The sequence below is a fragment of the Phaethon aethereus genome (assembly GCF_964289735.1).
Source record: "Phaethon aethereus genome assembly, chromosome: 4".
NCBI lineage: Eukaryota > Metazoa > Chordata > Aves > Phaethontiformes > Phaethontidae > Phaethon > Phaethon aethereus.
Window position 1 is genome coordinate 5,959,954 of NC_138578.1, and position 144,179 is coordinate 6,104,132.

Genomic DNA, 144,179 nt, shown 5'->3' on the forward strand with positions numbered 1-144,179 from the left:
TTTCTGTCAAGTAGTTGTGAACTGATTTGGCAGTGTTTATGCATCTTTTCTACTGCGTGATTCTTCTATGTATCTTGGGATGGATTGCAAAGACGATTGGACACTTACATCATTTCAGAGTCCCTGGATCCCTTATTGTGAATTTTACTAAGCATTTAAACCACAATACTCAAATTTGTTTTGATGTGGTAAATAGGTAATTCTATGCCAGTAAAGCCAACTTTAGCGTAACTATGGGTGGCCTAGTAACAAGGAGCTCGACGGAGCCTAACTAATGCCATCTCTTGGATAAATAATTTCAAAGTACATATTGCAATTGGATGTTGTATTGTAGCAGGATTAGATCATACCCGAGCTAGATTTTGTCCTACTCCAGCTGCCTGTTTGCTAAGTTTTTGGTTTTATTTTGGTTCTAGGAGAATCTCCTGGGTGCTGCTAATATACAATCTGTCCAATATGAAGATTCAAAATTTGAAATTTCCAGTGAGTATAGATCCAGTTGTCTCATTAGTTAGTAGTGGGTTGTGGATCTTAAAACTTACTCTTAAGTGTCTGTATACACTTTTTAAAATTTCTTTGTAATGGCTCTAATCCATAAAGTGCTGCATGTTTTTGAGACTTAATTATGGGAGAGAACTGAAGTGCATGAGGTAATAAGCTCCAGGTTAAAAAAATCTAGAAGCAAAATGCAGGTTTTTCTTAAAGCAACAACAACTCTAGTATTTACTTCATCTGTTGCTGTATGCTAAAATGAATCCCAGGATTACCTAGAATGGTAGAATCTAGCCTAGTTTCAATGAAAAGAGGGTGACAGTGAAAAATTGCCAATAAAACTAAGTGTGCTTTTTCGGTAAAGGTTATATGAATCTCTGAGTATTAGTGCCATTTGTCACTTGTCACATAGAGACTCATGTGTCAGTTGACCCACAGGGTTTTGTGTCAGGCTCATCTAAGGTGTTTAAATGTATATCTTAATACTCTTTTCCTGTATTTTCCAGGCAAATACTTAGTAGCAGGCAAATTTAGGGAAGTAGTTTCTTTTTGTTTAGGATATGAAATGTCATCAAAGGGTGGGGTTGAGTTATAGTCCAATGAGCTAACCGTGTACAGTATTGAAAGTCTGCATCAGTCTTTTCAGTTTCTCGAAAATTTGAACTGGACTTTTAGTTCATTTCAAGATAGCTATTTGCTGACCATACAGTTTTGCTCTTTGTTATGATATAGCTCCAAACTCCAACAAAGATTATTGTGATTATCTGGATTAGTGACTTGAATCTAATCTCATCTGTAAAACAGTGAGCTTCAGAGTTCTTCTGAGCTCAGCATAATAGCAAGAGAGCACACTATATGGCCCAGATATTTAAATATTTGTATATCGAAAAGGAAAAGATGGCTTCAAGATGAAACATTCTTTTCTTCAGGTCCCACATAAAAGACAGAACCTAGATCTTGGTTCTATTTCCAGCTCAGAAATGGACATTCTATGTGACCTTGATCAAATTAACCCCACTACTTATCTGTAAAATGAACTTCCCTTCCATTAAGAAGCCATCTATATCATAATGTGCCAGTGACTTGTTTTAACTACCTCCAAAAAGGATTCTGAAGAAATGCCTGTATGTGAATGTATTGTGTGTAAACTAGTGGTGTGCTTTAACCATGGATTTTACTCCCTAGTTTTTGTTCTGAACGATCAAAGATCTTTGATGTTGTTAAACAAAAGAAACCTGCGTAAAGTATAGATCTATTTAACAGCCATTATGAACCACGGGGTGGGTAGTAGCAGGCTATGTCTGAATTGATTATCCTCGTATTTCAGCAGGAATAGGGATTTTATCTTTACTTGATAGTACAGATTCAGAACAAAGATAATGCAGCTGTTTGGAGAACAGTTCAATCTCTCAGGAAGTGTAAAAATAAATTGCCATGTTAAATAAAATAAGAGCTTTGGAATAATGGAGGGAAAACATGCAGCCAGGTATTTCAAGAAATTCTAAACTGTAAATACTGAAGTGAAAACTTACGGTGTTTATAACTTGTGATATTTTTCAACTGAAATTGAAGTTGTAAAGTTCTGTACATGCTAAGAAATGCCACTGTCCTTTGAAGGGCTGAAAAACTCAATGGCTGTCAGATACCATAAATTTAGATCCTAAAGCTTACTTCTGTAACAAACTCACACATTTAAATTACTTCCGAAATATCTTAAAGGGTGAGATTTCACAGGAATGTGAAATGCATGTCAGCAATAGGTGTCACCACTGTTACTAGAAGTATGGCTGGAGGAAGGAGCTATTGTCTTTCCCATTTGTTAAAAAGGCATCGTAGTTGTGCAAGATGTGAAAGACCAAGTGTAATATTCTTTTTCACATCTTCAGTAAAAATGCCCTTGTTCAAGGTTATATTATTTTCTGGGCTGGATAAGATACGTATTCCAGTACTCTGGTGAAAACTGTGCCACTTCTCAGAAATGAATTGAAACATTCAGTAGGGCAGCAAAGACTTAAGCAGAAGCATGACTAGGTTGGTGAGTGGTCTGAAAAGGTTGTAGTCCCAACCAAATGGTTACCTGATGTATGTAGATATACATAGACAGTTGTTCAGTTGCACTCATAAATTGCAGTTGGTTCAAGCAAACAGTGCTTGTGTTTTGTGCTGAACTAAATCTGGCCCTTCATAACTTTTTGAATGAGACTGTTGTTTGTCAGGGATGTACATACCTTCTGGTTTTGCCTAGAGCTAAAAAAAGTCAAGACAGAAGTGTTGCTGTGGAGAACCTAATAGGGACAGAACAGAAATTGCCAAGAAGCCCACTCGTCTAGAATTACTTCTAGAATCAGCATTTCACACATGATGAGGCTTTTGTTGTCAAAAATATTTTTTTCAGAGTTTTGTTTGAAGTCACTGAGTTGACTATTTCCATCTCTCTTACATGCTACTCCAGGAATTGATATTTGGGGGCCCAGGGTGACGATGGATCTGTGTAACAGTTGTATTTGCCAGTTCTGCTTATCCAATAAACAAACTGGTTTCTGACAGCTTCTAGTAAGTTTAGCTGCAGTGCTCTCTAGTGGTTAGTAGCAGTGAATTATTTGTTGCTATTTTTAATCGAGAAGTACTTTACCACTGGCTCACCTCAGTAGTTCTTGTAAGTATCTTGATATTAATAGTAAAGTTTTTCTCTTCAGGATTTCTAGGACCTAGAGAAGTTATTATTAAATAAAGATTTACAGAAGCAATTATTTGAATCAGGGAACAATGAGGTGTTGAAAATTCAACCTCGATAACATTAATTAACAAACAGTAAAACTTGACATCATCCTTTTTATTTTAAAAAGCGTGAAAACAGTACAAAGAGAAGAATGAGGAAGTAAGTAATAAGCAACAGTTTGACCATAGAAAATAACCTGACTCTATATTCTCTATCAGCTGTACAGTAAGTAGGACTAAGGATACTTCTAAGTAATGTAACTAGTTTTACTATGTAGTCATAGGACAGAAGCAAGTGAGAACACACGATATTCAGAAGACTTTAATACTGCTTAAAGGCAAACATAATATACAGAGTAACCCCCTTAACCTAGTACAAAAATACCGTGCCCAGAAACTATATATTTGTTCAAATACTTTTAAAAGATAAAAGAATACAAATGGACAAACTCAGTGGATAGTGACTATGATTAAGTTTTTTATTAAACTATAATAGAAATGTATATTAGAACTATTTACAGTGCATTTCACACTACATTCTTTTAAGAGACACATGCAGGTGTCTGCCATGTGAATACACAGAGGGCTCAAATTCTAACTTTAGTTACATCTGTAAGGTACCTTGGGCATCAGCAGGAGTAGCTGAATACAGCAAAGAGCAGGTGAGGCAGGTGTTACCAAGGGTAAGAGTTTGGTCCCTCTTTGTAGGTAAAAAAGGCGGATTTGACCCATTCTTTCACCTTCTATACAGCTCAATCTAACTCCCACTGAGGTTAATGGGAATCCTATAATTGACTTCAAATGGGCATTTGAGCATGCCTTAGGCCCTGGGCATGACAAGCTCGTGCTGTGAAAGTTAGTGGAAACTAGCTATTATATAGCATTGTCATATAAATATACATTTACAAACAGTGGTACTTAGATATGAGTTTCTCTATGGAAACAAACTTCTTTATGTGGAAAATAAACTTTCCCATGCAATTTCCATTCATCTAGCAATGACAAAGAATAAAATCTTGCTGTCACAATTTGCTGTATTTAGCAAGGGTAGCTAATTACCAGGCCAGATTCTGTGATGTTTCTTGTTCCTGTGACAGTCCAAACAAAAAAAGTCCAGCCCTTAGTATTTATCATACTCTGGCCAAACTCATTTTTTTATTCAAGCTCCTCTGTTCAAGCTTATCTTTCAAATTAGTGCAAGTCCCTGAAGAAGTACAGCAGGGAGCTGTGAAATAAAGCTGAAACCTTGTGGAATGTAAACTGCATGTGATTTGACATGAAGAAGAAACTACAGCATCACAGAGACAAGACTCTTAACTAATGCTAATGTATAAATGTGCCTGAAATACTCGGTCTCTATCAAACCTTTAAAAATCTATGAATTTATTATGAGTGAGGCATTTTTTCCATCCAAACTCTCTGCTATCTTCTCATGCATAACTGCAAGGGGCACCAACCAGATCACTCGGGCAACATCCCCCAGTTTTAAGGGGCTAGATCTGACTCTTCATAATCCTTCTGTATAATGGCTTGGAAAATCAGTTACCTAGTAATTTTGAAAAATCTTATATATGAATTAGCGGTGTTCTGATTTTGTCAGTTTATGCCGCTGCCAGATAAAATGCATTGGATTGGAGTTCAAAAGTTTATCTTTAAATGCATGCAGTTGTCAGAGGGTGATGTATAAAATCAGGCTTCATCCTTTCTTCTAAAGAAGAAAGCTGGTCATCAGTAGAATAGATTATTCACTTTTATCACTAGCCCACTTGGTATCTGTGAAGATATGAGACTAATCTGCTTTTAACTTTAAACTGCTACTAATTAAAAATCAATACTGTCTCCAAAATCAACACTACATTATTTTCCCTAGACATTCCACAGCTAATATTGGATGTGTGACTAACTTGTTGGAAAAGAAGTAACAGCTTAAGAGTCTCACTGTTATTTTTAATTCGAAGAGGTAGGGTTAATCAGGAATTTTGTGTATGTTAATACATATGACAAGTAATTTTTTCAGAAGGGGAACAAAAACAGAAAGAAAAGTGTACTTTAAGCATTAAACTGTGCTGTCGAGTGACTTTAAAAGAAAATGCGTCCATGTCTGAGAAGAAGTAGGATACTAACTTAGATGTCTTCATTGAGACAAGTACTAAAAATTAGTGGGACAAATTTTGTACCTGAAGGCTTAAATATCAAATTTTGCAATGGGTTTAATGGACTTAAGACTGAACTGACAGGCTGATAAACTCCATTTCAGCTTGTTTCTTGTATAATCCACACTGATTGCTTTAGCTAGACAATATAAGTTGGGGAGAACGTATTTGAGACCCAACTAAAATAATTATGCACAGAACTCACAATGAAATTAATGGCAGCTGCATGGCTGTAATCCACTAGCTGCATTTGAAAATGTTGAATTCTAAAAGCAATGAATTTCAGGCAGAGAACAGCCTGGCTTTTTTTCATATTGTCACCTATCTACCTTATGAAAGGAATGAGCAACTTCTGCAAACAGTTCACACAAAGCTATGGCACAAAACCAGCACACTCTGACTTTGTTTTCAGGCAGAGTAAAACACTATATAAACAATTTGATCACTCTCTGAAATTTCATAAAGTACAGCAATCTATGCTTTTAAGGTTCCTAAACCAGTAGTTTAAAGGGTTTGGTTTTGTAGAAATATATACAGATACAGCTGTATTATGACATTTAAATGGTTTATTTACTAGGAACTGTATTTCTATGTAAGTTCCAATCTTTGTGGTGGAAGAGATTCTGTGGGATAGATGTGTACAGATGCGTAATTAAATATATGCACATACTGTATAACTGTGTTCATTTTAAGTGAACCTTTGAAAAAATGCAACATCATGTCCATTTTTTTCAAGGCAAAGGTATGAATCCAGCACTCCTTTGTAGTAGTTATAAATTTATGTCATAATAAAGCTTTGCTGAACACACAATGTAGCAAAGAAATACTGGGATCTTAATGTAAATGGTAAGTCACTCCACTGTAACATCATCAGAGTTGATTTGCTGTGTTGTCACCATGACTTACTAGTCTCAACCATATTAGCAAGAATACACCTTTATATACATTATTCATATTTATATTCAATATGTATCTCATCAGTTAGCGTAATAATTATATTTCAGTATCTCAAGCATTCAAGGAAAAGAATATACAAGGACTATGCAAATCCTGAAGCAAAGTTTCATATTTATCAAAAAGTACCTAAAAACTTTATTTTGGGGGTGTGTGTTGGGGGGGGCAAGGCTGCTGTCATTTTTCTGCATAGCTATGACATACTACATACATATATTGTACTGTGTATGCATAAAAATACACATGGAGCACTGCATAACAGTAGCCCTGGAATTCTTAATTATTGTTGAATTCCATACTTTTTTTGAAAATCTGGAAAAAAATCAGGAAAAATACTTTCATAGAAAAATGCTTTCAAATTCAGCTGCAACAATATATTTTTGGTAGTCATTAGAGAAGTTTGAGATAGGATTTATCAGTGACAAATAATTTAGGTTGGCAGACTATCAGAATATCTTATTCTACAGTAATAAAAAAAATTGACTATGAAACTCAGTATTGTCAAACATTTTGAAACAATTGCTTCATCTTTTGTTAGATTCTGGTATAGTTTATCTAAATGCAGAGACTGATAAAAAGAGGTTGTTTTCACTTGTCTTTCAGATCTGACAAGGGGGGATTGATAATCTCCTGGGAAGAAAAATTTATTGCAGTTTCCAACTAGAATATTCTGGATTACTGTGATAAAAATAAACCCCCACACTTCAAAGTACAATCCCAAATGTATTACTTTTGCCTAATACTATTGCTGATTTTAACTGAAAAATCATAACTACATATTAAAGAAACCAAACATTTTCTGTGTCTCTGTGCAGCTGAAGTTACACCTACTGCTAACCAGTCTTAGACTGCTGACATTAATCTCCTAATCCTGTCTACCCAAAGAATAGTATTCTCTTTGTATTACTCTTCTGGGGTTTGTCTAATGTGAATTGGTTCCCAATTCAAAACAATTTTTATTAGTCATCTTAATTTAAACAAAATATCAATGTTGTTTTTTTTTTACTAGTGTAAGTTAATTGATTTCTTACTTTTCTGAACATTAATGCCTCGTATACAAATGGCAAATCGCTGTAGCATTCTCAGCTATTTTTGCTTTTTTTTCTATTTTTGCTTTCTGTATTCTTTGTTCCTATTCCTTTAAGACATTGTGATTAATCATTGTTAACATTAACTAATGCTAAAAATTATTTTAAAAAGATGTTAACATAAAACTCTCTTGAAAGTGGTCATAGCCATTTCATAATAGAACTGGTCTAAAGAATCAGTCATTGGTAGTCACCAGAAGCATGCCATTCCTGCATCATTCTGACTCAAATTTTCATCTCCTGCTGTTGCAGTCACATTCTCTTCTACTCTTCCTGCCCATGATTCATTCAGTCTGTCGGTTATGATGATGTTAAATTCAACTTGCAAATGAAGTTAAAACCAGCATATAAAAATGATCCTGTTCAGCTTCCATTTCTCTGTGTGCTTCTTGCAGCTTTCTATGGGAGCCATTCTTCCATGGCAGCCTGTCAGTTATGTTTTGACATTTCATCAATCTTCAAGCAGTCTCAATTATTCATGGATAATTATGACACCTCTACCACAAAACTCCTAAGACCCCCATTGCCTAATTCACTGAGGTTTTAAAAATTTGTCCAAATGTAAGACATTTGCTAAGACATTCCTCTAATATGAAAAAAAAATACTGTGTGCACAGATTCTGGTGTTTTTTCACTTCAAAGCCCAGTTCTGTCTCCTGAAAGAGGTTAGCATAGTATATGCTGGATTAGGCTCCCCAGAGTTAGCCCCAATCTTTCCTCTGAACCTATGGGAAGAGAACTATGGAGGCAAGACTGTTCGTTACTTTTATAACATAACACAGCAAGATTGGAAGAGGAAAAAAGGTGCGAAATGCAGTAGTCTTTAAGATACTGGCCACAACATGATCACTAAACAACTATATACATCTATAAAGTAATAGGCTCTCGGAGACAGTCGAGTAACTGCACTTGTACCTTCTTGTGGAACAGAGTAGCAAAAACTACCCTTGCAGATCTTTTTCTGTCTCAATCAGATGTAATAAAAGAAACATCCTATCTTTATATAACCTTGGCAGAGACACGGTCATGCTATATCTTGAAATGTGGAAAAATAATACAGCAGTGGCAAAACATAAGCCAAATTCATACAGTGTTTAGGAAAATGCGGTACTCCCCTATTACTATGTCTTCTATGTGAACTTAAGCATGTGGTTGTTAAATCAGCATCTCAGTTCCGTTTGGCTTGATTGCTTTCTCCATTAATCAGATTCTTCTCTTGTTGTTCAGCTAAGGATTGCCATTTCTGCCTATTTTTTCTACAGCCATCCAGTAAAGGGTAGCAGGCCTCTGACACATGCGTTAGGGCCTGAAATAAATTAAGCACATGTAAAACAGATTATATTTAACAACAAAATAAGTGTTCTTAAAGATGATCATGAGAGAGACCAGAATGACTGAAATACGAGGTCTATCTATAATTGAAATTGAACTTGTATTTTGAACTTCAAGGAAGGCTTCCTGCTGCACATCAAACATGAACACATGTACCTGGCACTAGTGCAGATTAGATTGAGTGGCAGTGTCCATACAGCACTTGATACATAAATGCAGCAGGAACCATGATTAAGTTTGTTGTATTATGCACAAGTGACCTGTCCAGTATTCCTAGTGAAGAATTCCTAATCAGACACAGAGCAGGTATAGTCAATGGGACCATATTCACTGATGGTGTATCAACTGATTCAGCGGAGTTCTCCCAGAAATATTTGAATTCAAGACAGTTTAGCACACAATAGATAAATTACATTTGACACTTAGTGCCTTTAAGGAATAACTGTGACTGAAGTCAATTAAGTATTTTTCATGATGTGGCAGTGTTACTCCATCAGAGTGAAGGAAAACTGGATTCTGATATTTAAATAGAGAATTGAAAAAATAAATCAAAAAACAATTCATAAGCATTTTTATGCACTTTTCTTTCCCGATGGAAGTGATGAAAATGTATCGTCACACTATGACAGTCAGTCCTTAGTTGCATAAAGGGTTCTGTTGGCTTTTGGAATGCACTCACACTATTCAGAAGTGTAAAGTGGGAGTTTAATAGTTCAGACAGTGTGGGACAACAAGGTATGTTAAAGAGTGTTTGAGCCCACTGAGTTTATAACTATTACGATCGACTGCCAAGTACACACAGAAGAATAGTGGCCTCTCTGCTGGTCACTATAAAAAAACATAAAATCAGTCAGAATTCCACATGGAATTCAGGTCTCATTCAAATAATGTGAGATAGCAATGTCTAATTCTCCTGTAACCTCTACATAGGGACCCTACTGAATTATCAGCTTGTATAAATCTTCATAGTTCCTTTTGGCTTTATGGGCTGCTTCATTAGTTCCAGTAGACTTAATTGAATTATTCTTGATTTACACCACTGTAAGAAGAATGGGGATGTCAAATATCTCTGGAGTTTTCCTCTTTTGTTTATCTGAATATATCTAAACAGCATTTAAAACTGCTAAATGGTACTTTTTTCCAATTAAAAAAATGAAGAAAATGAAAACACATTTCTCTTACTTTTTCAGATTTCTGAACTTAAAGGGAAGACATGTAGATCATTCAGTGTAACTGCACTGGTTACCTAGCTAACACAAGCCACAAAACTTCAGTTCACTGGGATCTGACCTACTCTGAATAACACAGTAAGTCACATACTTGCAGTACGGTATTGGGAACTCATCTCTTTTTGCATTGTGTGTCAAAATCCTACTGACTGGATGAAAGCTAAGAAAACAGTAAAATGACTGACATTACAACCCTGTTTTTTGTTTGCTTTTATAGCATTAGAAGTTTGGAGAGTGAACTGTGTGCTTGTTCATTTTCAAAGTAACACTGAAGTTGTTTATACGTTTTACCATTTATTACTCATTGAAGAAAACAAAAATCTGTGTAAGCAGGTAATATCCTCTACCTGTACTCCAGTCAAAATAAACAAACACCGGATCAGCTCAAACCATAGCCCCTTCCTTGGATTTACCAGTGCTGTTATGGGGTTTATAACTTCCCCCTTTGTAATGCTCCCCATCCTCTTCAGCACTCTCTGCCCCTGCAGGTAAGTCACCCTTGCTTATCTGTCAGGTTAGGCCACATGCTGACGTACTCTGAGGCTATATAAAGTCTCAAACACTGTCAGCCTGCTATGTACTGTTCCAGTTCAGGTCAGACTTTGAGACAAGATGACAAGTTAGAGTGATACACTGAAAGTTACAAGAGGCAACATGTCCTGAACAAAAAGATGCTGCTTAAACCCTCTCCTGTGGACGTAGCATCTCCTTCTTTCCTCCCCAATTAAAGAGAAGGGAGAAGACTCGAAACATTCGTAGGTGCTTTTGTCTGCTAACCAGGAATGGCTTTGTATTCACTGTGGCATAACAAAGCTGCAGTTACAAAGCAGGGGCACAGTAGCTAGAAATTACTCGTGCACCTCATTTCCTTGCAGGAAATGGGTACAGTTTGGACTAGTATGACTTGGTAACTGTTCATGTAAGCTGCAGTGCATATTTCAGAGTAAATAATTGAAGATTTTCTGATCTTTTCATAAATGGAAAGGTAAAGCTCTCCCCTAACAAGAAAAAGTATAGAAGTTCAGACTCTGGAGCCATTCAAACCTGCTCAGGTGTTCTGTTCAGAGAGTTTTCTGTTTGTGTGTGCTGTACCTTTCCACTGATACTCAGTCTTCTTTCAGTGGCCCACCTCCTACTGGAGACAGTTTTCTGAGGCTTCCCAGCAAAGGATGCCTTATTTTACTGACAAACAATTTCTACAGCACAGAAACATATGAGTTTCAGGGGCAGCAGCAAGAGCTACTAGCTCTCCTTCCTCTATCCTTGTTTCCTTCCAACTGGTGGATCTGGATTCTTTTTAGAAAAGTTTACTGTGTAAGAGGTAAAAATTTGAGTAATCACCTTGTTCCTCCCACTGGAAGATTTTTAAGAGTTAGGCTATCTGTTCCTCACCTTTTTCTTATCTCAGTTCCTGTAAAATACTTGCTACAGTCCTGATGAACAGGCTCTAGTGCTTTACTGGTTTAAAAAAAAATCAGAAATCATTGTGTTTTGTTTCACACTATATCTGAGCAAGTATCTGCTTATACAGTTTGTGACCAGGATGAAAAACTTTTCAATTAATTCTCTCATGCACTGCTTTTGTGTGTGATGAAAGAGAAAGAAAAAAATGGAATGGGCAATGTCAAACTTGGGTAAATTTCCTATACATAGCACATCACCTTTTGCATGAAAAATTTGGAATTTCTAAAAACTCTTAAACAACAGTTTTTATCCATGTGCTACATGGATACCATTTTTTTCCTAGATAGCAAAGCATTAGTTTTGTGACTTTCCCTGATAGTCATAGCAGCTCACTAGAGCTGCTGGAATCCAGAATATAACCCAGGGATCTAACACCAAGTGCACAGAGCACAGCAATTACCACTAGGTTTTAAAAAATTATACAAAATACATTGATCAGACAAACATACCATTAATGATAAATGCAAAAGTAATAATTGCTTCAACTGAATAATAAACCATATGTCATATATAACAAAAAAAAATTAACTAGGGGACTAGTTTTTTTATTTTATTTCTATTCTAATTTTAAATCTGCATCTCTTAGAGGCTACAGTGAGCAGTTCTGGTTTTACATATTTGCAATTCTTTCGTAGGCACCATACCTCATACAGCTGCAAACAAACAGCATCTATGAATCCAACCTGCATGCTAGGAATTTTATTTTTCTTCTCTCTGTTCATTAGATCCTGCAGATAAGAAGTAAATAATGTTTATGTTTATTTAATGTTTAAATGCATTAAATAAAAAACTCAATCAAAACCAAAGAGGCCGGCTGGAATTAAAAAGCAGCACCTTAAAAAGCACAGCAAGCTCAGCACAGCAGGGTATCAGGACATGTGTTACAAGGCAGGTAATCTGACTGCATCACTTGCTTTAGGAGATTGTCTTTGGACTGAGAGAGCACAAACAGCTAGATGAATAGACTAGCTTACTGGTTTTGGATAGATTGCAAATAAGTATCAATTTAGGAATGTATTTCCCAGACAATTTAGTAATACTGATTTAGAAGAAATAATGCTGTCTGTTCTTCTGTCTCAGAGATAATGACACGCTGTTGGTGTTTGGCAACCGCAGGAAAAAAAATGACTCTAGGAATACAGGGAAGGACTTGTTCCTGTATTCTGGTCCATGGGAGAAATTGTGGCTTTTGAAAGGAATGCCCTTTGTAGAAGCCGTTTTGAAAGAGGTGATTCTGCAGGATTCTGCCACTTACTGTTGGTTCTATGTTGAGTTCCTTCCGCTCTTTATCTCCTTGATCAAAGAACTCAGTAGCTACAAGCTCAGCAATCTGTAAGAGATTTCACACATTGAGAGCTCTAAAAGTTTGCTTGCTACCTACAATCAAAACTGTTTCCTGTGTTTCCTCTCTCTCTATAGGATATATCAAATTGGGACCCCCCATAATGAGACTCTCCAGCTTAACAGCCAGCTTTTAGAATTCCTCATGCGCACATCTGTGCATGAACAAAACACCTGCGTGTGCTGATATTTACTCTGACACAGCAAAGTGAATAAAATGGCACATAGGCATCTTACCACCGACAACAGTTGGAATAATCAATACACAGAAAAAGGTCAGCTGATACTAGTGTGTTGTGTCAACTGACTGCCTTGTAGTAACACAGAAATGTTGGAAGGAACAATTCCCGATTTACCTTCAGATTACTGCTAACATGGTGACATAGCTAAATGCACAGATCTTGCTACAAAGACCTGAGAAAGTCTTCAATCCACATACAGCACTTTGAAGGACTGTTTCCTAAGGCTCTGCATTCCACCACAGCCTTTGCAGTAAGGACTGTATGGAGGAAGCAGAAGCTTTTACGTGGAGTTTCTATTTAGCAAATCATAAAATTAAGCATATACCCGTTGCTGAACGGGCCATGGTTTGGTTATGGCAGATAAATCACAAGCAGTCATCAGCATTGCTCTGTAGGAAAAACAGAAAGAAATCTATGAATTACTGTATTGTGAAATGTGTGTAGCCACCAAGTCAAACGATTAGTAAAATAAAATCTAAAACTTCAAGGAACGTCAAAGTCAGAAAAACAAGTGAAATTAAAGCAAACTTATAAAGGTATTCAAGGCTCGATGATGTGGTAGACTTTCACCTGTGTGACATAAGCACACAGAAGTGAGCAAATCTGGACTGGCTCATTTGGTGGATTCATGTCAAATGAACTGTTTCATTCCATTTGCTACTGGACAGACAGCACATTTATTTATTTCTGACATTAGCAGTGACTGCCATCTTTATTGACAGTATGAGGGTCAAGGACTGAAATAGGAATAGACATAGACCATGACTTAATTAGACTGGGTTTTAAAGGCACTGAATTTGAAATAACAGCATCCTTCCTTTCTGAGACAGCCTATGTAAGACTGCTTTTCCGTACTGTGTCTCTATTCTTAATCTTTCTCTTTCTTCACTTCATCGGCTTCAAAACAAACTGCCTGTCCTGAATCTTTAGTTATTGGTTTCAGCAATTCAATATTTAAGTATGAAGTATCAACAGCAAAAGAACATGGTACCTAGACAGGAACCCTACACTCTTTAGGAAGAACAGAAATGCTCATGTAACTCCAGGTGCTACTTAAGGAAGTTTATTATACAGGTTGCAGACTTAGTAATTCAGACCCAGGGAGTCATTCGGTGACCTATGTGCCAGTGCCAATTTGTACAGGCCCAGAGCACACAGATCTGCTGGTTTTAATGAAATTTCACAGCAACATGGCATGGAAAAATTGGTACCTAATCATACTAATTGCTGCCTTAATCATTCTGCTTTTACTTACAAAAATAGCTCCTTCTGTGTAGGATCTTCCCAATTAAATTGCTTCTTCCTTAGAAGTTCAAAAAATTCTCCTCTCCTCCTTTAAAAGAAGTTAAAACAAAAGATTTTTGCAGCATGCTGACATGCAGCAATGACTATCCAGCTAAACTTGCCTCTGACTTACTTTATGTATAGTGCTAGGTCTGTGGCAAGAATGGCTTGTTTTATCATTTTCAGTGTGGCCTTGTATTCTTCAATGGAAAGGCTGCTGAGAATCTGATTTCCCTTTAGAAAAAAACAAAACCAGTGTTATCAGTAAAATGGGCAACAGCACGCCAGTTTGCTAAAACATCTCTTCGATACTAAATCATTCAAGTTGCTTGTGGATATCTGATGTCATTCTTCTACCCTGCTTCCTTTTGCAGATTCCCCAATTTAAAAATAAAAATTCCAGTCGTCTTGAGTAATGGCAGAAAGCCACACAGCAACAGCATCATAATCAACCATTAGAAAATGAAACCGCAAGCAGAGCAACATCAAAGCCTTTAAGTCCACTTCATTCATCAAAATTAAATTTGCCACTAGCTGTATCATAGCATTTCTTTTTCTTCTTCTCCCCACTCCCCAAAGCACAGGAACTGTAACAGATTCCAGTACCTGTCTATACACCTCACGTAAATGAAAATATTTTCCTTTTATGAAGTGACATAAATTATAAGCTATTACATAGAAATATAAGCTCAGTAGCCCATTATTAAACCAAAGCACTATGGAGCTGGTGAAATGGCAACTTGCCTCTACTTTTTTTCTGTATTTTCCTGTCTGAATAGGAAAGAATCATTACAATACAAAGGATGCCAGAAGTACCATACCTGTGATATGAAATGAGCAGTGAAAATATACTGCTTTGAAGTGATTATGCATGCTGTATAACTGGTCTTAGAATTAGTTAATAATACAAAACAAGAAGAATGTAGTTTTATTTGCATATTTACTTAACTTAGGTTTGGCTTCACTTTGGAATGTCAACATTAGCAGTGTTTGGTTTGGTCTCATCAGGACTGCTTTGTGTATGTGTAGGCTAGAATGTTTTTTGAAATGAGAGCAAGGACTTGGGTTTGTTTGGTGGTTCAGAAGAGGTCATGAACATGCCAACAAAGCCTTTGTTTCCTTTGGTCCAAGGAAGCAGGTACTCAAAAGGATATTAGCAAGGCTTCCCTTATCAGGTAACACTCAGAAAGGTTTGGTGGCACTCAGCAATGGAACTGTGATTTCCAAACTACTGCATTCGCTTTCTTTACCCATAAAAGGAAGAAAGATCACTTAGGAATGTATAAGGGTGGGAATCCATCCAAGAGCTGAAAATAAAAAGTAAAACAGGGAATAGTTTCCTTCAGCATACATGAAAATGGGGTACTCACTGGACTATTCAGGATCATAAGACATTGATCAAAATGATGATGTTCCATGATGGAGTGGCAATACAGTTGAGCCAGTGGATGTTCGCTTCTGAGGAATAAAAAGACCCATCAGACGGAGAAACCAAATTAAACATACTACTAATCCAGAAATAACTTCCCTTTTAATGTCCTCTTCTCATTATCAGTTTACCCCCACCCATCCATGCTGGTTCTTAACCAGTTCCTTTCCCGCTTCTGTGCAACTGTCCAGACAAAATGAATGCATTTGGAAGGATGCAGGGGAAGTACAGATTAAAAAGACAATGCTGTTACTTTGTCAGTGCACAGACAACTCTAGTTTTCTGCCTTCTGTTACCTGTAGAGACCAGCTGCACACAAGGAGTGAGTATGTAATACAAGGTTTTATAAAGAGTGATAGTTCTTGTATGAAAAGGAAAGGCAACAAGAAGGGTTCATTCACAAGCAGAATTTAAGTGACCGTTTGGGTTTTCGTAATATTTTAAACACCTGCCTGGCATATTTAGTCAGCTCAACTACTGAGCTGGTAAGTAATAATGTAGACCTAAGCGGAAACCCACTGATACCAATGCAAAAATTCCTGCTGACTTCAATGGACTCTAGTGCAGGCCCCAAAATGTTGATCAAGTAATTTTTCAGTGTTAGTAACGTATTGGTACTTCATTTATCATCACTCTCTTTGTGACCAAACTACTGCAATATTGTTACCTACCCTTTGCTTGGGGTAAAATCCAAAAGCGGAACAAGATGTTGGTTGTACTACAGGCAGCGAAAAACTGAATGATGAAATGAAACCAACTGTGCGGATGCAGAATTTAAAGCTATCTTAGTCTAGAAAATAGAATTTACAGTTTGAGTAGCTTTAGACAAAAGAGAGAAAACTTCTCCTCTCTGAGGATTTCTAATTTCCCCCTGTTCCTCGTTGCATAATACGGTTCTTAGCTTTTGCTACTGTATCTTCATTTTCAGCCCCTGGTCCCACGTTGCTTATGTCATCTCTTCAACTAAATGGGGATTCTTTTGGAAGTCTGTTTTGCTGCTGATCCTGAATTTATTACTCTATAATCTGACCTACACATGTTTAATCATGTGAGAATATCTTTTTAGCATAAAGTTCTATGGGACTTTTTGTGTGGTTAAGGATCATTCACATGAATTAGTGGTTGCAGGATTGGGTCCCTATGTCAGTGAGTGCAGAGACTCAAATAAAAGTCGTAAGAGGAGACTCTGGGGATTTAAGAAGCACAAAAATGTGGAGAGAAAGATGGAAAGACAAACAGAAACGCGGAAAGGGAGATTAAAGGATGCAAGCCCCTGAGGGTTATGGGCTGGCTGCCCAGCACCTCCTCTGAGACCACGGCAACAGGAGTATAGAGCAAACATGCTTGCATGTTTCTGGAAAGAAACAAATTGTAAGATTGGTGCCAACACATGCTGGGTGAAATTCCCACTGAGTTAAGTGGGATGTATACTGTGTCTCCTAAAGTTCATCCTGACTGAAGAGAGAAATATGTGAGAAATATTTTGGGTTATCTTCCCAAGTACTGCACCAAACGAGAGCTTGCTCAGTACTTACAGACCCTGGCTGTCTGGGAAGACACAAGTGCTGGAAATAAACTCGGGTCCTACTTCTGTAGTACATAGCATTTCTGTTAAACCACCACACCAGGCCAGAGGACACCATTGCTTTCTGAACACAGTGGTTTGGTTATGCCGTTTTCATACCCTATGCTTGCCTACTTTATGTATGGTTTTGGAAGAAAAATAAAACCCCTGCAGATCTACAAAAAGACCTCTAAGCAGTTCATTTCTGTAATTTCTACTACCAAGACCATTTTAATTTTTGAAACCCTGTTGCTTAAGAAAAGAATCATAAGCTAAGTATCCACTCTCCCTGCTTCTAAAGAAGAAACAAAAGGGATCCATTCCTGGAAAAAATAACTTTTCATTTAGATTTAAATGAGGGATTTAAAAACAAAGTTCATGGAACTTTCTATTGAAAAAGAATTATTAAGCTGTAATCATCTCTGCTATACAGCATGTGTGAATGTTAGATTTTGCTGTCTATGACACTTTCCCAGGACATTTCTGAGAGGAGATGACGCATCTCCAGATGTCTTCCAGGAAATTTATTTTTAAACAAATACAGCAAAAAATAGCTAACCAGTTCCAATGATTGCAAGGCTATAGTTACTGCTGGAATCCCCTATTAGGGAATGAGAAAAAGGTCACTGTTTAAATTTTGTGGGGTTTGGGGTTTTTTTTGCGTTATATATGAGTCTTAGTGTTATTTTGAACATATATCTGAAAGTCAGGAATTCTGCTTCAGCTTACTTATTTTCTGCCTTTCAGTATTCTCTGCCTTAAACAAACTTTTCCTCCCCTAGTATCTTACTTTACACACAGCGAGAACAGCAGACCACTTCTTCCAAAGGTAGCTTCAAAACCATTCTCCAACTCTGCCAGAAAAAGATACAGGTATACGTTTCCGGGTGTCTTTTCCCCATCTCTGGTCAGATCAGGACACATTGCCATATCACAGTCATCACATTATACCATGTTTTAAGTCAAGCTACTTATTTAATCGAAGAATCATATACGGTTATTTGAAGTGAATAATAAATTCACTGAAAAACACATTTTGGGCAGATCTGAAACTATTAATAAATTCTAAAGATGCAAGTATTTTTCGTTAAAAATTAAAATACGGAGAAAATTTTAGAAGAGTTCAGATGCTTCATTTTGATAACTTCACAGTGAAATATTTTGTTTAGTAAAAATACTTTATTTCAAGGTTTTAAGACATCTTTTGACTTTTTGCATTGCAAAGGTTTTTCTGTAATTCCAGAATTGATCACAGTTAAAGAGTACAGATAACTCAAAATCAATGCAAAACTGCCGTACATTTTTAATGTGATTTTAAATATGTATCTTATCCAAATCCACTTAGAATCCTGGAAAAACATGGCTAAATGATGAGTAAAACAATCAGAGTTCAAAATGGTAGGGAGACACCTTTGTATCAGATGGGTGCAGATCTCGGCTCTGTGCTGGCCCAGACTAGATGGGGAGCAGCTGGTTGGGCAGGGACCAATCTGAAAAGTTGCATGTTTCCTACATGCTGGAAGCTGGGAGCTTTTGCTGTCGCTGTATGGAAAACAGGGGAGGAGACATCTGGAACAGGAGAACTAAGACGCCACCCCTGTACAGTCTACGAAGAGTTCACTTCATCCGCCATTGCAGTTAGTTCTAACAACTAAGGTTGTGCATCTTTGCTTTGGATGTTTCTGGCTGTTCTTGCACTTACTGCTTTGTAAAAACCTGCTGCTTTGCACAGCCTCACATCATCAAATCAATTAGGTTGTACTTAATTTAGCTCTGTGACTTTGCTATTCATTTGTTTTTATTTAACTTCTCTCAGGCTTACTTACCTTTGTATGTAAGAGTTGTTCACTCCCCTATGATCCAAATCATGGCTTAGAGTTGCTATCAGCAAAGCCAGTGTTTCTAAGTCAGTCAATTTGCTCTATATGTAAAGAGTAATACAAGAAGAGAGTTAGCATTGCAATGGGCATTTATTTTGCACAATGTGTTTTATATCTGCTGTCTTGTCTTTACCCACATAGCAGATACAGTTCTGGCCCAAGGAGGACAAGGACATTAAATGGTATGCTGAGAATAGGTGTTATCTCTGAAGTTGTGGTCTGCAGTAACAATCATTCTCCATAGGCCTCAATGCAGTTTTCAGAGGGGACATCATCTAGTGCTATATATACTGATGAGAAAACTGATACAGAAGAAGAGGAAGTGACTTGCATCATGTCATCTCGCAGTGAAGAGACAGCATGAGGAATTCTTTTAAATTCTGGCCCCATGACTTTTAGCTCAGCTCCTCGATTACCTCAAGGGAGTTGGGCTGCCTTCCCTAAGTAGGTATAAAAATTCATTCTACAAATGTCCTTGGAATAATCAGAAGGGAAAAATGTCATTCTTTTCATTGATAATAATTAACAGAAGTTTAAAACTCATGGAAAACAAAATTAACAAATATCTGATTCATTATTAAAAACTTTATTCTGCGGCTCCAACAAGGATTAGTGGAGAGGTTACAGTTTCTCTTTTGTGACTGTTTTGTATCTTTAATATTGTTCAATACAATTGGATAGAAAATTTATTCAAATCTGTCTGGTGAGAAACAGAGGCTGGACAAAGCTACAGTATCCATGCAGCATTTTGTAATGGGACAAGAATAGCAGGCACAACAGTCAGGACAGGAACTCAAACAGCTAGTGACAGCACTGCCACTGCGGGGTTGTACCCTCTGTACAACCAAATCCAAATTTTCTTTAAGCAGTTACAGCTTCTGTAGATTTGCATCTGCTTTCTAGATAAAGAAGTCTTCAGCAGAAATATTTTGATTTCACTAGCAGTACCACGGAATGATGAACATCTTACTGACATGACAATCAGAACTATGCATCATTATAGAATTTGTTTAGCCAGAAGATTCTTAATGTAGAATCAGAAAAACGTACCTGAATTTTACCAGATTTTAAAGCAGCAAACATGCACTGCGCTGTATTAAAGGCATGTCTCCAATTGTGATAAGCAACGTTTTTCCGGTAATTTTTCTTTACACTTAAAATCCATCTGCAGAGAACCTTTAAGAAACAGCATCACATAGTTAACTGTGAATGTATTAGAAAGCTATTCTTTTTATGAAAACAAATCTTTCTCTAATCCTGCTTGAAAGCTGTCTCAGAAAAAAATTTTCCTTTTAACTCAATTAAGTTCAAATATAACATACTGGTAACTGTGAACATAGGTAAGAATATGCTTACAGCCACTGGTTCAGCCTCTCATTGAGTATGTAATACTTGTGGGTTTGAGGTTTTTTTACTAATGGCTAAATGTTAGTGTCAGATGTACTGCTGTTAATTCAGAAACTGAGTTACGTTGAGCTAACTGGGAGAAAAAAATCCTTGTTTGTAGTGACATATTGGATAGAGAAAAAGTATTTTTTTAATTACAGAGTTCTCTTAAGAGCTGTTTTGATAATGAACATGTGGCTTTTCCGTCATAGCAGCTTGTCAAAAGACAAGGAGAACTGCACTTTGGAAAGCCAGTAAGTGACAGAAAGACAGCGATTACTATATTGCTGGGTGGTATTTTTTTATGCAGGAAGAAAGTATGTCCTGGATGTTTTACACAGCACTATTAGAAGTTCTGAGTTATACTTTACTTCTAAGAAAGTGAAAGGCATGAAGGTCAGATAGTAATTTGATATGTGTTAGAACAGGTCTCTTGATTTAAATGGACACAGCATACTGCTCAATGTTAAATGCTGGCTAAGAATCTAGGCCTTGGTTTGTTCAAGAAAAGTTTTAGTGTTCCTAGTGAAAGATATTGTACTGACAGAAATGAAAATACAGTATCATTCACCCACGTAAATGACTCCATGCAGATAAAAGCAGCAGTATTCTCTGTCTTTCCACTGTTAAAAAAGGAGTGCTAGGCTACTGCCAGTTTTCTTTAGCTCTAGTATGAAAAGCTGAAAGTGTAGCTTCAAAGTTGTCAATGTTCTCTTGCTTCTACTGAAATGTGTAATTATGTGTCTGCTGTCATGGTGTTGTTTTGGTTTTGCAAATCCATTACAATTGCTCCGCTAGGGACTAGAAGCCCACCCATTACTGGGCTATCTGACTCCCTCTCTTCTGTTGAGACACATCCCTTAAGGAGGTAAAAGTTCTTGGCCTTCCTACAAAGGTGCAACTAAGTGCTGGGTTATTCAAGAGATCAGACCAGGGAATACAGTACTCCTTTCAGCCCTTAAAAACTACCAATCTAAACTGGTCTGCAAACTGGTGATCTAGGAAATAAATACCCATTTTCTTTTACTAATTTGATTTCCTATTAAGTCGGCTGAATTAATCTTGCTTTTTGGTACTGAACTTTGGAAGTTTTGTTGAAAAATATATAAAGCAAAAACAAAGTGTTTAAAAATGAATGTTTTTGCAAATAGAAATTGTGCGTATTGTGTGGAAGAGGCCTAAGAGATTATCTAGTCTCCAGGGCCAGGAGCGAAATAAGGATACCCGTCTAGATCACCTCTGACAAGAGGCACTTCTACAACTAGATCTGTTGGTAAAAACCTTCAAGGAAATTTCCACAGCCCACATAAGTAACTGTAAAGACTGTTTCAGTCTTTACTATTTCCATCATTATAAAGCTCCCCCTAATCTCTGATCTAATCTTTTGTTGGGGAAAGACTAAGCTAATTACTTTTACTACCTTATATGGACATGGAGAACAATACTACTGTCCTCTTGTAACAGTCTTTCACTTACTGAAAAGTTGCTCTCGTCTCCCCCGTCAATATTCTGTTTTCTGGAGAAAACCAGCTTAATTCATTCAAGCTTTGCTCGATCTCCTAAATGGTTGTTTTTTAAAATTAATTTGTATTTCTGTGTGTCTCTTCAGATATAGGCTACAATATAATTACTTCATGGGCCTTAAATACCACTCTTTTGGTAAAGAATTAAATTTTCCCCTTTTTTGCTACTATGGCACATTATTGACTTTTACACTATTTCTGATACTAATAGCTGTGAAATGTTTTTCTCTGTTACCACTAGCTGTTCTTTTGTTCAACATTTTTAATTTATGCATTTGACTGTTTTCGTTAGTCTTTATATATTTATTCTTGCTGGTTTTGAAATATTGCTATACATTTTCAAACTCATTTGAATTTTAACCAAGTCCTCTACCTCCACTTCGCAAGTTTTCTAAAAGCATTTTACAGTCTGTTAAGCAAATTACTAATCATTCAGTAGAACCAAACTGAGGACAAACCCCAGTACTGCCCCTTTGTATAACTTCCTAGTTCACTAACTACTCTTTAATAAAGTTTTTCAATTATATTATTGTAGGCTCATTTAACTATTCTCCTGATTTTCTAATAATTAAATTGTCTCTCTATGTGAAGCAGCATTTGACAGCATTCATACCTCATGTTTCATTTGGAAATTTTGCACCAGGTTGAGGTCTGTGAACATTCGAATTGTACACAGCGTTGTTTCAAAATCTGATAGCTCAAAATCACTGAAGTTGAAGTCAGTTAGGTTGAGAGATTGTGCAGATGGTACTACAGCAGCCTAGAGAAGAATAAGAGAACACAACTTAGCGCTAGGAAAGAGAAAGTGTAACATAAATATCTGCTTTTCTCAACAGAGAAATAGCGAGATACTAAATTTTACCTTCACATTATACTGAAACCTGATGATTACTTCTAATTTACCTTTCCTTAGCCTTTCTTGTTCAACATTACCTTATTTGCTTAGATTTAACACACATGTTTCCATAGGTCAAGAGAATAAGGAAAGGACTAACTGGTCAGTCTGTTATCTAAATTGCCTAAGGCAAATTGTAACCAGGAGGATATATGAAATTGGGAGATTGAGAAAATAACGCAGTGGAGTTACATGTTTGCTTTTATGGACGTGCAGGCATCAAAATCTGTAACTGTTGACATTTTTCTAAAAATGGTGAGGAACGAGATGTCAGTAGAACAAAATTCCTAACAGAACAACATTCAGTGCTATAGTAGTCAGAACACGTCCACAGGCAGAGCTTTCTTAGGGCTAGAAACCTGAAAAATTAGGGCTCACCTGTGATCAGTAATCTTTAAAACCTTTGGACAATGCTTTTGATGTAATCTGAATATAATAATAAACCTTCAATTTGAAATTATAAAGTAGAAAAATAAACCCAACTCTATACTATATAAAATCTGTAACTTTTATTATCAGTAATATCTCCATGTATTACAGTGCTATGTATTACAACTCTACTTTTTCTAGTTAAAAAATTCAGAGTATAGGTATTGGTTGCCCTTCAAAATACAGATGTTAAGGTTGCTAATAAAATAAATGCATGTCTTTCTTACACTATAAAACAAAAATTAGTATCAGTTTTTTCAGTAAAATGTGTTCTCAGTGCTACTTCTTTACAGTTTTTTCACCTCAATATGAGTGTGGTTTAAAAGAAAATCAGGTAAAACTGGAATGGTGAAAGAAACAAACCTCTGTGTTTATCATCTTTGTAATTCTAGGGGAAAACATTTCTCCAGCATGGGGAGCTGTGTCCTAGAAGGCTAAGACACTGAAAAGGAAGCATGTGTCGTGTCATAATCTACAGTATTACTACATGTAGCATGCAAATCAGCTCTCCCCACAACTACGTCTACCAATATCTGTTCCATATAAGTTTGCTGTTATCTTTCTTGTGTCAGAATCAAAAAGTCATGAAAGATTATGAAAAATAGTATTTACATAGGAAAAAAATTCCAACATTCTTACACGTTTCTTGTATCAGTAATTTTGTGTCCCTCAGTTTGGTTTCACATGGTATTTCACCTACGAGCATGTGAAAGAACCACCAGGCTTCTATGTTCAGTGGAAAATAATGCAACCATTCAGGGACTCTAATGATATAATTTTGAAAAACTGCAAGTGCAGTTTGGTATTTCATGAGGAAAAGGCCTGGAAGGACACGGTAGTTGCTCAACAGAACACCTCACGCCTGTGTTCTGAGTTCATTCATAATTTCTCTTTCCCTTCCTTGATCTTCTGCCTTTGACTGCCACAACAGTAGGTTTAATTTCAGCTGAAACATAAAAAGCTGCACTCTATAGCTATTCAAGTGTTATTTAACTGGATTAGATGCTTCCTCTTTCACTTACTGAAGCCAGTAGAGCTATCTGCCCCCCGTTTTACAGCATGAAATTTCATCAGCTATTTTAATTTCAAGTTATTGAGCTATGGTCAGCTTCTGTAAGCACTGATCAAACCTCTTGCTCAATTTCTCCACCTCAGGAATATTATAAAGAGCATGAAGCAGTCAGGAAAAGAAGACTATGTGCCAATTAATTCCCCTCTTTGCATAAATGTGACTTTTTAATTACTATTGCTTATTATAGGCATTGTATTAATAGTAATTAGTAGTGAATAATTAATTAGTGACTCCATTTCGTTACCTGGTGAAGTATAGAAAATAATTTTAAAAACTTGTCTTCTATTACGATTGAAAAACCTACAGGTAAAGCTTATAACTTCATTTCATACACCAAGGTGTTACCTTCAAGGAAAGCCTCAAGCACATAGTCCATTCTGGCATGTGGGAATTTAAGTGAGCATGGTAAAAGGCCAGCATGGATGAACAGCGAATTCCTGAGTGAGCTCAGGTGAAAAAATGAAGTACACAGAAGGAGGACGTGGGGATGGGCTACCTGGGAAAAATATAGAGACATGACCAAAGTGTGCAGGGATGAAGATGGGAAAAACAAAGCTTGGCTTGAGTTGGAACTAGTAAGGGACAGGAAGGGCAACAAAAATGGTTTCTATAAATACATTGGCAGCAAAAGGAAGGATAAGGAAAATGTGGGACCACTATGGTAACTGAGTGGCAACTATAAACAGTTTTGCTTTGTTTCACTTGCTTTGTATGATAAAACGCAGGCTACAGACAGTATCCAGGCTCAAAGGAGGTGACTGAGGCAATATGACATTCTGTGGTATGTGGAAATGATGAAAGTGAAAAATTTGACTGCAGGCTATTACACAAGGCAGATAATGGAGAGGAGAGGAGAGGAGAGAATAGTTCCAGTTGGAAGGGACCTACAACAATTGTCTAGTCCAACTGCCTGATGAAGCATCTATTTTCTGTGCTATCAGATTATTTAGAAGCAAAACAAAGCAAATTGCAAAAAGTTATATCCAGAAACATCATTTTAATCTATTTTTGCTGTCTTGATACAATGATTTGAGTGCAAACTAAAAACAAAATTCTGAAGCCAAGTAAATTGCTATTCATCAGCTGATCCTCAGTAGTGGAACAAAAGTTGCAATATGCAATGTGTTAGCTTTACCCACCAAGGAGGGTCCAGTTTATAGACAGTGACTTGCTACATCACTGTAATTTAGGCACCTGGATCGCATCTCCACACATTACATGATGCCCTGAAGTTCTAAGATACCCTTATTTTCAGTGCCTGTTTTCTTTTTTCAGCTCAAATTACCTGAACTAATCTGATTGTTCTGTTAAAATTGAGAGTGACAGCTTCATAGCATGAAAATAAGGGTATTTGTTTCATGCCCTGGGATGTGACGTGAGGCTATGCGGTATATCCGAGGTGCAAAAGCTGCTCGAGCAGCACTGCAAGACTGTAAGCTAGAGGAAGCCAAATCTGATGCACTCATCCACACTGCCTATTGGAGATGGCCTGTGCTATGCGCTCTGGTATTGCCTTAGAAAGTGCACCTTAGAAAGCTGACATGGGCCAAGATTGTGCTAGGAAGCACGTGGATGGTTAAGCAGTAGAGGTGGACACTGGTTCAGTGCTAGGTTTACTGTGGTTGTGTTTTATTTAGCAGTAAAGATGCAATCACAGAGATTACAACACAAGCCCTGAAAAGAAACCACAGGAGATGCGTTGCATGCTGGTCTTGTTAGTGCCTCTTCATCGGTGAGCAACAGCATGGCAGGACTGCAGTTCAAAGGTTCAATGCAGTTCAATGCCTAACCATTCTAGAACTATCCTTAGTCTTGTGCCTTGTTCCATGGCAACTTGTTTGTCCAGTCCAGTCCCATACTACCCAGCTTGTGGTCCCCTGTGTTTACCACCTTCTCCATCCCTCCCTTTTTTTTTGGACAGCAGGGGTGATGCTATTTCCCCTCCACCAGAGAGAACTGGAGAAACTAAGCACAGGCTGTGCTTTGAACTACACTTGAAATCATAGCTCTAGTTATTCCTGAGGAAGAGGTTTCTAAACACAGAACTAAACATGAGCAAAACAGGACACTGCATGGAAAAGTGACCATAAAAATAAAAAAAATTGTTGCATTAACAATTAAATACAGAATTTCTCTGTAAGGCCATAAAGTTGCACCCATACTTGGGATGCTTGAAAGGTACCAAAGATATAAAATATACAACATTCAGACTTAGCTGCTGAAAGAAGAGTTCTCAACATTTTACTTCTGAAATACTTAATTATTGTGAGTTGATACTAACATTGCATCAGCTGTTACTGTCACTTAAACTCGTGAGAAAGGCAGTCCGTATCCTTCTGGTTCTCCTGTAATTGCAGCGCTCTGGCCAACCTGTATCTCCCATTGTAGGCACTGTAACATTTCCCTTTTATGTGATGTATTGATTCAGCTCAGGAACCGATCAGTTTAAGCTTCACTATAATTTTTGTTTCTGGAAAATGTGCTTCTGCATGTTTAGGGATGACGTGTGTAAAGGACTGCCCTTCGTTGTTCTATTAATGGAACATTTCTAAAGTAATAGTAAAAAAATCAATTACCGCTGTTACCTGCAGCTCCCTCGTTTCCTCCTCAGCAGCAGAAGCATGGTATGAGAGAACCTACAGAAAGAGAAAAGCAGCCCTTATAGTACAAACAAAAGAGCAATGTGATAAAAAGGTATTTTTCCTAAAGCAGAATTTTCAGCTTGCAGCTGCACTGCATTGCAAGTGCAATGAAATCTAGCATCCATGCAGGGCCCGCACTGGTTTTAAGGAAGCTCTCTGAAAGCATATGGGGACATACCTGCAGCTTTCACAAATCTCCCACAGCACAGAATCTTCTCGAAATAATTAGGCCAAGAAAAAGTAAATAGTTTCTATAAAAGAGCAACGAACTCTGATTTTCTCTTTGGAAAGTTTTTATGCCCCACTTTCAAAGACATGAATCAGCTATAATTATGAGGCTGACATTGTTGCCATAATAATCCTTTCAGGAGTTCATTCAGGCATAAAAGAAAGTTTTGCCCTGACTGAAACTTGACAAAAAAAGTCTGAAAGACAGTACGTTTGTTTTAAATTAACAAAATAAGCTTGTATTTTTTAGCTGTTGAGAACACAGGACATGAAAATGTTATGGAGGTTTTTAGCAACTAGAGATAGACTTTTTTTGTAAAGAAGCTGTCAAATACTAACCTATATTCTGTCTGGACTTCCTGGATTATCTATGAAGTGTTATGGTAGGAGAGAGAATTGCTCATTTGCCATATAAACAAACAGGCGTTGTTTTTTTTTTTCAAAGCACTGAAATTATTTTGACAATAACTTTACCACCTTTTTATTTAAGATGACTTAATACAGGTTTACTTGAGAGTTGTAACATTTCTTTTAGAGGCTACAGGGTACATAATCCCCATTTCAGGAATTCTGCAAACACTCTGTTTACATAATGGCTGTTAGGAGATCCAAAGTCTACAGATTTTTCACTTTCAGCTTCAAGTTATCACCTCTGAGTAATTCAGCTTCTCAGACTAAAGCCCTCCTTAGCTATTAAACTTAACAGTAACCAATTCAAAGGCCGAGACCAGATGACGTTCATCTTGATATGGTTTGATGGAATCTGAGGAAATTGCTGAAAACCTACAATAATGCTGCTGTTCCTCCACAAACCGGTTTGTCTAAAGTACTGAGCCAAAATCATCACAGAAAACCTCAGACAAGAAAAGGAAGCCCCTAATCCCCCAAACCATTTCCTCTTCCTACGCAACAGAACAAACCCACTGTGTTGCCAGTGTGTAGCCTCATGTAGAGGAAAAGATGCATTCAGCTCACCACTAAATCTCCTGAGTAAAGTTAAAGTACAATACCAAATAAAATAGTCCTCTGCCACATATGGAAACAAGCAGAAAAATTCCTGTGCAACTCAACAGGCCAAATGCTGTTCTCCTGGGGAGAACAATTTCTGTTCAGTGTCCATGTGAGTAGCTGCACTTATGTGTAGAACAGACAGGATCTGGAGAAAATCTGGATCTGTTTTGGGCTAATTACGGACCACCTAGATTTTGAGCTCACCTCTAATGTCACCATCTGTTTGGCCATGGCTCTTTCTACAGCTTCGTACATCTGTGTATTCTGGATACCCAAGCCACAAAAGATGACAAATGCTTCCAGGAACTGTTCATCATTTCTGTTGAAAGCCTTGATTTTGCCTGAGTTTTCTTCCATCTTATTCACAAGTTGGCAAACCCCTATGCCAGGATATAGAAATTAAAAGGAAGTAATACAGAGAACTGCCAACACATCACCTATTATATGGAACATCAAAGAAAAATTGTCTAGGACAGTTTAGCCTACAGTATAAACCACCAATATACATAAAAGTGTCACACAGGAGTGCTGTAGGATTTTCCCCAAAGTTTTTCAGAGTAATTCCACTATATTATAGACTAAATGCTAAAACGTTATATATTACTTAGTAGGCTCAGAAGCATTTATTAGAATTTGTGAAACAAAAATGTAGGGCTTTACAGACTTGATTATCTTGTGAAATTCCAGGGTCATTTTCATCCTAACTTTTATTATTAATAGTATTCTAGATTGATTGAGTCCCTAAAGACAATTTGTCCTTTGGAGGCTAATTAAATTTTTGTAACAATGCCAAAAGAACATTTATGAAAGTCAGAACAGTGGTACACAGAGATTTCACTTCCTTATTTGAGTCAGTACAGGAAATTTTTTAAAATAAATGAACTAAATGGAGAATACCCAAGTTGAGGCTCAAAGCCTAAGTATACTCACTGATTCTACGAGGATGAGATTGAATTACAGCCTGCTCCAAAGACCACCGATCTCATTGAAAAGCATCTTACTGAAATCAGCTTGTTAGGTTCAAACATGTTGATCAGTTGCATCTGTTTATTTTCTGATAAGAATTTCTGGACTTTTCTGTGCAAATGCCATTGAAAGGTCTGACAGGTAACTTCTACCAAACCTTGTTGCAGCTTAAATCCCTGACACCATTTTAAGCAGAGGGAAATTCACACATATACCTCACTTTAGTTTTACCTAGCGGATGGCAGTTTCTGCTAAGAAATCAGAATATTAATTAAAGCAGCTGCACTATACGTATATGGTGTCTTTGGCCAAAACTGCTTTGGGGGTGATTATTGTCTTAAGTCAGTCCAAATGTTTTCTCACTCTCGTAAGTGTGAGTACTAAGAGTTTCGAGCATAAAAGCTAGCGTTTTCCAGGCCAACTGAAAATATCCCAGAGAGAATAATAGCTGCAAATTAGAAATGCTGAAAAAAATTACTAAATGAAAAAGTCTTCATTTTCTATAAATTGCTATTGCATATCAGTTTGTATACTTTATGTATTTTATAACATTTTGCATCAGAAAGAGTAAAATATTAAAAATATATTTAACCAGGAAAAGAGAAGATAACTATTTAGCATGGTGTTGCCAGAACACTTTAAAAAATGTACAGGTTTTCTTGCATCAGTAGAGCTACTCCTAATTTACAGAGGATATATGAACAGAATCTGAATGACTTGCAGTTCGCCACTGTAAGGTCAGGGAGGCTGGATTTGCCCTCTGGTTATGGGTAGGGAAGAAATTATAATGAATACTATTTTACAGCAGTACCAACAGTGAACATAGTCAACAGCTACTGTAAGGTCTTGTCACTGCTAATAATTTTTTATATGAAAGTATTTCCAGCATTTTAGTACTCTATGTTTACAGACTAAAAAAGCTCATTGAGATTTTTAATTAAAGGAAAAAAAGTCTTTGAGGGAGCAAGTGTGCATCTGCCCTGTTACAGTAAGTAGAAAAACCAAGGAAAAGAACGTAGCACACACATGCAAACTGCGTTTTTAGAAGAACACTGTCCTTGCATGTATGAGTTTTAATGTCTGGTGACAGTGTAACATTGTCCTGTTTCCAAATTACATTCTGTTTTGGGAACTTATTTTAGTATCTGTCTCCTCGAAAGAGATCAGTAAGAATATTATAAACTGTTGTGGCAGGGGTTGTGGTATCTGAATATTGCAAACAGGATTCTGAACCTTAATGGAATGAGATGACCAGATACTTGAATGATAGTAAAAATACATAATCCCACCAAATAAGGATTCACTAAGAACAAGATTAACTTTCCCTGGGGAAAAAGAAGCTGCCTTATAAAATGCTATAGGAAAATCTCATGAAACTCACTTTCAGATCTCTGTTTGGTACTGATTATGACATTATAATTACTTCCATAGCAACTGTGATGTCATGAACACAAGATTAAGACTCAACAGTGAATAAGCCAAAAAAGCAAATGAATTCTTAAAAAACACAGCATTTGGATGCACGTAAATGTCTCTTAAAAAGTGAGAGAACTGCAGGAATATACTATGCAGTACTTAAGACTCTGGAACTGTAACCTTTTTCAAAAGCTTCCCCAAAGCATTGAGGGGGTCCATACATTACAATGAAAGGAACTCAACAGTCTTTATTGGGACATAGTTATAAAATCACAGAAAGCTTCCGGAAAGCTTTCACCACATACCTGAAAAATGCACAAGTCAGGAGAATAAAAAAGTTCTTTTCATCTTTCTTACCAGTAAGACTTGCTTGGTTTTGCTGTGGACAGTTTTTCCCACACCAAGCCCATCTGCATACCCCACTTCCCAAATTCCGGTTTTGAGTATACTAATACTAAAAATAAAAAAGTAGACTTATAATAATAGTCTTATATAGTTTATAGTATGCTAAAGGAACTTCTGTGTATTGTCCCAAAGACAATTTCTTGACCTTGCCCTATTAAAGATCTGAACATTAGGTAGGCTGTGAAACCTTAAAAGACTTCAAAGAGCATTTCCCAATGAGAATTACTCAGATTTGAAAAAACCGCCTAAATGGGTGGCCTGACTGAAACTTTCAGTTTGAACTTCCACAGAAAATAACAATAGAAAAAAACTACATGAGATCAGGTGCACTGTTTTATCAGTAGCTAACAGCATAGTGAAATATCTCTAATTAAAGCTCAACAGTTCAATCTTCATCCTAAGTCTTCCAGGGTCTGGTAGAATATTTAAAACAAAGTAATAAAAGAATTCATTAAAGAAGCTGATATCAAAAGAAATTTCAGAGAACTCCATTAGGTAAAGGTGATCCTTCTCTTTCTGCTTCAGGAGTTAAAAAGATTTGTCTTCATGGAAAAGGGAACTCGTATTTCCTATATACATTGGGTTATGCAGTTTTGCCTTAATTCTCAAGGAAAATTATTTGAAGACCATTAAAAAATGCATTCTTGGAACTCTTAACATTTACTTGCCAAATTTTGTAAAGCTGAGGAAGATAGATTCATGCTGCTATCTAGGAATCAGTATAGTTTATGTTCTGTTTGCTTGTGGAACTTACTGATGCCAAGAAAGCAGGCTGACACTTATTCTACTCTTTATGGAACAGGGAAGTCCTGGTAATTTCCAAAAGCATCATCATCCCTTTGTTTAAGGTGAATCTGAAACTCACTGAAAGACTTAAAGCTCATTAAGCTTATTACCTGACCAGATCCTCAAAACTATTTAGGTGTACACTCATCTTTGAGGACCCAGACCACAGCTACCTAAACATTTTTAGGGAGCTAGAGATAACTAGGCTTCTAAGTTTCCATAAGCATCTACGCCTATGTGGACCTAAGTGATGTCAAATTACTTCTGAAAATGTTACCCCAGGAAACCAGTGGTATTATGGCCATTCTTAAAAATAGAAGAAAAGTTGTTATAGAAAAAGCAAAGGAGATGCTGCAGAGATATTTACACTGGATAGCTTTAGACACTTAAACTAGTGTCTTACAGTAGGACTATAGGCTCCCTGTGTAATCCACAGAGAGAAGCAGGCACCTCCAAAGGGCAATTTGAAGCACCAAAATTGTACCATAGCTAGCCTTCTAATGTATGCACCTTTCCGTAGCCGAGTCTCATTTGAAGAAACTGTCCATGTCTGTGCAGTTCAGCTTGCCGTTCAACATGCCACCACTGTTCCCTAAAAGCCCAGCACTACAGACAGCTCAGGCCTGAAGAGCTTAGTTACTGATTTACATCTTCTCTTCCTTTCACAGTCTTGTAAAATATCTACACAGGCAAGAGTGGTAACTGACTCTGAACAGGAAGCAATGAAAATAATTTTACTTACAGAAAATTTTCAAATGCAGAGAAGCTATAAAAATGGCAAAGTATCACAAGAGTGTTGTAGATACTTGGTAACTTACTAGGTAAGCAATTTACACTCAGGGTTGCAGTGGACTTTTTAGTTGAAAACATGATAATTAAGGATCTTTTCTCCTGGGTTGAGATTCCATGTTGCTGAGATTATACTGTGGAACACAGAAATACTTCTATGAAATGTATGAAAAATTTTTTTGTAAAGATACCTACCTATCACTTTATTCTTTTTCCCATTTTTTATTGGTGTACACAGCAAACTCTTTATGTGTTGACTTACATTTTCTGCATTGTCATTCTGTTAAACAAACAAAAAAATACAGTTACAAATTTAAAGACTAATGTTAAAGTGGCTGAAGTGAAAAAGCTGTAAAGCTGGGGTCTACAGCTATTCTTGGCTTACATACTCCTTCAGAAAGCAACCATGTCTTCAAAGAGTTTGCACACCTTTGGCTGGACAGTATAATAATCTGATACAAGCGTTGGTGAATAATAATACAGGTAATGATGATCATCTTCATTCAGTGGGAGTTTACAGTGACTTGTGTAGTTGTGCTAAAAATGTGCTAATTTTATAATAGGTCCTTTTGATTAGAAGGTACCACTTCCATGAAAAGGACAACTTTGCGTCAAGTCAAAGTGTTCCACTCAGTGCAGCTGAAAAGAGATCAGATGGGCTTTAGGACACCTTTTTACTCTCATCAGGTGATGAGCTGTAAAAGGAACTGACCTTTCCCCTTTCCAGCGTATCCCCTCACTTGCAACACGGCAACGTAAGGAACAGATGTCATAAAACAAGAGTAACTAGCTGACATTCAGCTAACTATGCACTTTGTGGCACTAAAATTTTCGTAAACTCTTTTGGTTTCTTTAAGACGCCTTGATTAATCCACCAATGCAATGAAAAAGAGCTTAGTGGAGACCAAATTATGATCCAGAGAACAACAGGTAGGAAAACTACCACCAACTAGGTCAACATTCTGTAGCCTTCCAAAGACCTTTTATCATGTTTCGTGCTCCAAGAGAAGGAAACTGAATTTATTTGGAGGGTGGAAGGGTGGAACAAAAGGACAATGCATCTTTTTCAAATACCTGCTGAGAAAAGGATGTAGTTCTGCTCTGACTGCTCCTGGAATAACGTGGCAGTTGCTGAGAAGTACGTTTGGTCCAATCTCTAATTGTATGTGACACAAAAAAATGGGTACACACTAATATTTCAGATCAAAAGGTTATTTTTGTGGTTTTTTTACTATTGTTGCTCTGCTCTCTGATGCTGTGCAAGGATTGTAGACAGTTTCTTTGCAGGCAAATGCACAAACAATATAACGCTTACAAGTGACAATAGGAAATGTGATTCTTTAAAGAAAACATTAAAGGATTACATCATGCCAGATACTTTACATGACTCCAGGAACTTAAGTACTACTACCTAATAGTAGCCCATTATCCAGAGAGTATATGGAATAACTCAAGAGTAGGATTTGCTGTTTTCTGAACTGTGACATACCTGTAAAATCAGCTGTAAAAAAGGACATAAGAATAAGCATCTCTTCCTAGACCTCTCCAGCAAGGACAGCTGAGAAACACAAAGTCAAGCTTGCAGGAAAATTGGTTTATGGCTACCCTGAGAAGAACCTGCTGTTCAGGTGCATTGAAAGTCAAACTGGACTGAATTGGAGATAAGACAACAGTGCATAGTGCTTAATAAAAATGCCTGAACCAGTATTAATGAATAGGAAGGAGATTAAGCAAAAATGGACTTCAATGCCCTTAAGGAGAACTTTGTCTCCACTGCACTAACTTTGTTGGTTCAGGGAAGAACGCGTACACATGACTGCTGAGGCTTAGCATTTGGCTTCCATACTGTCCTTGTAAGTGGCTGGAACGTGAGCCAGGCAACATCACAGCTCTTCCACAGATAAACCCAAGCTGTTGTTCTGCCTCATGTCACTACCTAGGTAGTTGAGGCCACCAAAGCATTTAGAAAGCACAAAGTTAGTTTCATAAGGTGAGGAAGCATGCTGTTGTATGTCCACCAAAGAAAGCAGCAAGCCAAGGTTTCTAGGGCACTAGGTACACCTGAGATTTCCCACAGATGCCAGGGTTCATCAGATTTCAAAACATTTAGCCTACAGCCCTGCCTTGAGACTGCTCCTACACAGTGGTGGAGATGCAGCAGTGTTGAAAAATATTATCCAAAATTCCATCTAGCAGTACTACTGTTTTGTTTTTATGAGTTTCTTTTACATGCATAAGGTGCAAGTCATCTAGATTCCAGGAAAAAATGCAAAAGAAATCTAACGCTACTGACAAAGTGAAAGGCCTGATTCAGACAAACAGTTGTTTGCATGACTCTCAAGGTATTAATTTGATTTTAAAATGTCTTCAAAACAATCATCTCTTTCTTTATTGATCTAATACAATATATCCATCCGATTCTGTTTTTACTTCCATTCCTGCAGTTAAAATAGCTCTGGGCTCTGTAGTGCAAAGTGGTGAGCACTCAATTCCTGTGTTCCTCAATCCTTCATAGAAACCTACTCCGGAACATCCATGAAGCCTTGCACAGAGAAAAAGGGAAGCAACACAGCTCCACACCATGAGCCTGACCCTTCTTTCCACTTAGTGGAACAATCACATTGAACACTGTATTTTCTGACCTTTTCATTGTGCGTCTCAGAACAAAGAGTTTGGTAAAAAGCTATCTGCAGATCATAATAACTCCTCTCCCTCTTACCACCCTCTCCCTGAGCCCCTCTAGCCAACAGGCTTAAATATAAGAAGAAGAGCAAACACCTTTCTAATTTCTGCATTGACAGGAAAATACAGAATTACAAGTTTGCTTTTTGTTAACGATGACTTTGAAGGCAACGTGACTGTAACCTGGGTCTTGCCAAATGACCTTCTCTCCTAACTCTCCAGTATCTGTGTGTTCAGTAGTATACCATACCACAAGCTCACACTTGAAGTGTGAAGCAAAAGCTCCTGAAGAAAAGTGAAGTTGTTCCTTCTCCAAAACAGCAAAGAACTTGCATCTATAACATTAATCTTTGCCAGAACAAGAAAGGAAAGGAGACGATAAAAGGGAAGGAACTTCTGAGAGCCTCCCAACACTCACAGTAAACCACCAAGGATTACTGGGAAAACCTCCAGCTGTTCTTCACTTAAATGTTTTCCATGGAACATACTGCAAGCTCTCAATATCACACTGTCTATTTATTGACAACTTTAGTGTTAGGCTTTTCTAATAATGGCTGTAGGGATAAATCCCTCCCCTGGCCACCGACTCATTTGTGTGAGGATTGTACCATTTCTTCACTGATAATGAATTTTATCAAGCAAATGTACCTTCCTTTGTGGTTGTGTAATTCTGACTGTGGCCATTAAATTAATAGAAATAATAAGAGGAAAACAAAAAAGGTTTGAAAGGTAAACAGAAAAACATTTTCCATTTCTGAATGTCAAATCTAAGCTTATTTTACTTACTGTCCAGGGAAATCTTCTGTCTTTGCAGACATCTGGGATGTTGAGAGGCGCCATCGTATTCTTGACATACTGAGCATACATATAATTGATTTTGTTTGTATCATAGTCCCTGAAGGATACAATATTATTATTATTATTCTGTGCTAAGTATGAAAATGGGTCATTTCATTATGCAAGGCACGTAATTGTAGTATCTTTCCTGTATGAGGAAAGGATGTAACCAATAGATATATAATGGAGTTGAGTTCAAATCCTTTATCCTACTCCAGCTGTCATCACAAAACCACAGAGTGGATTGAGTTATACATGCCACAATTTCTTTGGTATTCAACAACATTAACACTGAACACCAAACTTAAGAAATAAACAAATCAGTACAGTTTATGCAGATGAAGAATAAAGAATGAACAACTGGGTTTATACTGAAATAAACAGGACTTTTTTAAAACAAACTCCATTCACAAATCTGACACTTGAAAAATCAATACTGGATGAAATTCACATATTCTTTAAACTGAGTATAGCAGATAAGTAATATTTGTGAATTTTCTGCTTCTAAGTTCATTTTAAATTTGTTCTAAAAGTAAAGGCACAATCAGTTGCATGGAGATTCTGTTACTGAAATAGAACTGTTTATTCCAAATCAGGACATAAAATATCTTTACAGAATCAATCGTCTCCTACTTTTTTAGCCATGATGTATTTAATTAAGGCATTTCAACTCTCTTGGACCGTTTGCCTGCTTTGGAGGAGGACGTATGTCCTTAATAATAAAACTATTGCCATCAAGCTCCTGTAGTTTCCCTCTGACAGTTGACTTGACTTTAGTTATCCCTCTGGTGTAAGGATGTTCACAGTGCTGGAGGAAGGGAATTACTCTTTCGTTATTTCACAAACTTGATTATACAAGGAAATGCCCCACAATTCTGAGAACCAGTCTGATTTGGGGTTTGATTCAGGTCCTTGATTACATAAGAAGCCTGAAATATTACTATGTAAGGTAATACTTCCTATCTAATCCATGTCATTATATTTTTGCTATTGCCCAAAATTGTGCCCTTCAAGCATAGCAGTTCTAACTCCAGTGGTTGACTCATAGTACAGTCCTTGGCATATAATTGTGCTGTTTCATGAACAAGATACAGATAAGCAATTAAGCCTCCAAGATTCCTTCCCTATCAGTTATGAGAAATAATTTACTGATGGCCCATACAAGCAGTAAATTACATTTTGAGTCCATTAACTAGTAACCATGAAAGGGACAATGATTAGGAAGGGTAAATGCTCTTTACCATTCCCATAATGTAGAACAGGAAGTAAACAGGAACTTTCTCTTTCACCCTGTAATCTTACTAGCCTGTTGTACCTCTGTACTTTCTGGTTGTACATTGTCTAAAATCATAATACAGCTCACCAGTTTTTAGTTGCTCAAGCCACACACTTTGGACAGAATTTTCTTACATATGGAATTGAATTTAATATAATAAATATTCACCGCATAAAGATCAAAGGGGTACAGAAATCTCTGTTTTCTCTCTGCACACTATATCTGTACTAGTGCAATTTATATATAACTGTGTCTCATTCTTTCGACATTATTTGAAACAACTGTTTTTGATGACAGAGAAAGGTAATGGAGACAGTAATGTTCAAACTTCAATACAGAGGTTCAGACTAAATTTGGAAACTATTTAATCTGGGTATTTTAATTCAACTATTTCTACATCTTTCCCGTCCTCCCAGGTGAACTTCTTAATGGTTTCTCAAAGATGACTGAAAGTTAGAACTTATAGGACTTTATTCTTGCTTTAGTCAGTCATGTTCTTTGAGTCTATGAAATAAGAATAACGATTAAAACAATTTATTAAAATAATAAATAGGACTAGTATCTACTAATGTGGATATGTCTACTCTACAAGTCATCTATGCAAATTTCTTACAGATCAGTTTTAGAGCAGCCCACCAACTTAGAATTTTTACTTCTCACATTTTGTACATTTCCATAGCTTAGCCTTGTGATACAACTATGTGCTTAAACCTGACAAAGTGAAGAGATCAGCCCTACTCTCCTGTTCTGCTCAGTGTGACCTTTTTAAGGCAGTAGAGTTTGTCTATGTACATTTCAGGGAAAAGCCTGCTCTGTAAAAATAGCAGTAATACATAGTACCCAGTGGAAATAAGGTCTGTTATGAAAAAAAAAAAAGTTAAAAGCATAGTTTCTTCAACATTCTCTTGGAATGAACAAAAGTTTGAATTAATTGTTTTACCTCTTCAGATTTTCAGCTGAATCTTCTAATTCCTCAGATTCCATGTGAAACACACTAGAAAACGAATCCTGGAATACCGAGAGGATATTTTAATATATAGGTGTATAAGGTTGTCGTAAGTTAGAATAGTAATATTCATGAAAAGCTTGTTGCAGTTATCAAAACCTATTCTGTAATAAAGACAAGTGTAAAATTATTAAACTTCATTTCACATCTACCAGCAAGTGTACAGGATTCTACCACAAAAATATCTTTTGATACAACTTTAAGTATCATTGAAGCGTCTTGAATGTCTACTGATCACTCTGAGAAGAAATACCAGTATTTACAAGCTGTGCCAAATTTATCTGTCAGCACAGAACTGCTTTATTTTAACATTCATTCAATTCTAGACCTGCTTTGCTTGGACAGGTGAGGACATCAAAACCTTTTAAACGTATTGACTGATCTCTATGTTGCTTTTCACGCAGCTTTTTTTAACAGTTGAGAAGCCTAAATGTAGAGAGAAATTAGATTCTCTTTGTACTAAAGATTCAAACTACAAACTGCAAACTAGGTGCTGGAGTTTGTCTAACTTGCAAGGACAGTGTGAATACGTGAATATAAAAATCATGTACATTCCTATTCTGTATTCTTGTGTGCAGAAGTGACTCTTCTGAATACAGTGAGAAATGGGATTGTGGCAGGTGATCACAAATGCTGTGTGTTATTTCTGTGATACAGAACCTGTAAACGCTCCCCCACTTCCAGATCTTAGTACACCCATATCTATAACAAACAGTAGAGATAAAACTAGCAATGCCAGTACAAGACTGAGTCATGCAACATAATATCCTGCTCCTTGTTCTGCAGCCTGTTTTCAACAGGAAGGAAATACAGGTGGGCAGATTGGAAAGGAGTTGTGCTTTGCTTCAGTGAGCCGGGATCTTGGGACAGGCCGTGATTCTGTTTAGATATCTTGTTTAGGTATATTCAAGAAATAAAAAGTGCCATCAAAACTGATTCTGCACAGGAAGCAAAGGCTACATTGTTTTTCTCCCAGCCTTCTCCTTTTTTCCATCCTACATCAGTAGCCAAGAAAAGGAGTTAGGAAGGAGTTCAACATTCAAGATCTATGCCATAGAAAAGAGCTTAGAGCCATAGTTTCCCAACAGGTGATGCAAAATGACTGCATAAAATGGAGGTCTGGTGTACACAAAGACCAAAGCCTCTCAAGTCAACACCTAACCTGAGTAGATGCCGTAAAAGAAAAGGCAGAGGATGAAAAGGCGACAGAACATACTACGGGTTTGAAATACTATTTCAGAGTCAGAATGGAGGCCCACGCTGGTGCCAGGGAATAAGCACTTCTGCCTTTAGGCAAAAAACATACTCACAGTACAATCTTCATCCACTATGAAGATGGTACACCTCTGCACTTGCATGAAGGATATTATAGTGGCAGCTATCTTCTTCAGAATTACTTCCAAAGACTGCTGCTCTTCAAAAATCAGGCTGGCAAGATCAAGAAGCACCTGGGGAAAAGGTCTTTTGTGAAATTTTGACTAATTATTTAAGCAGTAATTATCATTACTACTGTCTTTGATTCTTCTCCTCATCCTTGAATCAAGGAAGTCAACGTGTATGTCTGTGACCAAAATTTAGTTTTGTCTCTCACACAGACTGCAAGGTAACAGTATATAATAACTAGTTTGACACTTTTGATGAAAGAAATAAATACCATAGTTAGCTGTCTGATGTTTTCGGTCAGAGAGACAGAACAGATCTAGGCATTAACAGTTCATCAAATTAAACCTGAGAAAATCCAGATAACACACAGTTATTTGTCCTTAGGAAACCTAGTTTCCTATGGCTCATGTGTGCATTCTAAAAACAGTGATATTTACATTTCTTAAGAATTTTGAACACAATTATTTTCTGTTGTAATTCTAACAGATCCTAATGAACTCTATTGTGAAAACATAATTTAGATACGGTCTGCTGTATTTCAAAGCTGCTGCTGAAGGACTTAGCTGCTGAGATATGCTCATATTATATTCCTTTTTTCCTCACAAGGAGCATGGAGCCAATGTGAAAAGATTATCCAAATTTGTACCAATTTACAAACACTGATCATCAATTGGAAACTCAGACCTACCAGAAAAATTTTAAAACAACAGCTGCCTAGTTGTTTCTCCAAAACCTTTTCATATCATATATGGCAGACATATTCACCCATAGAGGCCATGGCATTAATAACCCATCAGTTATAAAGATGGCTGCAAAATACAGTTACATTAGTCAGAATCAAATTCAGCTCTCCATCTGATCATTACTGAAAATATGGTTAGTGACTATATATAGTGGTAGCAGACTAAAAGGGTAATCTGCATAACCTCAACCATTCTCTAGGGATAATTCTATCCAAAATTTCTGGAGTATGTACTCCTCTGGTTGTATAATATGTACAGTGAGCCACAGGATAACTTCAGGCAATATCGCATACATTGACATGGGATGAATTTTCTGACATGTAGCTTTACCTTCTTTTCCCCGACAGTCCACTTCTTGTAGCCCAAGCTGGAATGTGCACAGCTACTTCTGAGTGCAGTTAAGTTAGAGCTTTGTCAGAGATACACCACATTCAATTAGATTAATTAAAAATAGCCAAGGAATAACTACCATATGAGAAATATCAGGAGCACTGATAACTAGCTAACCGTCGTAATTTCTGTACTCTTGGGACAAACCTGTTGACCATACCTGATTACGTCTGTTCTCAAGCAAAGATGTCTCATACAACTGAGCGTTGTGAAGAACAATTCCACAAAATGCCAAATAGGCGGCAAAATCCTGAAGACAAATGAACATCAACACCTCATGAAGATAATGTCTCACAGCATCTTAACTCTATTCATAACTCTATTCAAAGATAAGCTACTGCAACTGTTGTTTTCACTTTGAAGTATTAATTGATATTTTACAGTTATTTTTGCAACCACACATTCAGGGTTGGTTTTTTTTTCAGTTACTCATAATTGGTTGTTTGCTCAAGCATCTCTTCTCCCTTTTTTAAACTAATGATCTTCACAGTTTATCCTGGTAAAAGTAGGACTGATATAAGAAGGAGCTGAGAGGAATCAACTCATTTTGCAGCAATGCATATGCTATCTAGAAAAACTGAGTGCAGACAATCAGCTTCTGTGATTTTTGGGGATTTCAATCTCTTCAAAAGCAGAAATAAAATTCCGCTAACATAGCTAACCCCCCTTTCAGAATGGGATTAATTCCGATATCCTGCAGCTACTCAGTATGCATTTTGTTTTAAACAGGAAGTTTTCAAAGGGAAAGGGTGAATTACAATTTTTTTATTGCTGAGGGTTAAGTCAACTTCTTCAGCCTGAGCACAGCCTGTTTTTTGCTGTACCAATATGAACGTGAAGTTTGGAAATGTTTGGAAAGCAACTGCAGTGTGTGAATTAGGAATCACGGTGTTGTCTGCTCTCCTGACTCTCTCATATATTGTTCGGAATTAATCCAAAGCTTTTTCTCATCCTGCAATTGCTATATTGAGAAGTGGTACAGTATTTAAAAAATAATCACTACACAAATTTGAATATTCAAAATATGTTTGTTGGGGATGCCAGGAAAGTTAGAACCAATTAACAAAAAATTATGTCTCTGAAAACTTATGAAACTGTTTTACAGTGCATTTGTAAAGCCTGTGTTTCAGAGGTATAAGAGATACCATGCTGATCCAGAAGTTAAACTATTTCACATACACATTTCTCATGGCCTCATGAAGTCAGAAATTTGCAGTATTACCAGGAATTTTTACTTTTTCAAAGGTGCTTAATTTTTAATAACTTTAAAATTTCTGATCAGCATGAAAAGTAGTAACATATTTCTTCCCCCATTCCCTCATGAAAATAGAAGAGACATAAATGTCCAGCTTTATACCTTTTCATCTTGTTCAGTGAAAGTGCCACCAATTCCAGATTTCTTATTGATTGCTTGAGCCACACCAACAACCTAGTGTATTCAAAATGGAGTAATTAGATAATTTTTAGAGTCTGTCATTGGATTCTATTTCTAGACATATTTATAGACGATATTAAATGATCATTACAGGTATTCATTTGGTTGACCTTCAGATAACAGAAGATATTTAAGCCTGTTTTTTCCTAATTTATTCATATTACAAATGACTGAGCATGAACCTGGAATATCCAAAAAAACAAGTGGCACGAGTCCTGGATGCTCTTATGAAGAGGGGTTGATTTGATCCAAAATCGATTCTATAAATTGGAACAATCATTTCCCAGAAAGACAACAACAGTTTACACTTCTGCAGTCATAAGTCAGACCACACAACAGCTCGCTCTCTCTAAAGTTCATCTTCTTGTGTGTGTAGAAAATAACCTTCCTGCTAGCTCTGACAAAATTTCCAGAACATAGCCTCCTTACCAAATCTAGAGTTTGGCTACAGTGACCTTTTTGTATTTTGTATCTCTCTGAATCTGACCGGATTAATTTTCATCTGCTGAAACATAGTATACAAAGGTTGTGTGCCTGCCAGACTCAAGTTTGTTACTCAAACTTAGTATGTTTTCAAAGGTAGGCTTTTACTAAGACCACATTAAACCAACACTAAGAATACATATTTTATTATGCTTCAGTTGATAGTTAGACTGTCCTGCTTGCCAAGATGTGCTGATATCTCGCTGTTTTAATTTTTTTTTTTTTTTCCCTATGGAGCAACTCGGAAGGTAGGGAAGAATCCTGGTTTACAGGTGAAGAAACTAAGCAAAGGGTAAAAAGTCATTCACAGGTCCTGCAGGACATCCGCAATGGACCCACAAAGCAAACCTGTACGCCCTGATCCACATTAAAGGCTTTCCATTAAATAGTTCTTTCTGCTCTTGGCACATGGCTTAAGTCCTAGCTTTCAGATGGACTATGTATTAAGATCACCAGCCAAGAGGCTTCATAAAGTAAGACTGCCCACATAAGTAAATCAGTGCACAGGTAGTAACAAGGAGGGTTTACCTGAACTAGGAAAAAACTGCTATGATTTATGAAATAAAAGACATCTACAGAGCAGCTCCATTTACTTCCTTTGTTGGCTTGTCTCCTTTTGGATTTAAGAAAACTGAATTCGTGTAACAATAAACCAAAACAGATTGAACACCTAGTTTTATTCATATAAAGTTCTGTCTAAATTATGTTAAATTTCAGATGATGCTTTTTTAGTATAGAAATAATCTGTGGTAAAATTTTATTTCAAATTTCTGGACATAATTCCATGAATTGGGAGATTAAAACATTATTTCTTATGAAACAGAAAACAGTCCCTTTAAGGACAGTCAGTGAAAGTCCAAGCTACTGATGCTTTTGTAACTTTCTACGTAGAGGATAGTTAGCCAGTAAACATGATCTCTCGGTACAGGATGTTGGTTTAGATTTAAAGAAAATGTAAAATGAACATGAGAGAACAACACAGCTGTTCAAGCATGGTGCTTTTGTTACTGCCAGCCTTTGTGGAATTCAGTTCTGCATGCTGGTGACAGCCTCCCAGGAAACCAGTCTGCCCCTGCAAACAGCAGAACTGATAAAAATGAAAGTGGAATTCAGATCTTTGCTTACTACTGATTCCAGTTTCTAATGCAGGCTCTAACTCCGACATTTGAGGAGAAATGAAATTGGACTTACTCTTACATACTCAACATAGATGTCTTCTCTGGTAACTTGGATCTGTTTTTCAGAGCCCAAGGTAAACAAGAGAATTTAAAGAGACCTTCATACAAGTTAGTATGAAGAGAAAGTGAGTGTTTCTTTAAAAAATTAATTCACTGGGACAGTGTTTCTGTAGATTTCCCACTGCAGTTATTCAGGCTGTGTACTGGCAGTGACCATTCTGTCCTGTAGACTAGTTTAAACTTCTTCTGGATTCTATGCTTATCCTTGTACTTCTGTGCTTCTACTCTTCTGAGTCATAAATTAACCACGTAATTTCACAGGACACTAAATTTGGAAGGCTTTCAGAAGGAGACACAGGTTAATTTCAGTTGAGATACTTCTGACTTTCACTGTCAATATGGTGAAAATGAGACGTTTTCTAACTCAAATATTTTGTCATTCCATTAAAAAAGGTTATTTATTTTTATTATTATACTATACATTACTAAAGCACACTCTTGTTTTCTATTAAATTGTTATTACAATAAATATTTCTCTTTGATGCATAAACACTTCCTAGATTATAGGACTTAAAGGCCTTAGCCTTTCCCTAATATAATTCAGTATGTTTCCACTCCTTTTGAGACTTTGCAAATTAGTAACTAATCTGACTTTAGGCTTAAAAGAATTGGAGAAAGTATAATAGTTTCTTCGATTTGTGAAGTAAAAAACCAAAAGAGTTCTGGCTGTTAATGAGTAATGACAGGTTTCTATAATTGATATCAAGAGTAGGACCTATAAGGTGGTGAACCCAATGCCATTTATCAGGATGGATGAGAAAGGTAGATGACCTGAGGAAGGTGCCAAGTAGAGGGTGGGGACAATTATGTCTGAGCCATTACTTATATTGGTACCCAGAAATGAAGCCCATAGTTTATGGTATCAAGCTGAATAACCACTAGCAACACCTGGAATGGATTTAGATTAAGGAAGAGCTGAAAGAGGAGTAGCACCAGAGCAAGAGGTAGGAAAGGGAGGCTGAAAACTGGGAAGAGCTGGCAGTTACTCACTAAAACCCTGCACTTCCTTACAGTTAGACTGCTGATCTATACAAATGGCTGGGTCTCATCTTCCACTAAACTCAATAAATCTGCTGTGCAGTAAACTCGGAGGCTAGAATATGCTAGCTCAGGTGAAGCCTGCCTAGCTAAGTACAGTAACATGAAAGGGTATGTGGTAAAAAGCCATAAAGTATATGCAAAGCTTTTGAGTCTTTTCAGATTTTTTGGCACACTTACAACAAATGATTGACAAAGCTGCGAAGAACTTCCTTTGTTTGAGATTCAAGTAGTGTTAAGACTAGTGCAAGGTGTTAATGACAGTACTTTTTTCATCTTGCTTTTTTGGGCTAAATAATATCAGAAGAAAACTTGTAGTGTGCATGTTTAAAAAGTTGTACTTAACTACTAATCATTAAATTTATAATTGCTAAACTGATGGAAGGCATACGGTTTTATTTTTGTAATGGAAAATGAGGCAATTTACTATCTCTTGGCCCTGCCTTCCCAAAATACTGTTACAAATAAGGTCATTGTTCTGCAGCATGAATCACTGCCAACTGTGGGCTCAGAAAAGTCTGTCTGAAATGAAGCTTAACTGTCAGCTCCATTCCTTACAACCCAGTTTTTCACATAGTCAACCTCTCATTTACTTCAGTGAGGAATATTTCTTCTCCAGTGAACTTTCTTACTGTAATAACAATGTATAACTAGCCTTATGTACTTCTATAGCAGATTCTGAATAGTAAGCAAATCCTTTAACCAGTCAACATGCTTTTATGTTAACCTACATGTGCAGAGATTAATGGTTAGGCTTTTCTCATACCAGTCTCTTCTGTGGGTATTCATTTAATTTATTTAATTTTTTTCAGTTTTGATCCAGCATGAGCTAAGACAACTTTAATGAGGTCAGAGGCTTTTTAAGGCATCAAAAAGGTGAGTACTTTCATCTTGTGTAAAAACATCCCCTCCATGAAAGGACAGTCTGTGGTGCTTAAAAAAGCTGCAACAAAACAGTAAAAGGACCATATTAATATAGCAAAAAGACTATTTAGGCTCCCTTTATTAGCACTGTAGGTTTTGCATACATTAAAAAAGGCATGTGTTCTAAGAGAAATGGTCATTTTCAGATCTTTGTTAAGGTCTTTCAATAAAAGGTTTTAACTGAAGAGGGAGGAAATAATTGGGAGAATAAACCTGTTAAAAATTTATGGTTGTTTTGATGATGATAAAAGATGCAGATGTAAAACCTTTTGTTGTTTCAGTGCCATTCTAAGCTTTTACAGACAACTTTGTTGTATGTGCCATTTTTTGTCAAAAAAAAAGTTTTAGATATTAAACTGGTCCAAATTCTGGCCTCACTGATATCGCTACACATTCCAGTGAACTTTGCTAAATTCTGTAGAATGTGGTGTAGAGACAATAATGAGAGAAACCTCAGTTGGATATTATTTAACCATTGTAGTCTTCCTGCAACCAGGTAATTAGGAGAAGATGTAGGAAACTCAAGAGGATCTGTTCCTGTTACTAATGTAACTATGTAAGTAGGACAAAAGTAAATCATGTGGTAGCGTTTTAGGCCATGGAGAACATATGCCTGTATTTTTGAGAATACTAAACACAGTATGAAACCCAATTCCTCATTTTTAAAACTTACGACAAACAAACCTGAAATAACAGTAGGCCTGATCTGTGATCTCCAGCTGGGAGTTATGTTTGCACCAGCAGAAAAATTGAATCAAAGGTGACTTACCTGCTCTGAGCTCAGTTATACAGAAAACTTAATTCAGATAACAGGTACATTAAAAGTGTGAAATTTTTGTGGCAATAAACAAGACATACCTGAGATAAAGCTAGTTCTCTGTAAAGCCTGAAGTATATACATATCCTAAAAAAATGACAGTCCACTCAAACACTTGCTCATGAAAGCACTGTTCCAGTCTAACAAAAAGGTGTTTTTTAAGTTACTTAGGCACAATATTTTATGTGTCTTTAATTCTCTGGCAGGCAGGCACCAAGTGAACTTTTTTGAAAGTTGAGTCCTGTAGCAATAAAGCAAAAATATGTATGTTTGATTTCTTGTCATTCTCCTACTATGCCTACAGAATTATCCTTTATATTTCTTGGTCACCCAAGACAAAACTAGCAGGAAAGAAAGGGGTTAAAAACAGCTACGAAAGGGGATGACCACTAGAAAAACTTAAGGTAGTACTCTGGACTGAAGAAAGCCAAGACTAAGGGAAAGACTGAATTAACTAGTATCTGCTTATACTTTGATACCTGTGAGCTTACTGGCCTAATCCCTAAAGTAACCAGTGAGCTGCTGAGTGCTACACATTCTTTTTCATAAACTTTACCCCTAGTCTGACCAGGTAGGTGGGATTGTAGAACAAGGTATATCTATAGTAGTCATGCAGTTCCTAACAAGAGCCTTCATCTAGGTTTGCTGTATTGAAAGCACATAAGGGGTGGGCAGAAAGGAACAAGCTGTATGTAAAAGACCTTAGTGGTCCACCTTTCTTTAAAGTCAGTTGGAAAAATTGCCCTTGGATCAGAAACCAAGTACTTTGTTATTTTCCATTCAGATCACATAAGATAGAAATACACCATGAAGACGAAAAGCAATTCTGATGATGGAATTCTTCTCTTCCTTTCAGTCCCAAAAAGGGGGGGGAAAAACCTCCAACCATTACTGAGTCAATATCCACACCTGTTCTACCACATCTGAACAGCTTTCCTAATTGTATTCTTGCTGGCAACACAGGTAATCTTCCAGTGCTGCTATTTGTTCTGTAATCTTTCTTCTTGATCTGTACCTGTTATCCCATTTAATAAAGCCTGATCCACATTACAAGCAGAGTTTTCTTCCAATTATCAGAGCGCTTTACTTTTACTATTTTTTTTCCAGTAGCTGATTCTTGCCTCTAAAAGCAGCAGGCTACCTAGTGTATTTCCCAGTAGATGACAACTGATGACTTCAGTGATGATTACTGTGCTCTGAATTTTATCTGGATTGTTTCATGCTGCAATTTTTTGAGCACTAAGATTACATGCATAACTCTGTGAAAGCTGTTCCAGCTCTACAGGAAGCTAGCGCCCTTTTTAGTTGGTTCTTACTTCAGATGACTTAAAAATACAATTAGTATAATTTTCCTTCCTAAGAAGATGTATTTTTTTATTTACTTTGCTGGCACCTGAATAAAAATGACATTAAGCCAAAGAAGGCCAAGGAAGAGGGAAACTCAACTTTTACCTCATTTTAAAGATGGGAACATATCCACTTGAGAAAACAGACTAAGTGGTTTTAACCTTACTTTGCTCTCCTGGTCTTGTAGAGGTTTGATTCAGGCTTATAAAATCATCCTGCAGGGACAGAACTGTATTTACAGACTTTCATTTTTAATCAACAAAACTTTCACATCCTCTTCTATCATTCATGCCAACAGTAGCCTGCGTGATTTCCAGCAGCCTAGGTACTATAACACATGTCAGCATAAACTGAAAATCCACCCAAGAAACAAATTACTGATCTCCATAATCCTGCAGCAAGACTGCTACTGGACCTTGAGTGAGTTTGTTTAAAGTTAGCTTGGCTAGACCTACACTATACTGCCGTGACTGTGATGTATTATACGTGAAGTGTTCACTGTGTGAGAAAATAACTTAGCTGGCTAACAGTAACATGCCTGGTCACATTTTACACAAGAAAATTCAACAGGATATTTTCAAAGGCTGTTGTAAATAGAGTAGCATCCCTGACTTGCTGGGAAGAGCTTCCCAGTGATAGAAGACAGGGCAAAGTAAACAACAAACTGAACAATTGGAGTGAGCATTGCCAGAATAAAACATTTCCCTAGCCAATTAGTAGGAAGTTCAATTTTACATACTTAGAGCCTGGGGTAGGTCTCAGTTAATGGAGCTAAAAGTTCCCATATGAGAAAATCATACAGATTTTTAGTAGAAATTAAACTGAAATAGAATTTTATGGAAATTATTTTGCACAGCTGAAAGAAAAAAAAATGCAGAAATAACAGAAAATTATGTAATTCCTATAGATGTCCTACAGCAGCTGTAATGACTCTGTGCATCAGAGACTATCCATTTTACAGATATTCCCAACCAGTTGGAGAGCTGTACTGAGTATTGTATCAGTTCTGGATAACTCCACAAGTTGGTTTAAGTGAAGGACTTCCATTCCCTATTCAGTTCTGTCAAATTTTGTCAAAATGACTGTTTACAAATGTCTACAAAACCAGATGGAGAAATTCGAGGTGGTAATTATTTGCAACAACTTCTGTAGCCCTTTGTTTGGATCTCTGAATCCAAGACCAAACAAAATCAGAAGAAAGTGTCACTACCTTTACTGACTTTATTATGGGAGCTCTAGAAGGCAAATCAGTACCATTTGAAGCTTCTGAAAAATTAAAGATTTAAGGACACACCAGGCATGAAAAGCTGCTTTTTGAGATACACAATGCTGAACTGCCACAACCTTATGTCTTCTGCCAGTAGTGGTATAAGCACTGTAGCATTGAAATGGTTAGCATTAATAGCTACAGCTAAAGCCTGTGGCCAGCAATACGAGTTTCCTCTTGCAAAAGAAATAACCATGGTAACCCTGTGGTACAAGCTGGCTAATACTAACTTTTCATTGGTGGCTTTTGTATTGCTGAGAATAAAAATTCAGTCTGTTTTGAAGGTTTTGATGTGTTCTCTGATACACATCGAATATCCAAGTAGCAACTTTTGCATGCTGATGTCTAGATAACTATACAGTTATCTGCTCTTACAGAAGAATGACCAGAAAAGAAAATCTTTCAGGATCAAAATGGAATCTTTGCTATGGCTTACGACAAATTTAAATACACAAATAGATGATTAAATGATTTCACTTAGAACCATTTTGTTACTCTTTTTAAGTAGAACACAATTCGGGTTACCCAAGGCCTTTCTTCCTCACGTTTTCTTCAATGGTAGTAACCAGCAAATGATACAGCCTTGCATGCCAGAAAGCATCATGTGGCAATAGTTTTGTCATATGATGGGATGGAAAGAATTTCTGTTTAGTTATTAGAGAGTGTGCAGTGGGGGTTTACAGATATCAGATCTTTGTTCAAAGCCCCTGAAGTCAGATGCAAAGCTTGGTCAGTTTGCATTTGTAATTTTTCATGGGAAAATGAGAACTCTTCATAAAGCTAGCACTATACAAGCCTCTATGACGTGACCTTAAAGGACATAATCAGCAGAATGTTTCTGTGGCATTTCTGTTTGCAAGAATAGGTTGAATAGGGGATTGAGAAAATTTCTTTTAAGTGAATATAATTCCATTCTTCATGCACATCTCTGCAGAGGTAAAGTCCTCTTATTGCAGTGCTTTTTTCTCATTGTTACTAGTTCCTGGGTCTTTTTTATGAGCTCTTCAGTGAATCAGACTGTTTTCTTCTTTTCATCTATGTAATTTCTTACTCACTGTTATTTTTAGGTGAAACTTTGGTTTCTCACATGCCTCATGGAAATATAGGCAAATGTGAAAAACATCTACTGGAAAAATCTCCATACTTCAGGAGGCCCAAAGGATTTAATAATCAGCATGAGATTTTCTTCCTCTCAATTACTGACTCTTTTGTTTTAAAAATATAGTACTAATACTAAACAAACAAGCAGAAAACCCCAGTTGCTTCTCTTTCTCAGTGTTTATTTTTGGATGTCTTCCAGAATCGTCTTTTGACTGTGGTTGCTGACATCCTGGGCTAAGGCAGCATTCACTAGCCTTAGTATTACTAGAAGGGCTTTGGGGATTTAAAAATTTTATTTATGTTTTTTAACAGGGAGGAGCCAGTATTCTGGGTTTGTTGTTTTGTGTTTTTTTTTAAAAATAAAAAGCAGCAGAATGCAAATGGCAAATTAAAGACTGATTCACTGGTTCCAACATTCGACCAAAAATATGTTAGCCATGTGTTATGGTGAGAGGGGGATAAACCTTCTGGTAGAGACTTTAAAATCAGAAAAAAAGTAAAAAGTGCCATTCTTTCCTGTAAGGAATTTTGTAGTTTAGCCCCTTGAAATTATTGCATATGAGTAGAGTGTAACACTCTCCTCAAACTTCAGGTTGGCTGAACTTTTCAAAATAAACAAATTTCTGCTTCACTTCCACTTGCTGATGCACTTAGGAGTAGAAAGCTAGCTGAAGACACGGCCAATTGCAGGTTTATTCAGCCTGTAAGTCATGGTGTATTGGACCAACAGACTACAGTTCTTATTCCTTCCCCACCTACTTCTCACCCTACCCGGTGAGAAGTAAGCATTTTCACACTCCCTGGCCAGCAAGGCTTCGTAATTAATTTCTCATCCCAGTTACACAGAGCATAGAATGTTTTCCATTCAACAAAAAGAAAATGGGATGGCTTGCGTGAAATTTAAAGCCTTGTATCAGCCTGACATGGACCACTGGTCCCTGACAGCTCTTCACACAACATCTGCTTTGCTCATCAGCTGGCCCAAGGCCAGCAGTGGCCTTAGAAAGGGGAAGACTTTTAAGTGGGACTGGGAGTAGGAGAGGATCAAGTGCTGTCCTTGGAAGAAAAAATATTTAAACCAAACTTAGCAGTAGGTGAAGAAAGGAAATCCTGGCTGATCATCTGGGTCCACTACAGTGAGATTCAACAAACAAGTTAAATCAAGAGTTTAATCAATTCATTTAATGAGAAAAAGGTTCAGTGCAGTAAGCGTCAAGGTAACATATTCTGTAAGAGCAGTAAAAGATGGAAGAGCAAGAAAAAGAAGGTATTATGTCTTCAAACCAATCTTGGCAGCACTTCTTTTTGGAACTTGAGCTTTCTGGAAGCAAACTATAAATACTCTGAAAAAGAAAGGAATTACAGGAGAGAAAATCTCCATCTTAGGAGAGGAGGTCTGACACATATAGAGTGCCTTACACTTTGTGAGCATTCTAAGAGTTGGCGATGTGGCTGAAGGCTACAACATGCAGGATCAAAAATTCCCAAACTTGCTTCACTTACTCCCTAAGCAAAGCAGTGGACCACACTTTTTTTTCCATTCCTTGGCTTTCATTGACTTTATTGAATTCACTCTTCAACTTCTCAGCGCAAGAAGACATCATTAGTCCATAATAAGAATTATCCCTACTGAAGTAGCATCAGACAGGAAGAGGGAACTTCTGTGAGAAGACGCATGGATGGGAAATATGTACAAGAGTTCAATAAGCAGATTCACTTTGTTTAAAATTAGGAATGACTTAAGCTATGTGACTTGTGGATGACTTTTCTGAACCACATCGACACCATGTGTTTTTCAATGCCTGATGTTAAGCACTTAACATGTTTCTTATTTTATTACTTATGAGCTGAGTTAATAGAATGTAAAAAATCAGCCTTTTAGACAATGATAATACCCAGTTTGTGTCCTCTGGAGAAAATAATGTAGATACAAGCTAAGCTGAAGTACAGTAACTCTTAATTGCAATCTGAGCAGGCACTGACATAGACCAGTAAGTGTGCAAAGAACTTTAATGTTGACAGATACTTAGTGCAGGACCTGGGAACAGCACTTCTAGAGTTAAATATATATAGTTCTGCTTCTGCATCTGGGATTAAACTCTTCTTGACAATTCCCTTTGGCTTACATTACTGAACTAGATAAGATAAAATTAAAGTCCAAGCAAACATAAGCAGTCTTTAAAAAAAAGATATGGTTTTATACTGTAAGATAATGACTGTCAGCTAATAAAAGTTTGAAGCGTTAGCATAGCTGGAAACAGTATTACATGAAGTGATCCCAATACTGCAACTTACCTCTTCCCTATGATTCTTTATTGGCATACAGAGAATACTCTGAGTCTTATACCCTGTGATCTGGTCAACTTCTGCATTGAATCTTGGATCCTGATACAAGAAAAAAAAACCACAATTATTTGACTACTTGCCGACCGGTTCTTTTTCTTCCCTGTTTTAAAGGTTAAGCAAAGTACACTATTTGACTTAACCGTTACCTGGGATAACAAAGGTTCCATTACTAGCTATGTAATTATATAAAGTTGTTACTATCAATGTGTTAAAACAACAACAAAAAAGCATTTATGCGGAATATGAGTGCCTGTGGATAAATACAACTGCCAGAAAGAACAAAAAACCACCAAATCCTAAAAGGAGCCTTTCTTGAGCCTAGACATCATTATAATAAATGTATACCATCCCTAGTATCGCTTTTATCATCAAGAAGAAATTACAGAAATATACTGGAAGACATATAGCCACAGAAGAACATAATTTCATGAATGTGATTAGTGGTTTTGCTTTTACCAGAGGTTGCTTGTTTCATTTTTTTCAGCTGACTATTATTATAAAACTCTGATTTTTAAAAAATCTTACTGAAATAAATCAGACTATTTTTAAAAGGCTGCTGTTCTTTCTCTAATACTTGGTTTCAAATTGAGCATGATGGACTCAATTCAAGAATGAACTTCTAAACTATAAGAACAGCTGATGTCCTCCTGGAAATCAGGAAATACTTAGCAAATGTTTAGACATTTTCTGAGGCAGCAAACAAGTGTTTGTTGAAAATGAAACCATATGAAATCAAACTGCTCTTTTTTGCTTCTGAAAAAAATCTACTGTAATGTTTAATTAAGTAATGTTACTTAATTCTGTAAACATGTTCAGATTAACTGAAAGATGATCAATCAGAAGCAGTAATTTTCAGCTCTGCATGCCTTTAGTAATTAGTTAATCAGTTAAGTAATTCAATAAAATTTACATCATCCCTAAATTCAAAGCACAAAATCAGCATATCCAAAGAGCCTGGAAGGAAGAGATGTCCTCTCCCAGTGCTGGATTCTCTGCCTTTTTTCATCCGGCCTTGTATTAAATAACTCAAATGGCAGGGTATCATTTCATTTGGGAGACCTCTATACAGTTCAAACCCTCATCCCATTCTTGTTCATTCAGCTCCCACTCTTTGTGCCTTAGGTATGATAAAATCCTCCGAAGTATTTTTAGTCACAGAACTCCAGTTTTGCAATGGCATTCACAGTTTCACTCATTTTGGTGCAGAAGTATCTTACACCTTTATACAAGTAGAAATTTAAACATTTAAGTGTCCAAAGCTAGAAATGCAAATACTGGTGTGCACATAGCTGGTTAAGATGGGTCTGATATCTGACTGCTTAATGTCAAGCTTACATAATTTATTTTCATGTCAGTATTCCTCTAACATTAGTCGTAGCTCCATGTTTCTGGATACACAGGTATCTATAATACATGTATTATAACCAAAACCATGGTGTCAGGTTTACATCTTGACTGGCTTAAGTCAATATATCTACAAGTACATATACTAAAATGGCAATATTACAACAGCTGATAATATGGCTTTTTCTTTTTTCAAGAATCATTCAAGATAAATTTTTTTGGTTTACCTCATACGCATTCTTGATGTTCAGAGGCTGGCCTATGGCTGCTACATGACCCACAATGCCCTTGTTCCATTCCAGGCGAATGCAGTTGTTGGAAGCTTCTTCCAGGGTAGAGCCTTCTGCCACATCAAAAAGCCTGCTTACAAGAAACTTCTCATTAGAGCTATCCTCACAGACCAAGAACAGGGAATAGCGATCAGCTGCTATAAGCTCATGGATATGTAGGAAAATTTTATGGCAAAGTGCTGTGACATCTAAGTGACTAGAAATATCTTTCACAAGTTCTAATAGTCTTGAGCATTGATCCCCTGCACTGGTCTCAATCCTTGGAGATTGCAGAGGCATCTGTTCCTTCTTTTCAGAGCCGGAGAGGAAGCTCACTGCTCCCACTGAGTCCTTGACAAAAATAGGCCTTAAGGGTCTGTCAAATTCAGAAGCAGAGATTTTCCTCGCTGGTGTCCCAGAGTTGGTGGTCTCAGCACAGGCAGGCTGGTGACAAGCGCAGGATTCACTCTGGGACTTGCTTCCCTCCTTGCAGACTGGGATGGTATGAACTCTCTCAGCAAACCATGCATTAACCATTTCTCTGTAAAACAAAAATAAAAATAAAACCACAATGAATAAGTTGAAAATCCTCAGGAACTAATACATATTTGAAGAGGACACTGCAAAGAGGATAACTTTAAACCTTTTCATACAGTGGACATGAGTGCACCTTCAGTGCTCCTCCTCTGTATCAACATTCTTCAGTTTCACACAGCACTTAGCCTAGATTAAGCAGTAATGTTTTATGCCCCTGGAAGGGGGGCATAAAGCTATTTCTGCCTGAAGGAAATACCTGAACAGAGCAGAGGAAGACTGCTTATGCTGTATCTTTCAGAATATAAAAGATCATAAGTTTACACCATAATTTTGTGCTTGAAAAGTTCTGGTCCTTCCCATTCCTAAGATTTTAATTTCTTTATAAGATGTATATATATTCATATGAAGACAAAACTTTCTGTTTTATTTCTGTTTTTCTAGACCATTTCTAAGTTTTAAAAAGACAATTCTGAACTTTCATTCTCGTTGTCAAATCACCTGCAGCCCCTCCTATTTTTGTCACCTATACACTATTTTTAAGTTAACTTCCCCTGCTCTGTGAGAGTTAATGAAAAAATGCTGTTTTGACTCAAAGCACAAAAGTTTTCCTTAAAAACTGTCAGAAAGAAACATGAATATTTCTAATTCAATCCTCTTCAAAATAATGAAAAGAGAGACTGTTTTCAGGCATCTCTCCTATTTCCTTTCCTTGGAGATGAAACCCATTGCCTAACTCAACCCAAAATACTGAATACCCCCAAAATTATATTTTTGAAGTTTACCATTAATTAAAAAATGTCATGCATCTCTAGTATTTAACTGTGTTTCTCAAATTAACTTAGCACTAGAATGTTAACCCTAATAATGTCCTCTCTAAATACAGCATATCTTGAATTATCCGTAAGCACATGTATCACCGAGTATACTTTTTCTGATCACTATAATATTTTCTTGTCCAAAATCTGTTGGTTTTGTTGTTGTTTTTTAAATATAGGGCTTTTTATTTCATTTACTCAGTGCTGAGAATTCCTCACACCACATGATCTACTCTCAGAAGAAATGGTTTTTTCTGAATTACATAACGTATGGGCCTATGAACAGCAAAAATCCTATTAAAAAGTATGATCTTTTGGAAACCTTTCATGGTGGTCATGTTTTAAATTTGGGATATTTTTTATTTGCTCAGCAGACCACAGGAATTTCAAGAGTGAAGCTGAATGAAACCATGGAAATTAGTCAGGTTAGTCAGCCGCTGATCGGTTACGTGCATCAGTATACGTTAAATATGAAAAGTACTGTACAAAAGTACATGGCCTTTTCTTCCTTACAGAACAGCTTCATCTATGTTGTAGAATGCAATACTGCAAGTGTAATTAACCATTAATTCAAAGTAAAGTAAACAATTAAAGTCCGTTAGTATTATTTTTATTAGCAAGCAATCCACAACAGAAAACTTATTTGTCTTCTGTTAGAAAGGTTTGAAAGAGTTTTTCAGATTTTGCAATCACGTATCTTTTGGAGACCTCAACTGTAGGCAAACATGCTATGAAAAATTGAATTTACTTAGGAAATCGTGTGAGTGTGAAGGGAGCACCTGGGCAAAAGAAAGTCATTATGTCACGGTACCCGTTCCACTTCAGTGAGAGCTACATGGTAATTTTTTTCCCTTCAAAAAAACTATGTCTGACTGAGTTAAATACCACTCAGTGTAGCACTGTAAAACCAAATTCTTCTCTTATTCACACCAGTGCAATACCAAATAAATGGATGATAGACTATTCTTAATTTTGGCTTCTGTCTGTGTACTGTGGTCCTGCTCATGCAAAACCTTATATACATGTTTAATATCATTTATAGCCCCGGTGATCTTCAGGGCTGAATGGTCAGTGTTGGTCACACAGGACGTCTGTGTCTCTTCTGACGATGATAGTCCAAAACCACTGAATGAAAGTCGTACACAATTAAGGCAGTGGGAGTTTTGCCTCTGAGTTCCACAGAGCTAGGACTTCATTCAGTGTTTTTACATCTTCCGTGAAGTTTCTGGAACAATGCTTACTGTAGCAATAATATACTTCAATCAACATCTATTACAAATTTCCCAGCAATCTAAAGTTATTCAAAATACTGGAAACATGGTGCCAGAGAGCACAATGAAATTCCACTGTTATTCTGAGACAGTTTTGGTTCATTGCTTAGCTACTTATTTTTAAAGGAAGTAAGCTCTGCTTTTTAAGTGTACTAATAAAAACTTCCTATGATCCTTATTTATTATAGCAGTGATACATATTATTTTGTGGACTTACCTCATCCAAATGTTTCTTGCAGTGAAGAAACATAAAGAACCATTAATACATTATTAGAACTTTGACTTTAATAAGATTACTTTATAGTACTTAAACAGGTTAAGTATTAAATATCGGAGCTGTGACCATGTATTACTGAAACGCATAACAGAATTTGCATAGGGCAGTATCACATTTGCAAAAGCTGCTTCAATGACAGTCAAAATAAGAAGCTAGCATTTGATCACATTTGGAATTTTCATTTATTAAACTGAATGAGAAAACAGAATAAAAATTTGTGATGAAAATGACCAAAAGTATTCTTAAGAAAAATAAAAAGTATAAAATGCAAAAATTTGTAACTAAACACAGTGCAACCTCTAAAATCAGCACTGATAACTCTTGTCATCATATGAGTTATAGGTGGGATCTTTTTTGCTTTACTCTAATCTCCTCATGAAAAGAAATTACTTGGAAATTTTAGCATTTTTCTTAACAAAACTTTGCATCTAGCACTAAAGCTGCAGAAGAGAACCTGAAAATGTGAGCTGGGTGCATTTAAAGCCTCAGACACAGGAAGGGAGATACAGAATAATCAATAGTTTTAAAAGAAGGCTTGCGATTTGACCCAGTTTCATGATTGTGTCTGCTGACTTGATTTTTGATCATCGAGGACTGGCATTAATGTAAAATAAGATTTAAAAGTAACTGTAGTAACCTTGTATCAAATGGAAAGAGTTCTTAAACTAGCAAGTGAATAGGTATAAGAAGCAGTGCACTTTGTCTAGGCATGTTTGAAAATGCACAGGTGTGAACCTGTACTATTGCTGAGTGACAGCAATTTGTAGAGCAGTCTGATTCACTGCTTATTTACGCATGAGGAAAGAAGAATATAAAATTCTATCATTTCACCTAGCTCTGTTTTACACTGAATTTACACACGATGTGTTGATATAAGATACAAGGCAGAGAAAGAATCAGGTACTCTTTGCGGACAAAGCAAAAGCTAAAGCAGAAATTTGGTTTATCGGTTGAAACCTAACATTTTATTTATTCTGGAGTGTTTTGTAATGATGTCCCCGGCCTTAATGGTGTAGTAATAATAATAATCAGTAAGAACAATGTATTCTGAATTCTAGTATCAGTTCGCAAACTGTGGCCATGAGATAATTAATTTTTACCTTCTTGCCTTTTCACTATGTAAAATAAGCTTTCATTCTCTATCTTATGGACGTTATTGAGGTTACAGAACATACCTGTAAAATCTCTCACATGAAATTAATTACATTTCTTTAATAAGAACTGACTGCTTGCTAGGTATCTGCACTATTTATGAAGCACTTTGAACAGATCTATATGTGGAGCTGCATAATTATGAGTAACACATTCCTGTCCCCTTTAATGTCTCTTAGGTGATGGTCCAATAACTTGCCAACATAGTGTGCAATTCTCAAAAAGCTCTGTAGATTAACAACAACACCACCACCACATCCTTAACTATACTGTTTAAAGCAAGGTTTTCAACTTCAAATCAATTAGGCATTTTTATTTGGGCAACAGGAAAGCCATTCAGATTCAGCTGGAATAAGAACAGTGTTCACTGACCTTTACTGAATGCCTCTTCTAACAAGGAAACTATTTAGTTCCTTTTACTCACACAGTTAAACACATGGGTGGAAGAACTAGCATTTCACATTAACCGATGTATTCTACCTCTATTTAAAATCTATCAGACAACATTTGCTTGTTGACACTCAATCCTATTTAACAATCCATGACAGGAGTATTATCACTAACACAACTACTTTCTCAGAACAGAATTAGCTCAACAGATATCCAATACCAGAAACATACTGAACCACAAGTGAGGTTACTGGAAATTAGTAACAAGTGCTATGTATGATTAAGATGTCATTTTGAAAGGACTACAGGAAAAAATAAACACTTGTGACTACTTGATTACAATGAATAATCTTTAGTAAGCACTGGCATTGTCAAGAATTGATTGTAATGACAAGACCCTTGCTGTCAAAGTAAGTTTAGAAGTTGCAGGAGTGTATGAAACAGGAGCAGATACTGATCTGTAGTGACCTGTACAGGTAGTTAAAACCAACGCAATGTCTCCTTCCCAGCATGGCAATCACTGCATGTTGAGGAGTTACAGACATCAGCATCCATTCCTCATGAGCTGCATGCATCCTTTACTGCACTATGATCCTTTACTGCAGTATAAGCCTCCACTCAAGAAAGCTATAATTTATCCCAGAGTCTTATTCAAAATAGTTGAATATTAAGTAACTATTTTTTAGTCATTCTATCAGCCAAATCCAATCTTTCCTCTATAAAACACAATTTCAAAGCAGGATGACAATAGTGACTGCTGAATTTGGCTGGTGACCTTATCTGCAGATGACAAAATTGGAGAGGAATCTTGAAGAGAGAGGGATGAGAAGGGGATGAAAATACAATGGCAGGTAAAACATTTGAAGAAAAAAATTATTGTGTGATCCTCCCCTCTATAATCACTTGTATACAAGTACACATTATATGCATTACATGAGAACTCAGGAACTTCAGAGGAATTAAGACTCTTTGGCCCTGATTTGTTAAACACTGTACAGAAAGTAGACTTCTCCCTAAAGCAAGAAGTTTTCAATATAAGTAGACAACAAAAATAGAAAATCACTGGGTGAGAAAACATAGGCATAAGGAAGCGACATGGCTTGAGCCAGGTCATACAGTAAGGCACAAGCAGACCTGAAGACAACCTCAGGTCTAAGACCTGAAGAGAACCTTGCTTTATTTCCCATGCTGTATGTATCAAACTATGCTGACCCGACAATAATTACTATTCTGCTTATACACTGGAAATATTAAATAATTTATTGTACCCATCTTTGCTTCATTGTGATTAACTTCAAAATACACAGCATACTTTAAAAAGAAAAAAACCCCAAACAGTTAAGACGTTTACAGAGTAACAACCAGATTATAATTGTCTTGCTCACACATGTAACCATGCTACACATGCAAGACCATACCAGCGTGACCATTCAGCAAGTATTTGGTACCTTTGGACAAAATGCGCTAAAACAGAGCACAAAAGTAATACCAAGATGCAACAATGACAGTATACTGCATCTTACTTATCTTGCACAAAGAATGCATAAAAATTACTGCACCATAAAAGCAATGAGTGATGAGTAGCTTTCAGTGAAACAACAAATAATTCCCCATTTTCTCTGTGGCTCAGAAATCTTTCATATATACAATGTGTCATCTTTGAGTAGTTGTGTGGACTGCTTTGCTAATTTCTCATTCAAACCGGCAGTTACTGATAACACACTTCAGGAGAGGGATTCAATCCAAACTTGCCTACTAGAGAGTGCCAGCTTTCAAGTATCTGAATTCCTGTGACCTAATTCTGCTAGTGTTGAAATCAACAATATTTCAAGCCAAGCTTCACAACTATTTTCTGAATTGCCTTCCTTAAAATAACCAGTAGATGTCTTCAAATTTCTTTCCTGCATCTTGGCATAATTTAGACATAGAAATCATTTAAAGCATTAGCAACTAGTCAGTTTTAACAAAAGAGTTTTAAAGTCAAAGTCAGTTGGATATTATACTAGCTTTCCCATTTTATTTCCAGTACTTCCTATTTCACAATCATGTTCTAAGTGGTTTTGTCTCCTTTCTGGCCATGGAAAGATTTAAATAAACTGTATAAGGTCTCACTAGATGGAAACAGTAAACTGACTGTAAAAGAAGTGTTTTCAAACTAACTAAAAAAGTAGATTTGCAAAGACAATAGTTGTTTTTCCTTAAACACTTTCCAATAGTAGTTACTAGAGATACTATTTCTAACAGTGGTAGGCAAACAATTTTTGAAGACAAAACATGACTTAAAGTCGGCACCAACTTTTTGGCACAACTCAGTCAAATAGAAAAGTATACATTTAACTTTAAACACATTAAGTGGCCTGACTGACTTCTGTTTGAATACAGATGTAAATTAAGAACTCTAATTCCTGATTCAAAGCATGCTCATGAAAGAGTGAAGTAACAACTTTTTAGAACTATGAAATAATGTAAATCTTGTCTGAATGCTGGTATTATTTTTAAAATAGGAAGCAGAGGTTGCTTTATTATTTGAAGCAAAAGTATTCAAAATGGAGGACTAATACTAACAGGCTATTCTTGGCTATTTTCAAGTTTTCTTTAACAACCAAGCTGCAAGCTTAATTTTTCACAGGAAAGTTTTCCTCCATAGAAGTGACTTTCTATTCACACTATAAAGACAGACAGAATAAATCCTCAGGGACTGAAGGTCAAATTCTAAAACATGACCTTTATTTCTCCTCCAAATGTTTACTTCTTTTTCCAAGCTCAAAAAAATTAAAAATAACTATGTACCTAATGATTTTGTTGTAGAAAGCAACAGGACAATGCCAGTGACTTTAGTGAAAAACAGATTAAAAGTTAAGTTCACGTCTGCCTGGAGACCTCACCTAAGTCTTAGGCACCACTTCAGTTCCACTTAAATTCCTAAAATAGGGGTTAAGTAGGACTTAAGTGGTGCAGAGGCTTTGGGATGGCTCTCTGTGCTGGGGTGAGTTCACCATAATGCACAAATAAATGGGAAAATATATATCTTTTACTAAGCAAATACATTTTGTGGCTATATTTTCAGTGCCAGACCTTATGTGAAATTACAGCCATTGAGATATTCACAAGGGCCATTTCATTAGCACTTCTTTTCTGGCAATATGTAAATAGCTCCTGTTGTATTTAATGCCTTTTCTCTTTTCTCTTCTCTTCAAGTACATCATATAAATGAGAAAGCATTCCATGTAAATTTATGTAAGTTTCTTTGCGAGTAAGGAAGAGAAAGACTTGTATTCTGTGGTTTTATTGATTATATTTATTTGTTACTTTTATTAATTAGTTAATGACAAAAGAAAAATGCTTCCCCTTTAATGGTGAAATGAAAACAGGCAGTAGCATATTAGTTCAAGCCAAGATTGTATTGTCTAAATTTACTGTTTGTAATTCTTGATCTGAGTCATATATTCCCACACAATTCAGCTTTAATCTAGCATTCAAATAAGCATGAACGTAGGCTATGATGTACTTTATTTGATCTGAAGACATCATCAATTTTATCCTTTTTCAGAGAGCTAGCACAATGTCTATACACTATAGAAATCTCACTTCAGCTTCAAAATTAGACTGATTGGTATTTTTATTTTATATATAATTCAGAGACGGAATTTCCTCCTCACATGATGATTCTTCAACAGATGTCCAAAACAAAACTTCCATGAACTTCTACAATTTGGAAATAAAAGTGTCTCATTTTCTTGACTCCCACAGAGGCAACATATAGCTCAGCTCCACTTTTCTTCCCAGTTGCCAGGAATTTGACCCTGTTAACTAAAGTCTGCCTAGTAAGAGCAAAAAAATGGAAATGAGATTTCAAATGCCTATTTGGCATTATCAAAAGTACTGTAATCTGATAATAAAGTTACCCTGAAATGAAAGAAGGCAAAAAGAGATGTTAACCGTTAAAGTAGTTCACCCCATCTTATTTTCTACCTGTCCTGTAAGGTTTACCAGTTGTATTTTAATTAATGTATTATGCATGCCCATTTGTTTCTTTATTACCTAGGGCAAACGGTACATAGTAAAAGCACATTCTCCCTGTAGCTGCTCAGTATTATCTGCTGACTAGTTTATCTTCACATCAAAGATTCTGTGTAGGAGTTCAGGTTATAGCTTTTTGGGAGTTGAAGATGTAAATTGCGAGTAAGTGATTGCTTATTGTTTCTCAAATGACAGTTTCTTCAGTCTACGGTAATTGCTGTTTTAGACATTGTTTCCAAAATACGCAGGCAGACACCTAGCTTTATTTCCAAGAATAAATGCCAAAAATACTTAATCACATTTACAACTTCATGAATGTGGGTAACATTCCTTACCTTCCAGAGGTAGGAATTCTCCTTGAATCAAGAGTTTAAAATATTTTGGGATGATCTTAATACTTTGAAGTTATCAAGAAAGGCATAAGGATATGGATACATTATTTATAAGTGAGAGAACTACAGAGATTATTAAACCAACAAGAGAACTTTCCAGGATTTCATAGAAATCCATTTTTTTTCTGTACTTCATTTTCAGAAAAGCTCTGTAAACATCCAATAAAACCAAGTAAAGTGGGAAAAAATCTTCTGATCCCTACATTAACACCACTACTTCCTGTGGTTTTCAAGCCATGGTCCAAAGAATCAGTGGGTCTGCAGTCCTCTTGTAAATGCTTTGCATAGGATAACTTAGAAAAGTAAGTCCCCTTTCAGCGTATTTGAACAATTCGCATAGGATTCTGTGCCTCCACTGGAAACCTGTTAGCGGTTCTTCAATCACAGAAGTTTAAAATCCACTGCCTACTTACTAAGGTCATGTTAGGGATGGATACGGCTCACACCTGTATATTTTTAGGATTTTTTTTGTATGTCAGTAAGATCTTTTTAAAAAAAAACACAGGCCAAAGCACATTTCAATGCAGAAAATCTTCAACAGCTCTATCTTTGAAAATCTGAATTTTCATACACTTGCTCCAAAAATTAATTTTCTTTCAATTAGAAAAAATTAAGCACACATATATTACCAAACAAAACAATGACATAATGTGTATCACATATAATACTTACGAGATTAGACATCAAATAACCAGCTCAAAATAAAAGACATTTTTTAAAAGCCCTCTAGACACAGAGATTAGAAGGCAAATGTCCTAAATAATTTAGTATTGCAGGCAGCACGTTACAAACTGATTGTCCACCAGCCACCAAGAAGAAAAAAAAAACCCAAGAACTGTACTTGAGTTTTTTCAAAGTAATAAATGTAATTGATATATTCAGGCTGTGCAATGTCTGAATTCCAGCAAAGTACAGTTTCACAGCAAACGCCATTTCTGGAATCCTCAGTGAAGCACTATGAAGTACCATGCTGTTAGGGACATTTATTTTTCCAAATACAACCCCACCTTAATTCATTTGTAAATATTTCCCAACCCTGCTAATAAGCCAAGAGGTATTTATAACAAAATAATCTTATTTCCAGGGAAAGGCATACAGGACTTGGGTTAATAATTTGTATCTATCATGCCATACATTTAGGAAACCAGACAAAAATGACCTGGAACAATGCAGTTGCCTCTAACCGAGAGGAGAATTTTTACTTCGGCTGTTTTGGCAGTCTGCTGCTTCGGATCGCAAAGAGCAGTAAGAGAGAAATCACTCCCATATTTTTAAGAGTAGGGACAAACAGGAAGTCAGAAATAGAGAAGTATTCCATAGAGGGTTAAAATAACTGTGATGTTTGAACACGAAAATGCATGGATTTTTTTTTTAAAGGAACCCAAAAAGATAAAACTTCAGGAAGACAAAAAGGGTAATGAATTCAGATGTAAATGCAGTACAATTTTGCGACAAAAAAGGGTGCAGATTATGCCTTTATAATGTCTAGTTAGAACAATTACTTTTGTAGCAGCAGTCACAAAGAGCCTTTAAGAACAGCATGGGTAAACATAAGACACAATCTTAAAGAAGAACCATTTTATTTCAAAATGTTTCTGCTTTCTGGGAAGCCAGAGTACGATAGGCAATCCTAAAACTTTGAAAGGGGAAAAATAACAAGAGGAGCAAGAAAAAAGGGAATAAAAGATATAGCTTAAATTTAGTAGGAGCTAGGCATTTAGAAACTCTTGAACCCATAAGCGTGCAGTAACAAACTCTCCAGCCAGAAGGTTTGTCAACCAGCACACTGTATCACTAAGTGAACCAAATCCATCTCATCACTGAGCGTGCTGGTGACACACTTCCCCTTTCCTGTTCTGCACTTTGATCATACTGTAACAACTTCATGGGTAATAGCTATTTATATTATCTCTGTATGCCACTTGTCTCCCTGGTACAAAATAGAGTGATAAATAACTGGATTCTGTAGCTTCCTACTCATGGGATCACAGTTTATTCACATACTCAAAGGAGGGAGCAATTTCAAGCTATTCACCTGGATTACATGCTTGTAGGATTGCAACCTTGCGCTGTACAGGTGGAAGTCAATCAACATAGCTTTATCGCAGCATATGTCAGTCCACCTAGCCATCAAAGACTTGAGAAAGGCAGTAATGTGGCCTGCCTACAGACGCTATCCACCTCGAGGCATTGCAGGATCAAAATACAAGGTGTAAGCCATTTATATCTACTTATCTTCTACAACACATTTTAGGGGAGAGGAGGAAAGCAGGTGCAAATTTGTTAAGCGGATGACCTGCAGGCCTCCTCCCCAAGAATCCATTATAAACAACAGTTAATACAAACTAATCATGAATAAAAAAAATTTTCTTTTAAAGTGCCACCTTGCCAGATAATGTGATTTTTATTTAAACCATGAAAACAGATAATAATATCAAACTGACCTATGCAAAATGGAACAAGAGCTTAACAACTCAATGACTATATGAGATGGTGTGTCTCCGTACTTTAAAAAAAAACAACAAAACAAATCTACAGGCATAAGACCACAAGACCACCCAAAGCATTTATAAGTATTACTTAGACACCTAATTAAAACATTTTTGTGAGAATTACCAAAAGAACTACTGCATAAAACACTATAGAAATTAATTAATTGCAGAGGGAAAAACATATAAATTATTTAATACCTATCATAAAATTGTTAAATTAGGTTCTGATTCAAAGCTCATTATCATCAGTGGAAAGGGCTTTATTACACTGTAATAAAGGGTTGAGCTGGTGATCTTTTCCTATTACTGTGTATAACCATTTGAGAAACAGATACAGAAACTATCTTTATCCATTGTGCCTCGCAATGTGAAGTAGGATATGCCTCTGTGCTCCACAAGATACCAAATTAACTAACTTCTTGGTCTATTGCTTTTAGGACCTGTGAGGACTTTGGCATATTATGAAGCAGAACTAAAAAATGAGCAGCAATAAATTAAGATTAGAAAACAGTTGAAACTAGTTGAAGGAATGCTGCTTTACTTGACCGAGTAAATATAATGTTAAGTAACAAAGCATTAACAGCACAGTCTTTGTTCAATGATTGCTGTTGTACAAAGATTCAACTAAAACAAACCATGGCATTAAGTTTTAGGGTTTTTCTCTTTTCAGGCTCTAAATAACACTACAATGTAGAACATTAAAACTTTTTACAAAGTACATCAGTTCTTCCAAACGGCTCAGCTTTACAGGGTATCATTTTAGTGAATAAAATTTGAAGCAACACACAGTTAAGTAACTTGTCATTTGTCTTCTCAAATACAAACTTACATGTAAAAGAGATATTCCTTATTATATAGTTGTAGTTTTCTATTTATACAGTAAGGACCAAAAAAACCCACCAACCAAAAACAAGACAGCAGAGAAGAGAGTTTTGAGACAAATGCAACGTTTCCATCACTTCAAAAACATCACAGAATTGTTGCGAAGCAAGAACTTAAAGCCAACAATTTTTCTGCAAAACCCGCTAGATCCAGAGGCATCGCCGCCATCATGGAGACATGACTGAATTGTATTTTGTGAATTACTGCCTATTTCAGACCCACACAAACACAAAACTGTATCTCAGCATTTAAAAAAAAAAAAAAAAAAAGACTAACCAAACCTCTCCATGGGGAAAACAAATCTGACACAGCGGTGACTATTAATTAGCATTCCTATTTGTTCAATACTACTTCCAGTTTGCAAAGGAAGTGTGACAGGCTGAACTAATAAAATGCTACTTCTCAAAGCAGCTACCACCCGATTTCCTGGGCAAACAAGCCACCCCGCAGTTACATACCACGCACTAGTGTTCTGGAGAATGTCGAGGTTAACTGCTTCTATCTATGCATCCTACACCTATGCACAGCCTTTTTTAAAAAATCAACATTTAAAAGACATTTTTAAAGGCTTTTTTATTACTTTTCTGTTAAGTGAACCTCAGGAAGAAGCAGCAGAAGAAAGAGGGCTGCATGACAGATGGTCGCAAGAAAGCAGGTGACCCCTGAAGCTTTCTAGCTTGCTGCGCGTCAATTATTAATGGAGATTTCTCTTCTTACCGCCCCATCCCATGCAGAGAGGAGCAGCAGCAAAACCTCATTCAGAATGGGTCCATCCCTGCTAAGGGGCTCGGGCCAGCGGCAGAGCGCGGCGCTGAGCAGATGGTGCCAGCGGCTGGGCAGCGCGAGAGGAGCGGAGGGAGCGAAGCGAGCCCGCGGAGACGGAGTCCGCGGAACAAACCGCCGGACTGACTAACCCCAGCTCTCCAGCAAGTTACACCGTGGGAGCTGCAGATCGCTTGTGCGCTGCATCCCCACGGCTTTGTTTATCGGAAAATATTCAAAATAGAAACCTGACTCCACTTCTAAAAATAGCCGAATTTACTTCGATTTCAACTTGAAGTCCCACTGCCGAAGTGTGACACGGGTGAGCAAATACCTCGTCTTATCTCCGAAAGGCAGCATGTCAAGCCAGGGGGAAAAAAAAGCTCAGACGAGCTCTTCAGCTCTTTACATCGGGTCCTTCGCAAGAACCAGCACCACGGCACGGCGAGCGCCAGCCGCCGCCCCTGCCCAGCGGCGCCCGCGCTGCCCGCGGCCGGCCCCGCGCTGCCCCCTGCCGGCCCCGCGCTGCCCCCTCCCTGCCCGGGAGACTGCCCCCTGCCGGCCCCGCGCTGCCCCCTCCCTGCCCGGGAGTCTGCCCCCTGCCGGCCCCGCAGGCACCTCCAAAGACAGCGGGCCCCTGCTTACTGCACTTCTTCCCCCGGGGCTGCACCTCCCTGCCTCCCTCCCGCAGCCCCGGCGTGCAGCACGGCGTCCCCGGCTGCAGGAGCTGGCTCCCCTCAGCTTCTGTGCTCCGGTTACAGCACCCTGAGGTGCTCGCCCCACTGGAGAGACCCCCGCGTCCCCCTCTGCGGGCGCAGCTCTGGTCTCCCATGCACCACGTACGGCTTTAGCGGCCGCTCACGGCTCGTCAGCTCAACCCATCGCCCTCTCCGTCCGGTGGCCGCCGAGACGTCAAAAAGGTGACAAGCCCACAGGGCGACCGAGCTCTTGAAGAGCAGCGCTTTGTTTTGAGATTACTAAGTAATGACATCACCCGCCCTCCTTAAGAGATTAGATGTTATCTGAGGCTCCGGCATATTTCTACCTAGTTGGCAGGGCAGGGGAAAACTATATTGCTTGTTACTCACGAGAAGTTGCCCATGTCTGTTTGAAACTAAGAAGGACATTCCAAGAACTAAATAAAAGCCCAGGGCAGGAGCTCCGAGGCTGGGGCAGCCTCACAGACCGGCTCCGCGGCCACGGGAAGCACGCGAAAGGCGCGGCGCTCCGCGGAGAAGCGCCTCGTGTGCGCGCCAGCGGCGGCCGAGGGGAGCTGCTGCTTGTTGGCTTCAGGTTTTGGTCTTTCGAGGACGGGGGGGGAGGGGGTCGTGGTTTTTTTTTTTCCTTTTATTTTCTTTGGAGGCGGCAAAGGGAATGGAAGAGCGACCTTTTTTGCTGGGAAGCCTCTACCCGCCGCCCTCCGGTCTTACCTCGTCGCTTTCCTAACAAAGTAAGAGCGGGTGAAGTCGCCGTGATCGTCCAGCCACGCTTCCACCGCTTCCTGCTCCGGCGGGGGGGGGCAGCTGCGCTCCATGCTCCGCGCCGCCGCTCCCGCCGCTCCCGTGGTCGATCTCCCCCCTCCCGGCCCTCCTCCTGCCGCCGGTGTCCCCTTCTCGGCAGGGAGGGGGCCGCCTCCCACCTCCTGCCTTCGCCCCGCTCCCAGGTGTGCGGGCGGCAGGCAGCCCCGCCGTCCGGCCCCGGCGCCGCGCCGGCGGCACCTCAGCGCATCGCCGGCCCGGCCGGCCCTGTCCCGCCGCGGACAGCCGGCTCCACCTCCGCCGCGGCCCCGCCAGCGCCCCGGGGGGCTGCCGCGCCCCGGCACCGCCCCGCCCGGCCCCGCCGCCGGGGCACCGGCGAGAGCCCCCGGCCCCGGCGCTGGCGCTGCCCAGCACGGCGGGCGGGAGGGAGGGAGGGAGGCGGAGGCGGTGTCTCTGTGCGCGGCCCGGGGCTGGCGGCTCTTCCGCGCCGCGGCTGAGCGGGAGCGGCGGGCCCAGGCAGTCCCCACGGGGCTGCGGAAAAAAAGAGAAGCCATGAACAAGTAAATTGCTCTCCCGGAGTCTGGCAACGGGATTTTCCTTCCCCACCCCCACCTCATAGCTATTTTCTTGTCAAGGTACGGCCTGTTTCAGCCTGCTTCGAAAAAGCGGTGAATTGGATGTCGCTTTGCAGTATTTCACTGCTGGGTGTCAATATACGATCTTTGATAGACCTCCGCCTAGGTATGGGTACTAAAACCCTGGCTTTTCAATCCTACATGTCTACAGTGAGGCTTTTGGATCCACTTTAGACATTTAATAAGCACAGCCTAGCTTTGAAGATGCTCCAGAATCACAGCTCCCACTTTCCCTAATATTAGATAGCTAGGACTGAAGTTTTGGTTAATGCTGAGCATCACTTTCATGTATTGTAGTTCCATTCTAAGGTATGCATGTGCATACATTTCTAATAATTTATAATCTGCGTTCACAAAAGACCTTGCGCAAAGTATGATGCGCATGTATGGTTTCCCATGTTGTCACATGCAGCATCTCTGAAGGCAAGATACGACTAACAAATAGCAGCATATTTCTGGGGAAAGGGATATGTAGGGTGTTTAAAGTTATTTCTCTGTGTAATCAATCGAGAAATATCATATAAAATGTTTTCTGCTACTCTTAAACTCCTTTCAGTGTATGTAAAGTAGGGTGCTTCAGATAGAGCAGACATCCCTGCACACCTTAGCATTTTCTTGGAATGCTTATAGAGACTCCACTTATAGAGAGGTGGACTCTGCAGCCTGAGAAGGGGCAGAGGGATTAAGAGCCTGTCCATGAGCTTGGGGGAGAAGTTTTCTCTTTGCTGTCTTTGTGTCGTATCTGTGCATAACACTCACTTTTGGACATCTGTGTCTTTTGACTGTAAGAGTTTGTGTGGAAGTTTTACATGAACATTACTGTTATAAAAGGAATCTCAGGAGAAATGTGCATGGTGGCCAAAGACCAAATGTGAAGATAAAGTATAAACCATCCGTTAGTTTAGTCAAGTCGCTATTCAAGGCAAAGAGAAATCTTTCAGCAGGGAAATGCAGAATTACCACACAAAACTGCATAAACAGATAACATGGCAATAAATGAAGCCGATGTTTAGTGTCAAAACCTGGAAAGTGTGGTATGTTAGAAAAAAAGAATAAACCTGTCGTTAATGTAGATTTCTACATTAACTATTTCATTTCAGGAAAGGGTTTTGAGGCTACAGTAGATATGATGATAAAAGCTTCTAAGCTAGGCGAAGCTTTTGGAAAATAACACCATGTTAGAATGCTTAAGAAGTATAACAGGAATGTAAAACACACAATTATAAAATTAAGATTTTATAAATATCTGAAATGCCATTCCCTGAATGGTCTCATATGGAATATTGATCGTAGTGCTGTTCATCTCATCTCAAGAAGCAGTTATCAGAGGTGATCTAGACAGGGATAACAAGAATGACCAAACACATGGAAATATCTTATCTTTAAAGAGGCAGAAAGAGTTTGTTTACAAAAGGATGAATACAAACATATAATTTAAATACTGGTATTTAAAAAGTCAGATAGTATTTTCTCTCTGTCTCATAGGATAGTAACAAGGTAATGGTCAATGAAATTATGTCAGCTGCAATACATAGCATCTCATTTCATGTAATTAGGAGTAGCACTAATAGAAATAAGCATTTAGACTGTAGTAACATCCAGTAAGCCCTAGCCAAGAACAGATATTGTACTGAGCACTGTAAACATCTAATATTAAATACTAGGCTAGCTTAGAAGCATACAGCATCCCTGTACTTCATGCCACAAGGTACTGGTACCCTTCCCTTGGGTAAAGCTGCTTCCACTGTGGACAGCTGCCCAGGCTGGGCATGTATGGCAATGTACCAAAAGAGGGGGCAAGTTGGGCAGTGCAACAGCACTGTGCGCTTTGCTCAGGGTTGACAGCCACGCCATTATTTAGCCTACAGATAAGAATCAGTAAAGCCAATGCAAATTATTATCTTCCTGTGAATTCAATGGCAAAGCAGCAGTTCAAAAAATTGCTACCCAAGCAAAGAATAGCATGGTCTTTCCCAAAAGAAATAAAAATGGAACAGTTGGGGGGAAAAAAGGGATACTTTCTCCGTAACCGATGAATTTCCATGAATAATAATGAACATGCTGTTTTCATTTTTAAGGTGACAGGAGGGGATGAAGGCCAAGCACAACAAAGAAGTGAATGGGAAAAGTGGAAAAAGTCTTCCCTAATTTTGGCTTCCAAAGTACTCTGAAAAAGCTCCGTGTATCTTAGTTCATGCCCAGCTTTCCAGTTTGTTTCCAGAACTCAGATGACAGAATTGATGTGCAGTAGCTATAAACCTGAAAAGGATTTGTAGTAATGACATACAAATAAATATGTTCAGTTCAAGTTTAAAAGCTGCTTGTGGCAAAGCAGTATGCTTGAGAGCGCAGCATAGAAGCCAGGATGCTTTTCCAGCAGCAGGCCATTCTATAGCAGGACTGCTTGACGGAACAGCTGTTTAGCTGAAGTCTTTCATTTGTGTGTTTTGCAAATATTGTCATGTAAGGACATAAGAGAGGTGGGACTTTTTTGTATGTCCAAGGCACATAAATTAGAAATGCTCCTAACTCATGATAATTAGTAAGAACACATACGGAAGTATGTAATCAGAGAAGTATTTATGTGATATTTTGTGCTCAAAGAACTCTATATTTCTTTAAACTTATTTGAATGTAATTTATTTCTATATCATTTCCCTTTAAAAGAGAAGAAAATAAGGTTTCAAATGTCACCATAGTTGACTTATTTGTCTGACTTACTCATTAGATGAATTGGAGCAGCATTTAGCTTTGCTAAGAAGTGGGAATTGGCTGTCTTTCTACCATCCCTTAAATCTGGAAAACAGTTGGTCCATTTTGGCTCCTAAAACAAGTTTAGGGCTGTACTATATTGCCAGTGAGGCTAGAATACGATAAGGTAGAGGAAACTATTCCACTTCTTTATTAGCCAGCACTTTTACACACACATGCAAACACACACGCAGTGGAAGAATCCTAATATTAGTAAAGCAAGTTTCCATTTCCTTTCCATTATTTAAGTTGCATAAAGAGAGTGAAATAGCAACCAAAATCCAATTCATTTAAAATCAAATTTTTACTTCAATGATGAAAATACTAAATCATGAGAATGTCTTGTCAGTTTATTCTCTCAGTCCTTTCCAGATAATTACTGGAAATGCTTCCCAAATAAACATAGCTATGCAGAGCTGCTCCCTCATTGCATAACCTGCCTTTCCTCTGGGATAACATTGCATATGTCCTACAGGAAGCCATGTAAAATAGTAGCTTCCTCCTATTTTGATTTGAATGTGATTGAGCATTTGCGTCAATCAAAGTACCATGTGAAATTATTGTTAACCCCAGGAAAGTAGCAGTTTCTTGAAGTTGTTTGTAATACACAGACTTTTGTCTGGAAAAGACTGTCTAGCTTTATCTCCCGAAAAATGTAATTTAGAATTTGAGTTTAACATACTAGCATTCAATATGTCAGCCGACCAGTATGCTCAAATTTTAACCTTTTCTACTCTCTGTTGGAAGTCTTAGGATAAATTTCAAGACTGTTACCAAGTCTCTCTCTCCCCTTCTCAGCCTTCTCTCCTTGAAGCTAAGTAGTGCCATGTCTTTCAGTTCTTCCTTGAACGTCATGTTTTCCAGCCCTCTGATCATTCTTTTTCACTTTGGATGTTTCCCAGATTGTCTCTACCATTCCTGCGGTGTCTTACCGAGCTAGGATCAAGTAATGCAGCTGAACCACATATCAATACTAAGTGAAGTGGAAGGGATATTTTGGGAACCTTACAGGCTATATTCCTGCTAATACAGTCACCCTTGGATATGCCTTCTTGGGAAGAGCCTGATATTGTTGACTTGTGGAGACTGACTGTACTCTCTGTTCCCTTTTTCTAAATACTTGCCGTATATTGACATGTAGTCAGGAGTTGCCTGTGCACCTGCTTACTTCTGCCTAACTGTATTTTCTTGCTCTTGAACCTTTTTAATTTCATCCTGTGCTCGCAATCCATTTCTCCACTTTCTCAAGATTATTTTGAATTCTATGCCTGTCTTCCAGTGCGTACTTGCCCTCACCAAGCTTAGTGCAAATTTGCTGAAGGGCACAGGTCTGGGCAATGATTGGGTATGGTGCAGGTAGGTGAAATTGAGGGTGGACTTCTCGGCGACATTACTGGTTTAGCTAGCTAGAGCTTCTGGTGCTTACGTGCTAGAATCATGTCTTCAGTGAACATGCAGAGATTATGGCACGGTTGTATTGTGTGGGATAACAACAGATGCAATGCATTGACTGGTTCAAATGGGCTACAGTTCCCCAATAACTGTGCACCCACATAGTCCATTTCCAGGTCCTTCCAGGCTTCTGACATGTTGAAAGTTGAAGCTGTGATCAACCTGTTCTTTCTTTTAATGTATACATAGGGTTTGCAGAGTTTAAATAGGAGGTAGTAGGTAAGTAGGAAACTTGTATAGGCCAGATTTCATTCCAGGTCCTTCTCAAATGCATAACAAATACTTTTTTTTTTTTTAATTTACATGATACATATCTTATTTTTAAAGAGCTTTTTAGCAACTACTGGCTAGTTATTTTCAATTAGCTGTTGCTCTTATTAATACTTTTACTAGTAATTGTGATTTTGCATTGAAGTATTGGTTTTGTACTTAGACTTACAGATAATTATGAAGTCAAATTACAAGGGGTTTCTTTTCCTAATTGTGGTTGTTGGGAGGGGACTCAGTGATGAACTATATAAATCAAAGATTAGTCAGATGTTTTTCAAGTACATATCCTTGCAATTTGGACCATGCTGTTTATGATTGTATGGGCTGCTTAAGCATGTGCGAGAAGGAGAACCCTGACTCCACTGGAGTAGTGCAATAGATTTTACCCATGTCATTGGATCGAGAATTTAATTCAATTCACAGCTTCATTCTCTCTCTGCCTTATCAATGGACAGTTAGAAAGAGTTGTGCAGTGATCAGTAGCTAAAGGCATCTTTCCCACCACCATGCAGCTCTGTGCTATTCTCTTCCTTTCATGTTTCTTAAACATAATGCTGCTTCACTTGAGGCTTTGCAGCAGATAAATCCTCTATCTGCAGAAGAGAACAGGATATGTATCAAAATTTGTTGAGGATCTGACCAGCACTGGCACAGCGGGCAGCAGAATGTATAGCTCAATGTTTCCTGCTGTAAGTATTTGCATAACGTAGCATGCCAGAAATGGAACAAGGGGGAACACTCTTGTGGGGGAAAACAAGAAGAAAATCCACAGCAGTTTGAAATGCATTACTCTTTCGATGATCTCCTCATGTTTTCCTAATAAAAGGCCATGGAACCTCACCCAGCAATTCAGCATTAATACAAGGTTTTAGAAAGACTCTTGTTTTTATGTAGGGATTTGAATGCAGCACATCCCCAAGTATGTTGTTCACACAGTTAGTTTTCCTTGCTGCTGAGCGTTTCTACTGGTTTTCCTTTGCATTTATCTGTCTTCAGTAGCATGTATGAGGCCTAGTATGTTTTTTCCAATAGATTAGAAAGCCACCTACTCTCCCATTTCTGTATTCATAGACCAGAATTTTCGGTTAAACTTCTCACATATTAACCTAACAATTGGAGTTTCTAAAGGCTCCCTATCATCACAAATTATGAGTATAATTTCTCTCAGTAAAGCCCTTGGTTTTCTGGAGATGTTTTTTTCAGCACACTTTCCCAGTAATGATCTCTCTGAAACCACAGAGAGGTGTAATAGCACCAACAACTCCTGCTAACTATGCCCCATCTTGTACAGTAAGAATAACTTTTGCCTACACTTTGCTCTGAGAATGCGTGCCTGCTTGGGTCTACTATTACAATTTCTTTCTTTTCAGAGCCACTGCTTTTCACAAAATCATTTTCCATCTTGGACATAAGACCAATTTTCTTTGTTCTTTTAATGAACAACTTTGTCTTCTCTGTGTTAAAATATAGTCCAGACCTTAGTAAGTGATCATAGTTGGTCTGTATTAATGGCCTGCCTTTCCCATTGTTTGCCACTCTCTAACTTTTTTAATTTGCAGCTTTTTCCAGCAATGATTTGATATTTTTATTCAGATCATTCAGTATGGTTTGGGTCCACTTAGTGTGGGCCACACTGATATTATACATTGCTGGGGGTTTTGCTAAGAATGCTATAAAGTTATGAGCCAAAGCCCTACAGAAATCTAACAGAAGTTTCCTTTATCAAACTAATTTGTAATCTCATGGGAAAATAGGAAGGGGTTTTTTTCTGACAAAACTCATTTTCTGTGTTGACTAACATTAATTGTACTATCATCCTTTAATTGTACACTGATTGCTTCCTGTACCAGCCTTCCCATCAGTTTTCCTGACATTGATGTCAGGCAAAATGATCTGCAATTTTCTTATTAAATAATGGAACAATGCTTGCTTCTCTTCTGTCTTTGGGAACTCTTGTTGGATTTCAGGACATGTTTTTCCTAGTTTGGTTCTTTTTAATTTTATCTTACTGAGGTTTAGGGTTAATACCTATTAAACAGGTATTATTTTACTTCCTGATATTTTGGAATCTTAGTAGTGAACATATTAATTTCTGCTTCGATAGATCACATGAAGAATATTTTAGTAGCACGAAGCTGGTTAATCTTTCTAGGACTGATAGTTACTATGACTATGAAATCTTCATAATCCAGGATATAACATTCACAAAAGTGTATATGCAGTTAGTTTAATTGTTTTCTATCTTACCATTTTACGAGTAAAACCACTGTTTAGTCATGGCCCTGGAAACTCTGTGAAGCATCTGCTGTATACTGTCTAAGGTGCCCAGAAAATTCGTATCACAATGCAGTCCTGCTATAAATAGATAAAAGCAATAAATTTGGCTACTGCCAAAGTTTTAAAGCATTTTATGAATCTAAAATGATACTCTTTCACTGACTTTATTTACTTAGAGTAATAGGAGACTTGATCTCGTCCAGACCCCAAAGTAATTAAACTGTTGAATGTTTCCTATTGATCTACGTGGAAGACATTTTTGAAAGATAAGGTGTTCCTTTGACCCAGCTTGCACTCTACTTAACTGAATAAATTAACTCTTTTTGACCCGTTAGGAGGAAACATACTTTAGTAAAACTGTGATCTGATTTACTCATGAGAACAAGCATTGTTGGTATCCTACATTCATCACTGGTTCTGGAAAAATAATTATGAATGAAAATCATTGCTATACTTTCTAAAGACCACAGATATATCTCTTGCTTGGGTGGGTATGTTGTCAAATATTCACATATTTTTTTAATTTATGGAAGGAGCAGGGGGAATGGAGGTTTGTACCCAGTCCAATGCAGAGCCTACAAGTAAACACATGATATATCACTGAAGTATCATGCAGTGGGCATAAAAATTGTTTTCAGGGCATTTTAGGAATGCACAGGCATATTCTGGTAATTAAGTAAAGCATTAATCGTTGATTGTGAAAGATCAACAAAAAATTAAACAGTAAACGAGGTGAACAGAGAGATTACTTATGTATAACATTGATATTATAACCACAAAATCTTCATGGTTCTGAACAAGCAAGGAAAATGCGTAAGAGATTTGTTTGCAAGTAAGGCTAACTGCAGCACTGCTAAATTAAAATATTGGGCTTGTATGGCATTTTAATTGTACTCAAGAACAAAATGTATGAAAACAGTCAGACTGAAAAGAGATTGTTCTACATGAGTGTGTGTCTATTTCTGGATCCCGTTTGATTTCTTTTCAGAGGGATATGGCATACTGAGGATCCTTCAGTTTTCATGCCTATCCCTCAAGACATCTGTGGTGTAGACATTTGTTCAGCCAAAGGAGTCTGAATGAGTGTATTCACAACGTACCATTGCGGATCCCAAATCCGCTGCAATCTGATGAAGAGGTGTTCCCTACAGAGGCTGTTCATGCTGCCTCATCTCTTTTTTTCTTTTTAAGCTTTGGCTGACCTGAGGACCAGGAGCTTTCAAAACCTTTTGATACTAGGTAACTAGTTTCTTTCTGGTAAATAAAAGAAGAAAACTATTACAGCAAATCAGTGAAATGGATCTTTAGACTCTCCCATTCAATATCTTGGGGTCAGCACCACCCTGCCTTCCTGAAGAAGTGAAGCTGTATTTCTCAGGAAAATAGTAAGTGATCCAAAAGCTACCAGGTCCAAATTGTCATGGCTACATATCTTTTCACACTTGGTGCTCCATTTCTGAAATTGCTACTTACATTTCATCACTGGCAGGTTGCACGCTGTTTGGTTTCTGAGGCAGGGGTTGTCCATGGCCATGTGTTTCAGCAGCATTTAGCATAGTTGGAACTTCACGTGCTGCTGTAAAACCAATACAAACGACAAAGTAAAGCAATTTTTGTTGGAACCCAAATACCATTTGCATCTCTTAAAAGCATTTCTATTAATCAGTGTCCCCCATTAGATCAGTGACGACAGCAATAGTTGTCACTGGTCCTATACTACAGATGGCTATAACAAAGTGGAAAGATTATGTGAGTTGTCTTAGGCTATAGAAAAAGTTTCTGTCACAGCTAAAATTACATCAGATGAATCATGTGGTTTTAGTATTGCATTTAGTCTTCTAAACCACTGGGGAGCTGATTTTTAATCTATCTGTGCTTTCTATAGCCATGAGGGTTACACAGCTCCTTCTGGCAGCTTATATCATGTCCTAGGAGAGACAGAAAGAGTTATGTCAACAGCGTGTTGCGGGCTGCAAGCGACACCACCTGATTCTCAAATGTGGCATACCTGATTTGGTGTCTTTGCTCCCAAATGGACAACGTGAGCATCTGAAAACAGCACGTACCTCACTGGTGGCTGCCTGATCAGCTGGCGTGTGGGCTCGTGGTGAAGGAGAAACTCGGCCACTCATCCCTGAAAACAAGCAGCTGGCTCATCCCTGAGCGGGGCCAAGGTCAGGGGATACTCTGAGGGAGCTCAGTAATAGGCAGTTCTGGAGTATAACAGGATTTAGTTCCTGAATGGGACACCAGTATGGATGTAGGTGGCTCTGTCCATGTCTTTAAGCAGTCTTTTAGATACCTTGGGATTTAAAATGCCAGCAGCACTGTATGTAAGTACTCCTGGAAGCCACAGCCAAGCATCAGTGACTAGCTACCTGGGATTTTTCACTTTAAAAATGTAGGCATAAATTAATTTTGATGGAATATGAAAATGTGAACTATGTCTTTTGTCCTTCAGAAGCAAAAAGTTTCATATCCAATAAAGGAGGCAAGTATCTGCATGTCAGCTGTTGTGGCACCCCAGTTTTAAGGCCTTCAGTGTAGATTTTAGGCTAGGGGAGACCCAAACTGTGTGAGAACAAAGCTGCCAGAAAGAGCTAGGTACATGGGGACAGTGATACAGAAATAAGTACATAATTTTGCTCAACTGTGCCCGTTTGGAACAATATTAAGACAACGCTTGATGAGCCCAAAACTCCTTCCAGCTGCTTGCGAGCTACCAGCTGCACCTGACATTCCTGCTTTCCAGCTACAAAGTCTGGTCTCTTTTCAGAAACATGAAGAAAAAAACATTTAATTTTTATATGAGTTTATTGAATTTATTTTAATCTTATTTATTTCCCAAGTAAAATGGTTATGTGGAAACAGAAGTTCATGGGTTATTCTCACGGCTCGAATAATAATATGAGCACCCTAGAGGAAATGAAATGTGACACAGCGTGGGCCAGCCTGCGAGGGCAACTGAGTGCTTGCAAGCTACAGCCTGGCTTCTCAGTTCATCCTGCACCAAACTATTTTGGTGCTGCTATTTTCCTCCTTTCCATATGAGATCGAATGACACAGATGCAAAATGGACTGAAAGGCAGGATTTTTTGTGTGTGTGGTACATAGCCTTTCTCTGTCATTTTGTCTTCCTTTGTTAGTGATCTAGAACAGGGACTTCTGTGTTTTGTAAGAATTTTGCTACCTAGATACGCTACCTAGAGCACATGGTAAACCCTGCCAGTACAGTGATATTAACAGGTAAAAGCATTTGCAGAAAAGTATTGCAGTACTGATCTTCAGTACATTCATACAGACTTCAGATTAATTTATACTGCATGATCTGAATTTGCAGTATATGCATTTTGATTATAACTGCCAAAATCTGTTTTATCTTTGACAGCTGACTTTATGGGTTTTCTGAGGAAGAACCACTGCTGATTAAATTTGTATTGACAGGATCGGATTCTGTATTTACGTGGAAACAGATACTGCAGGCCTCCCTGAATCACATCTCTCCCTCTGTTCTTACTTCAAGGTCCTGAAAACCCAGGATAAATCAGGAAACATTTGCCACTGTATGTTATTTCAGTGAAAAGGAAACCCAACATGTTACTGCTAATTGACCAGAACAGTTCTTTTGATAAATGTACGGCTTCTATCCATGTGCTATTTCAGTTTTTTTCAGACGTGGATTGATTTATCCTTCCAGCATTTCTGTCTTAGGCAATATCTTTTTGTTAGTTTATAGGAGATAAATCACAGCTATTCCCTTTAGTTACTTAGTGGCTGACTCTTAATTTCTTGATCTCTCTCTGTGTTTGAATAAAAATATGACCTTGTTTTGCTACTTAAAAGTAGTTTAGGGAGATAAGAGAATAGAGAATTGTATGGAAAGAAAACTACCAAGAGGGAAAAAGTCTTCTTGATGGTTTTGAATTTTTAGTGAGGTTGAAAGATGCTCATTTCATATGAACTAATATTCAGTTTATCTGATGCATGGAGTTTAATATTACTACTAGGAAAAACAAATTTTGCCATTGATGTAATCTTGTAATTCTATTGCTTGCTATAGTATGAATTATTTAAAATGGAAAATGTATTTTAAAAAGGACATAAATATTTATACATAAACAAAGGAACAGCAACAGGAATTGGAATTCTATAATGCTTATAGTTACAAATAAGGGAAGAAAATAAAGAAATATAAGTTGTTCTTAAACTAGTCAGTAAAGTTGAAAGTGAATGCTGCAAGTTCTCCCAAGTGCTTTCCAGCCATAAAAACTTGTAGAATGTAGATTTTAACAGAGATACAACCCCACTCAGCATTGAGCTGAATCATGCATAGTACTACTGTTTTCATTTGCTAACAGTCCTTACTTGCTGTGGTGGTCCCTGAAGATTCAGGTTGTTTTTCATTCAGAGTGGCTCAAGCATTAGGATAGTTTGGTCAGTTTATGTCTCAGTAGGAAAGCTTCAGATGATTGAAACAACTTCACTCATTCAAAAATCAAGCTTCTTTCTTTTTTCTTTTTTTCCTCACAGGATTCTTGCTGTTTCTGAAGAGCTATGCTCATGAATAGTAATATAAAATAATTTCTGAAGCTCTTACTCCAAGTTAATTTAAAAAAAAAAAAGGAATGAAATGTCTTTCAGTTTTTGTGTTTTTCTGTGTCTTTGAATATCTGTCCGTTCCTCTAACTCCACGATTCTTCAAATCCACTAGCCAGCATCAGGCAAATCTGGTGGAAAGATAAAGATAAAAAAATAGTGTGAACATCTCAAAAAAAAAAAGAGGCCCACTGAAAACAGACACAGTGTTAACGCCCTCATGGAGAGTCAGGGTGTCACTGAACATCTCAGGAGAGGACAGTACCCAGGCAGCAGAGAGCTTTACAGCCTGCCAGCACTGGAGCTGCAGCTGGAGCTCCGTAGTCTCAGGCAGGTGTAAGACAGCGAGGTCTCTCCTGCACAAGTTCTTTGCTGTCTGCAGCATTAGTATAATTCAACTAAAAATCTGTCAGTCACAAAATACAAATAGAAAAAACACAGCTGGATTTATTCTCATGCTCCCAGAACAAATGACTCTCCTGCTTCAGGCTGGAATCTACCTGCTCTCATGCTTCTTTCCCTCTGCTAAAGTTGAGCTTAAACATTTCTCACCTCTTCAAAAAACTGTGTGGAGATAGCCTGATTTTCATTTGCCCTCCTATTTTTAGTTTCTTTTTGGAAGGAATCAGCGAAATGCCCCCCTGCATATCGCCCATCACCCTGTAAATACCCTTCCAGCTTCCAGCTCAAGAGTGAAGTTCTTTTCTGGTACCTCTAGTGTTCTCACCACATTTCACCATATTCCTTTTCATTTGCGCTCTTAGTATCACCAGTGCTTGAAAATACCTTACACTCTAGTGCAAAAGTGCAATATCCTCTCCTATTCAAATCTCCCTCAGAAAACTCTTCTTTCATAGCATTTAGAAACACAAGCTAATAGCAATAGAGAGCCATCATTATCTGACCATGCACGCTGGTGGTTCTGGTTTATTGCTGTCCTTTTGATCTGACTATATACTGCTCGCAGATCTGTGCTGCTTAGTAAAGCTCCTTGGGACACGGACCAGGCCTTTGTGTTTTGTACATAGCGTTGTTTCTGTTCTCTGGCTGAATGTCTTGACCTTTAAAAGGCAACTCTGAGCCTGTCAAAATGTGTTTTATTTAATAAAGAATCTAATTCAGACATAGCAATCTCTGTTACAGGCCTGAAATTCTCTCTGCGTACTGTTCATTCTAACCCAACTTTGCCCACACAAATGTTCATGAAGCTCAAATAAAAAGAGCTGTAAACACAGAAGAAGAGGCCTTCAAAAGGGTGAAAAAAGCTTTTCTTAATATTTACTTTCTTTCATGTTGACGAAATGGGCAATTTGGGTTCAGATTAATCTGTTTTTATACCAAAACTAAGAAAAACCTATATGATATTTTATTCCTCAGGAGAGCAGATTAGTCAGCGAGCTAAGCACAACGCAATGAAATGAAACAATCTAAAGACAGCCATGAAAGGTAAAAACATTTGTGTGATCAACAACAATGTTCCCTTCAGTACAGGACATGACAAGAAAGCTGGTTGTGCTGCAGGCCTTGTTGATTTTCACTGTCACAAACTAGGACAGAAACTTTCTACATAAATCCTTGGGTGCTAATGCAGGAAGGTGACTGTAATCTGAGCTGTTTGACCCTGGCAAAGTAGCAGATTGTAAGCTCCCTGCCTAAAGAAGTTATTCAAAAAATCAGTGCTGGGAGAACTTGCTGTTTTATTAATGTTTATCAGATTAAAGAAGTGAAATAACTGAAGCAATATGAGCAGTGCATAAAAGCAGGGGAGTGAAAGGAAAAAAATGCTTTTGAAGTATGCCAGGGCCTCTCTCAGAGAGCCTCTCATCGATCTCCCTTCCAATTCATCCTGTCAAACAGCTGGCATGGTGTGTGCTCCACAGGCAGATGAGCAGCATCATTCATACAGCTGTGCTATCTGGAGCACAGATGCTTTCACTTGTGCTTGGTAGTTCCTAGCCAGCTTCCAGAGCTTTGGCAGAATCATTCACAGATGTTTGACACACAGAGATGAGACAGAAAATCATTGAAAAGGGATATGAAGTTAATACTTAGACTCATCTTACTGTCGTCTTTATCAGACTCTATATGTGGACCTGGTAGGAAATGATATATGAACACTGCTTTAAAAATCCTTCTTGAAAGTTATATATCGCAGAAATTAAGGACAGAAGCCCTTTCTGCTTTAGTTGTATATGAGAGTTTTGATGTGCTTGTGAAAGGCTCTGATCTGTCACTGCTAGGGCCGAGGTCATTATCCACAGAGCACAGTGCATGGCTTGCTCTTCAAAGAGCCTTTCAACATGCCTGAACAGCAACAGATTTCATTGTCCTAGATGAGTCTCTGCCTGTTCCCACCCCTTGGCTCCCTTAGGTCACTGCAGTTTTGCCAATAGTGAAAGCAGTAATGACTTTCTTATGTTAACATGGTCTACTGGAAAGTGACCGGAGTAAAAAACCTCGCTTCTTGCACACTGCCAAACAGCCTCCAGATCCATGGTGGGCTTAGTTCCTACTAACTAGAAGATTTCATTGAAAGAAGAAAGTTTGAGGCAGCACATACATGCTATTTACTTAAGTGTGTGTTCTCCTGCTAGTTGTGGTTTAACTCATTCAGTATGCCTGGCTGCTCTGCAGCCTCTGATTCTCTAATTCCTTGCTGCTGCTGGGCACCTCAGCAGGCTAGCAGAGGTGTGAGGCTGGAGTAGCATCCTTCTCTTCTTCTCAATACAGCACGTTTGCTGTGGTTGACTAAACCTCCACATCAAGAGCTTTTACCCTCAGGGCAGTTCTACAGAACACTGCCATCTCCCCGGTCCTCCTCAGCATTGCTGTCAGAGTGGTAGGAAGGTTGCTTGGGATTAATGCGAGTACATGAGAGCGCAGAATTTAGACCAAAGACCTTTCTCGTTATTCCTAAGGACTAAACCTGTCCTTAGAGAAGTCAGTGGAAACTGAGATGGCCCTAAGTGTACATTTATAGGAAAAGAGAAAAACAAACTAGTGACAGACAACAACTATTTTAACAAGAGAATCTAATTTTTCCCCTTTCACCACATGTTATGCAACGTACGGTGAGCGCTGTATTTGCTGGCAAAGGAGGGAAGTCTGGGGAATCTATTCATTTTCCACCACATTCAAACAAACACTTTCTCATAACCGTGACCAAGAAAGGAAGCAAAAGTACTTAGCAAACTTTGTTCAAACTCAATGCTTATATTTTGTTCCTGAAGAATACACTGACTGTATTGATAGCATAGTAGCGTTCAGCTCCTGCAGTCTGATGTGGGAGAGGGCTCAGTGAATTTTTTTAACCTTTATGGAAACTTTATTTTGTTTTCAAAATACCTGCAGCTCAGAACAGTCTGAGCCACTCTGAAGCAAAAATTGTGGCCCTCAAAAGAAATTCATATGACTTCCACAGGGTAATCATGTCTGGGAGAAAAAAGCTAGTAGAGTCCAGAGATAGGACTCCCTCTGAGGAGGTATCACTTCCCTTAACTTTCTAGTATTTTGGTAATGAGATTTTAAGATAGAGGTCTTATGAATACCAAGGATACTCCTGTAGGAAGATTATTTCTTTCAACCAGATAGCTGTCTTAGATTAATCCCAAATCACTACGTAATGCCGCTACTAGCTAAGGTTTTATAGATTTGCATTTGATGGATAAACCTGTGATTTAGCTTACTAATCTGAGAGCTTCTGAAGATAAACACCAATATTTCTGAAATGGTACTCTATCCCCCTAAGTCTATATTTTCAGGTACCGTGCCAGAAGTTCTTACTTTGGGAAATGTAAATCAGATTTTAAATATGTGATTGAAAAGATAATTTGGTCTTGAAAAGCAAAGCCATTTAAATTTTGTTTACTTTTTATTCTCATCTCATTCATTTTAAACATTTCATGCTACAGTTCTTACTGTACTTATAGTTGTTTAAGTAAATTTTTACTAGTTAAGGATGAGCTGCAGCTTCCAAATGCAATTTCCAAAGAAAAAGGAAAAATAATGAAGAACTATTGTTGTATTTTAAGAATACATCTAAGATATTTGGATAAAAGATTTTGATTTCTTTCCAGAGCTTATCATTCCAGTTATGAAAATATTGGCCCTCCTGCCACAGACAGGATAAGTCATAAACTCCATTGGATGGTAGTTCTTGTATTTTTAATGAACAGTGTTGTCATTTTGTGGCTCAGTTTTCCTCAGAAAAGTCCCACATCTTTTGCAGAGTTGAAACAAAATGTTTTATTTATTAGCTGCCCTGAAATAAATTAAAATAATTGTAATGATGAAAAAAGGAGGAATTGTGAGAGACAGGTATTTTGTGTCAAGGAGTGTTTCGTATTTCTGTGATAACGATGGGGTATGACGCATAGGTTCATGCCCATCATTAACCTTACCAACTGCAGTAATGCAGTAGAAACATCACAGGCTTAGGATGAGAGGTGGCTGCATTGATACCTCAATTCATCTTTGCTGTCCACTTCACCGTCATATTCTCATCACTACTGCAAAACTAAATAAATTTGAGAAGCACAGTCACTCTTTATGTAGTGGGTCAAATTATTCTCTTTACCCTGCACTGTATGTTTTGAATGGCTCATTTCACCAGGGTTTATTTAGATTTATGCCAATGTAGTGAAAAGTAGAAGCTTATTCAAAATGACATTCTGTCCTCTCTGGGAGATTTGCACCTGAAGTGGTATTTCTATCAGAACTGTAAGGAAGCACCAAATCTGGATGATGATAAGGTATTTATTTTGCCTTGGTAATTTTGCTTTAAAAGCTGTTACTATTTTTCTTTATACTACCAGATTCATTTGTTTCTAAAATAACATTTTTACTGCTTGTGTACCAAAATAGTTTAGAGAAATGGTCTTGTCTCTGTCTCCAGTGCTGTCATGGGAGTACTTAGTACTGTCCGTCAGTCTGAATAACTCTGACTAATACAGTGGATGAGCCAGGTCAGCCCTATGAACTTTGCTACCACTCAGGAAGTACAGCAATGTTCAGTAAGAGCCCAGTATAGATACAGGTTATCTGTACGATCAAATCCAGTAAATATATATCCTCTGGATTCAAGAGCATGTTCTGATGCTTTAAGGACCTTATTCTCCATAACTCTCTAAGCTTAATTCAGATTTACATTGGTAAGGAGAGGAGATTCAGGTCATTTTTTGCTCAGAAATAACAGGTATAAAAAGGAAAACAACAAAGGGTCTTGAAATTATTTCTTGGCAATTCCAACTTCCCGTTAGAAGCAAACACACATGCTTTTTTCAAAATGACGCAGATGTGTCCACACGTCCATAGCTTGGGAAGACACAGATGGACTCATGTTTTGAGAAAAAACAACAGGCAGTCAGTTTGGAGAGGAAAAACAGTCTTTGATATTTTGTGGCTGTTACTTTTCCTGGATGCACACACAGCCAGCCCTGCTGTAACAGAGGGAGAGCTGGGTAGCCCCGCACAAGTGCTTCACCCTGAATCTCCACAGCTGCCAGTGCTGGTCGTAGAGTCAGCGTGTGCGCTGCCGTGCACGTGTGGGGTGGAGGGAGTGTGCAGTGGGCCTGGGCAGGCTGCGGTGAGAGCTGGCCGTCAGCTCTGTCCCGACGGTTGTGCTGCCGGGCGGTGGGAGGCAATGCTCAGGCACAGCCAGAGGTATGCGAAGTGGGGGGCTTAGCCTGGGCCGGGAGCACGCCAGTCTTGCTCAGCCTGCTCTGCTGTTTGAATTGGCTTCTTCATGGAAAAGAAGAATTTCCATCTCACAAATTAATCTATGGCTACGGTGCAGAGACCAGCAATAAAATACCTCTGGAAAGATGGGTGGAAAGCTGGAGCTATGAACCAGAGAAAGACACAGAGCACCTTAGCGGCTGAAGTTCTCTGTTTCATGAGCAGGGCTTCCAGCAGTGCAATCTTCTTCCCATATGCAAGTATGATTTTCTGCCATTTTTGTCTAATTGGCTAATTCTTAGTGTCTTGATATAGCAAAGAGTCAGAATTCCTAATCTCCATTTCTACCATTGTCATGATCTAGGATTATTTTTGTTATAACTAATTATTAATTTATTTCTGGACATAAATAAATAAAAAACAGTCCCTGACCAAAATAATTAATAATTTAACATGAGCAATAATTTACGTTATTTAATTATCTTTGTCTCAGATTACTTCAGCTGCAAACCAGGTATAAAATATTTATTTTCAGTTACAAAGGCATTGTGAGCTTTCCTTCATTAACACTTACAAAAATGTTTATGTAATAGAAATAAGAGGTGCTATATCATGTCAAAGTATTATTGAGAGGAGAAAGATGTGGTCAATTCGCAATAAATATTTAGAATCCCATATGGAGAAGTGCACTGAACATAGGCTTGAAACACCAGCCTGCCATTGTTATCTAGCTGAATTTGGCCAGAAGGTACACTATAAATACGTGGGATTTCCTTTGTCATAGATTACATTTCACTTGCCTTCTACACCAGAGCATCGATCTAAAAAAAAAAAAAAAAAAAAAATCATTATTTTTCCAGGTATCAAGTCATATGATACGTGAGAATATGTTAGTGACTGGAAGTGGAGAAAGTTGCCAATTTATCTTTTCTAAGAGATCATCTAGGAATTGGCAAATTGTCAAACAAAGGCTTCTTCCTGTTGCTGAAGTAAGAAGGATTGCATTGCCTGCTTTGACATTGCCAGCCAGGACAATGAAAAGTCTACCAGCTACCTATGGCTTGTACAGAAAAGGATTTTGTCTCCTTTTCAAATTTCCTGTACTGTAGGTGACACCAGGCAGTACTCTGAGTTGACCAGTGTAAAAGAGTGTAAGGGAGATCAGAGAAAGAGAGAAAGTGGTTTGGTCCATATCACGTTATAAAGAGCAGAAGAGAGGCTGTTATTTCTTCACCGGAGTCTCTACCAGTGAGTGGGTACTATTGCATGTAATCCCTGAAAGAGTCCTTATGTCTTTTATCCAACCAGACTGGAAATCCTCATCTCTCTCTGTCTCTCTCTAAAGTTTTCGCACATTACCATAAAGTACTCCATTATTGGGGAACTTCACTTCAAATTCCTTTTACCACTGCAAGACTAAATTTGTCACTTTGGAACTTGTCTTCTATTAAAAGGAAAAAAAACCCCTATAATTCTTTCCAGGAACTTAATCAGAAAAAGTTCAGGGGAAAATCTCTTTTTAGGAGAAAACACCCGTTTAAAAGCTCCACGTGGCACAGATTCAGCATACGATTACATAGCAGTGGCTGTGCAGCAGTGGAGAGTGCTGGTGTGTACTCCTAGGTACGTTGTTTGGCAAGGTAGAGCAGACAGTGTTTAGCTTTGGTTATGTCAGCTCTAGTCAATAAAATAATTGCCATGATTTAATAATATGTGATTAAGATTATGGGGAATCGCTGGGAAATAGCTACAGTGGTCAGGCATCTTGCCAAATGATAGTCCTTGGGACAAATTGTGTCTGCCTTGTATGTCAACGAGGTTTCTGCCCTTTAAAAGGGGAGACGGTAAACTCTATTAATACCTTATCAGGGAAGAAAATGGATCAGATACCTTAGTACTCACTCCTTCCTTCAGTGTCCTAAGGGCTTTCTTGATAATATATCTAATATTGTAATAATATATATAATGCATTATTATACATTATATGTAATTATATTATATATAATATATATGTAATGTGATAATATATATGATATATATATAATATGTCACGTCATATTCCTAGTGGAAAAGAAGACTTGTTATGCCTTTTCTTCTTCATTGTCATGAGCAGTGACTTCACATTAAGATTATTTCCCCTGAAAAATGGGTAGATAATTCGCAGCAGAAAGTGGTGGGTTGAACTGAAGCATTCAATACTAATGAAATGGTTAATGATCTGAAATTAGTCAGGGGAATAGGCCTTATTACATGTGGTGTTTTAGAGAAGGACACTTTCCTGACTTGTTTCACGTCCCAGATGCAGGACTTGTTTCTGTCAGCCGGTTGTTTAGCGAGGCCGCTGAGCTGAGTCCTGTTCAGGCTCCAGCTGACCAGACTGATAAGGTTAATGCCCCCTCAGTGCAGATTAGTTAAAGTTCCTCATCAAGACTTGCCCTTCCTCCTGCAGAGGTTACTGAGCCCTAAAATTTGGTGCCATAACTATTCATGAAATTTGTGCTAAACACCATTCATTTAGAGGAAAAAAAAGCAACTCAAACTACTCTTAGTAATACTTAAACTAACCTGGATTATTTTGAAATATCTGTCCTAAAGACTTAACTACCTGTGAATTATGTCAACAAATGTAAGGAGATGGTAATCTAGAAGTGTGATCGTGACAGAAACATTTTCAACCGGTTGATTTGCAGCCGAAAGAAGACAAATGGCTTCTCCCTATATCTTCTATTCCAAGACCTTATGGTACTGTTTGTTTGAGAAGTAAGGCTTCCCTGAAACCAAAGATATCCAGAAAAAAGAACAATTTAATTTACAATATAATTGACAATTTGATTTAATGCTGAGAAGGCATTCTGAGAAGCATGGTAGTAATAGGGCTGAGGGAGAGTGAGATAAATAAGCTTGCACTAATGTCAGCACTAATAAGGATCCTGTTTGCAGCAGCTGAGGCAGTGTGGTCAGAACTAGCTCAATTATGTCTGTGCTGTCCTACAGTGTGCAGTGCAGATAAAACCAGAAAAACATTGCAGCGCCTGTGTTTGAAGGCTAGTTCTCATGGCAGGAAAATATTTGAGACTATTCCAGATGTGCTTATGGGGAATTTTCACAAATTCTTATTTCCAACTTGCAAGGAGGTTACAAAGCTTTCTTTTAGTGACTTAGAAGAGAGTTTTGAAGAACGACGCACAAGTACGTGAGTCTCACTTCAAAGGCTGATACAGTTTTCATGGTCATTTAAGAGTTGGCATATTCTGTTGTGTAATGCACTGGATTGGAAGTCCACAGAGCTGTCTTCTGATGTTTCATCTCTCGGAGCTTATTGCTCCTTCTACCTCTAGTCTGTTAGAAGCTAACAATCTAAATCTATAAGACAGCCTCGTGTTACAGATATTTCACAGTTGTAAATACAGTGGGAATACTGTATTCAGGTGCTCAAGTGCTATTGTAAGACATATAATAAATAATATTAAACATTACCTTGCGAAGGTCACTTTTCAGGTTTTATGGTCAGAATAGAAATGCAATTCAGCTCTGTGGATGAAGACCTTGGGGGCTTTAGAATTGCTAGTTGTTTTAAATCTGCAACTTCCTCTGTAAGCTTGCAGGCATTTTTATTTGAAAATAAAATCCTTTATTCTTTGAAGGTGTAATATGGATATAATTGGTCAAGTATGTACAACAACATACCTACAAAACTTGCCTCTGTACATATTTAGGGAAACAGAGTGATTGTTTTATAAATTATAAGAAAATGTACAAATCATGTAGAAAATTACAAACATCATAAAATGTTGACTGAAAAGTTCAACCAAGCACTAGATACAAATTGACTTTGAATTCCAAGATTCCAAATAAACGTATTTTTGCCTCTCTAGATTTATATAAGCTGTTCTAGTTCTCCACTAATTTCCTCTCAGTTCCTAGACCTGTGTTTATATTTGGTTCATTTGGCCTACTTGAGCATCCTTTTCTACCGCCAGTCCCTAAGTTTGATTTTCAAGTCTTCTGGAGGCGTTCAGCACATCAATCCCTTGAGGGCTAAGTTTGGAAAGCATAGCATCAGTTGTAATGATTAACTGCCTTTAGTAGTGAGTTAGTAGTAGTGAGTTAAATAATGGACTTCCCAAAGCTTCCTAAAGAACCATTTCCTATTTTAGACCAGGGCACATGCTCTGCTATCTATTTAATCAAGTGACAGAAGGAACAGCTATGGTCAAAAGCCAGAAGAGGAATGATTATCTAGTCACATAATTTGAACATCTTTAAAAATGGACTCCACAGTGCAGTAAAGTATAATTTCATTTTCCTGTGGACATTAAAAATATTAATAAGAAGTCACTATGAATTATGAACAGTACAAAGTGTTCAAACCAACTCAACTGTAAATTTATTTTGGCGATATTCCGGAGGTCTAGTATAGTCTTACAGAAAAGATTTTTGGCCTGATACTGTGCTGCTTTTGCAGTTCCTTTGCAAAGTTCTCTGCAAAGAGAAGCAGAGGGCTGGACCAGCCATTCTTCTTCAGGGAAGAAGCTGAAAAGATCAATAAGGACTCTTGATATTATCTTTAGAAAAGAAATAGGCTACTGACTAGTGTCAGGAGTAATGGGAGGTGACTTATTTTATAACTAGTTTGGATATCCTCCACGAGCTGACTAGAAGAAAATGATATAATTCTGAAACCATAGCAGAGAAAGCACGAATAGCAAATTATTCTAATGAAAGCTATTGTAGGCAAAGCCTTTCATTATAGCAGTTCAAAATGTGCAAAAGGTCAAAGTAACAAGTGTAAATACGTTTTGTTTTTTCTTTGAAGCAATGCCCAGTGTCACTTGAGCTTCATTTGTTCAAGTAAGTCGGAATACAGTGATACAAAACCAGATGGTGTTTACTGTTATTGGATGACAGATGTTCCCTTATCCTTGAGATTATGCAGTTAAGTGTAATGCATTTATAGCTGCGTTATGCAAAATACTGAGCATCCTCCTCCATTAACTGCCAGGGCAGCTGGAGGGTCTCAGTACCTCCCAGGAGGTGCATAGCACTTAGGAGTCAGGGACCTTATTAGCTGAACTCTTCACCTAAACATTTGCTTTGGAGATGTCCTGATCATCAGTTCCATAGATATCAGTGTAAGCATCTTTGGGATCACTCTCCAGTGACCCTCTTTAGGCCTGAAATCAAAAAGCTTCCCCTCTTTTCAGGAAATGGATCAAATGCCGAGGAACTGTGTCTAAAATGGCCACTTGATTGACGAAATTGTGCGAATGTAGTTATCCCACTAAATGACAACCTTATTGAAACACACATATATACATAGTGCAGAGGTAATAAAGAGAGATAAGATAATCTTAGTGCTCAGTAGAAAACGCTCAGTAAAAACTACACTTCCAGACGCTGGACAACCTCCCCTTGAACTTAACACTGCTGCAGTATAAAAGTATTGGGCGAGCCCTCGAGCCAGCCTGGATCCTAAGTGTGCCTTGAACACGGCCACCCTAGAATTACCAAAGAGATTTTTTTCTCCTTCAAAAGAGGTTTCTTTTGAAATAGCAGCCAGCATTTTTGAATTTATTAATATGGAGCCTGAGATGAAGCTGGCAAATGTATACAAGTGAAAGACAGATTTAAAAAGTCGCCGTATGAGTTTATAAAAGGGAAATACAAACATTGAGCGTGCATATATATATACTCTTTAAACATAATGCACAAATAAATGCACCTTGCAAAGTGGGGCTTTGGCGATCTGCATTTATTAAACACAGGCTCTGAAAATCAGGATCACGTTGTGAGAAGCATCTGTTAATGTCACTGTTCCCAGATTTTGTGATCTCAGTTTGAGGTGACTAGTTTCTTCTTTTTGGGAATGGTGGAGATCTACACCTTCTTTGACAACACTTAGAGTTCTGATGGCTTTGGCAATCTGGGTGTTGACCATTCTAATCTGAGTTGGGCACTCCAAAGGGAGGCACACAGTTTTAGTGAATGCCTCTGCTGGTTCTTTTGTATTAAAGCACAAAAGCACATTCCAAAGTTATGGAATAAATCACTTGGGTTTTTTTTAAATTAGCAAGAAAGACAATCTGATGAACTAAATACTGGTTTAGGCCAATGTGTGTAAAATATTTTGGAGGTAACCTAGGAGCAAATGAGTCCTAAATTTATTTGTGGTATATTGATTAAAACAATAGTTGTAAAGTAAGTAGAAGCCCCCCAAAATTATCATAGGGTGGGTTCTAGTAACCTATTTAGGCTAGTCAGAACTAAAAAGAACGATGAGGAATATCAGAAACATCTAAGAAAACTCAGTAAGTGGATAATGCAATTGAAAATTATATTAATTTGTTGATTAATGTAAATAATGTATGTTAAAAAAGTGAATTCTAGAATCAGGAATATGTCTAGACTGTCTTCTCACTGTGCTGATGGCAGATACAGTGACTTCAGCACACATACAGGTAAATGTCATCTTAGAGCCAGAAAATACTCTGTGTCTTTGTTAGCTGTTGCCACCCTGTCATTTCCAGGCACCGTTTCTGTGTAGCACATGGCTTGTGCCACAAGGAACTGACACCTCTAACTGCTATTACTTATTGTAGAGTTTCCTCCCATGCCATTCGTGTCACAAACACTGGGACCAGAGGGAGTACCGGCAGAACTGTGACCCATACTGCGACGCTTCAGTGCCTTCTCCAACTGCTAACGCCCTCGCAATCCCCCGAACTAGCTCTGCATACTCCTCATCCCCACTGCCACAGCATCCAAGCACTGCCCACTAAGCTCCATGTAAGAAATTCCCTACTAATGAAGATTTCATTAGCATTCATTAGGAGGAATTTCTCCATGGTCATCACTTATCAAAGTCAGTGAGAAACTAACCTGTCTTTTACTTCAGGGCTGTTTGTGTAATCCAAAGTACAATCACCCATTCTTAACTTCTGGATGTTACCTTATATTCTAGATGGATATAGTTACAGAGCAACTCTAACGCAGTTTAAGAAAACGTGCCCTGGGGGTTCATTCATCCTTGCCTTAAAAGTTTCTAGATTCCTGCTGAACCTTGGCTTTGACCTTCTCTGAATAGAAACAGGAGGTAGTCATGTCAAAGTGAATACATTTCCTGGGTAACAGAGTATGCTACCAAGTTTATATTAGCACATATTAAAACAATTTTTCAACAGTTAATGCCCATCTTATTTAATTTTATATTTTACTGCTACAAATATGAGGATGCCTTTGTATAAAATTTAAAATTTGATTTCACTTGACAGTTGTCTGCATTTTGAAAAGCAGATTTTTCTTTGTAGCCTACGAAATACTGTCATTTGAAAAAGCTACTCTCCAAGGAATTGCTGCTTTTAAAAAAATGGATATCTTATGCCAGCTCCCTCTAAATTTTTCTCTTTTTTAAACAATGCTGTATTTTTGTGTAAGCAATACACATGCCAGACACTTGCATGAAAAATATGATGTGTATAGTGCACTTCATTTATTTCTTGACATAACAACATAAGTTGAAAAAACACAGCGGTTTGTAGGAACTAAGTTATGACAGAAGCCAGACTATTTATGACAAGAGGAGGAGACAATTTGCAATTAAAAACAGAGAGACGAAGACTGGCTACATAGCTCATGCAAATCTTGTGAATTGTATCAAAGTATAAAAGTGATTCACTGCGTCCATGTGACAAAGTGCAGAGCGTTATCATTCCAGGACAGATCGCACTAACAGTACGGAGTGGTGTTTCGTTATGGAGGAACCTAATTACTAAATCTAGTAAGCGTACAAAACTCCTTGCTTGTAAAAGTCCTGGATGTGGAAATGCCTGATCACCTCCTGTGACCCGGGAAGGCTCTAGGGCAGCACTCACTGGCACCACACAATTTCCTGCCCACTATCTGCTAAGGGTGGAAATCGGTTACTTCGGGACTTCAGCAGGCACTGGTAGGAGTTATAGCATCATGTTAAACAAAACATATTGTCTGCCTGAAATTACAGCATAATTTCAGGAGGAGCAGGCAGCATGAAATAAATATTTGAGGTTCAGTCCACTTTAGGCAATTTGCCCAAAATAATAGATGATGGTTAAAAATTATATTTGGTTTACCAATACCCATCCAAGTGCATTTCACTTGGCAGCTTGACAGAATAGTCAGTTTTTGCAATTTTATGCCATTAAAATCAGAGGTCGCATAAAGTGTAACTATCCAAACATTAGACTAATTATTACTACCCTGTGTCTGTAAAGGGCTTTGTTCCCTGTCAAGACGCCTTGACACTTTAGCATAAATACCATAATTCTCTTCCCCTACCAACCCTCTCGTTCTCCACCCCAACCCACACACAAAGTGGCATTTAAATAGGACTCTTCACACTATGCTATAAATATTAATGGCAGGAAACTCAGGGCTTAGCATTTTTCATTAATGGCCCTCTTCATCACTGTTTCACACCTGGACTGCAGCCAGCCCCTATGTAACTGTGTGACATTTTTTAAAAACAATGTTAATACTGAAATGAAACAAAGTACTAAGATAATTTTTCACAAATTAAAATTGTTGGCAAACCCTCTTTCCATGTTGTGTGCTTGGGATGTTATTTGGCATGACTTTTTGAACAATGCCCATGTTGGCTTGGCATGGTTTGACTTGTAATTACAGTTTATGCCTTTCAGCTACTCCGTAAAATACCTCCAAATGAGCTGTGGATGGAAAGTTGAGATAATGCTTGGGCTGTTTTTTAAAAAAATAAGACATTTTCCCTACACTCCAACTTCTCCAGTCATCTCCATAGAAGGATTAATGCCATTGTCGATAATACAAGAAAATTTCTTTCTTAGTTCCAGTGGTCACTTGCATCATTTCTGTCCTTTCAGTTTGAGCTGTACCAACTGTTTGAAGTTGTAAATTAAACAACAAATAATATTTTGGAGGTATTTATGACAGTGCTCAAGATTTGATTTTCTGTTTGCTATCTCCCTGAATGAAAGACATACAGCTCAGTCTCCTGAACAACACTGACAACTCAATCCTACAAAATAATGATCCTTCTGAACAAGCTGCCAGATACTGACACACTTCCTTAAACAGCAAGAATGTGTTTCGCTCTTCTTGTCCTTCATTGCTTATCTGAATAAGGACCACACTGTTCATGTCTCGTAGGTTTGAGCCTTGGAGTTTCTAGATCGTCACTGAGAAGCTGGTGTTTCAGTAAAACAATTGGTTCGAATGAGAACAATAATAATTTGTGTTTTGCCTTCAGTAGAAAGTGAAAGGAGAAGGTAGAAGAGCAGAAACGTACTGGGCCATTGAAATAAAATGTATTTTGCAGTGCAGTGGCTTTGTGCTGACCTTTAGTGCTTTGAATTAAGCAGGATAAAGAGCAAACAGCAACTACAGGATCATAGGGCTAGAAAGAACATGAAGTCACCTAATCCAAGGAAAAAGCAACAACCTTTGGGCCCTTCATGACATGCAGTTGTCAGCCTGGCTTGAACTCTGCAGTCAAACTCTTCTGCTGTTCATGGCCTTTTCATTATAAAATGTTTCTGAAGATGTAATTTGAATGCTCTTGGTTGAATTTTAGCCTGTTACTTCTATAGACACACAAAGTAGCCTTCTACGTGTCTGAAAGACTGTTATCAAGTCTTCCCTCGGACTTTTAGGGTAAAAATCCTACTTTTCCAATGTTTTACCATAATTCATATTTTATAGATCGTTTATCATTTTTATTGCTATCTTTGTGACTGTCTCTGACCAGTTCATAAATTTCTTGAAGTGTGGTCCCTGAACTAGGCACAATAATCTAGTTAAAGCCTTATCAGTGCTGAGTAGAGCAAAAGGGTTATTCCGCAAACTTGCATGCAATCTGCATTCCAGAATTACATTTCTGTGGTAGCAGCAGCATGTTGTTGTTAACTCATGTCCAGTCTGTGGTCAACTATAATTTCTATATCCCTTTCTATCTGAATTTCTTCCTCCTCAGCTCTTCCCCATTTTGTCTCTGTGCAGGTTATTATTCCTGAGTGTGGTGCTTGCACTGGTACAAAAATATCTGAAGTTTTCTATTCATATCTTCAGTTTATCACAACCATATTGAATCCTATTCTTGTCCTCCAAAGTACTTACAATGTACCAGACTTCATTTGTCTCTAAATCTAATGAGCCTATTCTGTCATCTGCGATTTGTGTCAGTAGTGAAAATATTGAATAGTGCTGGACCCAGGACTGACCCCATCGGAAAATCCATTTGATACATCCTTCCACTTTGATAAGTAACCTAACTATCCAGCTTTGCACGCACATTTGAGATCCTTTTTCCCTAACTGGCTTATGATGAGCGATGTGGTCACATGGGACAGTATTACAGACATAACACTTAATGAATGCTAAGTATTTAAGATTCATAGTTTCACTTTCCTCTTTTCAGGGATAAAGAAAATCTTCTGCAAAGCATTCCAATCTGTTCTGAGTTATTTTTCAGGATTTTTTTAAGCTGCATAGTGCAACTGTAGCATCATTACAGACTATGTATCTCCTCAAGAGCTTTATTCCTGAAGAATATAATTCTGAAAAATTTGTCTTGACATGCAGTTAACAGAGTAACCTTTGAAAGCACATAATAAAAATTAAATATTTTGTATTCCCTTGCTTCTTCTTCAACATATAGAGTCAAAATATCAAGAAATATTCTTCCGATATAAATGCTCTTGATGTACTTTCTGTAAGCCTGCACATGTTAAAAGTTTGCATAATTTAATGGATGTATACCAAATACAACATAAATTATCTCTACTGTACAAAAAGAAACTCATGATATATTTCAAATTATAAGTTTTTACTCAAATAAGCATTCGAGTTTTAGAAACTTTGAGCATTTGGTGCCTGGATTTCATCCACTCTGAAGTCTCCAGCTATTCAGTAAACTCAAAATCAGTGTGTGAATGCTTGGATCCAGTATGCAAGTTTTGTTAAGATCTCAAAGTTCTGAAAATTTACAGGTGTTTGCATTTGGTGTTTTGGTTTACCCCATGTTACTTACACCTTTGTTTTAATATGCAAAACGTTTAAAAAAAAAAAAAGGAATTGCTGCTATGCAGGAGTGTTTATCAGATGTATGCCCAACTGTATAAAATGAACCAGTCCAAAACTGATTGTGGAATGGGCTGCGATATCCTGCTGTTGTTCAAGAGCATGAAGTATTTTATAAATGTTTACTTTTAATTTATACTTGTACTGAGAAATATGGAATGCTTTGATTCTTAATTTAGAACATTCATACCACGTTTCAACTCCAGAAAACAAAGGCAGATGACCCAGGAGTTTATGACTCGGAAAGGCTGTCCCTTTCATTGCTGTCACCATTAGTATTTTTTATACAACAGGAACCGAAGTGTGAAGTGTAGAACTCAGAGTGCTTTGTAATTTGAAAGCGGAACCATTACTGTACTCAATTTTTTTCTAAGCAAAGGGAGTGGAGAATTGTCTAGCTGAAATTAAAAATGCAAGGAAAGACCTATGGTATCTGTCTTTAGGATATTATGGAATAACAGTGAAACAACGTTTGACTTGTAAGGAAATTGCCACCTTTGCATGATAAAAGTAACTGTTTTTTAAAAATGGTAGTTTTTAAGAATTGCTCTGGAAATGGTAAGTAGATGTGAGTGCAGAGAACAAAACATTGATAAGGATGCATGGCAGTTCAGAGATGCTAAGGCACAGGCTAAAAGCCAAAATTCTCAACTACTTGCAAAATCCCAACATGCCACTATAAAGGGCAGAACCCTTCATTTCCACGGTGCTTAGTTTCCTGAAACCCTAAACCCTTTCTAAGTGTTAGTAAGTTAACTTCGTAATGCTCCATTTAGGGGAAAATAGCACTTTCAAACCTTTTTTTACAGATGTCGAAACTGTCTCTGGAGGATTAAGTTGCTTACCCCAATTCAAAGTAGAAACACGGATTTGAGCCCCAGATTGTCTCCTACATGAATATCAAGTTTAACTCTATGAGCGGGCAAGCACTTAGAATGGCCAAGAAGTGAAGGAGCCCCAGACTTTGTAGAAGTAGTATTTGTAGCCCTTTTACAAGTAGCCGTTTTACAAGTAATACTTGTCTTCCTGTCCTACAGAGGGATCTTGAAGTGATATTAGTGAGCTACAGTGAACTGTGTACCCATGACATCTGTTTAGAACTTGATCTACTGTCTTCACAACATATTTTCCTGGTGCTCACCCAGGAAAATCCTTATGCAAATGTATAGATTAATAGTACTGTTCACATTACACAGGTCTCACAAGCTGAACTGGTAAGCGTTGCACTTCAAGCGGAAGTGTGTGTGTTACCATCCTTCTTTTGATGCCCTTGCAAGGAAAAACTCTTTTAATCTGATTTTCTTCAAAGTTGTTTGACAAAGTACTTCAAAACTGTTCTGGTGTGGAAAGATAAGCTGTCAGCATGGAGTCCTGGTACGTCTGAAAACACATCTTCTCTATGATTGTCTTGAAGGCCAGGCTATTTCAGTGAAATTCAAACCTGAAGCCAATAAGACTTATTTCTGTCACCCTTCACCTAGCGGCAATTTATTTAGACTGAGCTTCCAGTATGGCTGGAGTGTATTTAGTTCTTGATAAGCATATGTGGAGTTTTGGTGTTTGGGGTTGGTTCTAGTGATTGCTGTTACAGCCCAAAAGCCTTATAGCAGAACTGTAAGCCTAAAAACACTGCTTTGAGGTCCACATAGATCTGGTTTCAGAGAAAGGTGTGCGTGTGTAAGGAGCTATGGGTTGACACCATGCCAAATTTGCTTTCACAAGTAGAAACTAAAGATGAGATCTTCTTGTGTGGCTAGATAAAAAACATATCCTCTCATACAACTGAGGACATATGCAAAGTCTTAGTCTCAAATCTTCACCAAGAAATTGTTTCTAAATAAATTGATATGTGTTGGTCAATTGTTTATTACTTTTTTACTGCTAGTATGTTTTACAGAAGACTGTATGATAGGAGCAAAGCAAAAAAAACATGGCAAGAAAATATTCACCGCTTTTCCAGCAAATGCTTGCACTCATTTTTATTTGCTTGTTGTGACAACGTGTTTGCAGAAAGTGAATGTTGGACTTGAAATTGGGATTAATTTAATGATGAGATAGAGTTTGTTTCAAACAAATTTAGCCTGGAAGGCTATCCAGGCTGGAAGAGGAAACAATATGAAGGAACTAAGTTGAGCAAACAGCTCAGATACTGAATTGTGAATATTGAGCATTTAGAAAAATTTCATATTGGTAATCTTGTCTAAATGAATAGTAAGTAACTTTTTGAATGAAAAAGGCTGGGCGGTATGTTGACTGACAATTCCTCAATATGAAATGCAGCTGTCTCCACTGTGTCTCTGTCTGTTCTTCTCACTCGTGTTTACTAGTGCTATACTTCACAGAGTATTCCATTAAAACTAATTGTTTTTACAAAACAAATTACTACCTAGCTAAGTAAAGAATAAAGGACATGGTTTTGACACTACTTTCATTCTTCATTGTCTATGTCTAGCTCTAACTAACTGTAGAAGTATCCTATTTTCTCGTTTTTATGTAAATGAAACTCAAGTAAGCAATGTTCATGTTGCATATTCCCTTGGTCTATCTTGCAAAAATCATTAGGGCCTGACTTTTCCATGAAAAGGAATGCAGAATGCTGTCTGCTTGTAAGTTTGTGATTCATGCCTCCTGTCAAGGCTACCAAACCAGTAAAAACACTGGAATGTAAAAAAAATAAGCATGATTATATATTTCAGGAAAACAATTTTCTCAAGAATGTTTCTGGAACAAATCTTCAGTGTTTAGCTATTTCTAGTTGATATTTCAGTAATGGAATGCCTACTGGCACCAATTTGTACTACAGAATTGTCCCACAGGACAATGCTTTGCTTTAGTGTATTTAAGGTGTCTTTTTTCGGATTCTTGCAGCAGCAAATCCTTTAGCAGCTCATTAGTTAATGGAAACTAAACAAAGCTTCTTCCAGGAAAAAAAAAGTTGATCTCTATCACCCCACAGTGAACTTCTTTTCTTAAATACATAACACATGCTTTTGGAAAATACCTTCAGTTTAATCTGGACGCTGTAAACTCCAAAGACAAGACTACATCCTCATTCATCCATCTTGCATAGCTCGAAACTCAAAACTTTCTGGGGAAAAGAAAAGGAAGTGCAGAAGATACTTTTTGTTTATAGAATTCTATTTGTATGATATGACCAGACTTTCATCTGTCATTCCCCTTAAAAATAGCAACCTACATAACTAAGAACTCAAGGGTTGGCACTTATACATAGGTCTCCTAAAGGCACTGATGGACCTGCTTTGCTCTCTACTAACAGATATTTCTTTACGTGTTTTTCCATTTCTTATGGAAACTCATTCTGCTTTTTATTGTCCAGAAAGCTCAGTGCTAGCTGATCCCCCCATACACGGTGACCTTATTGCTACAACTGTTTCTGCCGGAGGAGCTTTTTCACAGCTTTTCCTTTCCACTAGAACCGCCACTGAAACACCAGTATTGTTTGTGCAAAAAGTAGTGTAGTGTGTAATTCAGATGCAAAAGCTATGACTTTAGCAGCTGATAATGTAATCGTAAGTTTGAATAATATATAATAATGACACTGATCTCTGGTCATGAATATCATAGACTTCATGTACAACCTTAACGCATTTGGAGCAACACTGGGTCAGGAGGAAAGATCTGTGTGAGATTTTACTGCTGCTGTCATTTGCAAAGATGCAGTGCACTGTTTTAGTGGATCTGTGATGGAGGTATACTTCCACATTGGCTTTTACTTATGCTTTTGCAAAAAAAATTACCATTCTTTCTGCAGGGAAATATCTCTGCATAGAGTTGAGCAACCATAAAGCATAATGCCCTGAGTCTCATGGAAGCAATGAATACAAGAAAATGGCAAGCTATTTTGCAGATGTATTTTGGAGACATGCTTTCAAAATGCTTGTCCTTTCAAAGTTAACTTACAAGTTTTTATATCTTGTCATTACTGTTCTGACTTTACACTGTAGGAAGACATCTTGCTCCATTTGTCCTCACTGTATCAGTTTGCTACTCCCACTGGAGAAGTCTCAGTATGTGGAAAAGAAACTATTCCTGAAATCAGTTAACTCTATTTTAAACTGCCAAAGCAAGTTGCTCCTGTTTCTCCTCCCACTTAACCCATAATTCCTGAAAGTATACAGTTCCCAGATATAAATGTAGAAAACCTAAAATTAAAAACAGATCACTTTTCTTTTAAGGATTGTGAAATTGCATACTTTGCGTTTATCGAATAGCTACTATCTAAATGTAGAATATATAGCAAAATACTGCTTAGTCCTTATTCCAGGTTTTTATTTGTGACTTTTTTACTTTAAAGTAATCATTTGTGATTTATAGCAATATAATAATAAAATAGGACACAATATTGTCTACTCTAAGGAATCTATGCTTTGAAATAAATGAATAAATCAAGCAGGCAGATAATGCACGAGATCTGCTATACAAAGTCTGCTGCATTCAATTCTGAAGTTCTTTACCCGTTCTTGGATTACATTCAGATAACTAGTGGACAATTTTCTCAGTACCTCTAGCAATTGTGTTTTTTTTAGAGGAGACAGTTTTCTTTTTTAAACATTACCACCATATAAGCCTAGGTTTCTCTAGAGGTTATGTAAATAATCGATGCTATTTTTGCATTACACTTCTTTCACTGGTTTAACATTGGTAGGTTTTGAGTTCATTAAATTTGAATATAACATTTAAATTCATGCTATGATTACGTGTAACTTGTGAGATGTGCAGGCAGTAAATTAATGCTCATTTTGGTTGTATGGAATTATAAGTTTCATGAACACATGAAAGTCATAGTGACATGAATAGGATGACAAGCATTCAGCACACACATACAAAGTCACAAAATATCCCCCCGAACTCAGAGAATCTGATCTATTTTCCACAATTTGTCTGCAACATCATTCATGAGGGTCCTATTACTGCCTTTGCCATGTTATCATTGGAAAAATCCTATGGGTAATGGGCCAGAAATAAACTCTTTTAGCTGAGTAGCTCTACTTTATAATTCATGCATAGTTGTTTTCTTTTTAATTCATATTCCTTCCTTCTTTTCTCCCCTGGTTTTCTCATCCCTCACATTGTTTCTTTGTCCCTCTTGTGAATTTACTACATCAAAACAAATATCTATGTGTAAGGTCTTTGCTAGAAGGACTATGTATAGCGTACTGTTGCAAGATCACTTTTACCGCCTTCTTTTTTAAAAGAAAAGTCTTCCACAGGGCACATTTACACTAAATAGCAAAGACAGCCCTTTCAGTCTAACTGGAAATACCTAGTAAAGCAGAATATTACACAGAAAACACTAGTTTGTCTGGCAATGTCAAGGCTACAGCCATCTGCTAAGAGTATGAGAACTGAGTGTCCAGTTCACATACCTAATCTATCAGAAAGTAACTTAATAGTAGCTGATTGCTTTTATCATAACTTTCGGTAATAAAAGGTGTTGAAAACTATACTAAATTGGGTGCATTTCACATAGATTTCCTCCTTGGTCCTGTCCATTGACAAGACCTAGATTCATTATTTCGTGCTCACTCTTATGGCCTTGGGCACAGATTTAACACCATAGTTATGTGGACTAATGAGGCATGAAAACATGGGAAAATACCATGAAAAATTAACCATGGTCCATAAGGTCAATTCTGGTTTATAATTCTTGTAGCTGTTCATATTCTATGTACCTGGCTTGCCAGAATTCTTAGGATCGTTCCATAATTCATGACACAGGTTTATCAGGTTGCAGTTAAGACTTTTTGGTATTATGGTGAACTATTTTTGCTTTGTTTCAAAAGAGACTTGAATGCTGATCAGGCACAAGTCTTGTCACAGAAATCTTGCCTTAGTCTTACGAGTCTTAGTATGATTCTACAAAGTTCAAGGAGATGTCTTCCATACAGAAGCCTTACAAAAAGAAACAACCAGAGACAGCCCCAACAGAATAATAACTGTTCAAAACATCCAAAAGGAAAGACATTTTTCATGGGTATTTCAATAATTTTTCCAGATCTCTATATTGCCTTCATACCATTTCTCATATTTTCTTTGAAAAATAATACCAGTAATCAAACTCCGTGACAATAATGCATCTTAATAAAATAAGGGCATAGACTGCTTTTTACTATCACAAATAGCTTTTTGCAATTGTAAAGTTAGGTTGCTGAATGCTCCCTGATAACTGATGATGAAGGACAAACTGACAGGAATGTGTGCTTAGAAGATCCCTTATCAAATCTAGGTCTAATTAGTAAGTTGGTGGCCTAAAATACAGAGAAAAATTATTAAACCAAAAAGAATAGAAACAACTGGTATTTTAAAAAGAGTAACAAATGGGTATTACCACAGAATGAAGTCCTTGTCTGTGCTTCAACATCTTTGATTCAAACCCATTCTTAAAAAAAGGGCATCAGATTGCTCATATGTTGGTGCTTTGTCATCCCTGTAAAAATTCCAGATGCTGTTGTTTCTTAAAAGGCATAAACAATTTGTTGTATAGCATCTGCACTGTTCTGCAGCACTCACAATTTTGCTAGTCACACTTCAAGTGCATGATTACCTCATTGCTAAGCTTTGGGAAATCTGTTGCTAATTCTACAAAAGTTCCCTGTTGGGCAGGCAGTAACACAGTGCATAAAGAGACTAAGATAGATTAATAAATAAACATCTGAAGAAGTATTACTTTCCTGTTGACGATGAGTGCCTTTTGTTTCTCCCAATGCCATCCTTCCACAATGGACTTTTTTGCAGAATATGCTTAAGGTGGGTATGGAAGCAATGCCATTCAGACACCATTACAGAGAAAAGCAAAAGCTGTAATGCTGCTTAGAGCTGTTATCTAAAGGCTCCAATTACCCAACAGGCATCACGGTGAAAAAAATGTCAGGCTAGTCCAAGGAAAATAATGCGAGGGGAATACCCTAAGTGTTCTGTGCTCTGGGGATGAAGATGCACTACAGCCTTTGCTATATTGCCTGGCTCTCTGAAGGACTTTGTTGGCATGTCTGTCCCCAGTGCCGTAATGCATTGCTGTGCCTCAGGTCAGGTAAGGACTGCAGAAACTCAGGTGATCCCTCTCTGTTCCATCACACTTCCTGGCAATGGCCAAAATTGGAGAAATTTAATTAAAACCTTGGAATGCCAGGAGAAAGTTAATAAAAGCCACACGGCAGCTTACTATTATGTTACCCTGTTTATCTTTTTCAGGTCTTTGCCAGACCTTAAAACTAGTGATCACTTAGACCCACCAGTAGCCAAGACGGAGAAACTACATTAAGGGTAGGGAGAATACGGTTTGCTTCAGAAAGCCAGGACAATAAGTAGCAAACCATATTGCTGTCCTACATGCTCTTCAATCACTAAGGGGGCACCAGTCACCTGGTGTCAGAACCAGTCCCACTCTTTGAAAAAAACAATAAATACAGAAGACAAGTCTTATAATTTAAGCCCCAGCTCATCTGTTTTCCCATCTTATATCCTGATAAAAAGAAAGAAGGAGGCAGAAGGGGGAAGAAAAAGCAGAAGAACTGGGGGAGTTAGAGGAGAAAGGAGACTGATGCATAAGCTATTTGTCTTTAAGAACTTGCTTAGCTCAAGCCTTGGTCCCAAAAGCATCTTCAACAACCCTTGATTCATAAAAAGCCTAGTGCGGTTACTGGTGAATATTTCTATTCTTACATTCCCTGATTTTCAGGGTTTATGATTTCTTAAGGGCATTGTAATGTATTGGAGTTCATCTCTATGTAAATAGTTCATGCACGTGGCTAGCTGGCTAGCTGGCTGTGGCTGTGTCTAGCTTTTGTAGAAAAGCAGGGAAGAAACCTAACGTGCTAGGTCACTTGTCTCACCGTGTTTAGCTATGTCACTCATCCACTTCAATAACAAATACATTTAGGGTAAATGTCATGAAGTTGACACTGTATTAGCAGCAAAAATGTTGATTCCAATTACTTGCAATTTTCTGTTTGCTGTAAAAATAAACCTTCTTTAGTAGATAATCAAAGTCGTAACTAATTCTTTATCCAAATTTAATTTTATTGCAGAATTCTGTAGGATTATGCTAGTGTAAATATTAAATTTCCACCTCAACAGCTTCTTTACACAGGCTGGGCCAGATGTGCATCTAGTATAAATCAACATTGCTCTGTTGATGCTACAAGAGACAGGAAGATTTCTATCAAGCAGTGGTCAGTTCCTGTATGATTAAACATATAATATGTCATGCATTTGGGTATAAAATGCTTTTGACTCAGGACTGTTTTGCAACCACTCTACACTTTATTTGCCCTGTATGTAGCAATGGTTATAAAGGGGTGAAGCACTGACCAGTCAGGCCTGTACGACCTTAGTGATACATACTCAGCTGGAATGATGGGGGGAAAAAAGAGGGTGGCTGTGTCACAGAGTGCTCTAAAGGCATCTCAATGGGGAGGAGACATTGGAAAGGCAAACAGGTGGCTAAGAAATCGGGGGACCAGTTATTTACTGTTTATGGTGAGAACTAGCAAGGGTTTGGTGAAAACATCAAACAGCTGGTCAAAAATATATAAAAAAGAGCTGGTTTTCACACAGCTGTGGGAGTCGTTGCCACTGCATGTTGTGGAAGTCAAAAATAGAAAGGGGCTCATAAAGCTTAGGCTAATGTCATGAGGGTAGGACTGTCAGCGGGTACAAAGGATGATGAGCTGGATACAAACTGTGCTTCAAGAGGTCGCTAACTCATTAATTGCTTCCCGTAAAGCCGGAACCCTGCACGAGAAAGCTCACATGATACGGTTATCTATCGCGGTTTCTTATGCTTCTCCCCTAAGTACCCGTGACTGGCCACGGTCGGGGATGTGCGGATGGGCCAGCTGTTCCTGCGACTCTTCTCAGGCCGTGCTTTTAATGCCATTCATGATGCGTGCTGTATTGGTAGAAGTATATATATGGATGCAACTACATCAGAATATGATCCAGTGGAACAGATCGTTGGCTGATATTAGTGTAATTGCATTGGTTTCAACAGAGCTGTGCTGGCACACAGCAGCTGGGGAACTGGCTCATGAGAAGCTCGTCTGTTCCAGGACTTAGCCACCAATGTGCTATTTAGTTACATGCTGGCATAGTACTGTTAAAGCTAATGCAATTATAGAAATGGAATATTGGAACAATTCAGTCATGAATTGCAATCTTTATGGATTATACTTCGTTCTTTATAGTAAACTCAACTAACATATGCTTTACTTAGCTTTAAATATTCTCTTACTAATGCTATTGAAGCATCAGAAAGTAAAGTGAAACTCAACAGTTTGCTCAAAAAAGAAGGAAAATTGAGATTCAAGCTGATTCCTACCTGGAACAAATCATGAATAATGAGAAATAAACAGTGTTATTTTCTCCCTCCTTCTATAACACTTTAAAAACATCCATTTATTGCAAATGTCTTGCACACGTCATACTTAGTAGAATGAAAATCTGATGCAACCGGCTACATAACTGAAAGCAGAGTTAAACATTAAAGTCACAGCTTTACGTATGATAAAATATTGTAAGTTAATTAAAGTGTATTAATGCAAGCACGCTACTCTCAAAAGAGATGGTCTATCATAAAGTTTGTCCCAAAGTTTGTTTATGACATTATATTCTTCCTAAGTGTCTGATGCAAAGAAGAAAAAGGTCAAATAATTAATATTGTTGTCTTAAGACAAGTAATCTTCCCAGTGTTATTCTTTCCCATTTTTATTAGGTTTTATTTCAAATTTAGGTCTTTTAATATGTTACTGTCAATATCTGTGATACTCCAAACTGTCAGAAGAAGAAGATAATGTTGTGAATGAAATAATTATCTATTAGATCTGAGGTCTGTGCATAGAAATGTTACTCTGGAATTAGGACTAATAAATTAATTTGTATTTTTGTATTTTATGGGTTCTATGGAAAATCCAGCTATATATGTTGCTTGGTTTAAAGAGCATGTAATAATTTTCACAGTTTTGTTAGTGCTGCAGTGTGGCATCCCTTGACAGTTAAGCTTGTGTGAGGTACACAGTGTAGAGAAACACATCCAAGTCATCAAATACTTTTATAGACATTTCACACACTTTCAGACTTTACAGTCAACAAATTATTGTTTCCATAATGGTTTGGGAATTCTTAAGGAATAGCTTATCTACAAATAGTTTTCCTGATGTATCAGCTTTCCTTGCATTTTCTTTTTGGAACTACAATGGAAATATGTATTAAATCAGGGTTTTTTTTACCTATTCATGAAGCTTATTTCCCAGAAATACTTATTATTTTGGCAGGCAAATTCCCAAGTCTGTTTACTAAACATACTTATTAAAAAAGAATTTGTCAGAAAGTAATTCTATCATTACAAGCTAATAATATCTTAGTCCTTCCTTTCCCTCCAGTTGGTGAAAATGATTTCTGTTTGCAGACAAATTTGTTCAAGATAAAGAAAAATTTCCTATGCTACTTAAAGGAGCTGACAAAGAGTGAAAAAAAATTATTTTCATGGATTGGCTACGATGTCTGTGCTAGGTGCCCTTACATGAGGCACTGCTAGATTTGTGCATAAAATAAGCTTCCTATAACTAATAGGAGATTATATACATATCTTTTTTCCTCCTTCTTTTGTGACCAGTAGAACTGGGCTCTTCTTCGGTCTATCCAAAGTATTGGATTGCAAACAATCACAATATTCAGTTGCAAAGCACCAGGACAATTATAAGAAGGAACAATGAAGAGGAAACTGTATTTATGATCTCTACTGTATGGTTTTTCTTTGTAGAAGACACATGTCTGGGGCTTTAGAGCAATCAGAAATAGAGGTTTGGAAATATTTTCACAATATGCCTTGTGCACCAAAAATCTCAGTGCAGGGCAGTGAAACTATTAAATAACCTCGGGCTGTTTCTTCAAATAGTTTCCACCCGAGAAAGTAGATTTCTCTGAGACCAGTCAAAATGTTTTGCTTCAAAATGTAGAAAGTGTAATTTTGAATTTGAAACTATGCTTGAGATTAAGTTTAACTATATTTACTTAATACTTCAGTGTTACTAAGTGATATAAAGTTTGATCAGTTGGCCAAAAATTCAATTATTTACACAGTTCTTCTCAAGCCTTTCAAAAACTTGTTTACTTGATATCAATTTCTACGTATGTTAAATATTTTAATATATATTATTATATATGTTATATATATTTTTATATATGTATTTCTACATCTTTTATATATTATCTACTCAGTGGATATAAATGGGCATTCCTCAGCTGAGACCCTGACCCCATAACTTTTGGTTCTGATCTAGAGCAGTGATTTCAATCCACAGCAGGCAGAGAAAGTCTTTGTTTAGGGTTCAGTTCACAAGGATTTTCATATTACCCTGGGAACGGAGAAAATTACTGTAAAATATGGCACCACTGTGCATATAAGATTGACAGCTTTGTTGAGATCTGATTTGTAACAAATTCTGAAGTGAAGAAAGGTTCACCTGATTTCTGGATTTGTAAGAACATATTGTGGAAGGTCTGCAGTTCATACCTTTCCACTGATTTCACTTCAGACTTCTGAGGTCTCTTCAGAGCATCATTAGTCCTTTTCATTAAGCAATCTCTGGCAATAGTTTGGGTCTAAACTCTTCCTCTGAAATAGCTAAATATATTTTTAATAAATAAATATTATAAATAAACATTGTACCACTCTTCTAAAATACTCTTTAAAATGTTGCATCTCTCCATCTTTTTTATGCTTAATGGTCTTCTAGACCTTGGTTTAATCTTTTACTGGTTTTCATTAAACAATACCTACTTCTGCTTTGTTTCTCGCTTTTCAAAATGTGAGTGGTGCCATAGCACATTAAGGGTTCCCCTAGCAACACAAAACCGTGCTTTTCCTTGGAGCTGCATCTCTGAGTCTAAAGCACTTAAATTGTGACCTTTTAGTTGCAGCTTGTCCTGAGATTAATTAAGAGCATTTAAAAATAGTATTAATTATAAAGTTTAGCACATTCTTTGATCTGCAGAAAACTGAACTAAATGCTTCTATTTACACTCATGTAAGGGGGCCAGATCTTGAGTTTTCTACACCCAGATTAGCAATGAAATACTCACATCCTGGGTTTAAATAATATACATTAAAACGGAATTAGATCCTTGTTTTGGACTCTGCATTCACTTTTGTTAAATCCTGTCTTTACTGAGGTCAGCACTATGTGGATACACGAAAGTTTTATCTAAGGACTACCAATTGCAATGAAATCTGTTTATACAATTTTGTATTTATTCTCTGTCACAATATGTCATCTCTTCCAGAGTTATTACACTCTCCATAAACAGAGGGATGTGTGCATGCACACACTTCAATTTGCTGAAGTTTACTCAAGCCTAACTGCAATGAAACATAACAAAGAAAATGAGTTGACATTCAAGATCTGTTTAGCTTGCTACTAACCCTTTCCAACAGCAAAGCATGAATGCCTATGCTAAATCCTTTTTGGGACATTTGTCTCCTTCCCCCTTGATGGAAGAAGTTTCTTAAGAAAAATATTTAATCTGAATCATTTTGCCTTAAAATATTAAAACCACAATGAGAGAGTGCAAATAGGGAAATGTAGTTTTTCTTCATTACAATAAAGTCCTGAAATGTACCTTCTCAGAATGTTTTCAGCACAAAATAAAAGCTCACAGCTTTGCTTCTTGCAGCTTTGCTCAAGCTCGTAACAGGAGAACTTCACTGTGTTTGTGCCAATCTGCGATGGGACTCTCTAAATCCCGGTAGAATACTTGTCTTCCATTACTTCCCTTCGTCATTCTTCCTGACATATCCTACTAGTTATTTGCAATAATCTATGCATATCCTACCCTTTCATTAGTTTTGCACCATTAAAACTTGAGAACCAGATTTGGCAAACTTCTGCAAATTTCAAACCGCTGATTTCAAGATGAGGTCTCAAAACCATAAAGTAATAAGCAACAGTTGTTTGTAAAACTTTCCAGGATGGGGAAAGGGCACCAGCTATCAGATAGCTATGGACCATGCTCTCCTTTTTCCTCTTCTTAGTCTTGTCCTGCGTTACTAAGCAGTAAATATTCAAAGTTCTGGATATAAATAGCCTCTGCTTTACTCCCATAGTAAGGCAGATAGATTTGTGGTGATCTCGTTGTTCAAGGTGGGTAAATGCAGCTGAAAGATAAGTTTTCTTACACAAAAAATACTGAACCTCCCAATATGGTTAACTTTTATCTTTGGTCCCTTTCTGCAGGTAAGCCCCATTCATTCAAGGTCACCTGACAAAAAAGGCTCCTAATCTTACAAATTTGGGAGCTTTTTCAAATTTGGCAGTTTTATATGTCTGAGTGCCTATGCACACAGGGCTCGTTGTAGAAAAGCACTCTTATTTGTGAACTTTTGGCGATCAAGTTTTTTATTTGCAAGCTTGTGTGCTAAAAGCAAAAGAACTCTGGATTCCAGTTTGAACGGATGTGCAGGGAGGATATCTGTGAAAGCAAACTTTAATCTTTTTTTCAAATGCTGTTTTATTTAACCAATAGATTAATTGAAAGACCTACAGCTGATACTGAAGGATTTGTGAGCAACCTATAGAAATCCTTTCTCTAAGAAAGCTCAGTCCATTCAGTTAGAAAAGACATGAGATATATAACAAAGAAACATAACAGGAAACATTACAAAATTAAGTTCCATGAGTAAATGTTAAATGATTGTAAATAAGAAAATAAATAAAGACTACATACAGGCCACTGAAAGTTATAGCTGATAATTAGATTTTATCTTTCTGGTAGCATTTAGCTTGTAAATAGCCCTCGTGTTTCTGCTCTATATGATTTAATTTTAGAATAATCAATTAGAATCACAAACAGAGAACTTTTTCTTTAAAAAAATAGATAACATTTATTTTTGTTTTACCTTTCCGTAACAGTTTTTTCTACATGAAGTTTTTAAACAGAACTGACTGAATTTCAAGAAAATTCATTCCTTTTGGAATAAATCTCTTTGAGAGCTCTGTCTGGAACATTGATTTAGGATTAGAGGAGTCAGTAGAAATAACTGAATGTATCTACTCATCTATGACAAATATGGCAAATATTACTATTAAATCCTACATCTATTTCTGCTTACCATTCTTCAGACTCCTCAGTGAACGTTTTTGTGATGTTCTGTTGCAATTTTGTTGAAAAGGGATGAATGACTACATTCTGAATAAATTCAGAGAAGAGTAAACTAAATTTTTTATTGTACGTAAAAATAAATAGACAACAAGTTAACATGGTATGGAGACAGAAGAAATAAGGTGAAGGTTTCTAATATTAATTTACCAAGTCTGTTCAACGGACAAACAGCATTTCCAGTGTGATTCCATTTCTAATGGATATTTTCCCAAACTTTCATTATGACGCAGGGTGCTTCAAGCATTAAAAGAGCAATGATAAATGGTAAAAAGCATGAGGGATCCCATCCACTCATGGTGAAAGCAGTTCTATAAATTTGTGAGGTTGAGAGTGAATAAATCTTGATGTTTGTAGCTGATATTAATATATCATAATCTGTAGACTTGATCCAAGCTCCACCTAAGTCAGGGAAAGTGCTCCACTGACTTGTGCTTTGTGGCACAGTGCTTATTATGAATTTTTATGTTGGTTAGACTCCTTTCAGCTGGTTGATGCGTAGTGCCATCTTTGTGTTGTGACATGGGCTTTCTTGCATTTTCTTTTGATACTGTTCCCGTTCTCTGTGGGAGAGCACAGTCCCGGCCCTACGCCTGAAAGCTAGCTGCTCATTCCCTTCCAAAACACTGCCAGTGCTGCAGGTGTGCAAAGCAACTTGTGCTGAGGATCACCTGGCCATTCATCGTGTGGATTTAACTCGGCTCCCATAGCATCTGACTTCTCACCCCCCAAAACAGTGGTTTTGTATATGTAGAACTGATGATATGATTCTGATTCTTTTCTTCAGCCTGTACATCATCTGTACAGTGCTGGGTTGTTGGCTCTAAAAATTAGTTATACTGTTGCTCTTGTACACTTTAAGTCTTTTATGGTGCCTGAATCTGATGAAGCTTTAAAATGTTATGCAAGTACCAAAGCAGGCCATTTCATCTCTGAAAGAATAAACTGGGGGAAAACACAAGTCAAGAAAGTTTCCAGGACAGGAAGCAAAAAACTGGCTGTTTATTCATAACCAGATGTACTTGTCTCTTTCTCTGTCTGTTTGCATTAGTCCTGGTTCAGCTTTCTCCTTGTTTGTGGTTTGCAAGTATGAATGAATATTATGACATGCTGTCTCCCAGTGGTTCCGTGTAAATAATTATGAGGGAAGGAGAGGTAGATGGAGTTACACACCCATTTTGCAGATACTCTGAAATTTCATACCCAGACAAAACATGGCATACTGCTTAATATGTGTCACTGCCTTCATTCATCCTGCTAAATTTCTGGTGCGTATAACAGGGGATTGTGGCAAGCAGTTCCCAGCTGGAAAGGAGAAATTATATCCTGGTTGCCAGTATGAATGAATGAATCGTTTAGAAAAAACAGAAGTTGCAATTCCAGTTGCTCATTGTGAAAAGAAGGAATGAAAGGGTATGATTGAGGAAAGATCAAGTTATGCGGAAGTTCATAGTTAGACAATAAATATTTCAATGAATTGGTACAGAATGTCAAGCTTTCAATTAGGAGCTCTGAGAGGTACTTGAGAGATAAATGGCCAAGCGGCCAACTTTAAACACCAACAGGCTCTTAACCTTCCTATAATATTCTGGAGTAGAAACAGCTCCAATCAAAAGTGAAATGCCAACGTGCAATTATGGCCACATCGCATGACAAGGACTTTCAGTGGGGACAAAAGGGACAATAAACCCTGCACACACCTGTGAATTTGTGCAGGTAGCCCTTACATACCCACTTCTTCAAAATCTCTGACAACCTGGGATGTATTTGAATTCATGCTTCTCACAACTCTGTGAAGTAAAGAAACACCATTTTGCCAATGAGAAATCTGAGTACAGCAAGTTCACAGCCTGGTCTTCAGAGTTAGTGGAAGAGTCCAGCCCTGTCTGAAGAGTGTAAGGCCCATGAATATTCAGGCACTTTGCAAACTGAGAACCTGGGAGCGATGAGCAATCCTCACCAGCTGGCCTGGGAACGGGATGTCGCGCTCATAACACGCAGTGTTTTAATCACAAAGCATTTCCACTTAAACAAAATGAGACCCAGGGGGTGATCAGGAAAAAAAGACTGGCTCCTTTATTTAGCAGATTTCAAAATTGATTATGTTTATATTTGACTGAATTATTTATCCACCTCTGGAAACTCAGGGAAGATTGAAGAAGAGCTCAGTAGATAGTGTGGCTGAATGAGTTCAGTGAGCTTTTCATTGAACTTAGGCACATTTGGGTCATGTTCTCACAATCCAGTTTCCTCCAAAATTGCTTCTTGGGACTAACGTCCCTGAAACTGAAATTGTTGAATGACAGGGACATGCGCTAAAATCTCTTAGCAGATCTCAGAATTTCACCTAAGACTATAGGCAGGGACCAGGCCAGCTTCAAATGAAGGATGAATTGAAGTCAGGGGAAGAAATACTTTTTGCCCTTGCAGAGGCCAGTTTCAATGTGAAACTTCAAAACTGCAGAGGCTGGTAGTGACATTGAGGTGGTGTTTACACTGAGGTGGTGTTTACCCTGAGGAGGTGAGAACTTTGGTCAAGCAATACTGAGATTTGGCTGCAGTGCTGAGTTTAACCAACTGTGTATCAAGTGCCTATAAATGTGAAGACCATCTGGCTTTGATTACAGATACTTAACATTTTTGAATATTGGGACAAAACACTGAAAGCAAGCTAGAGGTCAAATAGGGGTGCCCAGATCTTTGAAAGAGCACAAGCAGAGATTACAGTCCCCTGTCTGTTAAGAGCTGTCCCATTGGAATGAGGTGGAAGGCCCCTCTAATTACTCAGCGTAGGGGCAACGAGATCAATGGCTCTTCCTGCCCCTTCTCTCTGGGTGGTCCTGCATCTCTCAGATGCCATCTCTTCAGCAGATATAAATGAGGGAAGTAATGATATTAGAAGAATCTTGGCTGATTTCACGAGGTAAGAATATAGTCCCCAATTGCTTAAAGTCTTTTTATTGTTTGACACAAAAGCTGTGTTTTTTACACATGAGTACTTCACATCTGATGAACTATAAAATATTTTTCCTCAGGAGAATCAATTTTACACATTTGGAATGATAATAATTAAAAATATCACACACTGATTGCATTGCAGCAGCATGAGAAACATGTTATATTACAGGGAGCAGCTGTGCATATTATTATGAGAATTTTTCACTTTCAGTACAGAGTAGCTGAATAATGTTAAATAGAGTGTATTTTGATCCAAACCTGTGCTGATTTTAGCTTGTAACTCATTCATCAGGTAAGATTAAAGAAGTATTAATTTTTAAAGCTTACTTATAGGAACTCAAATATATTTGAATAATTCTAAGATAAAATATCTCTGTACACAAAAAGAACAAAAATAACCCTAGAGCATACCCAGACTTCATTTACTATGCCTGCAGACAAAACTTTTCCTCTGTGCACAGCTATGTAGCTGCACGTATTCGTGTTAATAGTGTCATTAATCTTTCCTGCAGTAATCTCTACCTCTCAGCTTTTACACATTCAGCACCTGGGTCAAATTTGACCTGACAAGTTTGTCCTTGAATACTGTCATTTACAAAGTCCATGTTAAAAAAACCCCATGTATTATCAGAACTGCTGCATTTTATCAAATATCTGCCACCGGCTCTTGCCTGAAATAGTTCATTTGCAAAGCTGTTGCCACCGAACTGTGGAAACCAACCATCAGTCAAAGGCTTGTTTTGCTCTTTTTTTAATAGCGATAGCAAATGAACTGCAAATGGAGCACTGTTTATACTTTCCCATCATCTCTGGAGTGCCTGGAACTGTTGCTGTGATGTCATTATGTTTGGGCAGGATATAGAAAAACCAGCAACATGGAAACATTTATTAGGGCCAGGTTGACTTGTACTATATGAAGAACATCAAGGTGCTTGAAATGGAAGGCTACACGACCTCACTTTGCTCGTAGACCTACAGTGCAAACACCTCACAGGAAAAAAAGTTTGGTACATCTACCGATCAAATAGAAAACAGGATAACTTGTTCTTAGATTTTATGTAGCTTCATGTCAGAAGGAACTTTTGTTTGTTTGGGGTATGTATCTGAAATCTCTGTCACTGAAATATTGGCTTTTCTGGCTGTGACGGATGAGTTCTGTCAGATTAAGGCATATGGGTTATTACGTTCCCACTCTCAGTTGTCTACCACATCTTTCTGCAAAAGTTACATTGCAGGAGTTACAGAAGTGAATGATCGCAGTTAAATTTGCCAAACTGCGAGTTACAGGAGCTGCAGGACTGGCCTGTGTTCGCCATGGGACGATCACCTCTGGCAAAGAGGTGAGTGGGCAGCTGAGAGTAGTAATGCCTTAAAACATTATAGCTAAATCTATCAGTGCCCGTCTGTCCCAGACAGAGGCGGAGATAGCCGATGTGGATTCAAACATGTGCTCTTTTATTATTACAATGTATTACTGGAGTACAAATGTCCAGCAAACCACTGTGCGTGTACAGGGGACTAGGCAGTGAGGATAAAGCAGAACTAAATGGGCTGGTGCAGCAAACTGAACTGTCCAACCAGCCAGAATTGTGCAGCAATGGTTACCAGCGCAGCGTCTCAGCTGGCCTCAGGGCAGGCATAAACTTCAGGCAGAAACTCACAGGAAGGGAGTGCGATGGCTTTGGCTTGCGGGGGGGATTGTTTCTTAGCATTGTACTGATAAAACGTAATTGGTTTTATATCTTATCATAAAGTTTGATCCTAGGTACTGCACATATAGCAAAACAGTTTTGGCTTCCACATGGCGCTGCAGCACCTGTAAGTACCTTGTTTGTTCTCTAGCACTGTACGGGGCATCGCTGACTTACACTTAGTTGAACCATGTACTTGCACGTATGAAATGGTGATCTTTGCTTGACAGAGAATATTGCGATAGGCTCACATGGTTTGTTTGCAACTTTTACAATTAGTAGTACAAAACACTCACTAGACAATGAGGAAGTAATATTGTAAAGAAACGCTGTTTTCTGGCCAAGCAGACAAAGTTCCTTTTGTGATACCATAACCTTGATTCGTTTTCTTTATCATTGCTTGTGCACTTTCCAACTCTCTGTTATCAGGCTTTCACAATGGCTGTCTCAGTCGCTGATGTGACTTACAGTGTTTCTGCTGCAAGTGCAGATTAATGGCTAAAGCCTGGTATAGAAAGCAAGGGAGTCTATGATTAATTTACTGAATTGACACAGCTTTGCTTTATACACAACAAATATCAGCTGGCTTAAATGACTACTTCCAAATTCCTCAAAGAGGGAAGAGTCCCTTCATGAGGTAGATCCAGGACAGCCAGTTCCACCCAAGCCCATTTACAGTCCTGGCTCAAGGTGCTCCAGCTCAGCCCTGGGCAGGGTGCTAATGGGTTAGTGCTGACTGTGAAGATACCTAGCAGGTGTCTCTAATTTAGATTAACTATAAAGCTGATCTCTCTCTAGTCCTAAGATTAGCATGTCTGTGGGGATACAGACAGGTTAGTTGACCTGACTGGGGGTGGGGGGGTGGTGGTGGTGGTGGTGGTGGTGGTGGTGGTGGTGGTGGTGGTGGTGGTGGTGGTGGTGGTGGTGGTTGTTGTTTTGCCTCTGAGCTACTGCAGCCAACCTTACATGGCAGAGAGGTGACCTCTGACAGTAGCAAGGACTGTTGAATAGACCTAATCCCAGGTAAGAAGTTAAGGCTGGTCTAGTATGAACTGGTAAAATAGTGGAAGTTTAGGTAGATTTCACTCCCTTCTCTCTAGCAACTTTCAAAAAGCTTTATACCTAATTCTGCTTTCTGAAGTACAGAGTTCCTTTCAGCTCAATTAAGCCAGTCTATAGTAGAAATGTAGTAATGAGTTTGTCATATGGAAACCAATGTATGGTGGACAAATGTCCTTTGTTTTTATTTTAATAATGAAGTTTCAAGGCATCTATACTAAATTATTTTGTTCTGACTTGGTGTTTAGTACTCCATTGCTGTCTGTAGGAAGGTGCATTATTACGTGTTTAATAGTCACTTAAGACTCACTTAAAGGTTTTATTACAGCATGCTTTTTAATAGTGCATAACTTATTTCTGGAGAGGTTTTGTTCTTCTATTTGTGTTTAACTGATGTTTAAAAAAAAGGTGAAATTTTAAAGATGGTAGTATATCTGAATATTTATGTTGGAAGGGATTTCAGGAAGTCATTTAGTCCCATTCCTCTGCTCCAAGCAGGGCTAATGTTGACATTAGAGCAGGATGCTCTTGGCTTTTTGTAGTCATGTTCTTGGTGTCTGACACTCGAGGTTTCACAACCTATTCAGTGCCTCTCAGCAGGAGCCACAGTGAAATGTGCTCAGTGCAGCCACCCATCTCTGCTCCCAGGCAGCCTTGGAAAAAGCTTGCTAGAGATCCTAGTGCTGTGACAAGTGATTGTGGATCTGCTAGTCTGTTTCTGAAAACCTTTTTCAGCTTGTTTGGCTTTCCTGTATTGAACTCATGCTTTAAGACAGAGAAAAGTAAATGTTCAGTATGGCTCCACCGGGAGAAAAAACAGTATAGGATATAATTTCCTAAAGGTCAGGAGAGGGAGATATGGGAAGATATTTTGGCAGCCAAATCCAATCATCAACTTGCTTTCTGTTCACTTGGTCTAATTTCTTCTGCTCCTGCTTGGTCATTACCCCTTCTGTCACTAATATAGTGTCTCCTTCCCTGAACAGCTTCACTTACATTAGTTCCTCTGGCCTGGGGGAGGATGGGGTGGAATCCTGTTTTTAAAGAACACCAAAGTATATACCACTCATATTTTCTTCTCATATATTTTTTCTTTAAAGTTCAGAACTACCCATTCACTTTCCAGACATGGAGAAAACATAAGTTATCCTGCCCAGTGGGTTCTCTGGTTCTGCTCAGCTGTAGAGGTATGCAATTAGAAGAGAATGCAGATAAATGAGATCATATGAGAAGGCTGGGAGAAAAGTTCTCTTTGCTGAGCGAAGTCCCATCATTAACTATGACCCTGAGAATCTCTCCTACACTGTGGTTGGAAGGAAACAATGAAATACTCGAAGTTGTAGGAATAGGTGATACGAGGAGAACAGCCACTGTGGTGTGGCTATAAACCTGCGCAGGGGGAGGACTAGCCTGGGTAATTGAAAAGATGTTTTTGCCCTCTGGCTAGATTCTAATTTTGGTTTTGCTGGGGTAAATTACGCATAACTTTACTGACATCAAAGGCTTTGGTCAAGATGATCTATCTTCATGCTCTTGAAACTGAGGTCAAAACCACTAACTTTTCTAGGCAAGTTCTGCCTCAAATGAGTGGGTGGAGCAAGGTCAAGCCTATGATCTTATTCTTTCCAGTGGGTACTTGTACAACTCAGTATTCACAGCTGGCTTTGTATTTCAACAGGCCATTTTTTTTGGCATCTGAACTGGCAATTGTCTAGCCACAACTATTCAACTGCCCTGTTCCGATGGGATGGGTTAGGGGTAGGCAAGCTCACAAAATAAAGATGCAAATGGGTATGAAGTGATTTTTATGATACTGCAAGAAAACTATATTGGATTCTAAGGGGTCAAGGTTCAGGCTATTGTAAAAATGGAGCATGTTTTTAACCTGTACCAATTTCCTTCTTGTACTTTAATTTTAAGTTAGTGGGCCATATGCAGAGCAGAGATTAAAGTCTCAAAGTAAATGCCTGTGAACTTATTTTGAATAATCTCTAGCATTTTTCTTTATGATAAAACATAGGCATCAGGCAACTGCTGAGGTACAGTTCCGCCTTCAGGTTGTTGTGTTTACCTACATATCATTCTTAAGTTGGAAGCTTATACATGCATCAAGGATGCATTTTCTCAAATTACATTCACTGTTTTAACTTCCAGCATTTCTGTTCATAATTGTATCACATCTCGTAGTCAGAAGAGAAGAACTAAATGTATTGCCTCAAGGCAAAACCATTATCAGCACAAGTAGTGACTTTCCATCTATCTGCACTTTGTTTTGTGCTGCACATCCTTCTTGGGTCTCTCAAAGTCTGACTGCTGTGAGGAACTGTGCTACATCTTTGAGGGTTTTCCTCATAGGAGTAATGCCCTCTGACATGTCTTATTTATGAGTGATTTCATATTGCTTTAAAATTGGGAAATAACTTTAGCAACATGCTACATAAGGCATTTCTAATAAATAGAAATCTAGCTGCTGGCTTTGTTTTTTTGTCTTGCAGCTTTTTTGACTTTGGGAAGAAGAATAATTACTTTCAGTCATGTTCACAAACCAATGAAAGCTAAAGTTGCTTGTGTGGGTGTTTACTGAATTCACATGCAATGTTATGGTGAGTGACTGATCTGAAAATAGTGAGTAAATTAAAAAAATACCCTCCTCAAACTATTTACATTGAATCTATGACTGAATGTGGAACATATTAAATATTCTTAGCCACTAGATGGCAATGAGATGTGGCATTGTAGCTGGAGACATGCAAGGGACCATCTGCAGTAATATTGGGAATTGGATGTGAGCAGCCATATTCCAGTGCCTTGGTGCTTCTCACAGATCTCCGCTTACTGACAGTGACTGCAGTTTCATTTAAGACCCAGTGGATATGAATCAGTTTTCATTCCCTTGGTTGTCTTTTGACATTTGCCACTTAGCAACGTCATCTGCAGTATGTTTTAACATTCTTTGTGTCCTTTGGCAAGCAACCATGTTCTGTTATTTCAGCTGTGAACCTGATAATGTATTGAAGTGACAATGGCTTTTTAAAGAAAATGCCAGTTATCTTGTGCAGTTATGCTGAGCTTGAAATTTGCTCAAGTTGGTGTATATTATTTTCAGCAATAAGAAATAAGAGCACATGGGTTACTCTGACCTAGCAAAGAGCTGGTGATAATTTAAGAATGAGTTCTGAGAGAAATATTTCCTCCTGACCTATCCAGTGGTTGTAACTTTTACAAAGAAAACTGGTAAAAATGTCCTACCAGGTTTTTTTTTTTCCTATTGAGGCAAGAAGATAACCCTAAAGAACACCAGCAGTGCTCAGCAGCAGTTGTCCCAAGTTGCAGTAAGGTAAGCACTAGGAAATCTTCATTTTAATGGATGGCCTGGGAACCCTTTATCTTTTTGTAGTAAGGCATTGCTCTGTAGGTATCACACTTAAACTGAAGCAGTTTAATCAGTAGAATACTACTTCAACAGCAGTAAGGACTTCATAGGTATTTCCTTAACATCTAAGAATAAACTGCTTCTGAAGCAGCCCCAGGTTGTGTTCTTCAATTCACTCACCACTTTTAGTTCCCAATGGGGCAATCTGATTCAACAGAACTGACAAACATGTTCTGCATGAGGAATAGTGTTTGGTAGTATGTGCTGCAAAGTCTTGCTACAAAAATTATACTAAAAAGGAAGTTGCTGTAGCAAACTACAGCATAGTAGCATACAGACATAAAGCAGCAGTGTTGTAGATGTTCACAGAAGTATAATTTCTTCCATGTCTGCTATGGTATCAGTCTTTAGTTACATGATCAGTCCTACAGTTTTCTCCCGCTTCCTATTTATTTCTTTGTGCAGGAAACAAAAGTGTATTCAGCTAAAGCTCTGACTAAAATGCCTTGAGATAATGACAGCTTTATGAGCATAATTTCTTGTATGCTCAGGTTCAGTGCCAATCGTCATTTCGTATGTGCATACAATAAAAATATATTTTCTTTGGTAAAGTGATGTGATCTTAATGGGTAAAGATGAGAGAACCCCATACAAAGTTCAAAAAGGACAGGGAGCTAGAAGCCAGAAAAAGGACATGGTAACAGTGAAAAGATTGAATTTCATCTAATAAGAAGCAGTCTCAACATTCACATTGCCTAGCCAAGGTAAACCACGCAATAACTTACTTTATGATTTTCTGTTTATACAGTATATAATCCTTTAATCTTGAGGTGGCATCAGTGCAATTCTGTTGTAATTGCCTTTATTATGCATAGGAGAACCTGATGTGGTTCCTATTCCTGAAGAGGTGTGGTAACTTCTAATTGTTGGAAAATAAAGACAATTCTACTGTTTCACATATGTGCTTAAAATTCAGCTGTCAGATATATTTCTATTTAGCTATGGTTTGGAAGGTGTTTAAGGAGTACGGCAGTTTAATAGAGCATCTGGATCTCATTGAAGACCTGTTTTTGTGTTTCTTTATTACCACACTTTCCAGCTGGGCTGATAGTCACAAAGAGGACAAGACATTGTTCAAAGTCACAAAGCAAATTTGTTTCAGCTTAAATTTGAAAGCTTTCTTTTGCCTTTTGCTTTAAACATTATATGTAAGAGCTTCCAATACTACTTGATAATACTTTTTCTTGTCACTTGAAATTTAACTTGTAAAATGTAATAACATTCCTCATTTTGAAAACAGTTTTTAAAAAGATGTTATAGAAGTCTTTATTTTTGAATTTTGTTTTGATCCACTGATGCTGTTTTTGTAGAAATAGGTGTTATCCATTTTCTTATTCAAGAGCATATGGGGTGCATGTGTGTGATTTGATAGAACTCCTGGTTGTATGCAGCATTGCTCATATGTGTCTAGCATGTCAGCACATGCTGGTGGCCCACTTCATTACAGATGTCCTTGTGCTGGAAATAAAACAAACCTGGAGCTACCTTGTAAAATGTGCTGTATGTTAAAGGTAATCAATTCTTGATTCTTAATATGGCTAGAGGAATAGTGAAATATGCCAGCTATTGACTGTACTGTGGTGTTTAACCTAGTTATGAGTCTCCTTGCTGGCTGTTCATCCTCTCAGTATCCATTTTCCAGTTATTTCTGACTGAAACTTTTGCTTTCAAAGCAAAGCAAAAAGCTGCAGTCACATCCATGTTCTGACTGTTGCCTGCTGTATTCTTCCCTCACAGGACCATTTACATTTTTAATGAGTTTGTTGTCCTCCCACTCTGTTAAACTATGCCAAAATGCAGAATGTAATTGAGAAATAATATCTTAGTTCTCTTGTAAGGAAATCCAAAAGGAAATTCCACTCGTAAACCTCTTCAATTCTGTTAAGGCAAACTATATTTTTGGTTGTCTACTCGAAGGGGAAAACCCAACCCTAGCCATTTAGTTGAAGATGTGTGTAGTCTTGGCTGTGCTGGCTGTTTACCACTTAGGTAGTCTAATGCCATTTCTGACATCTGTAGATCATATCCTTGGGACTATTGTGTTAACCCAGCCAAATCATTTTGATGGGCACGAAGCGGAAAGACAAGAGACTTATTCTAGGTTTTAAACTGAATGAAATACATAGTTTTACAAGAGGTATGAAGAGGCCTCTTGAGATGCTAAATAGAAATACATCCAGAAGCAGCCATTTGGATCTCAGATCTTTAGATTTATATTCATAGAATCATAGATCCAATTACTACTAGTGAACTGGAAAGATCCCTTTTGGCTCAACTCTTCTTTAACATGTTGCTGATCACAGCTATATAAGCCAGTAAGTGAAAAAATGAAAGAGCTTGGCAAACTTCAAACACTGCTTGGTCCAACTTCTTTTTGTTAATGATCCATGCAGAAAAAGGCATGGGCGATTCCAATTTACTTTCATCAAATAAGACCAGACTGTCTCTCTGACTTTTGTAAAACAAGATATTTCCTAGTGCAAATTACAGCAGCCACATGGATGTTTTATCAGAGAACCATTCTTCTAGCTGGGATCACTGGAGTACTTTCTGCTCCCTTTCCTCCTGCCTTACCTTTGAACTGCTCCTGTGCTGAAGTGGTGTGGGGGTAGAACTACACACCTGCAGGAGCACAAAGGAGCCTTATGAGGGCTGTGGATTTTAACCCCCAAGTTGGTGACAAACCCTAGTAGATAGGTAGTTCCTTATTGTAAAAGTGGTACATAACCTGTGGTTCTCCTACGTGCAGCTGCAAGTGTGATGGTTCCTCCTCAAATTCCTGTGTTTATTCAGAGGTGTATACATTACTGCAGCTCTGAAAGCGTCGTAGTATAATCCCATCTGACTGTATGTCTCTGTTCTGTTGATTAAAATTCTCATGTCCTAACCAAAGATTCACATTTCTCTCTCACCTGGCAATACTTAAAGCATTGTCAGGATTTGAAACTCTCCAAGTCATTGGACAACCACCAGTAAATGCTCAAGTTCTTGCTTTGGAGAACTCCTTGAACACTGTTGGGATGGATGTCAGCAATTCTACCTGTATCAGCCAAAAAAGCAGTAGATAAATACAAAAATAAAAGTGTGCTAACCAGTATTAGAAAACAGTAGGCTTGGCAAATGAGAGCATGCAGAACATAGTGCTTTATAGAGTGGTGGAATTTGTTGCTTGATTCTAGTTTCCTATGTTTTTGAAGGTTTTTGTGAAGCTGTGATGGCACTGGAGACAGTAGTGATGGGGAGCTAGAGAGAAACATAGTTTGCATGTAGTCCCCAAACTCAGAAAATTTTGAAACCTGAATTGTGTTCTTCTGGGAAAACTTTTAATGCTAATTATGTTCCAACAGAATTTCTGAGGGAGCCTGCCCATCCAATTTCTATTTTCAAGCTTACAGCAAACTGAGAGCACACATCCGTCGTCTTGACCCTGTAGAACATAAGCAATTGAAAAGTCATTGGGCTGCCCCTGCAAGCTGGGTTAGGGATTATAGCCAAAAGCATGGAAGCTGTAATTGGTGTCAAGATTTTTTCTTTTATTTATGCTTTCATATTTGATCTCTTTCCAGTCTTCCCAAAGAACAAGTCATTAGCTACTCCTTTGTAAGAAGAAAGCCTTGAGGCAGCATAGCTCAATTTGACCTTTCAGCTCTGCTTTCCTTTGAAACCAGGATTACTTCTGCTGTATGCAGTTTGGATTACATAGGGATTCCAAACATCTGAGAGAGTGAGGCAAATGATAATTCTAGAGTCAGATTTTTCAAAGGAAAAAGTTATTCCAGTGACTGAGATGAGGAATAAGATTTTTGGGGAAACCCTATATATTGGCTGGTATGTTCTTTTCAGAAAGTTTGATAAGTGGTGTTAGAGTAGTTGCTGAAGCTACTTGCATGAAAATCTGAGGGGCTTGAATGGGAGGTGAACTTTGAACAATCTAGCTGCAAAGGACAGGTCTTACCCTGTGTTGTATATTGAAGGCCTGCTCATATTGGGAAAGTATTTGAGAAAAAATTCAGCATGTAAAAGGAAAGAGTTAAATGATCAAAAAAACCCTCAAGAAATAGGTTATAGTTATCTTCTTCAGCTTTCCAACAGAAAGAGCATGCTGCTTTCCTTAGGACCCAAAAGGGTTTGCAAGACTGACCTTTGAGAGAAGCTGAGCCAATATCTAGAAACAAAAGATTCCTGAAGGAAGTTGCCTTTGCCAGAAGAGCGGCTGCAGAGATGTTCCTCTTAAATGAAATTACACCATATCAGAGAAATCCAATAAAACAGAAACCCTACTAACTGTACTATAGAATGGTTAACATCTTGAATAATCAACTTGTTTTGTAAGCTACAATTAATATAGCTATAATCCATATTTTATATAAGCATGTTGCATCAATTACTAATGTTTGTATTTATTTAATGGTGGAAGTATACTGAACTGTTGTGCTGCTTGTTGAAGACTTAGGGCCATTTATGACATGCTTGCCACTCCCTTTGTCCTCAGTAACATCTCCTGTGGGAATGAAAAAATCTGTGACTCAAATCACTATATACTACTATGGAAAATATGCCAAAACCTACACTATGGGGTTTTGCATGCAGTGGTTTCAAAACATACTGCAGACCAGATGCACATGAAGAACAAAACCCCACAACTTAAGGCCAGCAATACTAAGTCAATATAATGTCAGTGTATGGAAGCATGTCAGGACAGCTGATTTAATCAACAAAAAATATTTAATTTGGTTAATATCTTGTAGTGATTGGTTGTTTTTCTGATGGTGGAATTTGTTTAATAATAACCAAATGTAAATACTGTTTGTACAATGTAACCCTAGGTTACTGTGATTTTTTTTAATCTCCCCCTCCTTCTGCCCTGGTCAGGGGAATTTGGGTTTGATCTGGAATAACTGAGACAGAAGTACCAAAGTACAGTAAATCTACCATAATACTTTCTCACCCCAAAATACACATTCCAAAACACTGAAAGAACACAGCATTTTTTCTGAATTATTTACTGAAGAAAACAAATTAAAAATAATAGTTTTTCATGTGGCAAGGAAAAAGTTCAGGAAACTTATGAGTGATTAAACAAATGTACTGTGTGTGCATCTTAATATGCAATATACATAGTTCCATCTTGCTGCTGTATTAGTGTATGAAGTCAGAGGAGAAGAGATCTCTAAAGGCAAAGCAGGAGTTACTCTAGTAGTCCAGAAACCAAGAGGAAGATAGCCTGAAAAGTAACTTTGCTTGGATTTTTCTTTCCACCTTGCATACAAGGTTATAGCATGTTGGAATCTCACAGAATCATTAAGGTTGGAAAAGACCTTTAAGATTATAAAGTCCAACTGTCAACCCAATGCCACCATGCCCACTACACCATGTCCTGAAGTGCCACATCCACATGTTTTTTGAACACCTCCAGTGATGGTGACTCCACCTCCCTGGGTGGCCTGTTCCAATGCTTGACCGCTCTCTCAGTAAAGACATTTTTCCTATCTCGTATGCATACATGTAATATTTGTCTTTTAAGCACAATTAATCTTCTGAGAAAGAGGTTTAATATGCAGTTGGAGGCTTAAAGTGCTATTTGGAGCTTAGTAGTATATGGAGTATACTCTATCCTGGAGCCAGGATAACTTTTCCTATGTGTAGGCAAGGAGAGCGAGGCTTGAGCGGAGCTAGTTGCAGGAGGCTGTAGCAGCTCTCAGTGGAGGGCAGGCAGTCTGTCCCTCCCAGAGCTGCCAGGCTGTGCCAACGTAATTTGCTCTGAATATGTTGCTCTTCTACTTCCTAATCAATTTGAAGGGATTGCTAGCAATGCCAGGCATCCTTTTATTGAATTAGCTGTTTTCAGCTTGCGTTATCAGGTTATTTTTCTTTCAGAGGCATGTATAAGGGATCATGCCTCTGCCTGGGGAATAGAACTCTGTTGTATAAAGCCTATGACTAGTGCCAATAATAAGTGCAAAGAATAGCCTTTTTTGTTTGGGTTTTCCTTTGATGTGTATCTAGAGGAAGCATGCAAACCATATTTCTGGTTTATCTGACCTCCTTGCAGTAAGTTGCAACCAGATTTAGTTTTCAACTAACTATAAAAAGTGCAAGATTTTAAAAGCTGTAATTCCAAATTATTCCCAGCACAAACCCCAAACAGCTGCACTTTGTGCTGGGAAATTCCTTGGAGGCTGAAGGAGAGATTCTTCTCTCCAGGCCATGTAGATGTTCTACAGCTGTGAATATGGCCTCGAGGTTACAGTCACTTCCTTGGAGAGCCCAGCTATAGATGGGCTGGCCAAGCAACTCTGCGGTTATGAAGCATGACCTTGGTCTGTTTTTTCCGAATGCCTGCTGCGCCGGGAAGAATGTGGTGATCAGAGACCTGCACACCTTCACCTTCTGAGGCCCTGCTTTTAGCACTCTGTCATCTCTCTTTGCATAGATTTACTGCATTTTGGAGCGCCATTAATATGTATGGAGGAGTTTGGCTAACCCCAAAGTGAGCGTGCCTGTGTCTGGCAAGCACCGTGTGCCTGCTGGGGTGTGAGGTGCTGAGTGGTCTTATTAACTGTGTGGGGGAAGCAGAAGATTCCTGGGCTGGAAACTGTGCTGATACAAGTGCCTTGTTTCTGGTAAATCAAGTAATGTTTGTTTTATGTACCCTAAACTTTCCCAAGCAGCTCTGAAAGCCTCAACTCCAATGTCTGCTTTGCAATTATCTGATAACAAATTTAATAAAAACTCTGTAATTAACAAGCTGAATTCATGCAGTTTGTGTTCTTCAGGGCCTCATCTGAAAGCTTTGCAATTACTAATGCGCAGAACTTTGCAGGTGCTGTGCTGATCCACTAAACCCTGCTCTAATGTTGTTTAAAAAAAAAATAATTAACCCTCACCATGTTTCTGCTTTGCTATTTCTAAACTATGTACATTTGGAAAGTTGCCTCTTGCATGTGATTATAAATTGCTGGTTGGGGTAAGGTATCTAACAGGCAGCTAAAATAGAGTAAAATATTAAATGCATTTTCAAATTTTATGTATTCTGCTTATGTATTATTGACCAGAGACTCTGAATTTTGTTCAGAATAACAAACATGAAGGGAACAAATTATTTTCTCAGTAAGAAGAGCAGATATAGCAAAAGGTATTTGGCCTACAGTTCTTCCCTTGAGGAACTTTGCCTGAAACAGATATGAAGAAAATCTCAATAAAGTATCAAGATTTGACCTATTGCTGATTATGTGAGAAATGCACAGGAAAAAGTCAAGGCAAGAATTTAATAAGAGGGAGAAGGAAAGTAGGGTGCAAAGTATATCCTTAAAAATTAGGATTTTCTAATTTGTGAGTAAGAACAGCCGGTTTTATTAGTGGCTTATAAACAACACTGAGTCCAGGAAGTGACAATTAACAGCAGCCCACGACTTAAGTCCATGATAGAAGGTTATAATTCATATGCCATCTGGACATGGAAATTTTGTTGAAAGCAGCTCTTTAAACAAGCTCTTCACTTGATGCTCAATACTCTTCTGCAGGGATGTGTCTCAAAGAACAGCAATAGAAATGAGGGGCAACAATTTTGAGAATAAGAAACCATAAATTCTGTGAGGGGAGGAGGGCAACTTTGACTTATCAGTATTATTCTTAATTCAAGAGTTTGTTAGAATCAGAAGTCTGGGTGCTCCGTGGCAGTAAAGGAACCATATTTGGCTAAGAAGAAGGGATAGGAAAGGTGGATGGCAAATGAAGAACTATGAGTTGTTTTTATGCCAGAAACCCAAACCAACCAAACAGATGGTATTTAGTGAGTAAGGCAAGACAAATGAAGTTTGGAGACAACTGCAAAAGTTGTTCTTCTCTTAGAAGAAAAAAAAAATCCTTGTCTTTGTGTACTTGTGTGGTTTTTCAGTGGTTTGAAGAGGATGGAGAACCTTAGAAACCAAACAGGATGGAGTTTCAGTAAACAAGACATTATACAATTAATGTGGAAATGAGCTGATGAGTGTGACGAGTACTAACTTTATATGTTATTGCATGGCTTGCCTTAGGCTTGTGGCCTAAACTGTAGGGAATGTGTGCTTTGAGATGGTGTGCAGTTCTTATGGTGATCTGGTTAGATTGTGCCATGTGCCACAGGAAAAAGACCTGCTACAGACTTTCCTATAAAACCTATTCTGAATACCTGCCAGAGAATTGAAAACGGGGAGGGGGGCGATTATTAAAGATAGCTTGGTCAAATCTATCAGCTGATCTGACACATAAGATGGGGAAACTTGTTTTATTTAGGCTAGTGAAATAAAAGACGGGTAATGTGTTGTACATGTTACATAAAAGAAGGTAAATGTTAGTGAGAAGAGATTGTTTAAGCTAAGTGATAACATTGACACACCAGCAATTCATGGTGACTTAAAGCCATTTTAGACTGCAAAGTAGAAGGGGCTCTTAACTTTTAAAGCAGGGAAAGCCAGGAGCAGGGTTTTTTCATTTGACTCAGGATGGCGAAAAAGCAAGCTACTTCTATGGTGGAGTTTGAGCTCTTTGAGAGATTAGATGATACGGGGACTGTCATAGCAGGGATCAGGTTTAATGACTCAAGAACTTGCCTCTCATCTATCTTTTCTGTTCACAAAAAAGGGAACCAAAAAAAGTTGTGGGGGAGTGCAGTCTGTGCATCATCAGAAATAGTAATCAAAGTCACAGTAATTGCCATTCTATAATTGCCTAAATCAAAGGGTGTGTGTAGGGGTCTGCCTTTAAAGTTCCCATGCGCTAGAACACAGCACAGTTCCTAGGCTGCGGGATTAGTAAGAAGTTGAATGGAGATCCTAAAATAGCCTTCCAGAAGTTTGTCCCCAGGAATTGGCCAGAGTTAATTGGCTTTATTTAGTATTTAACACAGAGAAAATGCATATACAAGTGGCAGCAGTAATTAAACTTTCATGAGTGATTACAAGTAAAACTGAAATCACATATGATAAACTCAGTTTGTTAAACACAGCCCATCGCTTCAAGAAATATTATGATATATGTCATGGACCCAAAGCAGTCTGATGCAGATGTTAATTATTTTTAGCAGTGAAGTTCTGTAATTAAAATCAGACTTTTCTGATAACTGTTGCTACCTTCACATTCCTTTTCACATTCAAGTTTGTTCTTGAATGATATTTGTTGAACTAAACCACAACAACAATCGGCACGCAACATATTTTGGAGCTGTGGAAAGATGAGCTCATGAAGAGTACACACAACCCGCAGCCTGATCCATGGGCAGTGATTACTATAAGCCCAAGCAACCAATTTTATTTTCATGTGCACTGAAGATACTCTCTGCTTGTGTTTACATTCAGAGATGCTTTTGACAAAGTCATCAGTTTTCGTACTCTGACTAGCCATCTTTGTAGTGGTGCTTTGTAAAGATGTGCTGTCAGTTGAAATTCATACCATCAGTCATAATGTTGATTCAGCTAGTCATTCTGAAATCTGGGGTATTTCTTCTATCGGTTTCTTCCTTACGCATTCTATTCTTTGAAGTGTTGCTGATCTAGCACAGTATTAAAATAATTCTGTGTACATAGAGTATATTTTATAGTAATATATGTATTTGATTATTTTGCTAAAGACCTTTAAGAATAATCTTTAATTTTTAAAAATGCTGTACTTATTAAAATTGTACTTGCCACTGAAAACATTGGGACTTTCCTAGCCGGCCATTCAGTTCTATGAGATTAAGGTATTATAGGATCATTCCCTTAGCATGGGAAAGGTGTAAGAGAAACCTTAATCAGCTCAGTTCAAAATGAGACTCAGTACTACACCTGATCCTTACTGTTGTTTATAGAATCAAAAACTATTAAAACCAGAGCTATGAGGGCCTCAAAGTCAAGGAAACCATTCCTGAAGATTTAATTGTAGCACTTATTTGGGAACACTGACATTAGTAAACCTATGAGGATCTATTGTGAGAATGGTAACTTCAGTCATGCCTAAACCCAAACCTTATAGAAAAATTTTTTACAAATTTAAAGCCATAAAGTAAATGGATTTCTCTGGAGTTGGGAAGGCATAATTCTGTTGAAGATTCCATTATTTTAAAAGGGTCAAAAGTGTATTAAAAATAATATTCTCTTTAGTATTTTATTCTGCTTTATTTTGTATTCTGTTTTATACAGTACATAAGACACAGTCTGCTCAAAGAAATTCTGTTGCAGAAATAATGGTCTTAAGTGGTAAGCTGAGAATTTCTGATAAATTGAAACTAGCTAACTTGGAAAAGTGATATCTGGTATCTTCTCCTGAACGAAAAAGAGCATGTCTCTTTTGACAGCATTCTTGCTATCTGCTGATCTTAGCATTTAAGAATGTTTCGGAATAGGACCGGACTGAATTAAGAGAACTTGGATGAGTAAATTCTCTTGTGGCTATTTAGGAAATTATAATCTGCAAAAGAACTTCAGTTGCAAGGAATCTCTTCTACTTAGAAGGCAAAAAGGGAAAACTAAAAGCTTCTATCACACACAGCTTACTATCTGATTTTTTCCTGCTCCCCCATATGTAGCCAGGCTTCTCTGAGGGGAAAAAACTTAAATGGTAATTGTTGTTTTTTCCATAGTGGTGCAAGAATTGAACAGACGCTGACAGTGTCTGTTCTGTGCACTTGGGCTGGTGGCTCTCTGAGTATTTGTTCAGGGCTGCCAAGTTATGAAATGTTTGATGTACAAGCTGAGTGTGAGTAAAGGTTTTATTACTTTGAACAAGACATCTTGGCTCAAAATTCCCTTGCTTACATTTGAATGGATATTAATGACCTGCTAGTTAAATGTGGATATAAAAATGTCAGATGGACTAAAACAGATCAAATAATACTTCTTCTTAGTTTTGCCCTTCAAATGTTTTATGGTTAATATCACTGGGCTTCCCTCCTCTTCTCTTGGTGTGTGTTTACTGGTTGTTACGTGGTCACCTTTTTAAATACAAGACAAACCCACAAATCATCTGGCTGCTTTTATTATAATTTATATGAACAGTTGTTGTTCCTGCTTTCATAGATGGAGCAATAGTTTCTAAACACAGTGTGTGCACAACTCCTTTTTACATTTTTCTTTATATTAAAAATGATATCTCTGAAAAATAGCAAGCTTTCCACGGTTTAATGTATTTTAGATATGCTAGGAGAAGCTTGAATTAATCCTGTCTCAAGTCTTAATGTATGAAAATTGGTGTATTTTTAAAGTTCTAGATTATACCTGTACTCCTGCTGTCTTTCATTTTGTAAAGATTTATCATTTAATCTGATAATGATTAAAAAATGAATAATATGATCAGTTTTTTAGTTCTCTTGTATTCTTTTTCTCTTAATGTGTTTTTGTAAGTGAAGACAAATAGGAAAGGCAAATATGAAGAACTGTGCATTTCAGAAAGGAATCTGATCTAAGTACAGTGAAAGAGAAAGTGAAGTTTCAGTGTTTTATATGAAATTATTTTATCACTTTCAACAAAATCTAGTTACTAATATTTAATCGTGATATTGCCTAAGTAATTATATAGCATTTCAAAAATAATAACTAATGCTAGAAATAACATAGTAAATTCAAAGATAACTTTCAAAAGGGATGCTTCAATCATGCTGTTGTGGTGCTGCAGTGCAAGTCTGACCTGGACAATGTCCTTACATCTGTAGAAGAATTTCAGAAAAAATGCTTCTGGAGGAAAGTAGCACTAGGCGATAGGAAAACTATAAACAATGCCCATATTTACTTAAATTCATGGAGCTAAGATCTCATCTAGCTGCCATACCATAGCCAAGCGGTATTTAAAACTCCAGTAACCTCTATGCATAGTAGTTTTGCAGTTACTCAAAGCCTGTATAACCTTTTGTCCTCCTCACATGTGAGAAAACTAATAACGTGAGAACCAATCTGACTGTTGATCTAAAAGGCTTCAGAGAAGTAGTACCCAAGCCTTGCTGTCTCCTAGGCAGTAATGCTAAACAAGTGAAGTGTTACAAGCAGCATCGTATTTAGTTCTTCTTGTCAGCTAAGGTTTCCAAATGCTGTAAAATTCTTCTGTGTTTCTGTTCCTTCTCATAATATTGTTGTTTGATACTATAATTTGTGCAAGAGTTGTGTCAGCACCCTATGAGCCAACATCTGGAAACTATTAAAATTCTTCACAGAGCATAAGATGGCACAGGAGCAACTGATGCATCTGGAAAAATCAAAACCTTTCTGTTGTGCCCTGGTAGGGTAAGTGATTGCCATGTTAAGGCTGGGAATCCCTCAGGATCCTTCGGACAAATTTCTGGCATTTATACACAGTGTGATACAGGGCTGTGCGTGTAGCATGACCAGGTACCTAAATGCTCCATGTGGAAAGGATACAGAACACTGTTCTTCTGGTTTTGTTTTGTTGCAATCAGTTAGTGGCAGTCCAGTCTGTAAAAAGTGACAGCTACTTCCATGTGGAATTTTACACCTGAAACCGAGTATTTTGAATCTAATTGCGTGTCTTGCATTTGATTTGTACATGTGGACAATGGCTCTGTGACATGCAGCATGAATCATAGGTAGGACATCTGGTCACATGTGATGTGAATTGTACAGTAGTGTTTTTTCATGCTGATGTGATTTATCTATTCAAACTCAAGGAGCTCACTTAGCAGGGCAGGCTAATTTTTCATCTTTCCTTTCTTCTCTTGTACTAGTAGCTTAAATTCATTATTCAGTTCCAGTTCAAAACCAAATATTTTAGATGCACATCTTGTGAGATGATTTATGCAAGGCCATTTGTGTCTGGTTATTATGTATTTTCCACAGAAATTAGGAAAGGTCACTTTAAAATGAGATGAATTTTAGCTTTTCATTACTATTCTTACTTTGTTTTATTAATATCGTAACTGGCAACCCTCATCAAGCTCCCTTGATTCTCATGATTCTACTAAGAGGCTGAAAGTATGTGTTCTAAGAATAGGAAGACAGAATTTATTGCTGCTAGACAGATGTTCTGTTTAGTTTGGTACCAGTAAAATGATTCACAAGCTTCAAAAATTGTTCCTGAAATTTTACTTAGGTCATACCTGTGAAAATACGACAGGTGAACTAAAAAAGGACAAACAGAAGTAGCAGATAATATTGTTAGGTGGCTTTCTGAGAATCTCAGTTAGTTGTCACTGTCTGGAGCCTGTGCTGAATAAGGAGAAAGAATGTACATAAAGCAGTGGCATGAGAGATTTGACAAAAAAGACATTTGGTGTTATGTACATGCATATATGTGTGTAAATATGTACTTCCCTATATGTATCCCGATAGGATTAATGGATCAAGTCTTACAGAGAGCTGCATGTAGGCAGAACCTTATACTTGTGATGCCAAAGTTGGTACTTAGGCTGGATGAAACCAATTCCAGGGCCCAGATAAGTAGCTTTATGAACTAGGTTTTACATCCCTTATGGTGATGCTGTAGCCTTACAAAAATAAATCTTCTGGAAACTGTAAGAAATCTCTATTAAAAATGCTGCTTATTTTTTAGTCTGAAGTACTTGCAGGTATATATGTTCTCCCTGCTTGTAGAGAGAACACCAAATTACACCTAAACTTTGCTGAATATAGCTGAAGTCCTTCATTCTCTTTTTGCCTTGGAAGCTTGTTGTAGTTTATCCAAGCCTCAGGCACGGAAATGAATGCCACGCTAGACTTCTGCAGAAATCTTGTGTTTTACTGCTTAAGACCATTTCCTTAACTATCCGTCTAGAACAGATGTAACTCTGATAGTGCCATTTAACTTTTTATTGAAATATTAGCATGTGTCCTCTGCTTAAAGCCACTTTTGGGCTGTGCTTATACACTTATTTAGGTTCCAACTCTGTCCCCTGGACCGAAAGACTTTGCTCTGGTTCATCCATTTTTGCTCCAGTGAAGGATGAGGTTAACAGCAATTTGTTGCTGTTGGCATGAAACAGAGCTGCTCAGGCTCTCTTTCACCTTTCCTTTCAAGGAGAAAATGCTGAAGCTTTTGGTTATAGGGCCATAATCTAAACATAAGCATGTAGTTTTAAGTTAAAAGATTAAATAATTCACTGGCTGAGACAGGATTGGATTGTAAAGAAAAGAGGTAATGAAATAGTAAAAATTCAGGGGAAAGGTAGGATGCAAGCGAAGCTTGGGGAGATTGAAGTGACCCACTAGCAGAGCAGTTGAAGATAAAACTAAATGCAAACTGACTGGGCTGCAGTAAGTATGAGAAGTCTGAAATTGGGAAGGCAATTCCCAAATCACCCTGGACAGACTCTTGCTGACCTTTAGTAGGATTTCCTACCAAAGAAAAAATATATTTCTGAGAAATTCAAGAACAGTGTCACCTTACAATGGTCACTAACACTATTCCATAAAAATTGACCAATAAACATAGAATAAATTTTTGTTTAGGGTCTACTCGATCTCAAAGTAGAAACATGTAAACCATTTATTTACAGCTGGTGCCATGCAGTGATTTTTAAGTTATATGCAATGATGCCAGCTCTCAAAGTGGCCTCTGAAATTGCCTAGCTGAGCTGCAGGCTAAATGTCTTCAGGTGAGCAACCGCTGTTTGGCCATAGTGGCTTGGATAGAGAGTCTTGGTGGAGCGCCTGGCCTCGCAGTGGGAAGAGCTCAGCAGCCTTCCTCCCAGCTCTGCCGTGGGTGCTGGTAACACCCGGCCTTGGCTTAGGGGGTAGGATGGAGCGAGGCATGGATGTGCTCTCGGCCTGGTGAGTAAAGCTGGAGGGCACAACTTGTGTTTGGGTGTGAGTAGGCAGTGTGTGGAAGAAGGGGGGCTAGGGAGAGGCTGTGTTGCAGTAGCAATTGAAGCAACTACTGCTTGCAGCATCTGGGACTGCTGTTCCCAGCATGATGGTCCTGCTGCTACCTAAACTAGTCCTGGTGAAAATTTCTAGGATGTGTAAATAGGCATTGCTTCCTTTGATATTTCCCACTCTTTGTATTTTGACATAGCAATGGGAGTGTGTGTGACCCTGTGATGCAGCATGGCACGTAGGCAGTAAGCAGCACTGGTCTGTAGATATGTGCTCGGTCCTTTGCGCACCTGGTACCTGTGTGTGAAGAAAGGGCGAAGACTTAGTGTTGTTTCTGCTGTGCCTATCTCTAATGGTTCACACAAGCAAACTAAGTTTGGGACTATTCAACACTGAGTTTATTCCTCTGAAATGTGACAAGATGAAAATTATTTTTTTCTTACCTGACAGAGTTGCCTACTTACATATGTATCATCACATCTGTTTAGTGATAAATATAAACACTGGGTTTTGTTTTACTAGCCCTGCAAAGCAAGGAAACGAGGAGATAAATTGTATTTTCACTGAATTCCAACCGACTACATCTACCTGAGGCATTAAAAGTCTACATACTACTGCATTCTTATTACTGGTGACAGTTTATCAACCAGAAAGGATCAAACTTGATTTTCAGAGTCCAGGCTAGAATCTTACTGGGCTGAAATCAAGAAATACCTTTCAAGTTGACAAGCGCATAAGGCAGCCTCAAAGCACCAAATGTACATACTTGTTTTGGAGAATAAGATCACTGAGGTTAATATTGCCATCCAAATAAAGAGGCCAGGTTTGCTTAAGAAACTTTGGTAATCTGTGGATACAGGCATACTCCATACTGTAAAGAAAGGCAGGAAATCTTCATGGTCCCTGTCAATCAGGAATAAATCGGTCTCACTTCAAATCTGGGGATAAGTTTGAACCTATGCTTTTGAAAGAGACACCAGTGAAGCACCTGCCCAAGAAACTGGTGTGTGCTATGTTGAAGTGCAAACCTCTGCAACTAATGCATTTCTAGCTACTGCTTAGAAGAGAGGAGACCAGACCATTACAATACAAATGACTAATTCTAAATGGAAAAGGAATGGAAAATAAAACAAGTTTATTCCTGTGTCTTGCAAGCAATTACCTCAGCTCCTGAGGAAGTAACACAATGTGCAGTTCATCTATTAATGCTGATCTGCTATTGTCTCGAGGGTACTGAGGGCTGTGCAGACCTGCACATCATAGATCTAACAATTGAGGTGAAATCAGGCTTTGACCTAATAGAACAGAAAACCTAGCAGATACCTGGGTTTCCAAGCCACAGGCTGGCTTCATTGGAAAGCTAAATTAAATTTAACTGATTTGTGCTAGCTTTTCTGCCCAAGAGCTGTAGTGTTGTACATTGTTTTAGAAAGTGTTTACAGGCTGGAGAAACGGGCCAACAGGAACGTCATGAAGTTCAACAAAGGGAAATGCAAAGTCCTGCACCTGGGAAGAACAACCCCAGACACACGGACATGCTGGGGGCCAACCAGCTGGAAAGCAGAAAGGACCCTTGGGGTCTTGGTGAGCACCAGGCAGCAGTATGTCCTTGTGGCAAATGGTGTCCTGGGCTGCATCAGGAGGAGTGTTGCCAGCATGTTGAGGGAGGGGATCCTTCCCTTCTGCTCAGCACTGGTGAAGCCACACCTGGAGTGTGGGGTCCAGTTCTGGGCTCCCCAGTACAAGAGAGAAGTGGAGCTATGAGGGAAGAGTCTAGTGAAGGACAGGTAAGATGACTAAGGGACTGGAGCATCTCTCCTGTGAGGAAAGGCTGAGAGAGCTGGGACTGTTCAGGCTGAAGAAAAGGCTGGAGGGGATCTCACTGATGTCTCCCTACCTGAAGGGAGGATGCAAAGAGGACAGAGCCAGGCTGTTTTCAGTGGTGCCCAGTGGCAGGGCCAGAGGCCATGGGCACAAACTGAAACACAGGAGGTTCCCTGTGAACATCAGGAAACTTTTTTTTTTTACTGTGCGGGTGCCTGAGCACTGGCAGAGGTTGCCCAGAGAGGTTGTGGAGTTTCCATCCCTGGAAATGTTCAAAAGCCATCTGGACATGGTCCTGGGCAAGTGCCTTTAGGTGGCCCTACTTGAGCCAGGGAGGTTGGACCAGATGACCTCCTGAGGTTCTTTCCAATGTCAGCCATTCTGTGAAGTTACACTGAAATGAAGCTTCTACATATGGTTAGCTTTTGTGGAACAAGTGCTTTTAATGCTTTTCTGCTGTGAAACTACTATTAATACATCTGATTATCAAAATCTCTTGCAGGCTAAATAAGAGCTTATTGGCACTGAGTTATTAGATAGAGTTCAGAGATGTCATATTTTCCTATTGTTGTGCCAAAGCTATTAAAGTTGCACCTGAAACTAACAACTCTAAACAAGCAGTCTTTCTTTGACTTTACTGTAAGAAAGATAAAGTCCTGTTCTTCAAAGTCTGTTTATGGATTGCTAGTTTTAATTAAAAAAAAAAAAATCTGACTTTGCACAACTGCTGCTCTTTAACATGCACAGTTATAACTGGTTTGTGCTCTGTATTTAAAACAAAGTGCAGAAGACAAAAGTAGAAGTGATACTAGCTTTTTTTTTCAGAATGCCTGCAGCTATGATTTTCCACTCAGTAAAGATTTTTTTTTTGACCTAAAGGAATGAAGAGTAGGCAGATGCTCAGAGAACAAGTGATAAAGATCTAGGAAGATTTTAAGACCTGCAGCTCATGACAAACTAAAATCCTTTACAAACAGATTTACAATTAGCTGCTTAGCTATATTCTGATGAGAGTTCTGAGGACTCAAGGAATTTTCAGTGGTTCAGAAAGAGAACTTAACCTTCTCCTAATATGCCTCATGTTCTGTCAGCTATGCAGAGGCAATGGAAAACATTTGTCAAAACAGATGACAGCGCTAGCCCCCCGCCATTGAATACAAATGGTAAGTTCAAGGTCCAGTTAATGGTGGGTGAGCCAAGAAACATTTGGAAATTTAGTTTAACATTGAATATACCCCAAAGAATACACTATTACAATTCCAGGACTTCTTGGCTATGGCCAAACTCTGAATACTGCAAGAAGAGTCATTTCATAGTTTACACTTCCAGCCAGAACAAAGAACTGCTGAGGTGCATGAAAAGTAAGATGTAGCAGTTAACATGGTTTTCAAGATTTTTGAAAAGACATGTTCAACAGCTGGTTCAGTCCAGCAGAACATTTTTTTGCCCAGTGTTTCATGGTAGTCTACTATGCCATTCAATTGTTCTTCATATACTAAAATAAATATTATCTTAAAAGCAATTATGTGTATAGAATATACTGAGACTAAATGTGAAAATATCTGGTTTTCCTATTTAAAAAAATGCTGGCATGTTGCACTAAAGTTAAGTTTCACAGAACAGTTAGGTAAAATGTGGAAACTATGATCTGCGTAGCTGAAGTGTTTGTACTTACTGGTGGCATGACTACTAAAAGCAAAACATAGTTGTGGAGAAGCTTTCTTACATGCATCCAATGAAACAGGTACTGGGATAATTTGTGCTGATTAACTTAATGCAAAAAGTTCTCTGATTTAAACAATACACTGTTAAATAAGCTGTTGCTTGCCTGAGTTTGAAATATGAACATAGGAAAAGCTCCTACAAAATGTTTGCAATAGTGACATTGGTGCTTTATGTTGTCCCTAATCAAAATGCTAGTTATTTAATTATGTATTATTCTATAAAGGTAGGGTTTTTTCTATGGAGGGGATACAATGGAAGCATACAGTGCTACTCACTGCAATGCAGTAAGTGTGATCGTGTACTGCAGCATCTCTGTCTCTACCTATGCATCCTTTGCCTGCATGTTAGGAATTAGGCATCAAAGACCAGAAGTGTAGCACTGAAAATATAAATAACTTCTTAGTCTTACACACAAGTGCCTGTCATCAGGTTCAGAATATTTCTTCCCAGTTGTACCTTGCTGCACTCCCTTCTTCCTTCTGCACGCTGCAGGGGATGTGCAGCCTCAACTTAAAATCAAGAGCAAGGACTGAAAGATAACTAACGTGCCTGGTAGTTGTCAGATGACCCATATTTGCTTTCCTCATATTAACATTCATAAGGATTAGTTAAGGTTACCAGACCTACTCTTACATTTTTCTTCTAGAATTTCTTGAATCTATGGGGTAAGCTTTTAAACTGATAAGTGAAAGCCAGGTTACTGTTAACTGTATCTTAAGGTAAGCTGTTAAACACTCACTGTTATTACTTTTTTATTTAGAGTTGTAAAGAAGTGTTCACATGCACTATACCCTGTGGAACTTGCATGTGTGTATGAAATGATGGCACATACTTAATTTCTATATCTGTAGTTTCAGATTGGACCTAGAGACCGTACTTAAAACCCAACTAATCTTAAAAAGATGTGAAATTCTTCCTCCTGAAAACCCCTGTGGTCTTTATGCAGCAAATGTGGCCCATATGTCACCATTACTTCCTGCAAAGCAGAACTGGGAGATAGGTGAAAAAAAGCTGTTAAGTTTTCTCTATAAGAATTAGGCACTGGAGATCGGTGCAAGAGCAACATGCAGATTGTAATATTCAACTCTTAAAACACTGTATGCTCCAAATAACTGTGGCAGATGTACAATAAGGCACATAGAGATGTGGGAGGTAACCATTAATACTGAGGATCTTCTTGACCGATAACAGCTTGCTGTTGTGGCTGTCTCGGGAGGATCACTATTACTTGGAAGCAGCACATTTCTATGTCTCTCTTCTTGACACTACCTGGGACTCATTAAGTCTGCTGTTACCTAAATGTTTCTATAGACAAGAAAAAGGCTGCGGAGATCCAGATTGAATGGCAAAGAATTATGGTTGCCATAATATGGTAAACATTATTTGTTTATAGATGACACTTTTTTTGGTTGAAACTTTCCCTGTGCAGTTTGACACTAACAAAAGTCATTCTGGATGGAAGCAGTTGAAAACAGTATAAGGGAATGAAGATGGATGTATAAAACTAGAAAAGAACTCCTTTACATATATCCATCACTTAGAAAAAAAAAAAAATCTATAAGTGAATTGCATTTTCAGAATTTGTCTAAATAACAAGGTATTTCTTGGTTTTTGTGAACATGTTCAGTACTGTTCAAACAGAAGAAATGTTGTTTTCCATTAATACATCTATAAACCTAAGTTCTTCCACTTTAATCTTACAGTGACAATAATACATTTTATTTTGTGATTTGCTGTGGCTATTAATCCTATAAGCTTAGCTCATTTTGTTAAAACAATTGAAATTTAGCAACTCATCTACTTTATGCTTCTAGTCAAATTTGATCCTCTCTACTTTTGACTTGTTAAATTCTGTGAGAAAGAACAAAGGTGGCCTCCTGTTTCTTATGCAGGACCAACTTATCAGATAATTCAAGGTCTGATAAAATATCTCAGTGAATCCAGCTGTATGCAGTAAGCATTACTGTTACTAGGGCTATGTTAGAATGCAATTCCCAATTGTTTTGTAAACAGCATCAATATGCTATGCTTAACAAGTACCTCCTTCTCCTGTAGAATATGGTTTTGGGTTTGTTTTGAATTTTAAAATGTACCATGTCATTTTAACTTGCTAAGTGGTGTCATTTACTATCTGTTTGAGTGTGTTGGCATCTTGTGAGGACTGCATTTGAGCTTTCTTCCCTTAAAATACAGTCAGTTCTAAGAAAGCAGCACTATTCTTGTGAAAACAGCATTTATATATTTATCTTGCATATTTATCCTCAGTATCATCTTACTGGGGACATGTTTAATCTGCCAAAAGATCTTCTGAACTCTGCAAACCGTTCTGCAGTTCAAATTTCTCATGCAAATCCACATGACTTCAGGTAGGTAGAGAACTTCAGGTTCTCTAAGCACATTATCTGCAACCAACCTTACAGTTTTCTGAGCCTTATGACGGCTGCGTATTCAAAGCACTGTTCATTTATAATACTTGTCATCTAGTTAGGCTGCATAATTTCAATCTAGGCAGTTTGCTTTCAATCTTACCTCAGTATTCACAACCTCATCTTGCTGAGAAGTCTTACCCAGGCTCTTTATCCTGAAAACTTGGGGCTCTTTATTTGTTTGATTAACTTCCATGGCTTGCAAGCAATCCAGCTTGTGTTCAGTCGGTGTTCGGTAGGCTGGTGCGTGTCTCTGCACTGCTTGGGTTTTCTTTAATCAACATATGGACTATAATATATTGTTTGTTTTGAATCTGATTCATGGGAAAAAGTGTTGCTTGAGTCAATATGGAAACTTGCCCAGATACGTTCAAGTTGTTTCTTCCTTGACTGTAGTATCTGCTTGAAACTTTTCACTTGCCTTCTAATGGTTATTCCTGCTCATCCACAGGCTGTTTCCAGTCCAAATATAGTGCTACTTGACTGAAAAAATCCAAGAAGCAGTTCTCTTTTTGGCATGTGTTTAACAATCCCGACCAAATCCCTTCTGAAATGCCATGGTCCAGTTTGTCATAGAAGGTCACAGGCTTGCTAAGGCTGTCCCTCCGGACATTTCAGTGACTTCTGTGTCTGCACAGCTAGAAAAACTCTGCTGAAATCTGGAATGTTTTTCAAACCCTTTTTTCCCCTCCCTCTGAAGTTGCTGTGAGGAAGCAGTGACCTAGGGTAGCCTTGTGAAACTCCTATTGACCTGCAATTTGGAATGTGCAGCCAGTTCAGGGCTGTGCCCTATATTGGGGTGCTGTGCCTGGGGGTTTTTTTTTTGCACTGAAGGAGCCTTTCAGATGATATTTGTGCTTTACAAGCACAGACAAAGTGATTTTATTTGCTTGACTCCTTAACTAAAGAATATTAGTCAGGGCAAACTAATGTAACTCCACTGATATTAATAGAGTTGAGTTACAACAACTGAAGAACAAGCCCTTAAATTCTAGGGAAATTATTACACAGGCTGAGCTTAAAAGGCTCTTAATGCTGTCTTACAGTGTATAAATAGTGTTAAGAGTGTTTAATACCCAAGAAACTTCTAGTTAGCTTTTTCTTTTTTGTTAACTCTTCTATTATACTTCTATTGATGTCATAGTTTTGCTGTAAGAACACCGAGCTCTGTTCAAGATAAAGCTATCCTGAGCTGTACCTCCAGATGTGTAGTACCTGCTCAGGCTAAGAGGCTCAGTAGACTTCAGGGCTTGCATGTTCCTGTTGAAACATTCAGAAAATCAAAATGTAAGCTTGTTTTGTAAATACCACCTGGGATTTTTCTGTAACTCTTAACCTAGCTGATTAAGAATGGATTTTCCTGGGGACAAAAAAAGATACCAGTCTAACTTAAGGGTTGTCTTGCTGCCAGATTTCAAGCTCCTGTTATAAATCATTATGTCTCTTCAGAAAACAGATGAAAAATACGAATGTTGGCAAAACCATCTTTCACTAAGTTTATTCCAAAAATGGCTAAACTATTTTCTATCAAACAAAAAAAAAAAAAAAAAAAAATCCAGAGTGCAAGAAGAAGAAATTTCAACCTGGCTGGTTGAAGTTTATCTTTGAAAACTAAAGTATGTAATGAAATAGAGTGAACTGTCAGTATCACAATGTTCTCAACTTTCAAGTGTCACATAAAGGCTAAAAGGAAGGGTCAAGATACGTCCATTCTGTTTCTTTGTCTACCTTGGTAGACACACAAGATCCTTGAACAAAACTGGATGCTGTAGGACATTATAAGTGGGTTCCAGTAGTGGAGTTGAATATAGAGTGTGTAGTGTTTGTTTATTAGCTACCTGGATGTTATTGGAGGACAGGAAAAAATACTGGTAAATAATATATATTTGTAAAGATACAGAAAAGAAATCCTGAAAAGTATAATTAACACTTTTAAAGTTGTTAATTTTACTTAACTATTTCCAGGATGCTTCCCTGCATGTAGATTTGTCAGTTATTAAAGAATTTCCTTCTGTTTCACTAACCAAACCCCCCATCCATATCAGAATAGTGGTCGTGTTTTGCACATGCTACAAAATATTTTCAGGCATTCTAGGTTGTGTTGCGTGCTGTCTTAGTTTCACGTAAAATGACTTCATACTCAGGAGTGACATTGATAATTATTTTTTTAATGCATCTGACTAACCACTCCTATTTTTGTTGACATTAGAAATATTATATAATATAGTTGGCTGAGGAACTACATATAGGGAGA

At 37.9% G+C, this 144,179-nt stretch overlaps 1 protein-coding gene across 3 annotated transcripts; it reads right to left on the reverse strand.

The window, feature by feature from the left end:
* Positions 1 to 8,573: 8,573 nt before the first annotated feature.
* Positions 8,574 to 69,422, reverse strand: PDE5A (phosphodiesterase 5A; the record flags this gene model as incomplete). Of its 3 annotated transcripts, none has more annotated exons than XM_081999357.1 (21): positions 69,065 to 69,422; positions 54,603 to 55,185; positions 52,981 to 53,070; positions 42,393 to 42,464; positions 41,196 to 41,285; positions 39,830 to 39,967; positions 38,454 to 38,521; positions 36,187 to 36,295; positions 32,914 to 32,998; positions 28,561 to 28,736; positions 27,061 to 27,111; positions 22,693 to 22,839; positions 20,221 to 20,346; positions 19,117 to 19,211; positions 15,668 to 15,755; positions 14,431 to 14,531; positions 14,269 to 14,346; positions 13,339 to 13,402; positions 12,686 to 12,760; positions 12,075 to 12,158; positions 8,574 to 8,711 (listed from the first exon to the last, which is right to left on the reverse strand). In XM_081999357.1, exons 1-21 carry the CDS (start codon positions 69,166 to 69,168, stop codon positions 8,574 to 8,576), a joined length of 2,562 nt encoding a protein of 853 aa, XP_081855483.1. In that variant the 5' UTR covers positions 69,169 to 69,422. The 3 variants fall into 3 exon arrangements, with proteins under 3 accessions (XP_081855483.1, XP_081855482.1, XP_081855484.1); XM_081999356.1 differs by having other exon boundaries at positions 27,052 to 27,111; XM_081999358.1 differs by lacking the exon at positions 69,065 to 69,422 and having other exon boundaries at positions 27,052 to 27,111; positions 54,603 to 55,341.
* Between the last annotated feature and the right edge of the window lie 74,757 nt (positions 69,423 to 144,179).